Genomic DNA, 144179 nt, shown 5'->3' with positions numbered 1-144179 from the left:
AGGGATCCCTGGGTGGCTCAGCGGTCTAGCGCCTGCCTTCTGCCCAGGGCGTGATCCTGGTCTCCCAGAATCAAGTCCTGTGTCGTGCTCCCTGCGTGGAGCCTGCTTCTCCCTCTGCCTGTGTCTCTGCCTCTTTCTCTCTCTCTCATGAATAAATAAATAAAATCTTAAAAAAAAAAAACCTCTTTAAATGTCCACTCTTTGTGGATTATAATATGGGCTTATCTGATCCTTATCTTTCTCACGTTTTTACCTTTTCATCTTCCCCTCTTTTCTTCCTTTACCCTCTGGTCCCTGTTCCCATAAGTCCTTTTTGCCTCTCTCATAATTTCATCATATGCAAATGTTGTATCAGAAATCTATGTTAAAAAGGGTCAGTCTGTGCAATAGGCTATTCCACTTGACCTAATGATGACAATTCTGAAAAGCTTTTGCTAGAAGAATTTAAAAACTGGAAAACATTTGCCAGAGGAATTTAAAAAGCTAAAATAGACTATTATTCTGTACTCTTGATAGTGAAAATGTGGTTGGTACTTTTAGCTGTTGAAGAGTTTTTTGGTTTTTGATTAAATTTTTAAAAAATATATTATGTCTCTCTTTTAAGAGGATAGCTCCCTGAGGGCAAAGATTGTATCTTATAGGAATAAAGGAATAGTGGAATTGCTAAAAATATAGTGGATATATGCTCTGCTTTCTCAACATGTCTTTCTTTGACAAATCATCTTTTACCTATTTTTTGTGCTTCTTGTGAGAATTTAAAACTAGTAACTTTGCCTTTATTCCTAACAATTATCACCTTCTCCCTTATTTCATCCACAGGGAAAAATACAGGACAAGCTTTGGCCAATCAAAGTATCCCTGTTTCTTGCAATAGTCATTGGTCCTAGGGCCAATCTGAAGGACAGGCAGAGAGAACTGGTAGCTCCTGAGGGCAGGACTATGTTATCCATTCATATGTATATTCATGGTATCTAGTTTGGCACTTGGTCCAGAACTGACACCACATAAATATTTAGGGAATGAATCTTGTAAATTAGAGAATGAATCTTGTAGTGCCCCTACAGATTCAGTCTGTAGGGGCACTTAAGTCTCCCTCCCTATATTTCTTTTCTCATATTTTCTCCATGTCTTCCTGCAATGTCCTTTACATTGCTCATTTGAATTGGCATTTTTAAAAAAAGATTTTATTTATTTATTCATGAGAGATACAGAGAGAGAGAGAAAAAGAGAGAGAGGCAGTGACACAGGCAGAGGGAGAAGCAGGCTCCATGTAGGGAGCCCGACATGGGACTCGATCCTGGGTCTCCAGGATCACACCCTGGGCTGAAGGTGGCGCTAATCCACTGAGCCACCTGGGCTGCCCCGGAATTGGCATTTTTGCTAGAGTCTCACTTTAGAGACAACCACATTGCTTAAGAAAAGACCCACTCTAACATTCTCTTTCTTCTGTTTCTGATTGACTGAAAGGGCCACAACCACTGGACTTGGAGGCTTGGCTTATCCGAGCCAGCATTGTTGGCCAAATTGCTGGTGTTCACTCAGTGCCTGCTCTCCCAGGTGGGGAGAGTGTCCTGACCTTCCTTCCCACCCATGTCCAACTCTAAATTCCAGCCTCATTATCTCCCAACCCTTGGAATTTGCTGATATCCATATACTGCCTCCCATATTGCTAATTAAACTGAAGATAAAGTCTTTTTGTGACTTCTACTTTTTTATCCACATCACAGATTAAATTTCTTTGAAATTTTAAGAAAAGAACAAATGAAAAAGGGATATATTTTTTAAAAGATTTATTTGTTTATTTTAGGTAGAGAGAGCACACGGGCTAGCACTTCTGTGTGTGCAAGTAGGAGAAGAGGCAGAGGGAGAGAATCTTAGACAGACTCCCGGCTGTGCTAAGAGCCTGAGGGGCTCCATCCTATGACCCATGAAATCATGACCTGAGCTGAAACCAAGAGTTGGCTTTTTAACTGATTGAGCTACCCAGGTGCTCCCAGAGAATATTCTTTTTTTTTTTTCTTAAAGATTTTACTTATTTATTCATAAGAGACAGAGAGAGAGAGAGAGAGAGAGGCAGAGACAGAGAGAGAGGCAGAGACAGAGAGAGAGGCAGAGACACAGGCAGAGGAAGAAGCAGGCTCCATGCAGGGAGCCTGATGTGGGACTTGATCCCTGGTCCAGGATCTCGCCCTGGGTTGAAGGCAGGCACTAAACTGCTGAGCCATCCAGGGATCCCTGAGAATATTCTTTTAACACACACAAAAAAATACTTTTTATAATTTCTTGCTAACTTACTACTGAACCCAATTTCAGAATGACCTTTTTAATTTTATCGTGGTTCTCATCTTTATGCATTCTGATAGAGATTACAAGACTGAGAAATGATCTAGAAGTGTGGAGGGATGAGGAGGTGTCTATGCACCTGTTGTTGGAGAGAATTAATAGCTAAGGTTAGGGACTATTGTAATCCTTCATTTTAACACTGATTCCCAGGGTCTTGTACAGTGCCTAACATAGAGTTGATGCTCAATCTTAGTCCTCACATTACTTCAAGGTCTTTTCTTTTCTTTTCTTTTTTTTTTTAAGATTTTATTTATTTATTCATGAGAGACACACAGAGAGAGAGGTAGAGACACAGGCAGAGGGAGAAGCAGGCTCCATGCAGGGAGCCCAATGTGGGACTCGATCCTGGGTCTCCAGGATCAGGATCAGGCCCTGGTTTGAAGGCGGCACTAAACCGCTGAGCCACCTGGGCTGCCCCAAAGGTTTTTTTCATGTACACATTTTATGGCTGAAGCAGGATTATTGTGAAGATTAGGAATAATAAATGCAAGGGCCGATGTATACTAGATAATAATTGGGACTCTTAAGGTCACCCAGCCACTAAGTAAAAGATCTAATATTCAAACCCAAGTGTATCTAGCTCTAAAGCTGAAAGAGAGACTGAGGTCTTAGAGATACCACTATCTTGTTAATAGAGCATTTAATTTGTGTGGCCCTGCTGAATGAAAATGCTTTGCAGAAATCATGATGTTTATATTCATGCGCTATTTATCTTAGAGGATATTATAGATGAAAGCAGCTCTTTGTATTATGGTGCTCTTGTAGGACTTTATGTTTTTTAATTATCATTTAAATGATGTAAGTCTATTTTCTGCACATAGTGGTCAACTAATCCATTGTTTTCTAATAGAAGCATTACAGAAGTTAACTTCCTGTTTACTATTTGTGCCCTGTGTCTGAGTTCAGTATTTCTTTGGCATTTCCTTAGAGAGCCTAGGGTCAACTGAATAGAAAACCAGTTGAGTGTCATAAATTGAGACAGAATGCTACGTCTTTGTATTTTATGTATACATTTAGGAAGGGATAATGACTTTTTCCCAAATAAAGATTATAAATCAATATTCAATGGGCTACAGAAAAGATTTTCTGGTTATGCCAGATACTAGTGTAATTGTTTCTCAAAGGAAATTTAATAAATATCTAAAATTGAATCTGTGCTGGCTGAAAATCTTACTTGGTGACTTGGGAGGCAGATCTTTAAAATTGCATGAAACAATAAAGACTCCAGTGTTCAGACAATAAGCTTGTCAGATAACTACATCATCATACAAAATAATCATCATACAGAAAATCAATACAAAACCAATTCTTTATTATAAAATTTATAAATCAGGAAATAAGTTCTATATGCAAAACTCAAAGACTCACTTTGCACATATTTTAATCCTTCATAAATTCCTTTGTTTCAGAAGATATATTTACCCTTTTAAGTTTTTTCTGACTGAATTTCAGGAAATATTTACCCATGTGATCTGACTATTTCAGTTTAAAATGTATTATTAGGCACCTTTCTTTATCTCTTCTCTCTTTAAACCCACAGTAATTATACCAATTGCTGGAAAAGTCTACCAGGTAAAATAGGAAAGAGGAGTATCTAAAAAATAAAAGAAATTACATATATATATACACACATATATATGGCTATATATGTATATATACATATTTATACACATACATATATATATGTATATATACATATACACCATTAGTTTAATATAAGTTGGTGGAATTTTCAACTAGATTACACATAGAAGCTGATGGCCTGGGATCCCTGGGTGGCGCAGTGGTTTGGTGCCTGCCTTTGGCCCAGGGCGCGATTCTGGGTACCCGGGATTGAGTCCCACGTCGGGCTCCCGGTGCATGGAGCCTGCTTCTCCCTCTGCCTGTGTCTCTGCCTCTCTGTTTGTGACTATCATGAATAAATAAATAAAATCTTAAAAAAAAAAAAAAAAGAAGCTGAGGGCCTATTGTATGCAATCCATTGTGCTGGCTACTATAGCAATAAAAGATGAATAAAACACGTTTATTGACCTCATGAACTTTGATCTAGCTGGAGGGACAAGATGTATATTTACTAAAAATATGACTGTGTAGTAAGAGATTTTTTAAGGCAAGAAATGTTAAAAGAATTGGATAATTATGACAAATTTCCAAATGTGTGAGAGAAAACAAGAGTGATATAGGGTTAGACTTTACCCTGAGAATCTTCTTGAAGAGGAAGAATTTGAATTAACTTGAAGTGTAGTTGCGTTCCAGATAAATTAAGAGGAGACATGGAGACTGATTTAACTGTTGGGTTTTCATTAGACAAAGGCTTTTACTACCAGCATAAAGATATTATAAACCTTTATCAAAATTTTATGACCAAATTTTGGCATTATTCTATTAGCAAATTATAATTTCTCTCAAGTGTGATTTAAAAATATTTGAAAATAAATGTGTTGCGTGCTTTTTAGTATATTTTTAACTGATTATAAAAGTGATTTGTGTTCATTATAAACTATAAAATGTTGAGAATCATAAAAAACATGTAAATACCTCCTAATTTCTACTGTTTAACATTTTGGCACATTTTTTTCTGCTATATTTTCTTCTAAAATATGTATTTTTTTCTGGTAATAAAAGTAATACTATACACTTACTATAAAAACCTATTACATAAATAATACATAGAAAGTAAAAATTTCCTATAATAACTACACTGATAGTCCTAGACTGGTATTAACCATCTTAGAACAAACTTTTTATTTTATTTTAAAGATTTTATTTGAAAGAGAGAGAGAGAGCATGAACAGGGGGGACGGGTTAGAGGCAGAGGGAGAAGCAGATTCCTGGCAGGGAAGCAGGGAACCAGCCCTGGGGCTCCATCCCAGGACCCCAGGATCCCAGGATCACGATTTGAGCAGAAGGCAAATGATTAACCCCGCCACCCAGGTGCCCCTAGAACAAACTTTTTAGGGCTTGCAAACTCAGTGCAGCAGATTTTACAATGACCAGGAGTGGTGGGGATGGCCTCATACTTGAGAAAGCACCCTCCATCTAAGGTGCTTGATTTCAAACTTTGCTTGACAATAACCAAATACAATATATGACTGGGCTGATTTGGACTACAGTACCCTGTTTTGCAGTGCTAATGTAGATAAAACAATATAGACATTTTGTAACTTTTTCCTATTAAAAGTCATATAAGAATATCTCATGTCATTGAAATTTCCTTGTAAATGTATGTTTTGGGCCTCATAATATTCTACCAAGTTACTATATTGTGATCTACTTAAATGTTTTCATTTTACTATTGTTAAGCAGTTCTGTTTTTCAGTTTGTATAACATACATAAAACTTTGCACACCTGGATATATAGCAGGAACCGCAACAGCCCCAAACTGAAGTTTTCACTATTTCTGCTTTAACTATTCCTTTATCAGTGCATTAATGTATTACAGTGGAATGGAATATCTATATCCCCATGTAAGTCCCTATGCAGAGTTCAGAATCTTTCTGAGGTTTATTTTTTAGGGGGTGGGTGAGTGGAGGTAGTACCCGTATTTTTCCTAAATCTACCAGAAAGCAGGCCATTTGTCTTGTGTGGTTCCCAGTTCTTTCATCTCCTATCCCTTACTTAATTTACTTCCTTCTCTCCCTCTTTACTCAGTGCCACACTAGAAGACTGTTATCACACATACATAGCAGATTTTATAGCACAATAAATACTTAAAATTAAATATTTAGACATCTTTGTTTACTGTGATGTGGCCTTACCTGCCTTGGGTATTTCCCACTAGTAGACTTTCCTTTTAAGCCCCCATTCACTTCTCTGCTTGTCCCTGTTCCCAGACAGATGTCCAAGAAAACTCTAAATTTGTCTTACTTTCTTGTACAATAGAATTCAGCCTTTCTTTGTTTTCCTCTCTCTTATGCATAGACAGGTGGTATACTAGGCTTGGGGAGAAAATTTTGGATAAGACACAGAGCCTTGACCTTATAGAGTGTGCATGTGTCTTCTTACTTCTCTTGGATCTGTCTTATTACCATTACTTGTTCCTAAGTCATCATCCTCTCTTGGAAGGTTTTGGTAAGAAACCTTCTAGGTGGATTCTTATGTTCACTCTTGCTCTCCTTCAGATCTTTTCTCTTCTTTCCCCTTGCTCTTACTGCTGCAAGGACAGTCTTTTAGAAATGAAAACTTACCTTGAATCTCTGGTGGTTTCCCATTACATTTAGGATCAAAGTAAAACTGTTTAAATGGTTTTCAAGCTGCTCTGGGGTCTGTCCTTGTCTATTTTGCCTGACTTGCAGATGTTATTCTGTACTTGTCTCACTCAAAATAAAGTAGATATTTGTCATTGCCATAAACCTAATATCTGTACTTTCCCCCAGCTATGCACTATCCACATGTGGTTCTCTTGATCTGAGCTTTCTTCTAGCGTATCTTTGCCTAGCTGTCTCAAGTCCTGTTATAAACTTGACCTCCTCAGGGAAGTTTTTCATTCAAGGCTACTTCCCTCTCCTACATCCTCTAAAGTAGCTTATAATTTCCATTTCACACTTAGAGTTATTTTCTAAATACCTTTTAAGGATAATGTTTAGATTTAACATTTGCCTGTTTAAGAGTTTGAATACTTTATTGACTATTGATACACAGTGTCAAATGCTGTGACAACTCTACACTCAACAATATTTATATATTTTTAGGAAGATTTAGAAAGTTATATTTGTGTTCTCATTCATTTGGGGAATATAAATAATAGTGAAAGGGAATAGAAGGGAAGGGAGAAGAAATGTGTGGGAAATATCAGAAAGGGAGACAGAACATAAAGACTCCTAACTCTGGGAAATGAACTAGGGGTGGTGGAAAGGGAGGAGGGCAGGGGGTGGGGGTGAATGGGTGACAGGCATTGAGGGGGGCACTTGACGGGATGAGCACTGGGTGTTATTCTGTATGTTTGCAAATTGAACACCAATAAAAAATAAATTTATTAAAAAAAAAGAAAGTTATATTTGATCTTGAGATTTTTTTAGATCATTTGTCTCTTCTTTAATATTGAAATCACTTCTTGCTGCATTTGTATGTATATGAGAAAATTTAGTATATAGATACATGTTTTATGTTTTTAGAAGTACAATTTTCAGGGCACTTGGGTGGCTCAGTGGGTTAAGCATCTACCTTTGGCTCAGGTCATGATCCTGGGGTCCTGAGATCAAGCCCCTTGGGGCTCAGGTAGGGTGTCTGCTTCTCCCTCTCCCTCTACCTGTCCTCCCTACTCATGTGCTCTCTCTCACTCTGCTCTTTCTCTCAAATAAATAAATAAAATCTTTAAGAAAATGCAATTTTTCTATGAAGTAAGCTATAGTTGCCTATAGAACAATAGAAATGAAGAATGGATTTTCATTTAACACATACTATGTCAGTTTCAAATCTTATTTTTTATGAACTTAATTTATTATTCCTACTAGTGTAGGAATAGAAGTCTGTAACTATTTTCTATGACTTTTTTAAGGTTGCTACTCTGCTTCTAAAAATATAATTTTCAAAGATTGCTTAATATTGTTGGTAGTCAAAATAATAATTTATTGCTTCATTGTGTAATGTTTAGATTATTTCTATTTTTACTATTATATATGGTGCTGAGATAAACATCTTCATGAATATTGATATTGACAATTTTTTATTCTTGTCTAAATGTAATTGCCTACAAGTAAAATTGTCAGTTCAAAGTGCCTGGGTATTTTTATTCCTCTTGATTTATTTTGTCCAGTCACTTTCCTAAAGGAAGTGAAAACATCAGTATGGTTAAAAGATTCTGGGACCAGATAGCCTAGATTTAAATTGTTTCACCAACTTTCTAGTTGCATGACCTGAGGCAAGTTAATTAACCTTGCCTCAATTTCCTCATCTGTGTTCTAGACTTGTGAGGATGAAATATATTAACATATGAAAAGTACTTAGAAAATTCTTGGCCTTGCACCAATAATATATGAAGATATGAATTTCATTGAATTTTCACTGAATTTTGCTTAAAAACCCCATTTTTAAAAAATAAAATGGTTCTGTTTTTGATTTACAGTTTAAGAAATTATTTTTTTCCATTAAGACTTTTTTTTCAAACATCACTTTGGAGAAAATGAAAATGGCTAGGTCCTAGACATTCCTAAAACTTGTGAGTTTCACTGAAATAAAGATCTCCTTTAACTTAAGATGAAACCCCTTGTGAGTTCTTGAAGGTCAGTTTCTTAATAGGGGTATGGAGTGCAAAAGAATTCTAGAAATCTTATTTACAAGAAAGTTGAAAGCAAATCATGTCTTTCTAACCAAGTATTTGTGTAATAATGTTTACAGGAACTCTTGGTAGTTTGAACCTTAATAAGTCTTTCAGATTGAAGAAAAAACTTCCAGAGATTTAGAAGAAAAGACTTGGAAATGTGAGAAAATGAACAAGTCAAAGTTATTTTATCTTGATTTTTATATGTACCTTTTACTTCTTCCATGAATTTGTGCTTCTATTGTATTATTGTGTTTTGCATGCCTCCCCACCTCCCCTTTTTTTTTTTCCAACTGAGCAATTTAAAACCAAAGATTCCATGAGGGAATAAATCACAGTATTTGGTAGTGGAATTAGATAGCTGTTTAGGAATAATGTAGACTAGTGGGCTACAACTGAGCCTACAGACAGGATAACAGGAAGAACGTAGAACTTTTTTTTTTTTTTTTTTTTTTTTTAATAAAAACCTCCTCTGGGCATCAGAACATAGAGAAAAGACATGCTACCTTTTTAAAGTGAATGTTTGGAAGGTAAAAGCAGTCTTGCAGACTAACTATTGTTGACACTGAACCAAGACAAAAGGAAAGAAGGAGGGAAAGAAGGAGAGGAGGAAGCCAACAACTGTCTTCTATATTATGCATTCCAGAAAAAGGTGAGAAAAAATGAATAGGGAGTATTGCAGATTTGTAGAATGGCAATGTCAAATTGCTATATCAAATCTTGTGGAAATTTTGTCAAAAATTTTTTTAAAAATTTTATTTATTCATGAGAGACACACACAGAAAGCGGCAGAGACATAGGCAGAGGGAGAAGCAGGCTCCCTGCTGGGAGCCCAATGCGGACTTGATCACAGGACTTTCCAGTATCAAGACCTGAGCCAAAGGCAGATGCTCAACCACTGAGCCATCCAGGTGCCCCATGTCTGAAATGTTCTAGTCTGTACCTTAAGGAATGTATTACCAATCTGGAAAAAGTTTACTGAGGTGCTGTGTGAAAGTTTTATATCGCTGAATATTCATTAGGGCAGCTTCACTGGGCATCTGTAGGTGAACTTGTTTATGGCATAAATAACAACTTTCGATATCTAGTGGGGGATACGCTAGGTTTCCTGAGATTCAAATGGAAGATTAACTCTGTTTAATGGAGGAAAAGCCTGAAGAAGTTTCAGCAGCCTGAGCCACCGTGTCTGTAGACATGTTTTTTTGTTTGTTTGTTTGTTTGTTTGTTTTCCCTCTGTTAGGTAGAAGAAAGAGCAGGAGGTGCTGGGGGCTGCAGCAGTGTCTCTGCAGCCTTGGGAGACTGAGAAGTGAGTATGGGAGCTTAAAGTGGAGGAGCAAGTTAGGAATCAGAGCAGGAAAAGCACATCACTGGGAGAGAGCATATTTTAAAGCCCATGGTAGACAGCAGGGCAGTGATGAAAGGGATGACAAGTGTTGTTCCCTAGGATGGACAGATCACAAATTCACGGCAGGCCAAAGAGTTGCAGAAAGTAATCGACCTTGGAGTTGTCACCGTATATTCTGGTCTTGACAGGTTTCTGATCTAGCCAGAGGCTTCTACACACTGTGCTGATTTGAGAGAGAGCATAAGTGCTCTCAGAATATAACTGAGCATTGGAAGATGGCCATTGTAAATAGAGGAGCTATAGAGTTTAAGACTCTACTGCAGCAGGCAGCCTAGTAGGGCACTCTGAAAAAGAAGCATGGTGAGAAGACAGTTTGTCCTGACATTGGATAGCCTAGATCTGGTCCTGCATCTGCCACACACCAGCTGTATGACTTGGAGAAGGTGAACTCTTTTTTTTTTTTTTTTTTTTGAGAAGGTGAACTCTTGAGTCTCAGTTGTCCAGTATTCAAATTGGGGATATTAATATGTTATACTCACATAATATATTGGAAGGCAGTATACGCCGAAAATTTTTTTTAAAGATTTTATTTATTTATTCATGAGAGACACAGAGGGAGAGAGGCAGAGACACAGGCAGAGGGAGAGGCAGGCTTCTCTCAGGGAGCTTGATGTGGTTCTGGAGCCCAATGTGGGACTTGATCCCAGGACTGGGATCATTCCCTGAGCAGAAGGCACATGCTCAACCACTGAGCCACCTTGGTGTCCCTAGGCTGAAATGTTTTATAGTAGTATGTTAATAGTAGTGTACAATACCTGCACTTTGGATTTTAGTGACCAGAGGCTTTATTTATTTGATATACATTTTTATTCAAGTTCTGTCTGATTGCTACTTAATCAAATGTAAATTAAAGAAAAATTTGCTTTATAGGAGAGTGCTGCATGTGAGGACAAGGTCCAAAAGGTCAAAGATCAGGGTTTAAGTTCTAGCTCTGTCACTTACTAGGTTGAGGTGTATGGCATTAACTAAGTTGTTTAACCTCTAAGATTGAATTTTCTTCATCTGAAAATAAGCTAATGATATATGTGCTGACAAAGCAAGCACTTAAAAATAAGAATAATTATAAACATTTTATATGCTTTGGAGGATTATTTTTAGATTTTATTATTTATTCATGAGAGACACAGAGGAAGAGGCAGAGGGAGAAGCAGGTTCCCTGCAGAAAACCCGATGTGGGACTCGATCCCAGGACCCCGGGATCACAACCTGACCCAAAGGCAAATGCTCAACTACTGAGCTACCCAGGTGTTCCTACTTTGGAGGATTGTTGATGGGCTTTCCCAAGATGGATTTCCCAAGGAAATGTTCCCTATCCATCTCTGGTAGAATGATGTTCCCCATCCATCTCTGGTAGAATGATGTTTATCCAAATTTCCCTAAACACAGGTGAGTGATCAATTGCCAGAGTTAATAAGGGACTTCAGCAGCAGCAGGTATAATAATTATGCATTTAGGTACAGATAGCAAATGGTTAACTTAACTCTTTTGTCTGATAGCATGCTCTGTTCTGCTTTGTTCTCTGAGATGTCATTTTGCTTCCAGAAAACCCAAGTCCTAAACTGAAGTATACTTTTGGTTAAACTTAATTTTTGCTTTATTAAAAATCTAACCCCTATACATTTAACTTGCCTCTTCAGTTCTCATAGAGTGACATTTCTGAATACCATATATTTTTTTAGGGTTAGCTCCTGGTATACACTGCCCTTGATTTAAATGAATGAGAGAGCCAAAATCAGAACAAAGAGAAGCAGGGCTTAGCTTCTGTAGGTTTAGAGTGTCCAATTCCAAGATATTTGTTCATTCGTTATTAACTTCCCTTGCTTATTATTTGGTTTCCTGGTGAGATTCGTAGTGTTGTCCTAGCTCATTCCCTGAAGGTTTACATTCTCTCTTTTGGTTGAGTACATTTTTATTTCTTTAGCAACATTTCTTTTGTTTTACATAGCCTCAAATGATATTTCTAATTCTCTTCTGATCTGTTGTATTTTTAAAGGAAAGAAACATTGTGTTAAAGGTAAAGAGACTTTGAAGCAGCATAACATATATAATTTATATCAAGGAGGGGTTGGTGAAACCATCTCTGGGACTGAAAGATTTTAATGTGTTTGAAAAACTCACATTTTTAGGATGCAACTGCATAAATGTTCTTTTAGATTTGCAAGCTCAATCAATTTGCTTAGGTATTTTTAGATGAGAACCATATAAGTATTTTTCATTTCAAAAACACTAAAACAAGATGAAAAGTGGGAGCTTATTGCTCTGGCTTTTTTTGTCTTTTAGTGGAGATTAGCGAGGCAACTGATTACATCTCCTGGCAGAGTGTATGCCCAAACCTATATCTACTTCCTGCATCAGGACTCTAAACAGAGAAGAGTGGCACAGAAACAGCGAAGGAGTCCCATTCCTGAACCTGTGGCCCCAGTAGAAATGACTGAGAGTAACAGTAGGGAGGATTTAGGAACTCTTCTTAGACAGAAATTGAGCTGGGGGTGAATCTGAGGGTAAGTGTGTGTGTGTGTGTGTGTGTGTGTATGTGTGTGAAGTGAGTCAGGAGTTAAACATTTGCTCTCAGAGGTCATTTGCATTGAGTACTTACTAAGAGTGTTTTAAATGCACAATTTCACTTAATTCTCATTATAACCCTGGTAAATGATTTTTTTTTGCTGGTGAGGGAGTTGAAACTCAGGGTGGTTAGGTAACTTGTTCATGGTCACACATGTAGTAAATGACAGTACTAGATTCTGACTTCAAAGTCCTAGTCTTCTTGTGTCACTGCTTTAAGGAAGCTTAAGAATTATCCTTCTCTAACACTGTGATACTTTTCAGGTTTGAAGACTGGATTTCCTCTTAGGCAGAGGGTCTTCCACTTATACAGATTGTCAAGATATTATCACCAAACATACGGTCTCTTATATGATAGAGAAGGCTCCTCTGGTATGGTACTCGATATCTGAATTGCTATGATTGGTACAAACAAACTTGTTATGCCATCTTCTTGCTTTTCCTCCTGGCTTTATCACCCCAGCCCTGGAATACCATTTTTCTATTCTCCCTTCTCTGGCAGACTAACTCCTACTTATTCTTCAGATCCTAGTTTAGATATAATTTAGTTTAGAAGCGACGTGGGACTTGATCCCAGGACTCCAGGATCCACAACCTAAACCAAAGGCAGATGCTCAACCAGTGAGCCACCCAGGTGCTCCTTTACATCCTATTATAATTATTTTACTTATTTTCCTATATACCCTGCTAGCTTGTTGGAAGAGGAAAAATGTCCCTGGGCCCTGTTATAATATCAGGAACTAACATACTGTATAGTACATCACAGACATGCAAAGTATCTGAATGTAGGCATAGCGACATTAAGGCTAGCTAGGGGAGGGGTATTAAAACCACTATGATCTAGCCATTCCAAGTGATCGTAAGATCTGAGCAGAAACAGTGTGCTCACTATGTTAATACAGCGTCAAGACAAATTCCCTACTTCTCCTTCCCACCAGATGGCTACCCTAAACTCAATAAATGTTGAATGACACTGTGAGTGCATCACTTGAGGAGCTATTTAGATGTACAGAAAGATGAAAGTATGGGCTTTTATCATTGAAAATGCTTTTACCCCTTTCTTTCTCTTCCCTTCTCTTCTCTCTCTCCTTTTTCTTTTTATAGGACGATAGAAAAGAGACAGAAAAGAATTATTGGTTCTGGCTTGTATTTACTAATTTTTATTTAGAGATTATTTAAAAATATCTGAACACAATAGTAAAAAATAGTATTAATGCCAATATCCTAAAATGGGTTCAAATAGATTTTTATGCAAATAACAGCTTTGAACAGGGATGGCTATTGTTATCAGTAGATGCCCTCCCACTGAGCACTGAATACCACTAAATAATTACTATGAATTTAATTCTTCGTGTATTAGAATTAGTGTCTAGGCCCTGGTTCTAAATAGTTCCAGTTAATGGTTCAAAAATCTAGAAACAATTGGGATTCTTGGTTTTGTTTAGAGGTAATGATCTTGTCTTCTGTGTACAAATAATAGTTTACGTAAATATTTCTTCAGTGAAGAAATTGATAAGCAGTGTCTGGGAACCCAATCCCACTCATTACCTAGATTAAATGTTTTTCCCTCTATGTGTCTTTGATGTTATCTTTCTGCCTTCAACTTTAAACTTGTGAGAGGATCCTTATTATTTCCTGGCTCAGAGAAAGGTAGTTTACCTTCTGACAGTCACAAAAACACAGGAGCTAGCTCAGGGAAGGAATACAAAGAATAGGAGAGTGTAGAAACATATAATCTTTAGCCATTAAGATGCTACCATCTTTGAATGAAACTTGAATTGCTTGACTTGACCAGATTTTCTTTTCCACCCATATCAATATTCCTTTCAGAACTATTGATAGGGACACTGATATCCAAAGGGTTAATGTTCAGTAGGCTATAGTAATTGGTGCCATCTGTGGATCTGGGTAATAAAATCTCAAGGATTTCCTCATCAATCTGCAGGATTGAGTGTTTGGAGGAAATCCTTACTCCTCTGATGGCACCACACTATCCCTCCAATAGGGAGAGGAACAGTAAACAGAGGTGAATTTGAACACTAACACTGGGGTTCAGAAGTGGATGGAGGCAGCATCAAGGGGTAACTACCCTGGAGGGAACCTGAGAATGATCTTAATGATTCACAAAATCATGGGTTTTGAGTTTGTAAATCGAAACATGGATTTTTCCCACCTTAGACTCATAACAGGAGAATGATGATGTTGATGGTCAATTAGGAAATTAACATCAAACACATTTCCAGGATGTGGAGAAATGACATGAAATTTTACATGCCATTTAGAAATTCTCAGATTTGGGTGTACCAAGACTTCCCCTGGGTATACCACCAATCTTTCAGAACACGGTTTTCCTTCATTGACTTTTTCAACATGTTGGCTTGAATTTTATGTGCTAAAAGCCTTGTAACTGCAGAACAAGGTCTTTTTTCCTTTTATAATATGTTGTCTTCTATTTTTTTCAGTTATAGCATTATCCCTGAATGGTGTACTATAGATTGATTCAGAATGTCACAGCCAATAGATGGCATCCTTCCAGTCTGACTTGGCGTGACCTCGCACAGCACCCTATAAAAACCTGGTGGTCAACATCTTCCTAATTCTCTGCTCAAATGGGGCTGTCATTTGGGGAACTTGTTACTATTAAAGAGGCTATTTTTGTGGGGGTTAGGAGCTGGTTCTTGGGGACTAATATATATACCTGGATAGAATATCCCTGCTCTGTGTTTTTTAATCCATCTGCCAGGATGGGGTGCACACTGGACCCTGGGACCAATCAGCTACAGCTGTATTTCCCTCTGATGGCAAATTTCAGTGGCTTACAATATCCAAGGTTTATTTCCCACTCTCATTTCATTGAGCATTGGTTTCAGCTTTGCTGCCCAAGTTCCCATCCCAGGACAGACAGCCTGCTTCTGGGACACAGCAGTGTCTTGACATAGGGAAGGAGACTGGGGTAAATCCATGATGGCCTTTAAAGTGCTGAGATGTGACTCATGTTACTCTCTCATTTCATAGGACTTAGTCAACATGGGAAGATTTATAGTCGTCTTGTACAGAAGGGCTGATAGTACAGCAGTTATTCACACACTAAAACAAACTACCACAGGCTTTCTCTAATTTTATCTCCTACCTCACTTTCATATATGAAGGATTCTAGTCCTACATAGCTATTTTCACTTTGTGAATGCACCGTGTACTCATCATGACTTTCCATTTGCCTCTCCACTGCCTAGGATTACTCTTCCCTTATTTGTCTGGTATCTTTATTTTCTTTTATGTGAGCTCTCCTGGGAAGTCTCTCCTAATCCTGTCAAGGAGTATGAAGTACTCTTTCCTCTCCCTCATGGCTCCTGGTACCCAATTTTGTCCTACTGCTTTTTAACCATAATGACCTCTTTTTTCTCAGACTGTGAGGTTCTTGAGGACAGGATATATGTCTTATTTACTTCTCATCTCTAGCACTTAGCTCAGAACCTGACATGCACTTGGTACTCAGCATTTTATTGAATATTAAATAAACAAATAAATACATGAAATAATACAAAAACAGATATAGAAAGAAAATTTCCACCCCAGTTCATTTATGCTAGTGCTCTCAGGCTATCTGTGACAGAAGGACCATGTTTAAAATGCTTAATTTTATGCAAATCAATACTATTGTAAACACAGTAAAAATAAAAAACTGGAAAAATGACCAAGTGCACGTTAGATTGCTATCAAAGTTTCCAAATGCTTACTCTTAGTTTCTGTATTTATCTCCTTAAAGACCAGTAACAAACACTTTGTGGTCTGTAGACGCTGTTTTGGATAGCACTGTAGTACTGTTAGATTATTTTTTTCATTCAAAAGTATTTACTGAATTCCCTTGTGTGCCAGGCAGTGTTTGAGTGAAGGACATTCAGCAGTAACCAAGACAGACAAATATCCTGTTCTAAAGAGCCCGTCAGCTAGTAGGAGAAGTGGGCAGTAAGCTAGCCGACAGTTTAATAAATAATTGAATGATTAGTGCTATGAGGGAAACAAAAGAAGGTAATGAAATAGAGAGTGATTGGATAGAGGGGGCTTTTACGAGTGGCCAGAACTTTCTCTAAGAAGGTGGCATTTGAGCAGACAGCTGAGAATTCTAGGCAAAGGGAGCAATGTTAGGGTCCTGAAGGAGGAACAAGCTTGGAGCAGCCAAGGAACTGACAGAAGAGCAGTGTAACTGATGTTGAATAAACATGGAGGATTATGTCAGAGATGGAATCTGAGAGTCAAGCCAAGGCCAGATCACACAGGACTTTGCAGACCGTAGTCAGATATTCTGATTTGATTAAAAGTGTTATGGAAGCCATTGAAGGATTTTGAGCAGAGATGCATCATGGTGTGGTTTACTTCTCAAGGAAATTATTCCTCTCAACATCACTAACCATCGGAGAAATCAAATCAAAACCACAGAGATTTCATGTCACACCTGTTAGAATGGCTATCAGCAAAAAGACAAGAGAAAACAAGTGTTGGCAAGAATGGGAAGAAAAGGGAGCCTTTTCTTCCTGTGCACTGTTGCTGGGAATGTAAATTAGTTCAGCCACAATGGAAAACAGTATAGAGGGTCTTAAAAAAATTTAATACAACTACCTTGTCATCTAGCCATCTTACTTCTGGATATATGTCCAAAAGAAATTAAATCAGAATCTTGAAAATATATCTGCACCCCAATATTCATTGTAGCATTATTGATAATAGCTAAGGTATACAAACAACATAAGTGTCAGGCAATGGATGAATGGCTAAAGATGTGGTACATATATACAATGGAATATTATTTCAACCAGGAGAAAGAAGGAACTTGCCATTTGTGACAACATGGATGGACCTTGAGGACATTATGCTAAGTGACATAAGCCAGACAGATATCATATGGTATCACTTATATGTGGAATCTTAAAAGACGTCAAACTCATAGAAATAGAGTAAAAAAGTGGGTGCCAGGACTGGGGCTGGGGAAGTAGCGAGTGGTTGGTAAAAAGGGTACAAACCTTTAGCTACAACATGAATAAGGCCTGGGAATTTAATGTATAACATAGCAACTGTAGTTGATAACACTGTACTGTATGATTAAAATTTGCTAAGAGAGTAGAATTTAAATATTCTCTCACATACAGATAAATTAATTAATTAAATATGTGATTTAATGGATGTGTTAATTAACTAGATGGGAGAAATCCTTTCACAATGTATGCATATTATAAAAATATCATGATGTACACTTTAAATATCTTACAAATTTAGTTGTCAGTTATACCTCCAGAAAGCTGAAAAAATAAAGCAAATTACTCTATATTAATGTGGCAAATGGATTGTATGGAGAAAAGCAGATCAGTTATGAGGTTATTACAGAAGTTCATATGAGTGATGGAGAAGGCTTCTCTTGGGCAGTAGATGTGAAGATGAATAGAAGTTGACAGATTCTGGATGTAGTTTGGAAAGAGAAAGGATGAGACCCACTGAAGGATTAGATATTGGATGTGAAGGAGAAGTAGAAATCAAAGATGACTGCTAGAGGGATCCCTGGGTGGCTCAGTGGTTTAGCGCCTGCCTTCAGCCCATTCGATCTTGGAGTCCCGGGATCGAATCCCACATCAGGCTCCCTGCATGGAGCCTGCTTCTCCCTCTGCCTGTGTCTCTGTCTCTCATGAATAAATAAATAAAATCTTTAAAAAAAAAAGATGACTGCTAGAGTTTCAGCTTGAGTAAGTGGGTAAATGAATAGTGGTTATTAACTGAGGTAGGGAAGGCAGGAAAGATACTGCTTAGTTGTTAGGGCATTAGGCCTAAAATTAACAGAAATTCATGTAATGTTTTTCTATTAAATATGTTTGTAGTAAGTTTTATAATATGGTCTTTATCAAATTACTGAAATTTCTTTCATTTTATTTTTGAGTGATATTTTAAGAATTATAAATAATTGTTGAAGTTTATTAAATGTTTCTTATGAACTTCATAAACAAGTGATTTTCTCTTCTTTAGTTGAGACAAATTTTATGACCTTGAACAATTTTATAATATTGAATCAACACTGCATTTTGTGATAAACCCTCTCAGTCATGATATATAACAGCATGCTGTACAAATAATTGGAGGATATGCATTTGAACATACACAGAACTCATTTAGGAAAATTGACCTTGTTTTAGATCATAATTTTAAAGAATGGCTGTTATACGTTTTGTGATGGCAGTGCAATTGAATTTGGAAAAAAAAAAACAACAAAATGTTAATAGTAAACTCCACTTTGGTTTGAAGATTAAGAAATGCTTACAAATAATTTAAATGAAAATTAGAAAAATACTTAGAACAGAATAGAAATGACAGTACTACACATCAACATTTGTACAATGTGGTTATATGAATACTTTGTGGAAAATGTATACCCTTAAATGTTTTTATTAGTTACTAGCTTGTGGATTTTAGACCCACAAGATATCAAAGGTTTAGGCCTAATGCATTTGTAGGTGGGCCTGTCACTTGCCATAGATTCTAAGGGAAGCCTTTATTTGATTTATTTGTTTGCTTAAGCCTCTATGGAGATTTAGGACTATGTAGCAAATTCTCCTTGCTGTCTTCCTCTGGACCATATCTTATTAATTTTTCCATCTTACCTTTCCTCTGAGAGTACAGTTCATCCAAATCCCAACTTTATCTGATGTGGTCTCTAACCAGGCTGGGGACCTACCTAGGGCCTCACACATTGAAAACTAGATCATTGAGGGGCATATATATGTATACACTCTTAAGATAGCTGATGAATTCGGTGGTTCTTTATTTCCCTGGACTGATGTTCTGGCTTTGTACCTGGCCTCATATTTTTTTCTTTCATTCCTTGCAATCTCATCCATTTATTTAAAAAGTTATTTTATTTTCAGGGATCCCTAGGTGGCGCAGCGGTTTAGCGCCTGCCTTTGGCCCAGGGTGCGATCCTGGAGACCTGGAATCGAGTCCCACGTCGGGCTCCCGGTGCATGGAGCCTGCTTCTTCCTCTGCCTGTGTCTCTGCCTCTCTCTCTCTCTCTCTCTGTGACTATCATAAATAAATAAAAATAAAAAAGTTATTTTATTTTCAATATTTTTTTGAACACTTGAAAGTGTTATGTAGTAGGAAGATTTCAATAATTCTCTTCTGCTCTACTTCCAGAAACTTCAATCTATCCCAGTATATTTAATATATACTGTCTTTCAGTTCTAAATATTTTATTATTTTCATTATGACTTCTTCTTTAGTGTATTTCACTGTATGACTGCTTTTCAGCATGTGAACATTTCCCCCCCCCTTTTTTATTGCATTCCATTTTTATTGCTTGTGATAGTATAATTTGGTTGTATCAAATAGTCCCTTTGGAACTCATGGAAACTTGGTTTAAGGCTAGTATGCTGTCACTTTTTATAAAAATGTAATTATTCACTTAAAAATATATTTTCTTAATTGTTAGGTGTAGAATTATATATATGTAAAGCTTTTCAATCTAGTGCTCAAATTTTTATACTTGTACTAATTTTTGTCTGCTTGATCTATCAGCTGCATAGAGACACATATTAATATTTCACTATATGATTGTGGATATGTTAATATCTTTTCTTTTTTCTGCCATGTTTTCATTCATTTATTTGAGGCTTTCTTCTTAGGTCTCCTTCTGGACATTCTTTATAATTATACCTCAAGGCAGCTGCATCATTAACTCACTTGCTTACCTCCACTGTTCCACTTCCTCTTCATTTCTTCTACCATTTTTTTCCTCTTAAAACATTGGTTCATATATTCTACATAATTTTGTACATTTTATCCAGTAATTCTAGAGGTTTGAAATGGAGGGTTTTTAGATTCTATTTCCCAGGACCCGAAGTTTACAGATTCCATTTAACCTATGGAACTGGATGAGATCACCTAGGGAGAGTATGAAAATTAGAACAGTGGAGGGCTGATCCACGGGGAACTTCAAGTATTTAGAGGATAAATATATACCTGAGTATGGCCTCCTTCTATTTTAGAATCTCTGCTCACTCTTTTCTCCTTAGAGGGTTCATGAATTCCTAGGCATATAAAAAGCAAATTAAGCAGAGGTAATAAAACAGAGGTCAGTCTTCCCCAAATATTCATTAGCATCTTAACCAAATATAAAACGTAAAAAAACATTGAAAAATATTATATACTTTTGTGCACCAAGGCAGCTTGTTTTTTCTTGTTTATAGATCTGTGTCAAAATCATTCTTTCTTTTATTGAGTGTTAAGTATAAGGAAAACTTATATTGCTGGCTTTTTATAAAAAATAAAGTGATGCCTACTTTTATTTGTTATATATTGAACCCTCTGGCAGAAGACAGCATAGTCATTGTTTTATGTCAATCTTCAGCAAGGGAGAAGAAAAAGCAGAAGGATTTTGAACTAGTATTCTCTGAAAGAAAAGTAAAAGAGAAAATGGCAACAACATATACAAGCAGAGCAGATTTACAATTTGGGGATTTACATTTACATTTTACAAACTTTAGGGATGAGAAAACTTGAAAAGATTAGGGTACATTTGAAAAGTTCTGAAGGATTTTAGAGATCTACTAAACTGCCTGGGCCCAAACAAATTGACCTGAAATGTTATGATATTTTCTTTTACAGTATCTCAAATGCTTCTGGAATTCCTGAGATATATAATCACACTGTGAGTAGACAGAATTAAAAACAAAACAAAATCTAAGGACATAGAGTCAAGGAATAATGAATAAGTGAACTTTGGAAAAGGATGAAGGGCCACAATGCTGGATCGATAGTTTTTCTTTTTTTTTTAAATTTTTTTAAATTTATTTATGATAGGCACACAGTGAGAGAGAGAGAGGCAGAGACACAGGCAGAGGGAGAAGCAGGCTCCATGCACCGGGAGCCCGACGTGGGACTCGATCCCAGGTCTACAGGATCGCGCCCTGGGCCAAAGGCAGGCGCTAAACCGCTGCCACCCAGGGATCCCCCGATAGTTTTTCTAATGAGAAAATACCTGTAAGTTGCTTCAAAAAAATTTAGTGAACTTTTTTTGCATTTTGTAATGGTTGAGTTTTCAGGTGAACAATTCAGCTTGTCAACATTCTTAAATATATTAAGCCCAATTTGCATGTGCTTAGTGTTAAAGCCAATTACAAATGATAATTAAAATGTTCAATTTGGAATGTATACAAAAAGCCATCAAGTCTAGAAAGCAAATGAAAAATTGAAAAAAAAAAAGGTAATTCTACCCAGGTATTGCAATCTATTACAGATTTTTTCTAAAGAAAAAAATATTCTGAACTTTTAAATTTTTCTTAGCTTGACATCTGAGCAGCTAGCTATTATTTTACGATTAAAGTATTTGCATAGTCAACTCATTTGACAAAGGAGCCAACAGCAATAATCCATGGGAGAAAAGACAGTTTCTTCCATACATGGTGCTGGAATAATTGGTTATTCACATGTAAAAGAACAAAACTGGATCCATATCTTATACCATTCACAAAAATGGACTCAAAATGGGCTAGGTTTTTATAAGTTCTTTATATATTCTAGGTACTAACTTTTTATCTGATATATCATTTGCAAATACCTTCTTCCATTCTGTTGGTTACCTTTTAGTTTTGCTGATTGTTTCCTTCACTGTGCAGAAGCTTTCTATTTTGATGTAGTCCCAATGTTTATTTTTGCTTTTATTTTCCTTGCCTCACTATCTAGAAAGTTTCTACAACCGATGTCAGAGAAGTTAGTCTATGTTGTCTCCTAGGATTTTGATAGTTTCAGTTCTCAAATTTAGGTCTTTAATCATTTTGAATTTACTTTTGTATATAGTGTAAGAAAGTGGCCCAATTTCATTATTCTGCATGTTGCTCTCCAGTTTTCCCAGCACCATTTGTTCTAAAGACTTTTTCCCATTAGATGTTCTTTCCTGGTTTGCCAAAGATTAATTGACCGTGTAATCATGGTTTTTTGGGGGGTTTTCTATTCTGTTCTGTTGATCTATGGGTCTATTATGTGCAAATACCATACTGTTTTGATCACTACAGACTTGTAATATAACCTGAAGTCTGGAATTGTGATGCCTTCCCTGTACTTTTCTTCTTCAAGATTGCTTTGGCTATTTTTTTTTAAATTTTTATTTATTTATGATAGTCACAGAATGAGAGAGAGAGAGAGAGGCAGAGACACAGGCAGAGGAAGAAGCAGGCTCCATGCACCGGGAGCCCCACGTGGGATTCGATCCCGGGTCTCCAGGATCGCGCCCCGGGCCAAAGGCAGGCGCCAAACCGCTGCGCCACCCAGGGATCCCTGCTTTGGCTATTTGGGATCTTTTTTGGTTCCTTAGAATTTTAGAATTGTTTGTTCTAGCTCTGTGAAAAATGCTGGTGATATTTTGATAGGGATTGCATTAAATGTGTAGATTGCTTTGGGTAGTATAGACATTTTAACAATATTTGTTCTTCCAATCCATGACCATGAAATGTCTTTCCATTTCTATGTGTCATCTTCAATTTTTTTCTTAAGTGCTTTATAGTTTTCAGAGTATGGGTCTTTTACCTTTTTGGTTAGGTTAATTCCTACATACCTTATTGTTTTTGGTGCAATTGTAAATGGACTGATTCCTTAATTTCTCTTTCTGCTGATTCATTATTGTTTCGAAAAGCAACAGATTTCTGTACATTCATTTTGTATCCTAAAACTTTACTGAATTTATCAGTTCTAGCAGTTTTTTGGTGGAGTCTTTCAGGTTTTCTCTATAGTATCCTGTCATCTGCAAATAGTGGAAGTTTGATTTCTTCCTTGCTGATTTGGATACATTTTATTTCCTCTTGTCGCCAAATTGCTGTGGCTAGGATTTCCAGTGCTATGTTGAATAAAACTAGTGAGAGTGGAGATCTTTGTCTTGTTCCTGACCTTATGGGGAAAGCTCTCAATTGTTTTTTGTTTTTGTTTTTGTTTTTACCCCTTAAGGATGATGCTTGCTATTGGTTTTTCATATATGACCTTATTATGTTGATAGGTGTTCCTTCTAAACCTACTTGTTGAGGGTTTATCATGAATGGATGTTGTACTTTGTCAAATGCTTTTTCTATATCTGTTAAAATGATTATATAGTTCTTATTCTTTTTCTTATTGATGATGTCTTGTGTCACATTGATTGATTTGTGAATATTAAACCACCCTTGCAAAATAGGAATAAATCCCACTTGATTATGGTAAATGATTTTTTTTTCATGTGTCATTGGATTTGGTTTGCTAGGATTTTGTTGAGGATTTTTACATCTATGTTCATCACAGATATTGGCCTATAGTTACCTTTTTTGCTTTGTCTTTATCTGGTTTTGGTATCAGGGTAATCTGGCTTTGCAGATATGAGTTTGGAGGTTTTTTCTTTTTTATTTTTTTAATAGTTTGAGAAGAATAGGTATTATCTCTTCTTTAAATATTCGGTAGCTGGGTTGGGGGATAGAGTGACTGGGTGATGGCCACTGAGGGGGGCACTTGACAGGATGAGCACTGGATGTTATATGTTGGCAAATCGAACTTCAATAAAAAAAAAAAACATATATTATAAAAAGATAAATAAATGTTTGGTAGAATTCTCCTGTGAAGCCATCTGATTCTGGACTTAGTTCTGGGGAGTTTTTTGATTATTGACTCCATTTCTTTCCTGGTGATTGGTCTGTTCAAATTTTCTATTTCTTTCTGATTCAATTTTGGTGGGTTATGTTTCTATGAATTTATCCATTTCTTCTAGGTTGTCCAGTTTGTTGGCATATAATTTTTCATAATATTTTCATATCTGTTTGTATTTATGTGATACTAGTTGTTATTTCTTCTCTCTCATTTGTGACTTTATTTATTTAAGTCATGTATCTTTTTTTCCTTGATAAGTCTGGCTAAACGTTGATCAATTTTATTGATTTTTTTTCCAGAGAACAAGCTCCTGATTTCATTGATCTATTTTTTTTAACTTCATATATCACTTATCTTTGCTGTCATTTTTATTTTTTTCTACTGTATTTAGGTTTTTCTTGATTTTATTTTTCTAGCTCCTTTAGGAGTGAGGTCAGGTTGTTTAGTTCAGATTTTTCTTGCTTCTTGAGGTAGTCCTGTATTGCTATAAACTTCCCTCTTAGAACTGCTTTTGCTCTATCCCAGAGGTCTTGAACTGTTGTGCTTTCATTTTCATTTGTGTCCACGTGCTTTTAAATTTCACTTTTATTCCCTGGTTGCCCCATTCATTGTTGCTATAAACTTCCCTCTTAGAACTGCTTTTGCTCCATCCCAGAGGTCTTGAACTGTTGTGCTTTCATTTTCATTTGTGTCCACGTGCTTTTAAATTTCACTTTTATTCCCTGGTTGCCCCATTCATTGTTTAGTAGCATGTTTCTTAACCTTCATGTATTAGTGGTCTTTCAAGATTTTTTTCTTGTGGTTAAATTCTAGTGTCATAGTGTTGTGGTCAGAAAAGATGCATGGCATGACTTCAGTCTTTTTGAATTTGTCAAGGCTTGTTTTATGGTCTAATATGTGGTCTATTCTAGAGAATATATCATATTCACTTGAAAAGAATATGTGTTCTGCTGTTTTAGGTTGGCATGTTCTGAATATATCTGATATATATATATTAAATCCATCTGTTTCAGTGTGTCATTCAAAGCTTGTTTTCTTGTTGATGTTCTGTTTAGATTATCTGTCCATTGATGTAAGCAGGGTGTTAAAGTCCCCTACTATAAGCATATTATTATAAGTTAGCTACTTTATGTTTATTATTAACTGTTTTATGTACTTAGGAGCTCCTATGTAGTTGCATTAATATTACAATTGTTATATCTTCTTATTGGATTGCCCCCTTTATTATTAATAGTGTCCTTTCTCTCTTGTTACAATCTTTGTTTTAACATGTATTTTGTTTGATATAGAAATTGCCACTCTGGTTTTCTTTTAACATCATTTGCATGATAAGTGTTTCTCCATCCCTCACTTTCAATCTGCAGGTATCTTTAGCTCTAAAATGAGTCTCTCTCTCTCTCTCTTTTTTATGATTTTATTTATGTATTCATGAGAGACAGAGAGAGAGGGGGGGGGGCAGAGACAGAGGCAGAGGGAGAAGCAGGCTCCATGCAGAGAGCCTGACATGGGACTTGATCCCAGGACCACAGGACGACCATGCCCTGAGCCAAAGGCAGCCGCTCAACTGCTGAGCCATGCAGGCATCCCTAAAATGAGTCTCTTGTAAGCAGCATATAGTTAGATATTGTTCTTTTTTAAAAATCCATTCTGTTACCCTATATCTTTTTATTAAAGTATTTATTCCTTTTATATTCAAAGTAGTAATTGATAGATATGTATTTATTACCATTTTATTACCTCTTTTGTAGTTATTTCTGAAGTTTTCTTCTGGTCCTTACTTGTCTATTTCTCTTTCATAGTTTGCTGGTTTTCTTTACTGTTGTATTTGGATTTCTTTCTCTTTATTCTTTGCATATTTATTATAGTTTTTAATTTGTCGTTACCATTAGGTTTGTATATAGCATCTTCTGCATAAAGCAGTCTATAATAAGTTGATGATTTTTAAAGTTTGAGTCCTTTCTTTATTCCTCTCCTCCCTACATTTTAGGTATATGGTGACATATTTTATATCCTTTTATTTTGTGAGATTCTTGACTGATTTTTTATGGAAATATTTACTTTTATTGCCTTTGTGTTTCTCACCTTCTTACTGTCATTTTTTTTTTTGTCTTTCCACTCAGAGTCCCCTTTAATATTTCTTGCAGGGCTGGTTTAGTGGTTATGAACTCCTTTAGTTTTTGTCTAAGAAACTCTTTATCTCTTCTCTTGTTTTGAGTGATACCCTTACTAGATAGAGTATTCTAGACTACAGATTGTTCCTATTCAGCACTTTGAATATATCCTTCTAGTCCCTTCTCGTTTGGGAAGTTTCTGCTGAAATATCCACTGATAACCTTATGGTGTTTCCTTTGTATGTAACTATTTTTGTCTGGGTGCTTTAAAATTTTTTTCTTTAGCACTATCTTTTGTTATTTTAATTAATATATGTCTGGTGTGGCTCTGCTTTCTTGATTTGTTGGGGGTTCTCTGTACCTTTTGATTCTGGATAGCTCCTTCCTTCTCCAAATGAGGGATTTTTTTCAGTAATTATCTTTTCAAATAAATTTTCTGTACCTTTTTCTCTCTTCTTTTGGGACTCCTATAATGTAAATATTATTATATTTGATGGAGTCTCTGAGTTCCCTATATCTATTCTTGTTTTACACAGTTCTTTTCTCTCTCTTTTGTTCAGCTTGATTATATTCCATTATTTTGTCTTCTGGGTCATTAATTTGTTCTTCTGGTTCTTCGAATCTGCTGCTCTTTCCATCATTGTGTCTCTCATTTTGTTTATTAAGCCTTTTATTTCTGTTATGTTATTCCTTATCTCTATGTTACAGGTCTTACTGATGTTTTCCACTCTTTTCTCAAGTCCAATGAATATCTTTATGATCATCACTTTAAATCCTTTATCAGGTATGCATGTTACTTATATCTGTTTGACTTAGATCTCTGGCCATGGCCTTGTCCTGTTCCTTAATTTGGTAGTAATTCCTTCTAATTTTGCCTAGTCTCTGTGTCTGCTTCTGTGAGTTAGGAAAGCCAGATATGTCTTCTGTTCTTGAGAGTAATGGCCATATGAAGAAGAGGTCCTATAGTGCCCTGCAATGTAGTATCCCCTGTTCTCCAGGCCTGACATTTCAGGGGGTTTCTTCAAAGTATGCTGTGTTCACTCTGCTGTTATGTACTGGCTACTTTATTCTTTAGGTTCATTGTCCACAGAGGCTCTTTTTGCCTATTATAGGCAGTATCTGGTCCCGGGCCTGAATGTGGTACATTTTAATGAGATATGCTCTGATCTGTTTGTGAAATGAGACCAGTCACCACTGCTTATAAAACTGAGGCCGTGCAAAACTATTGGGTTGGGAGACAGTGTAGGCAGGGATTTGGACCAGTTTTCTGGGGGAGGGGTCCTGCCAGGCTGGGACTGAAGCAAGTGTAACTGGGATGGGTGGTTACACCACAATGCAGGGTGGGCAGGGCTTGGTGTAAGCAAGTTATGTAGTGAATATCAGTCCTGCGCTTGTTCCTGAAGGTGGCTCTATGTTTACACTGGGAGAGTTGACTGATGCCTGTCAATTTCTTTGTTCCTAGTTGTATCTCTCCATGAATGCTGCCTTTCTTGAACAAACTCCAAGATGAGCAAATAACCTCCACTGTATGCCCCAGGAACTTTTAAGATTGCTATTTCCATGCTATATGTGTATAGGCTATCTTCCCTGCCTTCTCTTTAAGAGCAGCCCCAATGTCCTCTGAGCTGTCCCATAGCCAAATATGCTGACATTTAAAACCCCATGCTTTAACCACCTGACTGCATGAACTCAAAAAATTTGCCCTTCTTGCTTTCTAAGCCAATTGCTATGGGGATTCATTTTCCCCATGTGAACCCACCTGTGTGCTAGTCTACCTCTTGCCCTTTTCTGAGACCAAGGCTCCCTCCCCACCAGAGCATCTATGATTTGTTTTTCTCCAAAATCTCTCTGCACTTCCTGTCTTCTTTGATGTGGCCTCTTCTCTGCCTTTAGTTGTGGACATTGTTCTGCCAGTCTCCGGGTCAATTTTTGGGGTATTTAGGATGTTTTGGTAGCTATTTAGTTGTATTTGTGGGACAAGGCAAGCCTAGGGTCCTCCCACCTAACTGCCATCTTCCACTCCAGCAGTCAAAACGAACTCTTGTGCACTGTGGGTGGGGACATAAATTAATACAGTCACCATGGAAAACAGTGTGGAGGGGCCTCAAAAAATTTAAAATAGAATCATATGATCAAGCAATTCCACTTCTGAGAATATATCCAACGGTCACAAAAACACTATTTCAAAAAGATATCTGCATGCCTATATTTATAGCAATATTATTTGCAATAGCCAGGAAAACATGGAAAAAACCTAAATGTCCATTAGCAAATGAGTCAATAAAGAAGTCATGGTATATATAAATACAATAGAATATTATTTGGCCATAAAAACCGAGACAACTTTATCATTTGCAGCAACATGGATGGACCTTGAAGGCATTATGCTATGTTAAAGAAGTCAGAGAAAGACAAATACTATATGATCTTACCAAAAAACAAGCTCATAGGAAAAGAGATTAAACTTGTGGCTAATAGAAGCAGGGGGTAGGGGAAGAGGGAATAGGAAGTAGGTGGTCAAAAGTACAAACTTCCAATTATTAGATAAATAAATATTAGGGATGTGCTTTAAAGCTCCTGGATGATATATAAGAAAGTTGTTAAAAGAGTTAAAAGTTGTTAAATCTTGAGTTCTTTTCACAAGGAGAAAAGAATTTTCTTTTTTCTTCTTTTTTAAATTGTATCTATATGAGAAGATGGATGCTAGCTGAACCTATTGTGGTAATTATTTCACAATATACGTAGATCAAACTATTATGCTATATACCTTAAAATTATACAGTTATATATGTCAATTACTTCTCAATAAACCTGGAAAAAATTTAAAACTGAAAAACATTGCAGAAAATGTATAGAATTGTGCATTTTCATTTAGAGTTATCGTCTGATTAAAATGATGTTTTCTCAGTTCATAAGTCTTTGATATCTTAGTGGACTTAGATGAGATTACTAAACTGCCAATGCTGGAGGCAGTATTTAGACTTTAAAGGCTGGATTCAAATAATGGCAGGTAAATATAAAAGTCTTATATTTAGCATCACATGCCATTATTGCACTTCTGAATTTTACAGTATTTTTGTGACTCCTTCTTTTTTTGTGATGCACACTCCTTGAGAGGACCATTTCTATTGATTCTTTTACCATCTATGTTAGTGTTCTGTAGAGTTCTGTCCTAGGATAGTTTTGCTTTTCATTCTACTCTCTTCTCCAGGATAATTTAATTTATTTCTATCTTCAATTATCATCTGTATGGTAATTAATTTATGCCATACTCTTTGGATTATTTCCAGAATTACACACCCGACTGCCTAATATACTTTTCCATTTTCCCACCTTTCAAACTTTGTCTAAGCTTGAACCCACAGTATAATCTCCCAAAACCATGTATTAGCCTTTATTCTCTCAATGAGTGAAGGTCTTTTGTTGTCTAAAATAATAATAAGAAAAATATAGGTTTCATCATTAAATCTTATTTTTCCCTCACTTCTGCCCCTGTTGATCACTAAGTATAATTGATTCTACTTGTTATTGACTCTGAAATATATTTATTTCTCTCTATTCTGACTGGTCCCAGTGCAGTAGGTATCCTTACTTTTGTGCCTAGACCACTGCCATAATTAGTCTTCCTTAATCCTGCCTTGCCAGGATGGTCCTCTACTATGCATATCTGGTCATGTGACTTCTTTGCCTAAAACTCCTCCCACATTTTTTAAGGTCATAATGTAAACAACAAAACTATTAAAGAAGTAAAAATATGGAAGAATATATTTTTTAAAGATTTTATTTTTTATTTATTCATAAGAGACACAGAGCGAGAGAGAGAGAGGCAGAGACACAGGCAGAGGGAGAAGCAGGCCCCATGCAGGCCCCAATGTGGGACTCAATCCCGGGTCCCCAGGATCACACCCTGGGCTGCAGGCAGCACTAAACTGCTGCGCCACCGGGGCTGCCCATAGAAGAATATTTAGAACATCTTATAGCGATAGAAGCTTTTAAGTTTCTGAAAAACCCGGAAGCCAGAGGTGAGTGGATTTGTTTATTGTACTATAGAAGCAAACTTGCCTTCCTGATTCACCTTTTGATGTTGTCCATTAGCAACATTGCAATATGTTAGTTCATCTTTTTTCACTGAGTATGCATGCCATTTGTGGGAGAATATAGTGGGAATTAGAATACCTAGGCTCTGTCTGGGCATACTGTTCTTATCTGAGTAATGAGGCAGGTAGATTGGTAAAAACTACTATCTACCATATGAAGAACTTCATTATCACCTAACAAAGTTCAGGCGTATATGTTATAATAACGTGAAATTGAAAGGGTAAACACTCTCCAATCACCTTAGCTTTTCTGTGTACCATTCGTCACATTGTCTCCTGATTATGACTATTATGACCTGGATTGTGTTTCCCAAAATTCATATGATGAACCCCCAACTCCAAACCTCAAAATGTGATTCTGTTTGGAACTAGGGCCTTCAAAGAGGTGATTAAGTTAAAATGAGGCTGTTAGGGTAGGCCCTACTCCATTCTCACAGGCATACAGACACCAGGGATGTCCAAACACAGAGGAAAGACTATATGAGGACAGTGAAGGAGGTGTTTTCTGCAAGCCAAGGAGAGAGGCCTCAGTAGCCAACCCTGCCATCATCTTTATCTCAGGCTTCCAGCCTCTAGAACCGTGAGAAAACAAATTTCTGTTAAGCCACCTATGGCAGCCCTGGCAAACTAATACTTTGGTGAGCTGATGATGATTTCTAAGACAGTAGTCATCATGCTTCATTTTCCAAGGAGGACATAATATCTTCCTTGTAAGGACTCACCTGCTCCCTGATGCTCCTTTCCTGGCTTACATTTCCCAGCACTGCAGTCAGTACCCATACCCATTATTATTTTGTCTCCATGACCAAAGGTGATAGAATTTAACAAATACTGAAAGGAGTTAGTATCAAGTCCTTTTTGAAGTCTGGGAGTGGAAGCTTCTGCTAACAGCTGCTGTTTTCCTAATGCTCGTGCCTGTCTCAGTGTTGAACACTCCCACCCTCTGGTTTTGAGCTCCATTCACTTAAGCAACTTGGTCACTCCAACTCCATGAATATTGTGGTCATCAGAGATAACGATCTACTGTTTCGTGCAGTAGGGCCCACTTTGCAGCCCTTGCTTCAGTCCTATGAATGTATCTCTTTCTAGGTTGTAGGCTCTTACATTCTGCCTCATCTCACTGTCAACAGTCCTGGGATGGGTCATGTTATTAGATGCAAAGCCTTTGCATTTCTTGATTCCTTTGCTAGCATGCTTGTCCAGCCACTTCTTTCATTAATACCAGCTCTTCCTTTGGATCTAAGCTCAAATTACTCTTTCTCCCAGATAAGGCTTGGTTCTCTTACTATCATAGCAGCCTGTGTCTTTCCTTCATAGATCTCTCCCATTTATATTATACTTTCTTCAATTATTTGATGTATACCTCTCTCCATTAGTATACTGTGACCTCATTAAACCTAATGTTGAATGCCATCATATCCCCAATGGCTAGTACCAAGGCTGCCACATAGTAGGTAAAAACATTAATTTGAGTGAAATGAATGAAATAGGACTTTTATTACTGGCCATTTATGTCGCATCATTTAGACTTGTAATTCTAATCTCCTATTTTCTGTCTGAGATCTTTCTGAGATCTCTAACTCACCTTCTTCTCTTTTTTGTCATCTACTGCCACACTCTGGAACATCTCCTTTGGCCAGCTACTACATTATATCTTGATTGAAATGTTTCAAAAGTTTATGCTCAAAAGATGATCTATAATTTTCTACTGCAAGCTTCTACTTAGGCTGTTATAGTCATTTACTCTCTCAAGCCTCTAGAGTACTTTTTCCCCATAGAGCAGATTCATGAAGAAATTTTATTAGATTTGATTTTACAAAAGGGAAAACAGTTGTGTTTGGTTTGCAAGGAAGCCAGTAGACTCAGGTTGATTAAAAACCTCTTTTACAAGTGCAGGAGCAAGAATGGAAAATGTAATAAAGCTGAAATCAGAGACATAACTTTATTTTTACTCTTTTGTATCACTATAATTTCCCTCCTGGAGATTACTTCATTGAAGTATATAGTTTAATCTTCTTTCTATAATGACTGATTCAGGCCAATATGGCTGACATGTTCTGCTACTCCCTCTCAGTAGCAGAGTAAAAGATGTTATAATGCAAGCAGGTGGCAAAGGTACTAGGACCAATAGGGCTGAGCACTAGGTTGACACCGAAGGCTATAGGCACTGCTGAGGCAATTCACTTCTTGGCTGATCACAGCCAAAAAGCTGAAAAAAGCTTTCATTGTTTTCTTTTTCATGTGGAAGAGAACCTTAATTATGTAAGCCATCCCGAACTGTTGACAGTAGTGCCTCTAGTAGGCAGAATTATGGTTCTCCAAAATGCCCGCATCCTAATTCTATAGACTGAATGTTTGTTTCCTCAAAACTCACATGTTGAAGTCCTAACTACCAATATTATGGTATTAGGAAGTGGCTCTTTGGGGAAGTAATTAGATCACAAGGATAGAGCTCTCATGAGTGAGATTAGTGTCCTTATAAAAGAGACTCCAGAGAGCTTCTTCACCCTTCTGTTATGTGAGGACACAGTGAAAAGATGGCCATCTATGAACCAGAAAGCAGATTTTCACCAGGCTCCTTGTGTCCATTCCCCTTCACTGAGTTTGCCCATCTTTCCTACTCCCCTCCTCTCTATTTATGGGTTTGTTTCTACTTTTTGTTTGTTTATTCATTTGTTTTGTCTTTTAGATTCTAATATAAGTGAAATCATATAGTATTTGTCTTTCACTGACTTATTTCACTCAACATAATATCCTTCAAGTCCATCCACGTTGTTGCAAATGGCAAGATCTCATCCTTTTTTATGGCTGAGTAATATGCTATTGCATATATGCTACATCTTCTTTTTCCATTCATGTATTGATGAACACTTAGGTTGCTTAAATATCTTGACTCTTATACATAATGCTGTAATACACAAAAAAGTGTATTAGTGTTTTTATAGTCTTTAGATAAATAGCCAGTTGTGGAATTACTGGGGTCACATAGTAATACATTTTTAGTTTTTTGAGCAACCTTTATACTTTTTTCCACAGTGGACATACTAGTTTGCATTCCCAACAACTGTGTACAAGAGTTACTTTTTCTCCACATTCTCACCAACACTTGTTATTTCTTTCTTTCTTTCTTTTTTTATTTTTTGATTCTAGCCATTCTGTAAGGTGATGTCTCATCATGGTTTTGATTTACATTTCCCTGATGATTAGTGATGTTGAGCATATTTTCATATGTATGATTACTGATTTTATTTTTTTATTTTTTTTTTTTTTTTTGATTACTGATTTTAAATGTTAATTTTGTCAGTTAATTTTGACACTAAACTCTATTTGTTTTCAGTCATGTTGTACATGTAGCATGGTTTCTGCTTAATTACAAAGCATCATAGTTACTGGCTAATATGATAGGTTAATATTTACTTACTTTGGACAAACTGTAGGAGAGTGGCTACTGACCTCAATCTTACCTGACTTGAATATGACTGTGATTTATAAAGCATACTTATTTAAGAAATAATGGCATTGCATTTCAAGGAGTCAGGGTCTAGAATTACATAGACCTAGGGTTTAATTCTATATTGCCATTTATAAGCTATATGAGTTTGGGAAACTTACTTCACCTCTCTATGCTTTTTAAAATGTAATTAACAGGGGGCGGGGCAAGATGGCAAAAGAGTAGGTTCCCCAAGTCACCTGTCCCCACTAAATTACCTAGATAACCTTCAAATCATCCTGAAAATCTATGAATTTGGCCTGAGATTTAAAGAGAAAACACCTGGAATGCTACAGTGAGAAGAGTTCATGCTTCTGTCAAGGTAGGAAGATGGGGAAAAAAGAAATAAAGAAACAAAAGGCATCCAAGGGGGAGGGGCCCCTGGAGGAGCCGGGCTGAGGCTGGGCCAAGTGTCTCCAGGACTGGAGAGCCCCATCCCGGAGAAGCAGGAGCTGCACCAATCTTCTCCAGGCGGAAAGGGGCTCACAGGGAGTTGGAGAAGGACCCCAGGAGGGCGGGGATGCCCTCAGGCTTCCTGGGACACTAACAGTCATCTGCGCCCCAGGAGAGTGCCCTGAGCTCCCTAAGGGCTGCAGCGCTCACGGCTGTACCCAGAGCAGCTCGGAGGGGCTCGGGTGGCGGCTCCGCGGAGGTGGCTGCGGGGCGGAGCGCAAATCCAACAGCGCAGGCCAGGGAGCACTGGGCGCCGGGCACACAGCCCAGGATCCAGCCTCCCCGGACAGGCAGAGGTCGGGAGGGCACAGGACAGCAAGGACGCTCCTGCCCCGAGCTGAGCAGATCAGCGGCCCGGCTCCCGGAGCATCCAGGCCCTGCAGACTGAAAGCTCCCTAGTTACTGCGGGAGCTGACTCCAGGGCTCCGGAGCTGGCCGCCACCACTATGGTTGTTCCTCCTGGGGCGTCACAGGATAAACAACCCCCACTGAGCCTCACAGTGGCCTCACCAGATAAACAGCTTAAACATCTTTCACTGAGCCCTGCACCACGCAGGGGGCTGAGCAGCTCCCCCAAGTGCTGACACCTGAAAATCAGCACAGCAGGCCCCTCCCCCAGAAGACCAGCTAGATGGACAGGAGAAAAACAAATTATTGACCAAGCAGCACTGGAAAGTTCCAGGGGAAGTCGAGGGACTTACAGTATAAAGATCAGAGGATACTCCCCCCCACCTTTTTTTTGTTGTTGTTGTTTGTTTTTTTGATTTCTGTTTGCTTCCCCCATATTTTTTCTTTTTTTTCTTCTCTTTTGTTTTTTTTCTCTTTTTTTCTTTTCTTCTCTTTCTTTCCTTCTTTCTCTTCTTTCTTTCTCTCCGTTTCCCAATACAACTTGTTTTCAGCCACTCTGCACTGAGCAAAATGACTAGAAGGAAAACCTCACCTCAAAAGAGAGAATCAGAAACAGCCCTCTCTCCCAGAGTTACAAAATTTGGATTACAATTCAATGTCGGAAAGCCAATTCAGAAGCACTATTATACAGCTACTGGTGGCTCTAGAAAAAAGCATAAAAGACTCAAGAGACTTCATGACTGCAGAATTTAGATCTAATCGGGCAGAAATCAAAAATCAATTGAATGAGATGCAAACCAAACTAGAGGTCCTAACGAGGATGGTTAATGAGGTGGAAGAACGAGTGAGTGACATAAAAGACAAGTTGATGGCAAAGAGGGAAACTGAGGAAAAGAGAGACAAAAAATTAAAAGATCATGAGGATAGGGATCCCTGGGTGGCGCAGCGGTTTAGCTTCTGCCTTTGGCCCAGGGCGCGATCCTGGAGACCTGGGATCTAATCCCATGTCGGGCTCCTGGTGCATGGAGCCTGCTTCTCCCTCTGCCTATGTCTCTGCCTCTCTCTCTCTCTCTCTCTCTCTCTGTGACTATCATAAATAAATTTAAAAAAAATTTAAAAAAATATCATGAGGATAGACTAAAGAAAATAAGTGACAGCCTGAGGAAGAAAAATCTACGTTTACTTGGGGTTCCCGAGGGCACCGAAAGGGACAGAGGTCCAGAATATGTATTTGAACAAATCATAGCTGAAAACTTTCCTAATCTGGGAAGGGAAACAGGCATTCAGATCCAGGAAATAGAGAGATCCCCCCCTAAAATCAAAAAAAACCATTCAACACCTCGACACTTAATAGTGAAGCTTGCAAATTCCAAAGATAAAGAGAAGATCCTTAAAGCAGCAAGAGACAAGAAATCCCTAACTTATATGGGCAGAAGTATTAGGTTAACAGCAGACCTCTCCACAGAGACCTGGCAGGCCAGAAAGGGCTGGAAGGATATATTCAGGGTCCTAAATGAGAAAAACATGCAGCCAAGAATACTTTACCCAGCAAGGCTCTCATTCAGAATAGAAGGAGAGATGAAGAGCTTCCAAGACAGACAGGAACTGAAAGAATATGTGACCTCCAAACCAGCTCTGAAAGAAATTTTAAGGGGGACTCTTAAAATTCCCCTTTACGAAGAAGTCCAATGGAACAATCCACAAAAACAGGGACTGAATAGGTATCATGATGACACTAAACTCATGTCTTTCAATAGTAACTCTAAATGTGAATGGACTTAATGACCCCATCAAAAGGCGCAGGGTGTCAGACTGGATAAAAAAGCAGGACCCATCTATTTGCTGTCTACAAGAGATTCATTTTAGACATAAGGACACCTACAGCCTGAAAATGAAAGGTAGGAGAACCATTTACCATGCAAATGGTCCTCAAAAGAAAGCAGGGGTAGCCATCCTTATATCAGATAAACTACAATTTACCCCGAAGACTGTAGTAAGAGATGAAGAGGGACACTATTTCAAACTTAAAGGATCTATCCAACAAGAGGACTTAACAATCATCAATATATATGCCCCGAATGTGGGAGCTGCCAAATATATCAATCAATTAATAACCAAAGTTAAGACATAACTAGATAATAATACACTTTTACTTGGTGACTTCAATCTAGCGCTTTCTACACTCCATAGGCCTTCTAAGCACACATCTCCAAAGAAACGAGAGCTTTAAATGATACACTGGACCAGATGGATTTCACAGATATCTACAGAACTTTACGTCCAAACACAACTGAATACACATTCTTCTCAAGTGCACATGGAACTTTCTCCAGAATAGACCACATACTGGGTCACAAGTCAGGTCTGAATCAATACCAAAAGACTGGGTTCGTCCCCTGCATATTCTCAGACCATAATGCCTTGAAATTAGAACTAAATCACAACAAGAAGCTTGGAAAGACTTCAAACATGTGGAGGTTAAGGACCATCTTGCTAAAAGATGAAAGGGTCAACCAGGAAATTAAGGAAGAATTAAAAAGATTCATGGAAACTAATGAGAATGAAGATACAACCGTTCAAAATCCTTGGGATGCAGCAAAAGCAGTCTTGAGGAGGAAATACATTGCAATACAAGCATCCATCCAAAATCGGGAAAGAACTCAAATACAAAAGCTAACCTTACACCTAAAGGAGCTAGAGAAAAAAACAGCAAATAGATCCTACACCCAGCAGAAGAAGAGAGTTAATAAAGATTTGAGCAGAACTGAATGAAATGGAGACCTGAAGAACTGTGGAAAAGATCAACAAAAACAGGAGTTGGTTCTTTGAAAGAATTAATAAGAGAGATAAACCACTAGCCAGCCTTATTAAAAAGAAGAGAGAAAAGACTCAAATTAATAAAATCATGAATGAGAAAGGAGAGATTACTACCAACACCAACGAAATACAAACGATTTTAAAAACATATTATGAACAGCTATATGCCAATAAATTAGGCAATCTAGAAGAAATGGACATTTCCATTTCTGGAAAACCACAAACTACCAAAACTGGAACAGGAAGAAATAGAAAACCTGAACAGGCCAATAACCAGGGAGGAAATTGAAGCAGTCGTCAAAAACCTCCCAAGACACAAAAGTCCAGGGCCAGGTGGCTTCCCTGGGGAATTCTATGAAACGTTTAAAGAAGAAATAATACCTATTCTACTAAAGCTGTTTGGAAAGATAGAAAGCGATGGAGTACTTCCAAACTCGTTCTATGAGGCCAGCATCACCTTAATTCCAAAACCAGACAAAGACCCCACCAAAAAGGAGAATTATAGACCAATATCCCTGATGAACACAGATGCAAAAATTCTCAACAAGATACTAGCCAATAGGATCCAACAGTACATTAAAAAGATTATTCACCATAACCAAGTAGGATTTATCCCCGGGATGCAAGCCTGGTTCAACACTTGTAAAACAATCAATGTGATTCATCATATCAGCAAGAGAAAAAACAAGAACCATATGATCCTCTCAATAGATGCAGAGAAAGCATTTGACAAAATACAGCATCCATTCCTGATCAAAACTCTTCAAAGTGTAGGGATAGAGGGAACATTCCTCAACATCATAAAAGCCATCTACGAAAAACCCACAGCAAATATCATTCTCGATGGGGAAGCACTAGAAGCCTTTCCCCTAAGATCAGGAACAAGACAGGGCTGTCCACTCTCACCACTGCTATTCAACATAGTACTAGAAGTCCTAGCCTCAGCAATCAGACAACAAAAAGACATAAAAGGCATTCAAATTGGCAAAGAAGAAGTCAAACTCTCCTTCTTCGCCAACAACATGATACTCTACGTAGAAAACCCAAAAGACTCCAGCCCATGATTGCTAGAACTCATACAGCACTTTGGTAGTGTGGCAGAATACAAAATCAATGCCCAGAAGTCAGTGGCACTTCTATACACGATCAACGAGACTGAAGAAAGAGAAATTAAGGAGTCAATCCCATTTACAATGGCACCCAAAAGCATAAGATACCTAGGAATAAACCTAACCAAAGAGGTAAAGGATCTATACCCTAAAAACTATAGAACACTTCTGAAAGAAATTGAGGAAGACACAAAGAGATGGAAAAGTATTCCATGCTCATGGATTGGAAGAATTCATATAGTGAAAATGTCAATGTTATCCAGGGCAATTTACATGTTTAATGCAATCCCTATCAAAATACCATGGACTTTCTTCAGAGAGTTGGAACAAATCATCTTAAGATTTGTGTGGAATCAGAAAAGACCCCGAATAGCCAGGGGTATTTTAAAAAAGAAAACCATAGCTGGGGGCATCACAATGCGATTTCAGGTTGTACTACAAAGCTGTGGTCATCAAGACAGTGTGGTACCGGCACAAAAACAGACACATAGATCAATGGAACAGAATAGAGAATCCAGAAGTGGACCCTCAACTTTATGGTCAACTAATATTCAACAAAGGAGGAAAGACTCTCCATCGGAAGAAAGACAGTCTCTTCAATAAATGGTGCTGGGAAAATTGGACATCCACATGCAGAAGAATGAAACTAGACCACTCTCTTGCACCATACACAAAGATAAACTCAAAATGGATGAAAGATCTAAATGTGAGACAAGATTCCATCAAAATCTTAGAGAAGAACACAGGCAACACCCTTTTTGAACTCGGCCACAGTAACTTCTTGCAAGATACACGCAGGAAGGCAAAAGAAACAAAAGCAAAAATGAATTATTGGGACTTCATCAAGATAAGAAGCTTTCGCACAGCAAAAGAAACAGTCAACAAAACTCAAAGACAACCTACAGAATGGGAGAAGATATTTGCAAATGACATATCAGATAAAGGGCTAGTTTCCAAGATCTATATAGAACTTATTAAACTCAACAGCAAAGAAACAAACAATCCAATCATGAAATGGGCAAAACACATGAAGAGAAATCTCACAGAGGAAGACATAGACATAGACATAGCCAACATGCACATGAGAAAATGCTCTGCATCACTTGTCATCAGGGAAATACAAATCAAAACTGCAATGAGATCCCACCTCACACCAGTGAGAATGTGGAAAATTAACAAGGCAGGAAACCACAAATGTTGGAGAGGATGTGGAGAAAGGGGAATACTCTTGCACTGTTGGTGGGAATGTGAACTGGTGCAGCCACTCTGGAAAACTGTGTGGAGGTTCCTCAAAGAGTTAAAAATAGACCTGCCCAGGACCCAGCAATTGCACTGTTGGGGATTTACCCCAAAGATACAGATGTAATGAAACGCCGGGACACCTGCACCCCGATGTTTCTAGCAGCAATGTCTACAGTAGCCAAACTGTGGAAAGAGCCTCGTTGTCCATCGAAGGATGAATGGAATAAGAAGATGTGGTCTATGTATACAAGGGAATATTACTTAGCCATTAGAAATGACAAATACCCACCATTTGCTTCGATGTGGATGGAACTGGAGGGTATTATGCTTAGTGAAATAAGTCAATCGGAGAAGGACAAACGTTATATGGTCTCATTCATTTGGGAAATATAAAAAATAGTGAAAGGGAATAAAGGGGAAAGGAGAAAAAATGAGTGGGAAATATCAGAAAGGGAGACAGAACTTGGAAGACTCCTAACTCTGGGAAACGAACTAGGGATGGTGGAAGGGGAGGAGGGTGGGAGTGGGTGTGACTGAGTGGCACTCAGTGGGCACTTGACGGGATGAGCACTGGGTGTTATTCTGTATGTTTGCAAATTGAACACCAATAAAAAATAAACTTATTATTAAAAAAATAAAAAAACAAAAAATAATAAAATGTAATTAACAATGGTACCAGCTTTATAAAGGATTTGTTGGGAGGATTAAATAAAATAATGCATTTGAAAGACTTAGCACAGAGAAAATAGTATATGCTATATATGATGATGCAAGATGATTGCATAGACAATGCTCAGTTAAAAAATAATGGGAGAAGCATGTGACAGGAAGTGGTATGTGCCTCCCAATATCTATATTTTTAGTCAAATGAGCCTTGGTTTTTAGCTGGCACATTTCCAATGATGGAGAGCTAAAATCAGGGTACAGGTAATAGTGAACAAATTGCAAACAATGAATTTCCTAGAGACTTAAATTCCATTCTAATGATGCTGATGGAGTCCTCTGCAAGTAACACTGGGGAGAAAAATAGAAGGGGCGGGGAAAACCCAAACAGAAAGCCTGGAGAATGAGAAGTAGCCACAGATCAGATGAGTTTCGGCTGGAACACTCTATTGAGTGTATGTCCAGTTGTGGGCATAAGTATAATGGTGTGCATTCCTTTCCTTTCTATCATAGCGTATTTGCCTTTATTTCTGAGGCTTAGGAAAATGCTTGGTTTGTGTGTATTATTAGACTCCTATAATTTAGGACGGTTTCTGTTTATTTTTCTTGTTGGTTATAGACTTATTGCAGGAACAGATTATGGTATTGGCAAAGGGCATAGTTTCATTTTTTCAGGTATCTTTAAGGGATCAGAATGGATGAGTTGTAGGCAACATAATGCAGGCAATACAGTAAGCATGGACTGGCTGTCAGTTGGAGTCTGGTTTATGGGAAATAACTTTCATTTGAAAGATCAGAAAAGCTTTAAAATGGAGAGACAATGGTGGATTACTGTAAGAAAATAATTGGGTTTTATTTAGTTGAAGATGGGGTATAGAGACTGAGGGATGTGGAAAGTAGACCAGCTCTCTTGTTTATATTCTTGTTTTGTTTTGTCTTTTAATTATTAGGCTTACAATTTAAACAAAGGAAAAGGGAAAACCAGATGCAATTCTGGCTTTTTGTATCCTTTCTTTACCACAGGTAAATATATTTACTTCAGCTGAGATGACTGAGTCATAGTTTGAGCTTCCTTTGTAGCTATTTGTAAACAAATAGAATTAATTCCCAGCTTCCAGGAAACAATATATATAGAAAAATAGGCCAATGTGTTTTTTGTCTTTATACCTTTCCTTCCCACCTCCCAATACTCAAACCTTATACAAGTAGAAACGATATCTCTTCCTGTTATAATAGCATGGGTGCAAAAAAAAAAAATAGCATGGGTGCTAGGTCATTCAATCTATGCTTTCTTTCAGAGGTGACTCTCCATGGAAGCTAAAATCCAAATATTTGCACACGCATTTCTCTAATATTGATGGAGAAATTTAACCAAGGACATAAGAATATATGGTTTTGCAAGCTCTCAATGATAGTGTATATCATTCAAAACATTTAAAGGGCCAAAGGCCAGGGGCCAGTTATTTTTCTTTTTAAATGACCTTAAGTTTCAGTTTTCCCTAAGATAATGCTTTTTGTGGCCCCTGTTTCTCATTTTCAATTCACTCTACCATTTTTATATTGCCAGTCTCAAGTTCCACAATGCTGTCAGCATGAAACACATTTCAGATTCTCTGATTTCCTCTCCTTTTTTAGAACTAGAACTATTACTTGGAAATTAAAAAAATATCTATTCATTAGACATTGTACATCTAGTTCTTTTGAGGCTTCGAAGGACTATATCATAAGTGGACATATGGTGCATTTCTTTTGGGGCATTCCATTTGGAATCAACAGTTGATGAACAAGAGAGATGGCCAGCTTTGAGGGAAGTAGTTTCAGTTGTTATTTTTAATGTGAGGATTATTATAATGACTTTGTCATCTGTGCTTTCAAGATTTAGAACAATAAATATTTTAAAGCATCTTTTTGGAAAATGAAACTTTGGAACTCCCCATATGCATCTGAGAGCTAATATGGCATTTTATAAATAAGTATATGATATCTAGATTACTTGTAATATAAACTGAAAGCATCCTTGGCTTTTCTGATGGTTGGATATGATCCAGACTTATAATGATGAATAATGCATTGAGTTTTGTTTTTCTCTATGATTGCCTACTTTGTTATATGGGAGGGATTTCTACTACAGTGTCCCATATTTGAATTGTATAGTTTCTTTTTGTAGCAGATGCCCCCAGAATTACATGAGCTCATTGAGAATATTCATAGAAAATAGAAAACCTCACTCCGTATGCTTAATGGATACAGTATCAGAACTTTCTCTAAGAATTGGCTCATCAAGTGTAATTTACATGTATTCTGACCTGGATCCCCCGTTTTAGACAAAGCTTGTCAAATCACAAATCCTTGTATACTTGATACATTTCAACAAAGAGGAAATTATTTTATTCATCATCTGGAAATGAGTAAAGCTGAATTTTTATAAAAATAAGACAAAGCATACAAAAGGATGGGGCTAACTCTATGTATGACTTAAAATAATTTGTATGATATTCTAGCCTTCTAGGTTCCACAAGAAACCTGTGTTGTCCTTAGTCTCTACTAGACTCAGGGTGAGGGTTTGTTTCTAGGACTGTGTAAGAAGAAAATGGACTTTGGAACCACCATGCTAGATCAGGTGATAAACAACATTAAGGATGGCTTATGCCATAGCACTTTGTATTTTCCCCTTCTTTTTGGCTGAATAGGCTCCAGAATCTGGACCAGTTCTAGTCTACAGGTAGAATCAGGTAGATCCTACCATGGAGGTTGAAGAAACACAGAGCAGGAAAGTAGGCTGGTGATGATACTGTTGGGATGTGGGTTGGTGGTGATGTCAGTTGTGAATAAATAAATGGCTTCTGTCACCCCTCCCCTTCCAGTGCAAATTTGGAACCAAGTACATGTAGATCAAAGCACCAGATTTATTATTGACAACACCTGGGTTGGAGAAAGTGGTTTATATTTCCAGAAAAATGAGATTGTTAATGCTCCTCTGCATTAAACTTGAGATGGGTTGGATATAGACGATGAGTGGGAAAGGGGAAGCAAGAATAACTCCTAGGAAACAACATTGCATGTCACCTATACTCCGATGGAAAAAAAAGAATAATTACTCCGATGGAAAAAAAGAATAATTCCTAGTTTCTTTGCTTGGATAATTGGATAGATGCTGGTGATGTACTAAGATGGGAAAGGTGTGAGTTTTGGAGAGCATGAGAAGAATCAAGAATTCTATTTTGGTTATGATAATTCTGAGAGGCCTATATGACTTCTTTGTGGAAATGTCAAGCAGAAAGTTCGTCTTTGATATGACAACTTGTGCTAGTTCTTTATGGTTTAGGGAATTCAGAAGGTACAGAGAATAACTAAATTTCAGAACCTTAAAAAGGCATATAGTTCATTTTATCTGCATTCAGATTAGTGCAGGCCTCAGTAAGTATAGCTAGCATTGCTATGATTATGACCTTGGTTGTCTGATATCGAGATCTTAATATAGGACTTAATTTTTTTTAATTATAAATTTTAGTGGACACATTCTCTCCCCATATACCAGATTAACTTCTAGTAAGCATTTCAATCACTATTCAAAAGCATAGACAGCAAGAAGTAGTTTAGGTGTTAAGAGATGATGTAATAAGGCAGTAGATAGGAATATTCTTACTTCCAGGGTAGTTTCTTCCCTCTTCAAGGGACCATTCCCAGAATTGGAAATGAAGAAAAAGGAAATAAGAATATGTGACACATCTTTTACTTGTTAACTATATATTTTTAGCCATTATATGTTGAGTCTGCCCCCCAAAAGCCAATATATTTGAACCAGTTTTCCCTAAACAATTGTTTAACCTAATATTTGATTACTACTTACTTTTTACAAGATATTGGACTAACCATACTATTCTGAAAAGCATTCACAGTTTAGTCAGATGGCTAAATGAAATTTAAGACTGAGAAAAGAGAAAGAGTATGAATCAGCTATGAAGTAAGTAAATATTCTCGATATACCTGGGGAGCTGAGAAGATGCTTGCCCCAAGAGGGCATGGTTGTGCCCCTTGCCTCTCTATCTTGTGTTGCCTATTTCATAGACAAAAGACAGGACAGGCTAGCTGAAGAGCAAAAAGGAGACAGTATTTCTTTTGCAATAAAGAGAATTCTGAGACATTTTAGTGTCAGAATGATGACTGAATTAGAGAGAGATGAGCAATTCAAATGCTTTCCCTCATAAATCTCACTCAGCAAGGAAATACAAGACAGATAGTTTCACTTAGAGATAAGACTACACCAATCCTAAGAGACAGGGCACATTGATACCAAAGTGACAAGTGCAATTTCAGCTACAAGAAAGCTCTGTCATCTGCCAACTGAGCCAGCAAGTTGGCTAAAATATTGGAAAGAGTAAAGAATTGAAATGAAAACTCTAGCAGAGGGGAAAAAAAGGGGTTTGCAGAACAAAATGTGAAGTTAGCTCAAGTTGTAAAGTCTTGGACTAATAGTTTCTCCCTTAATTGTTTCTAACATTGGTGTAGCACATAATAGCATTTTGTATTTTATACCAACTTGTCAAGTAGCTGGTTTTTAAAAGGACGAAAAAAATTAGAAAAAATGTTGTGAAGTTATATTGCCTGCTTCTGCAAAGGATTACTACATGACATTTAATCTCTATAGCAATTCAGTGTCACTGTAGATCATTTATACCTGCCTTTATCAATAATACCTGTCTTAGATTGAAAGCTGCATGTTAGAGATTTGCCTGCTGCCAAACTGTGAAGCAGACACAGTCTTATTTTGTTGCCATTTCTTCACCATTTTTTGGGTGCCAGGTGCTTCATTCATTCATTTATTTGTTCAGTCATAAAACTTTTATTGATTATGGCTATGTGCAAGACACTGTTGATTGTTAAGGAAGATGCAAATTAAGTGACGTAAATGATATGATGGATGTATACAGCAATCACAAGAAAGCATGAAGAAGGAAGAAACTAACTTGCTTATGGTTCTCATAAAATTGATTTTCATTTGCACTTTGATGTAATTTTATTCACTTCTGATAATTGACAGGAAAAAACTAACAAAATGAGACAAAATGCAAACTGTTGGGGATGCTGCTAAATAACTCTCTCATTGTATTTTTTATGAGGATCCCTAGAAGATATTCCCATCAGCACTTAATACCAAGAACAATTATACTTCTCCTGAATAATTGGTAAAACTTTATTTAATGGACAGTGTGAATACTGTAACTGACAAGCTTCCATTTCTATTTAGCAAAAGCTAAAGATGTATTTTGTGTGTCTGCCTATCTATCATCTCTTCTCTATCTCAATCTTGATTCACTGAATATCTTCATATTTGTTTGTCTTTTATTCTCACTTAAAGTATAATATATATGTAGAGACGTACATGTGTTGAGAATAAATGTCAATGGATTTTCACACAGTGATTTCACGCTATGTAATCACATCCAGATCAGGAAATAAAACATTACCAGCACAGTAGAAGCCTCCCTTGTTCTTCCTCATAGTCGTCACCTGGCCCCTCCTCAAAATGAACCATCATCTTGACTTCTATTACTGTAGATTAGAGTTTTTGAATTTTATATAAATGAAATGATACATCATGTGCTTTTTTATGTCTGACTTCTTTCATTTAACATTGTATCTGTGAGATCCATTTATGCTTTTTCATGTGGTAGTTGGTTCATTTTCTTTGCTCTGCGGTATCCATTATACTGTTAATAGACATTAGAATATTTTCTGTTTGGGGCTTTATGAATGGTATTTCAATAAACATTCTTGTATGTATCTTGATGAAAATACATATTCTTGTTGAGTGTCTGAGGAGCACAACTGCAAGATCATAAGGTAGATATTATCAAACATTTTTAATGTTTTTGTAACAGTTTTCTCTCATATTGATGTGTTCCATCTACCTCACCACCATCATTTAGTATTGTCTATCTTTGTCATTTAGGTTATCCTGATGGATAGAGATGGCATCTAACTGGTTTGAGTTTGCATTGCCAGATGACAAATGATTTTGAGCATCTTCTCATATATTTACTGGTTAATTAGATATATATTTTTTCTATGATGCTCCTGTTTTCCACTAATTGTTTATGCCCACATTTAAAATTGGACATTCTGACTTTCTTTTATTGGCTTGTAGGAGTTCCTTTTGCATTGCGTATGTAGAATCTTTGTCCAGAATATATACTGAAAATAGCTTCTCTTACTCTATGGCTTGCCCTTTTATTCTCTTATTGATGCCTTTTCATGAGCAGGAGTTTTTAATTTTATAAAATCCAACTTAGCAGTTTTATATTTGTCCAGAATGAGAAACCTTTGCCTAGTCCAAGGTTGTGAATATAATTTACTCTTTGTTATGGGACCTTTATATTTAAACCTATAAAACCTCAATCTATTTAGTATTGATTTTTATCTATGGTGGGGGTAGGGTCAGCATTCATTCTTTTTTACATATATTTGTCTAATTAGCCCAGCACTCTTAGTCATATTTTCCTCAATGACTTATCCTGACACTTTTGTCAGAAATTAAGTCACTGAGTGTGTATGGTCTTTTTATGGACTAGTTCTGATTGTTATTTATTTGTCATTCTGCCAATATCATATTGTTCTTATTACTGCAGCCTTTTTTTTTTTTTTTTTTTTTTTTTTACTGCAGCTTTTTAAATGTCAATTTGGTATCTGATAGTATAAGTACCCAAAATGTATTATTCTTCAATATTGTCATGTTTGTTCTTGGGTTCTTTGCATTTCCATAGAAAATTAGAATGAGTTTGTCAATTTCCACAAAAATTGAGATTGAATTAAATCTATGGATCAAGTTGGAAGAAAAAAATGACATCTTTCTAATATTGTCTCCCAACCCATAAACTTGGTTTATTTCTTCTATTTCTCTCAATAACATTCAAAGTGGTCTATGTAGAATTTCTGCATATTTTGTGTTAGTTTTATTCTTAGATATGTGAAATTTTTGATAGTATTAAAATGATATTATTTAGATACTTTAATGTTGAATTGTTTGTTGCAGGTACATAGAAATAAGGTTTAGTTTTATATAAACTTTGATCAAGGAATCTTGGTAAACTTGCTTTTTAGTTCTAACAGATTGTTTAATCATTCATGGATTATTTTAGTTGTCAACATACAAAATAGCACTGCCCATGAATAATGAAATATTAATTTTTGAACCTAGATTTTTCATCTTGAGAAAGCTTCAATTACAAAAATGATTTCTTTATTGGGTATGAAATTATTCAAATTTTCTACCTTTTCTTGAATCTATTATGTTATACTTTTCTAGGAATTTGCCTATTATATCTACAATTTTATATATTATTATAATCTGTTCAGGTTGTTAAAATACTGCAGACTGGGTAGCTTATAAACAGCAAATATTTATTTCTTACAGTTTTAGAGGCTGGAAGTCTGAGATCAGGGTGCCAGCATGGGCAGGTTATGGTCCTTTTCTGAGCCAGGCACTTTTTGTATCCTTATATGGAAGAAGGGCAAGAGATCTCTGTGGCATCTTTTTTGTAAGGCACTAGTCCCATTTAGGAAGGTTTTATCCTCATGACTTAAGCACCTCCCAAGGCCCCCAACCTCCTAATATAATCTTTGGGGATTAGTATTTCAACATATAAATTTTAAAAGGAGGTAAACCTTCTGACCATAGCGCATATATTGACCTAATCCTTTTCATATATTTTCATTGTATTTAGATTCCTTTTCCATAATTGGTTATTTATGTCTAGAATTCTAATTTTTGTTTTTAACTAGTGCTGTTAGGAACTTATAAATTTTACTTATTCGTTCCAAAGAAACAAGTTTTTACTTTGTTAAATGTTCTCTGGTTTTGTTTTTGTTTTTTTGTTTTTTGTTTTTTTGTTTTTTTTGCATTTAATTGATTTCTGCTCTTTTTTATTTCCCTTATTTTTTTGGGAGGGGATATAAATTTGATACTATTTTTCTTTTTTCTTGAGATGGATATTAGATCATTGCTTCTTCAGTCTTTTCTAACAAATCTATTTAAATCTTATGAATTTATTATTAAATAAACTTTAGCAGAATTTCTTAAATTTTGATATATAGTATTTTCAATATCATAATTTCAAAATATTTTAAAATTTTATTGCAAACTCTTCTTTGACACATGAGTTATTCAGAGTGCTTAATTTAAAAATATTTAGGAATTTTCTGGTTAAGTGTTGTTGATTTTTAGTTTAAATTTATTTTGGTCAGAGAAAATATTTTGTATGGTTTCAAATTTCTGAGTTTTAATATTACTTTAAAAATAGCTTATGGTTGATTTTGGTAAATAGTCTTTGTGTACTTGAAAAGAGTGTATTCTGCAGTTGTTGGAAATATGCTCTATATATGTCAATTAGGTTAATTTTTAAAAAAGATTTTATTTATTTATTCGTGAGAGACACACAGAGATGCAGGGACATAGAGGGAGAAGCAGGCTTCCTGCAAGGAGCCCAATGTGGGACTCGATCCCAGGACCCCAGAATCAGGACTTGAGCCAAAGGCAGATGCTCAACCACTGAGCCATCCAGGCATTCCACAATTAGATTAGTTTTTAAACTATGTTATTAAATCCTCTATATGCTTATGAACTCTTGTCTCCTTTTTCTATTGGATACTGATAGTGGTGTATTAAAATATCCTACAATGATTATAGATTTGTCTGTTCGCCTTTTTTATTCTATCAGTTTTGTTTTAATAATTTTCAGGATACATTGGATATACACAATTTATAATTTTACCAATGGATCAAAACTTTGTCTTTAAGATAGTATACCCTTAGAGAAAAGATTTCCAGGGGCACCTGGGTGGCTCAGTCAGTTAAACATCTACGTTTAGGTCAGGTCATGATCAGGGTCCTGGGATCAAGTCCCACATTGGGCTCCCTGCTCAGCAAGAGTCTGCTTCTCCCTCTCTCTCTCCTTGCCACTTTTCCTGCTTGTGTTCTCTCTTTCTTGGTTTATTCAAATAAATAAATAAATATCAATTTATTTATCTGTCAAATAAATAAATAAAATCTTTTTAAAAAAAGAAAAGAAAAGAGAACATTTTCCTATAATAAAAAAAAAACAAGTAATGCAGGTAAGCCATTGTGTAGAGTTCACATGAGTGGAATGTGGAGGAAAAGTTTGGGAGAATAAAAATGTTATTGGATATTTTTAGTGACAGGGTGATTATAAGCAGAGCTGAGCTTTAAGAATCTTAATGTGGCTGGTTGTATCATGCAATGTGGATTGCATAGAAGAGAGAGAAGCAGAACAAGTGTTTTGGAGCCTATTGTGGTAATCAGTGTTGCCCAGTAACGGTTAATAATTCACTAGGGGGTTCATTCTAAAGGCAGTATTGGAGTCTATTTATATATATTAATGGAAAAGCTAATTATTTGAATTTTTTATTTTATGTGGATCAATTTGAAAGCCTCCTAGTTTCTATCCACTGAACATGTGAAGAAATTAATGGAAAGCAGATGAACATGCTTATGACTCAGTTACTCAGATTTTCATTTGGTTTTATTCTTAATCATATGTTGTTTAATTCATACCCATAGTTGAGCATTGCTTTAAGTCAGGACATAGAGAATGTTTACATTGAAATACAATAGTTTAATATAAAGGCATACATTATAATATGCAAAGTCATTGCAACGTGATTTTTTACAAATCTGTAATTTCACAAATCTACAGCTAATCAAAGATCTTACAAAGGACGCCAAAACCTTACCAAACATGTCACTAAATAATATTAAAGATAGAAATATAGTGATAATTTTATTTCATTTATCATGTCAGTTATTGGGAATAATGACTATTCACTGCCTTAACATCTTATTTGTGGAGAAGTTCTTACAAACAGGATGCTGAAAACATATTTCTCCTATTACTATATATAAATAAAATATAAGAATTATGAATTTACAAATGTGTATCAGGAAGTATTTTAAAACCTATTACTGATATTATACCACATAGTAAATTTCAATGCATATTTTAATGTATAATTCATTCCCAAACTAAATATGATTATGAAGAATTGACTGTAAACTTTATCAGAGGACCTGTTGGTAATTATATTTCCTAACTTATTCAGTAGAATAAGTACAAAGTTCTGAGAGTTGTGCTGTGCATAAAATGCACTTGGTTCAGTATCTGTTGGTGTGGGACAGCTATATTTCTGAGTGTACTTTATTCTTTAGGGGTTGGAAGTTATATGCAATATATTCATAATACAGAGGCTGATGATATGTCCATGACTAGACCAATGGTCCCTGTCACATATCCAGTTAGTGTATAGGCATGTTCTTTTTTAAAGCCTTTTTTTTCCTCTAGAGGAATTAGTTAACTTTTCCAAAAAGTCTGTTGTGACCCTCATTCTTTAAATGTTATCATTTACAACCACATTCTTCTTGGTGAGATTTCTGTTCTAGAGTGTATTGCTTATCTCTCTGTTGTGTCTGGAAACATCTTATTTTGCCAGGTATATAATTATAGGTTGGCAGTTATATTCTCCCATTATTTTAAAGAGATTTTTTTCCATTGTGTATTCACCTCCATCATTTCTTTTGAACAGTCAACTATAAGTCATATTTTTCCTCCTTTTGAAGTAATGTGCATTTATTTTTCAGGCTTCCTATAAAATTAGTTTGTCTTTGTAGCAGTTTTACTTTAATGTGGGCAGGCATGTTTATTTTATGGTTTATCCCGATTGTAGATCATCACACCTGTTGAATATTATCCTTGATGTATTTCATTATTTTGGGATAATTTGAGTTTATCATCTCATATATTCCCTCAGTCACATTATTTATCACTGTTTCCTATTTGGGACTCCTTTACATATATGCTAGAATTTCCCACAGTGTCCTTTATATCTGTAATGTTCTTTTATCTATTATATTTTATTTTTCTCTGTGCCTCAGTAAGGATATTTTACACTGACCTATTTTCCAATTCATTAGTTCAGTATTCCACTGTGTTCTGGCTGATGTTATAATTTTTATTTTGTCTAAAACTTAGTTTTTCACTTTTAAAATTCCAGTTTCGGGATCCCTGGGTGGCGCAGCGGTTTGGCGCCTGCCTTTGGCCCGGGGCGCGATCCCGGAGACCCGGGATCGAATCCCACATCGGGCTCCCAGTGCATGGAGCCTGCTTCTCCCTCTGCCTGTGTCTCTGCCTCTCTCTCTCTCTCTCTGTGACTATCATAAATAAAATAAAAATGAAAAAATAAAATAACTAAAATTCCAGTTTCATATTTCTATGCATTCTTCATCATATACTTCTTTGAAACTTTACTTTTTGTCAGATAATTTAAACAGAAGAAGAGCATTTTATTCTAACCAGGGAAAAATTGATCCAAGTCTGTGCTTCAGTCCTTTTAAGGTATGGTATATTCTGGTTTGCCCTTATTCCCATGGTGTAGTCTTTTAGGGGTCCCAACTGAAAACCTGAGATAATAAACCAGGACCTATTCACCTTAATGGGCCCTGGATTCCAATTCTTACCTTCCCAGTTCCATGAGACTGTCAAATGTTTTATTTAGTTTTTCAACTTCTTAGCTAAGTTATTTTGGAAGGGCATTTCCAGCACATAGCCATGTTGCTTAGAAATAAACAAACACTTTAAAGAGAAAAGCAACAGTAAAATGCTTGCGGTTAACTTTAATGTTTTTCTTTTCTTCTTGGATCTTGGCTTCTGGCTGTTTTGGTGACTTTATGAGGGTTTCAAATGTGTGTGTGTGTGTGTGTGTGCATGCGCGTGTGTGAAGTTGTTCTTGATGGATTTACATGCTACTAGAACTTCGCTGTCTTTTGTCTGTGCCCTTTATCTGTCCTTGTAAGCTACCTCAAATGTTTTCTGTAACAGAGTTATATTGTAGAAATGCAAAGGCAAATCTATAATAAATAAGACAGTATAATATTGGCAGAAGGTTAGAAAGATAGTACAGTGGAACAAGATAGAGTACAGACACAGACTCATAAAAACAGTTAATGGATTTCTGGCAATGGTATTGTAAAAGTACATTTGGGAAAGGATGATTTCTTCTATAAAAGATGCTGTGTTAATTGGATGAAATGAAAAAAATGTTGATGGTTATTTTACATCACACACAAAACTCAATATTAGAGAGTATACATAATTTTTATAGGTATAACTGTAAAAATTCTTTTTTTAAAAAAGATTTTATTTATTTGAGAAAGAGTGCACTAGCAGGGATGGGGGAGGAAGGGAGGAGAGGGACAGAAGCTCCTTGCTGAGTGGGGAGCCCACCCTGGGGCTTGATGGGATCATGACTTGAGCTGGAGGCAGACTCTTGACTGACTGAGCCACACAGGCATCCCTAAAACTTCTTGAATAAGATGTGTAAAAATTTCTTCATGATCTTGGTGTAGGCAACAATTTCTTAAGCAGAGCATCAAAAGCCTAAATGATAAAAAAAAAATCATAAAACCTCTTACAAACAGTGAAATATACCAAAAAGGAGATTGTATTTGTAATGGATACAAATGGATGTTTATAATGAGACTTGTATCTTGAATGTAAAGAAATCATACAAATCAATAAAAGAAAGAAGAAATACAATGAATAACTTCACAAAAGAGGATAACCAAATTGCCAATAAACATATGAGAAGTGCTTTGCCTCACTAGTCACCCCAAAAATCCAAATTAAAACTATGATGAACCGTGCACTCAAGAGGATCAATAAAAAGAAAAAGATGGAGAACATCGGGTATTGAAAAAGGTATGGAGCAACTGGAATTCTTGAACTCTGCTAAAATCACTTGCAAAAACTGGTAGCATCTCCTAAAGCTGGATCTCATTTAAATAATATAAAAAATAGGTAAAACTAACTATTGTATTAGAAGTCAGAATAGTGGTTACCTTTGGGTATAGTGTTTTGGAGGGGACATTGGCTACTGATAATTGTCTTGATCTGGGTGCTGGTTATGAGTGTCTTCGCTTTGTGAAAAATCATTGGGTAGTTAACTTTAAAACTGTGTAATTTGTTATACTTCAAGAAAGTCCATTCAAGCATAGATTGTAAATAAATGCCATTTTAACAGAAAAAATAATTTCAGTGAAGTTTCAATAAAGATTTGACACTTGAGTTGCAGTATGAAGAATACTTTTGAGTTCTCCAGGCAGATCATTTCAGGCAAAAGGAAACATCATTGTAGTACTGCCCTACCATATTACTCTTCTTTCTCTCCCCTTTTTCTGTATTCCATCCAACCATTACAACTTTCCTATTTTGCATATTTCTCTTTAGAGACTACTTACCCCTTGATAGTTTAATATGTTAGCACTCACAGTTGGGTTATAGACATATTCTAAATCGAGCAGAACCGCAGGAGGGGCAGTGAAGCCTCCAGTCTCCCGGAGTCACTAATAGGAGAAATGTGCCCGCCGGGAGAGCGCACCACAGACAGTGGGCCGAGCTCGATAAAGGGCTGGCGCGGGCACCGGGGTGGGGGGAGGGTGCTCAGGGAGAAGCCGGTGGGTCAGGCAGGGGCTCCAGGCGGAGGGGGCTGCACCCTGCTGCCTTCAGGAGTAGTGGCCCGACCCAGAGCGCGATTCCAGCAGCACAGGCCCCAGATTCCAGGGCACCCAGGGACACAACCCCCGGTCCTGCACTCCTGCCGAGACAGGCAGAGGTGGGGAGGGCCCAGGACAGCCGGGACTCTCCTGCTGCTTGGCGCCCCCCAGCTCTGTAGAGCAGGCCCTGCCCTGGGAGCACCTAGGCCAGTGTGGACTGGGAGACTGCTGTAGTTACTGCAGGAACTGACTCCAGAACTGGAGGCCTGGCCGCCGCCAGTGGGGTTGTTCCTCCTGGTGTCACCCTGTGCCTGGGATGGGGCGGGGCTGCCAGGGAACAGGGGCCTCACGGAGTAAACAGCTCCCACTGAACTCCTGAGAGTCAGCACAGCAGCTCCTCCCCCAGAAGACCAGCTGGAAGGACAGAGGAAGAGCAAATTCTTGACCCAGCGGTGCTGGAAAGTTCTAGGGGAAGTCCAGGAATTTATAGTATAGAACCAGAGAGTACCCCTCCTTTTTTCCCCCCTTTTCCAGTACAACTCATTTTTATATCAGACTAAAAATTTACAATATTTTTCTCTTTTCCCACCTTAACTACAATATTTTACCACCTCTTCATTTTTAAATTTCTTCTTTTTTGGTTTTTCATATTTCTACAATTACAGGTCTTAGATATATTTTCCACTTCTAGATTCCCTTCAACATACTCAATTTAATTTTGGGAGATACACAAGATACGGTTCTTCGTTTTGTCTTGTTTTCTCTGCCTCATGTTATTCTACAATGGTGGAAGTTAATGCTTTCTAAAACATGACCAGCATGTACCCAGAACCAAGTGGAATACTGTGCTGGTTCATTCCATGAGATTATATTCTCTCTTCATTCCCATTCTTCCCTGCTCTTTTATCTTGTTTATGTTTTTGTGGTCAATGTTGGGGGTATCTACAAGTATTGCTGTTTTATATAAATTTGGACTGAGCATCTTCTAACATACAGAACTTAATACACTCAGAACCAATAGGATCACCCTCTAGCACCCCTCAGGTAGACTACATTCTCCCTCTACTACAACTTCACCACCACCACATCCCAGTCCCCCCCCCCCCCCGCTCCCGTTTTTCCTCTTTTTTTTTTCTTTTTTTCCACTTTACTTTTGCTTTTTTCCTCTTCTTTTTTTCTTTTTTCTTCTTCTTCTTTGGGATTCATGGCCTTTTATTTTTTACTACTTTGTTTTAAAATTTGTTTTTCACTTAATTAGTCCTTTGGTTTTATTTTGTTCTGATCTTTGTTTTCATTTTCTGGTCTCTGACCTAGTCAGAATCATTTAGGGTGAAATTTACTTAGGTTGTGGTTGATATTCTGGACTCAGCCCACTCATACAGCCACTCTGCACTGAGCAAAATGACTAGAAGGAAGAATTCACCACAAAAGAAAGAAGCAGAAACAGTACTCTCTGCCACAGAGTTACATATGGATTGCAATTTGATGTCAGAAAGCCAATTAATCCAAAGTCTTAACTTATATGGGGACAAAGCACAATTATAAAGCTACTGGTGGCTCTGGAAAAAAAGCATAAAGGATTCTAGAGACTTCATGACTGCAGAATTTAGATCTAATCAGGCTGAAATTAAAAATCAATTAAATGAGATGCAATCCAAACTGGATATCCTAAAGACAAGGGCTAATGAGGTGGAAGAAAGAGTGACATAGAAGACAAGTTGATGGCAAGGAAGGAAGCTGAGGAAAAAAGAGAAAAACAATTAAGAGACCATGAGGAAAGGATAAGGGAAATAAATGATAGACTCAGAAGGAAAAATCTACATATAATTAGGGTTCCAGAAAACACCAAGAGGGCCAGAGGGCCAGAAAGCAAATTTGAACAAATCATAGCTGAGAACTTCCCTAATTTGGGGAGGGAAACAGGCATTCAGATACAGGAGATAGAGAGGTTCCCCCCCCTAAAATCAATAAAAACCATTCAACACCTTGACATTTAATAATGAAACTTGCAAATTCCAAAGATAAAGAGAAAATCCTTAAGCAGTGAGAGATAAGAGATTCTTAACTTATATGGGGAGGAATATCAGATTAACAGCAGACCTCTCCACAGAGAGCTGGCAGGGCAGAAAGGGCTGGCATGATATATTCATGGTTCTAAATGAGAAGAACATGCAGCCAAGAATACCATATCCAGTAAGGTTTTCATTCAGAATAGGAGAGATAAAGAGCTTCCAAGATAGGCAGAAACTGAAAGAATATGTGACCTCCAAACCAGCTCAGCAAGAAATATTAAGGGGGACCCTGTAAAAGAAAGAGGGAGCCCAAAGAAATAATCCACAAAAACAGGAACTGAATCAGTAATACAATGACACTAAATTCATATCTTTCAATAGTAACCCTGAATGTTAATGGGCTAAATGATTCCATCACAAGATGCAGGGTTTCAGACTGGATAAAAAAGTAAGACCCATCTATTTACTGTGTACAAGAGACTCATTTAGGGACACATACAACCTGAAATGAAAGGGTGGAGAACCATTTACCATTCAAATGGTCTTCAAAAGAAAGCTGGGGTAGCACTCCTCATATCAGATAAATTAAAGTTTATCCCTAAGACTGTAGTAAGAGGTGAAGAGGGACACTATATCATACTTAAAGGGTGTATCCAACAAGAAGACCTAACAGGGGCAGCCCAGGTGGCTCAGTGGTTTAGCGCCACCTTCAGCCCAGAGTCTGATCCTGGGGACCCAGGATCGAGTCCCACATCGGGTTCCCTGAATGGAGCCTGCTTCTCTCTCTGTCTGTGTCTCTGCTTCTCTCTCTCTCTCTTTGTCTGTCATGAATAAATAAATAAATAAATAATCTTAAGAAAAAGAAGACCTAACAGTCATGAATATTTATGCCCCTAACGTGGGAGCTGCCAGTATATCAATCAATAAATAACCAAAGTAAAAACATACTTAGATAATAATACACGAATAGTAGGAGACTTCAGCATGGAGGTTTCTGCAAATGACCGATCTTCTAAGCACAACATCACCAAAGAAACAAAGGCTTTAAATGATACACTAGACCAGATGGATTTCACAGATATATATAGAACTTTTCATCCGAACACAACTAAATACACATTCTTCTTAAGTACACATGGAACTTTCTCCAGAATAGACCACATTCTGGGTCACAAATCAGGTTTCAGCTGATACCAAAAGTTTGGGATTTTCCCCTGCATATTTTCAGACCACAATGCTTTGAAACTAGAACTAAATCACAGGAAGAAATTTAGAATAAACTCAAACATGTGGAGGTTAAAGAGCATCCTACTAAAAGATGAATAGGTCAACCAGGAAATAAGAGAAGAATTAAAAAGATTCATAGAAACTAATGAAAATGAAGATACAACTGTTCAAAATCTTTGGGATACAGCAAAAGCAGTCCTAAGAGGGAAATACATAGCAATACAAGCATCCCTCAAAAAATTAGAAAACACTCAAATACACAAGCTACCCTTACAACTAAAGGATTGGAGAAAGAACAGCAAATAAAACCTACACCAAGAAGAAGAAGAGAGTTAAAGATTCGAGCAGAGCTCAATGAAATAGAGACCAGAAGAACTGTAGAACAGATCAACAAAACAAGAGTTAGTTCTTTGAAAGAATTAATAAGAGATAAAACATTAGCCGAAATTATTAAAAAGAGAAAAGACTCAAATTAATAAAATCATGAATGAAAGAGGAGAGATTACAACCAATACCAAAGAAATACAAATGATTTTAAAAATGTATTATGAGTAGCTATACACCAATAAATTAGGCAATCTAGAAGAAATGGACACATTTCTGGAAAACCACAAACTACCAAAACTGGAACTGGAAGAAATAGAAAACCTGAACAGGGCAATAACCAGGGAGGAAATTGAAGCAGTCACCATAAACCTCCCAAGACACAAAAGTCCAGGGCCAGATGGCTTCCCAGGGAAATCCTATCAAACGTTTCAGAAGAAATAATACCTATTCTACTAAAGCTGTTCAAAAGGATAGAAAGGGACAGAATACTTCCAAACTCGTTTGATGAGGCCAGCATCACCTTAATTCCAAAACCAGATAAAGACCCACCAAAAAGAATTATAGACCAATATCCCTGATGAACACAGATGCAAAAATTCTCAACAAGATACTAGCCAATAGGATCCAACAGTACATTAAAATTATTCACCATGACCAAAAGGGATTTATCCCCAGGATGGAAGGCTTGTTCAACATTTGTAAAGCAATCAATGTGATAGATCATATCAACAAGAGAAAAAACAAGAACCATATGATCCTCTCAATAGATGCAGAGAAAGCATTTGACAAAATACAGCATCCATTCCTGAGTAAAACTCCTCAAAGTGTAGGGATAGAGGGAACATTCCTCAATATCTTAAAAGCCATTTTTGAAAAGCCCACAGCAAATATCATTCTCAAAGAGGAAAAACTGAGTGCCTTTCTCCTAAGATCAGGAACATGACAGGGATGTCCACTCTCACCACTGTTATTCAACATAGTATTAGAAGTCCTAGCCTTAGGAATCAGACTTCTTGCAAGATACAGACAACAAAAAGAAATAAAAGATATTCAAATTGGCAAAGAAAAAGTCAAATACTCCTTATTCAGAGACGACATGATACTGTACATAGAAAACCCAAAAGACTCCACCCCAAGGTTGCTAGAACTCACAGCAATTTGGCCGTATGGCAGGATACAAAATCAATGCCCAGAAGTCAGTGGCATTTCTATACACCAACAATGAGACTGAAGAAAGAGAAATTAAGGAGTCAATCCCATTTACATTTGCACCCAAAAGCATAAGATACCTAGGAATAAACCTAACTAAAGAGATAAAGGATCTACACTCTGAAAACTACAGAGCACTTCTGAAAGAAATTGAGGAAGACACAAAGAGATGGAAAAATATTACATGCTCATGGATTGGCACAATTAATATTGTGAAAATGTCAAAGTTACCCAGGGCAATTTACACATTCAATGCAATCCCTATCAAAATACCATGGACTTTCTTCAGAGAGTTAGAACAAATTATTTTAAGATTTGTGTGGAATCAGAAAAGATCCCGAATAGCCAGGGGAATTTTAAAAAAGAAAACCATAGCTGGGGGCATCACAATGCCAGATTTCAGGTTGTACTACAAAGCTGTGGTCATCAAGACAGTGTGGTACTGGCACAAAAACCGACACATAGATCAATGGAACAGAATAGAGAACCCAGAAATGGGCCCTCAACTCTATGGTCAACTAATATTCGACAAAGCAGGAAAGACTATCCACTGGAAAAAAGACAGTCTCTTCAATAAATGGTGCTGGGAAAATTGGACATCCACATGCAGAAGAATGAAACTAGACCATTCTCTTACACCATACACAAAGATAAACTCAAAATGGATGAAAGATCTAAATGTGGGACAAGAATCCATTAAAACCCTAGAGGAGAACACAGGCAACACCCTTTTTGAACTCAGCCACAGTAACTTCTTGCAAGATACATCTATGAAGGCAAGGGAAAGAAAAGCAAAAATGAACTATTGGGACTTCATCAAGATAAAAAGCTTCTGCACAGCGAAAGAAACAGTCAACAAAGAATGGGAGAATGGGAGAAGATATTTGCAAATGACCCCTCAGATAAAGGGCTAGTATCCAAGATCTATAAAGAACTTATTAAACTCAACAGCAAAGAAACAAACAATCCAATCATGAAATGGGTAAAAGACATGAACAGAAATCTCACAGAGGAAAACGTAGACATGGCCAAGAAGCACATGAGAAAATGCTCCACATCACTTGCCATCAGGGAAATACAAATCAAAACCACAATGAGATACCACCTCACACCAATGAGAATGGGGAAGATTAACAAGACAGGAAACAACAAATGTTGGAGAGGATGTGGAGAAAGGGGAACCCTCTTTCACTGTTGGTGGGAATGTGAACTGGTGCAGCCACTCTGGACAACTGTGTGGAGGTTCCTCAAAGAGTTAAAAATAGAGCTACCCGGGATCCCTGGGTGGCGCAGCGGTTTGGCGCCTGCCTTTGGCCCAGGGCGTGATCCTGGAGACCAGGGATCGAGTCCCATGTCGGGCTCCCGGTGCATGGAGCCTGCTTCTCCCTCTGCCTGTGTCTCTGCCTCTCTCTCTCTCTCTCTCTGTGACTATCATAAATAAATAAAAATTAAAAAAAAAAATAAGAGTTTAAAAAAAAAAAAATAGAGCTACCCTATGACCCAGCAATTGCACTGCTGGGGATTTACCCCAAAGATATAGATGAAGTGAAAGACTGAGACACCTGCACCCCAATATTTATAGCAGCAATGTCCACAATAGCTAAACTGTGAGAGGAGCCTTGGTGTCCATCAAGAGATGAGTGGATAAAGGATATATATATATATATATAATGGAATATTACTCAGCCATTAGAAACGATGAATACTCACCATTTGCTTCAACATGGATGGAACTAGAGGGTGTTATGCTAAGTGAAGTAAGTCAGTCGGAGAAGGACAATCGTTATATGGTTTCACTCATATGAGAGATATAAAAAATAGTGAAAGGGGGGATCCCTGGGTGGCTCAGCGGTTTAGTGCCTGCCTTTGGCCCAGGGCGCAATCCTGGAGTCACGGGATTGAGTCCAGCGTCGGGCTCCTGGCATGGAGCCTGCTCTTCCCTCTTCCTGTGTCTCTGCCTCTCTCTCTCTCTCTCTGTTTCTCTCTCTCTCTCTCTATGTCTATCATAAATAAATAAATAAATCTTTAAAAAAAATAGTGAAAGGGAATAAAGGAGAAAGGAGAGAAAATGTTTGGGAAAAATCATAGAGGGTGACAAAACATGAGAGATTCCTAACTCTGGGAAACGAACAAAGGGAAGGGGAGGTCGGTGGAGGGATGGGGTGACTGGGTGATGGGCACTGAGGGAGGGACTTGATGGGATGAGCACTGGGTGTTATATGTTGGCAAATCGAACTCCCATAAAAAATATACATATAATCAAAACAAAACAAAAATAAAACTAAAAAAAGACATATTCTAAAAATTAATTGATATGTAAATTTCTGATGTGTAGGCATACAGCTGGGGGTTTATTTATTTATTATTATTGTTATTTGTACAATACCTCTTTAAAATAACACCATACAGGGCATGGCCAGCTTAGCTCACATCAAGGATGAATTCCACTGTGGCTGACATGTTGCCATACATAAATAGGCATTTCAAATACTAAAATATAGTAAAAAGCATTTAATATCCTTAGCTTTCTCTCCAAACGGGTCTTAAAATATTCCTAATGAGTAAATTTTACCATTAGCACCATATCAATGTTTACTTCACTTGCAGTGGCTTATTAATAAAATCTAGATTTTCCCAAAGACAGTTTTAAGGAAGTAAAGTAATAAAGCACATAGCTCTTGTTTAAAAATTGCAGAGGAACATTAACATCATGTAATAGAATAGATCCTATTATGGAACCTATTAATGGTTTTGCATTAACTTTATTTTATTAATAATTACAGAATTAATAATTACAGAATTAATTCTGTAGGAATGGAGAGTGTTTTTTCTCAAGTTGCTTTTCTTGGTTGGAAGTAAGGGTATAAGACAACCAGGTTCATAGTGTTAGAATTAAAGTGTTAGCTTAAATAATGATCTATTTAAAGAGTGATTAATTTAAAATAAATTTCTTTAGAGCTGAGATTCACTAAATAGAAATAACCTTATATGGGATCCAGAGGTTTGTAATATATCTGCTTTTTTGTGCATACTTGCTACACTCAAGTTTTTCTTTTGAATAATCTAATTTTGCAGGGTAATTTGACCTGATGGGGGCAGTGTGTGCCTTTCAGTCTCAAATGGAGTCTAAATTCAAGGAAGAAAAGTTAGTTTAAGTGAAAAATGCCCTACAGTGATGAGAAGAAAGGCTGCAATAGGCTGCTGATGACTTTACCAGCTTTGAAATGGCAACTCACTTATGAACAAAACCAAAAAGGGATCAAAATGAAAAATCAGAGTTTTGTCAGATTTTACACAGTCCAGTACAAGGGCTGATTGTCAAAAGATTATTTTGTAAAGCTAATAGGCTTTCCCAAGCCTCTTTCTTAATGCAGTCAAAACAGAGGTAATGAAGTCTCTCCAAAGATCAGCTTTAAGAGTAGCTAATGGATTTTTAGGCATTCTCCATAGTCATGATTTGCTTATTAGAAACATACAGTTCTCTGCACATGTGCTTGTCTTTACCTTACTTCTTTGATTGGAATGTGGGCAGAAAAGTAACTCTCTGTTGCATTAACTTGGGAACTTTTGCTTTTCTGAGCACTATCACTATAGCCAGGGCTATTCTGAGTATGTGTGGGAAGCTCTAATGATTAGTCTGGAAAGTTTGGGGTTTTTTGCCTTTGTCTAAGACAAATATATTTTCTCTTTCAGTTTTTTAGGCATGAGGCAAAAAGAAAAATGGGCCTTATGTAGGCAGTACCAGGTACCTTTGTGTCCTCATATTCCCTTCTCACAATGCCTTATTACGATGGTTCACATTGGCCAGAACTGCCCATTTGGAGTCCATTAATTTTATTTTCTGGTACAGGAAAAATAAGACATTTACAGAAATGAAATGCTGTCTCTTACTCCAATTCCTATGTACTTTCTGAAGTATGACTAACTTCAAATGATTAACACCATCAGGACTCATTTGTTTATAGGTTAAGAGTATTTTTTTTTAAACCTTTCTTTAGGGTGTCTGCATGGTACAGTCAGTTAAGCATCTGACTTGGTTTTGGCTCAGACTGTGATCTCAGGGTCATGAGACTGAGTCCCTATGTGGGGCTCTATGCTCAGCATGGATTCTGCTTGAGACTCTTTCACCCTCTGCCCCTCCCCACTGTGCACTCTCTCTCAAATAAATCTTTAAAAAAAAACACATCATTTTTGTTGTGAAATATAAGAGATGTGCAAATAAATACATAATAAAAATATATACAGCATAATAGTTAATCACAGAGGACACAACCAAGTTTAAAAATAAAGGACATTACTGTTTCCTGAAAGTCTTCCTCATATATCTTTCAAATCACTAACTCTTCCTTCTTCACTAAATGTAACTAATACCCTGTCAATCACTTCCTTGCTCTTCTTTCTTGCTTAACCTCCTAAGCGTGCCTTCCAGGGATCATTGTCCTGTAATTCTTCACACTCTTGTTGCTATCCAGTATCTCTAAGCAGATTATTTTTGAAACATTTACATTTTCTAGTTGTTTTTAGTTGAAGGGTCAGTTTGTACTACCCAGTCAAACATTCTGGGAAATGGAACCTCATTTATTTTTTTAATTCAACAAATATTTACTAAGTGCCTGCACCCAGGTGCTATTCTAAGAGCTTGGGATATAACTGGGAATGAGTTACATGCACTTCCTGTTCTAGGTGGGAGTTGTAGTCCACCTGGGCTGTTCATGCAAGTAAACATTACAACACTGATCTTCAGAGTTCTTCTGCACAGCTATGAAGTGACATCAAATAAATCATATTGAGATAGGGATTCTGAGATGCCTGCCTAGAGAAGCATATCTTGGGATAAAGTTGCCCCTAGGCTCTAATCTCCTTACAATTTCAATCTGTTTCAAAATGGAAGCTCTTTAAATATTTGCCCATTTCTAGGCCTCTTCTCTAAAGCGTTCCTTTTACAGAACAGGAACATGCAGAAAACGTTGGGCCTCTTCAGATAACCCGTTTCTCTAGCATACCTTGCAGGTGCTGCATATAATCAAGAAGTCAAAAGCCACAACAAGCATGAAACAGAATCCAGGGCCCAAATTATAAGTGGTTGTTCCTGCAAAGACCAGACCAGACCAATCAGAACAACCATGGACCCCATCCCTGACCTTTCACCACTTCCTCGTCATTATAATGCTAAAAATCATGTCCCAGGTGGAGACTTAATATGCAAATGAAACAGTGTGTAAAGAAACATGTTCTGTCAACTGCACATGTGTGCCCAACTTCTAGTATTTCTCCACCCCTACACGCTCAGATATCCCTCCTTTCTTGCCTCAGCTTTCAAAAACTTTCTGTAGGGAGCAGCATGTTACCTCTCTTGCTTCATGCCGGGGCAGGAGCTTACAATAAACACTATCCATATCATCCTTGGCCTCCTGTCTATTTCTATGTTCAAGAGTCAGAGAACCTCAAGGTAGGTGAAAATTCCACAAAGATAAATATTAGACAATATGTTAAAATACATAGTATACCTTGATTTTGCAGTGACACTTCCCTTTATAATATAATTCATAATAAGATGTTTTACAATGCTTTAGAATTTCAAAATAGATACACACACACACACACACACACACACACACCTCTTAGGACTATTTAGAAACACCATTCTAGTAATTCTAATATTATAACTGGAATGTGCTTGAGCTGGGAGGTCCTCATTGCTATGCCTTTTGGAGAAGTATGGTTTGTTGACTGTGATTTCCTCTTTCAGCCTTGCCATTTCACTTGCTGTCATTTTCTTCTTAATTTTAAAGTTTTCAGACTTCCGTAGTATCTACTGTCATTCATCCCTTTAAACTTTTTGCCAGTCTCCAAGTCAAGTCTGCAAAAGTCCCTGGATAATTCTCTTTGCTTTCCCATTTCTCAATTTTTGTGGATACCTAGGTCCTGGTGTTGGTGGTTGTGAAGAGCTGACGCTTGTCAAGGTCCAACGCAGTTTCTTTCTTACTAACGGCATTTTCCCTGAAATTATACTCTAATGTTTCTTTCTCCCACTATATCAAGGCTTCTCAATCTGGAATCAGCTTGCCAATTTATGTGAACCTCCTAAAATTTTGTGCAAAATATGACTTCTTTTTGAATATATTAATTTTCCTAGAAGTGATATATTTTAAAGAACATTTTTTATTATGGAAAATTTGAACAAACATGAAGCAGAATATAATAAGTTTCCACGTACTGTTATGATCATGTTGCCACTCTTCTTTCTTTTTTAAAGTTTAACTTCTTTTTTATAATTATATATACTTTTGTACACAGATTATTAATGTCACAGATTTACAAGTGCTTCAGGCTGACATTGCCACTCTTATTTCACCTATCTCTCACTATTTTGGTTCCTTGGAGTATTTTAAAGGAAATCTCTGGCATAATCATTTCTTCCACAGAAACAAGTATGCATCTTCAACTGTTAGTTTTTTTTCTTACATGACCTTACATACATAGCAAAATGGACACTGATTCCTTAAACTCACCTAATTCTAGCCAATATTCTGATCTCTTTGTTTCATTTGTACCATTTTGTAGTTGGACTATTTGGCTTTTTTTTTTTTTTTGAGTGAAATAATTTCAAAAATCATTATAAAGACCATTTTTTTTAGTTAAGATTAAAGTGCACAAGTAAAGTTGTACAGAGATTTCCCATATGTCTCCTATGTCTGCTTTATCAACATCCCTACCAGAATTACTGTTAGTTATAGTTGGTGGACCTACATTGACATATCATAATGACCAAGAGTCCATAGTTTACATTAGGGTTCTCTCTTGGTGTTATATACATTCTGTGGGTTTTGACAAATATATGATGATATGTATACATCACAATGGTATCATACAGAGTATTTTCACTGCCATAAAAATTTTCTGCCTTCTGCTTATTCATTTATCTCCCTCTGTCTCCCACATGACTCTGGCAACCACTGTCCTTTTACTCTTCCATAGTTTTCCCTTTTCCAGAATGTTATATAGTTGGCATCATACAAGTATATAGCCTTTCCAGATTAGCTTCTTTCACTTAGTAATAGGCATATATTGCACCTCAATGTGTTTTCATGGCTCAATAGCTCATTTCTTTTTAGTGCTGAATGATTTTCCATTGTCTGGATATTCCACAGTTTTATCCATTCACCTACTGAAGGACATCTGGCTGCTTGCAGGTTTTGGCAATTATGAAAACAAGGTGCTATAAACTAATCTGTGTGCAGGTATTAGTATGGACTTAAGTTTTCAACTCCATGGGGTACGTACCAAGGAGTACAGTTGCTGGATCATATGATAAGAGTATATTTAGTTTTGTAAGAAACTGCCAAACTGTCTTCCAAAGTCACTGTGCCATTTCCCATTCCCACCACTGACATATGAGACTTCCTGTGGCTCCACAACTTTGTCAGTACTTCACGTTGTCATGTTCCAGATTTTGGCCATTCTAAAAGCTGTGCAGTGGTTATTTCACTGCTATTTTAATTTGCATTTTCCTGATGACGAAGTGGAGCATCTTTGCAAATACTTATTTACCATCTGTATAACTTCTATAGTAAGGCAGACTATTCAATTTTATAGTCCAGTTGCTTAAATTAGAATTTAAACATAGTTCACCACTTGTCTGATAAATATATCAAGTCTCTTTATTTTGTAATAATCACCTTTCCCCATTATTTTGCTATTAAATTGTTGGAGAAACTGAATTATTTGTTCTATACAACATCCTATAGCCTGGACTTGAATGACTGCCATCTGGTATTGTCATTTAACTTCTAATTCCTCTGTCCTTATATTTCCTATATACTGTAACCCAATTGTAAATTGGTGGGTAGTGTCTAGGCTTGATGAGATTTATATATTATGCAGTTGTTACTTTTAAAATAAAATTTTATCAAAATGTTAAAATTAAATAAAATTTTAAAAATCAGGCAACCTCGGTGGCGCAGCGGTGTAGCACCACCTGAAGCCCGGGGTGTGATCCTGGAGAGCCGGGATCGAGTACCACGTCAGGCTCCCTGCATGGAGCCTGCTTCTCCCTCTCCCTCTGCCTGTGTCTCTGCCTCTCTCTGTGTGTGTGTCTCTCATGAATAAATAAATAAAATTCTTTAAAAAAATTTTAAAAATCAAATTTTTGACTTCTAAAAGTTTAAAACCATTGTAATAGATGCAACTATAGATGATATTCTATTCTTTTTAAAAATAATCAGGTAAAAATATTGTTTACTTTTTCAGAAAATAATAATTAAAAAAAATTCATAAGTATATTTGAAGTATATCCCAGGGGATGCCTAGGTGGCTTAGTGGTTGAGTGTCTGCTTTGGCTCAGGGTGTGATCCTGGGGTCTGGGATTGAGCCCTGCATGGGCTTCCCTGCGAGGGGCCTGCTTCTCCCTCTGCCTATGTCTCTGCATCTCTCTTTGTGTCTCTAATGAATAGATCAATAAAATCTCAAAGTGTATACCAGAATTAAAAAATCAGCAATTGTGCTTTTAGAGCTAAACTATTATCCAGTTCTGGAGTCTTTTATGTTTTAAATTTTCTTTTTTTCATCTTTATTGAGGTTAATTGACATATAAAATTGTAAGATATTTAAAATGTACATCATGGCAGTTTGACATATATTAAGAAAGGAATCCTTCCCCCATCCCCAATCTAGTTAATTAACTCAACACCTCACATACTTACCTTTTTTTGTTTTTTTTTTGGTAAGAACATTTAAGTTCTACTCTCTTATTTCATCTGTATAATAGAGTGCTATCAACTATAGTAACCATATTTTACATTAAATCCTCAGACCTTACCATCTATAGCTGAAAGTGTGTATACTCTTACCAGTCTCCTCATTTCCACCAGTCCCCAGCCCCTGGCACCACTTTTCTGCTCCGTGTTTCTATGAGGTTAACATTTTTAATTCCACAGATTCTTTATCTGTCTAATTTTTTTCACTTACATAATGCCTTCAAGGTCAGTCCATTTTATTGTAAATGATAGGATTTTTTTCCTCGACTTCATAATATTCCATTGTATATATAAACCGCATATTTTTTATACATTTATCCTTTGATGGACACTTAGGTTGTTTCCATATCTTGGTTTTTGTGAATAATGCTAAATAAATATGGGAGTGCACACATTGATTTGATACCGAGTTTTATTTCCATTGGATATATACTCAGAGATGGGAACCTGGGTCATATAGTAACTCTATTTTTCATTTTTTTGAGCAATCCCCATATTGTTGTCTGTAGTGGCTACAATTTACATTCCCACAGCAGTGCAAAAGGGTTCCCTTCTCTCCACATTCTCCCCAGCACTTATTTTTTGTCTTTTTGATGATAGCCTTTCTAGTAGATATGAGGTGATATCTTACTGTGGTTTTGATTTGAATTTTCCTGGTGATTAGTGATGTTGAGTATCTTTTCATGTACATGTTGGTTATTTGTATGTCTTCTTTGGAATAATGTCTACTCAGTTCTTATCAGATACACGATTTGCAAATATTTTCTCCAATTCCATAGGTTTTATTTGAATTTTGTTGATTGTTTCCTTTGCTATGCAGAAGCTTTATAGTTTGATGTAGTCCCATTTTTGTTTTCTTTTAAGAGTCTTAGAGTTTCAGAACTTACATTTGACTTAAATCTATTTTGAATTGATTTTTATGTATAGTGTAGGATGAGTCCTACTCCATTCTTTTGCATGTCACTGTACAGTTTTCCCAACACCATTTATTGAAGAGACTATTCTTTCCCCATTGTATATTCTTGGTTCCTTTGTTGTGAATAAATTGACCATATATTCATGGGTTTATTCTGGTCTATTTTGTTCTATTGATGTATTGTCTGTTTTTACACCAATAGCATATGGTTTGGGTTACTATATCTTTGTAATATAGCTTGAAATAAAAAAGTGTGATGCCTCCAGTGTTCTTTCTCAAGATTATTTTGGCTGTGAAGGTTCTTTTGTGTTTCTGTAAAAATTTTAGGATTGTTGTTCTATTTTTGTGAAAAGTGTTATTGACATTTTGGTGGGAATTGCTTGGAATCTAGAGATTGTTTTGGGAAGTATAAACAATGTTAATTCTTCCAATCCATGAGCATGGGATATTTTTCCATTTATTTGTCTTTTCTTCAATATCTTATAGTTTTCAGTGCATAGAAATTTTACATTCTTTATTAATTTTATTCCTAAGTATTTTATTGTTTTTAATGAAATTGCAAATATGACTGTTCATAATTTCTCTTTGTGATAACTCATTGTTAGTGTATAGAAAAGTGACAGATTTTTATCTATTGATTTTGTATTCTGCAATTTTATTGAATTAGTTTATTAATTCTAATACTTTTTTTAGAAGGAGTATTTAGGGTTTTCTGAATATGACATTATGTCATTTGCAAATGGTGACAGTTTTACTTCTTCCTTTCCAATTTGGATGACTTTAATTTATTTTTCTTACCTAATTGCTGTGGCTAGGATGTCCAATACTCTGTTGAATAAAAGTGGTGAGAGGGAGTATCCTTGTCTTGATCTTGATCTTAGAGGAAAGCCTTTAGCTTTTTACCATTTTGATGAAACGGTGATTTTGATTGATGTTAGCTGTGGGCTTGTCATATATAAACTTTTGAGGGAAGTTTCCTCGATATTCATTTTGTTGAAAGCTTTTATCATAAATGGATATAGAATTTTATCACTTGCTCTTTTTGCATCTATTGAAATATATGATTTTTATCCTTCGTTTTGTTAATGTGGTTTATCACATTGATCTGCTGATGTTAAATCATCCTTGCATCCTTGGAACAAATTCTGCTTGATTATGATATATATCATTTTAATGTATATTAAATGTAATTAATGTATATTAAATTTAATGTTGAATTAATTTTGCTAATACTATGTTAAGGATTCTACATCTACCTCCATCAGTATTACTAACTTTTAGTTTTCTTGTAGTGTTTTTTTTTTTTTTTTTAGTGTTGGTATCAGGGTCATGTTGGCTTAGTAAAATGAGTTTGGAAGTATTCGCTCCTGTTATTTATTTATTTTTGCGGGGGAGGAATTTGAGAAGGATTGGTGTGAATTCTTCATTGAATATTTGGTAAAATTGACTAGTAAAGTTGTGTAGTCCTGCATTTTTGTTCCTTAGGAGGTTTTTGGTTACTGATTAAATGTCCTTACTGATTATTGGTCTGTTCAGATTTTCTATTTCTTTAGTAGTCAGTCTTGATAGATTGTATGCTTCTACGAATTAATTCTTTTTAAAAATAGGTCACCCAATTGGTTGGCATTAAGTTAGTCATAGTAGTCTCTTCTGATTCTTTTTATTTTTGTGATATCAGTTGAAATTTCTAATTTTTCATTTGTAATTTATTTATTTGAGTCCTCTTTATTCTTAGTGAGTCTAGATAAAGATTTGTCTATCTTCAGATAATGAGTTCTTAGTTTCATTGATCTTTCTAATTGTCTTTTTTGGTCTCTATTATTTCCACTCTGCTCTTTATTATTTCCTTTCTTTACATAATTGTGAGCTTAGTTTTTTTCCTAGTTCTTTGAGTTATACAGTTAGGCAATTTATTGAGATTTTTCTTGTTTTTTAATGTAGATGTTTATTGCTGTGAACTTCCCCTTTAGAACTGCTTTTGTTTTATTTCATGAATTTAGGTGTATTGCTTTTCCATTTTCATTTGTCTTAAAATATTTTTTTTTAATTTTTTTTATTTATTTGTGATACTCACAGAGAGAGATGGAGAGAGAATGAGGCAGAGACACAGGCAGAGGGAGAAGCAGGCTCCATGCACCGGGAGCCCGACGTGGGATTCGATCCCGGGTCTCCAGGATTGCGCCCTGGGCCAAAGGCAGGCGCCAAACCGCTGCGCCACCCAGGGATCCCTTAAAATATTTTTGACTTCTCATTGTTTAGTCTCCATGTTTGTGAATTTTCTAGTATTCTTGTAATCAACTTCTACTTTCATATCATCATGGTTGGAAATGATTTTTTTTTTTTTTTTTTATGATAGTCACACACACACACACAGAGGCAGAGACACAGGCAGAGGGAGAAGCAGGCTCCATGCACCGGGAGCCCAACATGGGACTTGATCCCGGGTCTCCAGGATCGCACCCTGGGCCAAAGGCAGGCGCTAAACCGCTGCACCACCCAGGAATCCCTTGGAAATGATTCTTGATATTATTTTGATTTTATTAACTTTATTAAGACTTACTTTGTGGCTTAACATATATATGATCTATCTTGGAGAATGTTCCATGGGCAATGAGAAGATGTGTATTCTGATGCTGTTGGATGAAATGTTCTACATATATCTCTTAGATCTCTTTGGTCTATTGTGTTATTTATGTCTGCAGTGTATTATTTTTGTGTCTCTATGATCTGTCCATTGATGAATCCATTTCTCTGCTCTGCTCTGTTAATATTTGCTTTATATATTTAGGTGTTCCAATGTTGGGGGCATTGTTAGATCCTCTGAATGAAGTGATACTTTATTATGATGTAATGATCTAGTTTTTCTCTTGTGACAGTTTTTGACTGAAGTCTATTTTTTCTGATATAATTATAGCCACCTCTTCTTTTTATTACCATTTACATGGAGTATCTTTTGCCATCTCTTTTTTTCAGCCTATGTGTCCCTAGAGATTAAAGTGTCTTGTAGGCAGCATATTATAGAATCTTTTTAATATTATAGAATTTTTAAAAGTTTTAAATCTATTCAGTCTTTCTTTGTCTTTGATCAGAGAATTGCATCCATTAAAGTAATTATTGAAAGGTAAGGACTTAACTATTCCATTTGTTAATTTTTTTCAGTTTTATAGTACCTTGTTCTTTTCATCTTTGCTTCTTTCTTTGTGATGATGATTTTTTGTAGTGGTATGCTTTCTTTCCTTTCACTTTATCTTTTGTGTATCATTGTGATGCCCTTTCTTTGTGGTTACAAGGCTTACATAAAAATTTATAGGTATAAGTTTATTCTAAGCTTTTTAAGAAATCAACTTCAATCATATACAAAACTTCAACATTTTATTGCCCTCCACAGTTTGTTATTTATGTCACAATTTATGTTTTTTATATTGCTTGTTGACAAATTATTATAGCCATTGTTTTTAATACTTTTGACTTAACTGTTAAGCACGAGTTAAAAGTGATTTATAGAACTCCATCACAATATTGGAGTATTTTGAATTTGAGTACATATTTACTTTTTCTGTTGAGTTTTATACTCTTAAATGTTTTCTTATTAATTAAGATCTGTTCATTTCTACTTGAAGAATTGCCTTTAATATTTCTTTGAGGCAGTTCTACTAGTGATGAACTCCCTCAGCTTCTGTTTGTCTCAAAATGTTTTTATTTCTCCTTCATTAATGAAGGACAGTTTTGCCAAGTATAATGTTCTTGACCATTTTTTTCTTTTAGCATGTTGAATGAAATATATCATCAGAATTATAAATCTATTACTCTCTCAACCTTAAAGATTTCTCCTGAGAAATCTGCTGTTAATCTTAAGGGATTTCCATTGTATGTGATGAGTCAACTTCCTTTTTACCTGTACTTCTGACCAACTGTCTATAAACTAGATGTTCCCACAACCTCCTTGTTGGGCTTGATTGTGAGAGTGGCTCACAAAACTCAGTGAAATAAATTTTTTTTTACTAGATTATCAGTTTATTATAAAAGTTTATTATAACTCAGGAATAGCCAGATGGAAGAGATGCATAGGTAAGGGTGGGGAAATGTCCTGGAGCTTCCATGCTCTTCCACATGTGCCACTCCCCTCAAATCTCCATGTGTTCACCAACCTAGAAGTTTTCCAAACTCTGTTCTTTTGGGTTTTTATTGAGCTCTCATTACATAGGCATGATTAGTTAAATTATAGGCAACTGGTGATTGAACTCAATTTCCAGTCCTCTCCTCTCCCTGAAGTTCAGGCAGTGGGACTGGTTCCATCCTGTCTTCCAGCTAATTCCCATCCTTAGGTGCTTTCCAAAAGTCACCTTGTTAACACAACCAAAGATACCTTTATTGCTCTAATCACTTAGGAAATTCTAAGGATTTTAGGAGTTCTGTGCTAGAAATGGGAATGAAGATCAAATATATATTTTTTATTGTAAGTCACAGTATCACAGATACAAAACTGGAATCTGAGATAGTCTATGTCAGTCATATATAGATTGTTCATAAACTTCAAATTGTACATGAGGATCATGTTGACTATTTTTTTCCACATGGCAAAATGGTCAGCATAGACCTATTAGCAAAACAAGCTCCAGTAATATTGTGAAGCAGATTTACTTGTTCTTAATGTACTTTGATCTACTACTCTGATGGCCTTTCAAATCATATATTGGAAAGCCTCATGCTCATGTTAGATTCTTAGGGCATCTCACTGTGGTACTTTACGTTGTCAGACTCAAATGATTTTTTCTGTGTTTTGTTTTCTCAGAGTCCTCTTCTTTCTTTGCTTTTTTGCAAAAGTGGTAGGGCTATGTGAATTCCTTAGCAAAATGTTTATATTTTAATTGGAGAATTATGGATAAAATATTTTAACCCAAATAAATCATTTCAGTAGTTTTTGGTAAATCATGGAATGAGAGGCATTGTAGAGAAAGAAAAATCTTTCATAATCTTTAAATTATACATAACTATATAACTTTCTTCATTTCTTTGTGAAGGTCTGAAATAGCCAAAATGAGTTGTTCCAGTTGAATAGGTGAATTTTGGCTAATGTTTGATTTAAAATTTCAGTCAATATCCTGGGAAAAGTTTCTGACATTAAAATTGTTGATATAGGTAAATTCTATTTAACATGTACAACCATACATCATAGCAATCAATCTTCCTAACATTTGCATCTTTATCCCTTTCCTTGAATGAGGAACATAGGTCTGTGGAAAAAACTAAAAATCAATCTGGTGTTCAGACAACAAAAAGAAGTGAAAGGCATCCAGATGAGTAAGGGAGAAGTAAAACTTTCACTATTTGCAGATGACTTCATACTCTATATAGCAAATTTGAAAGACTCCACCAAAAAATTGCTACCACTGATAAATTTAGTAAAGGTGCAGGAAACATAGTCAACACATAGAAATCTGTTGCATTTCTGTACACCAGAAATGAATCATTAGAAAGAGAAATTAAAGAATCAATCAATTTACAGTTGCACCAAAAACAATAAGATATCTAGGAATTACCTTAACCAAAGAAGTGAAAGACCTGTACTCCTACTCCAAAAACTGTAAAACACTTATGTCAGATATTGGAGATAACACAAAGAAATGAAAAGACATTCCATAGTCATGGATTGGAAGAACAAATATTGTTAAAATCTCTATACTATCCAAAGCAATCTATGCATGAAATGCAATTCTGATCAAAATACCACCAGCATTTTCCACAGCTAGAACAAACAATCCTAAAATTTGTATGGAAACAGAAAAGACCCTGAACAGCTAAAGTAACATTGAAAAAGAAAAGCAAAGCTAGAAGCATAACAATTCTTGACTTCAAGTTATATTATGAAGCTGTAGTGATCAAGACAGTGTGGTGCTGGCACAAAAATAGACACATAAATTAATGGAACAGAATAGAAAACTCAGAAATGAACCCACAGTTATATGGTCAACTAATCTTTGACAAAGCAGGGAAGTATATTCAATGGAAAAAAGTCTCATCAACAAATTCTTTTGGAAAAACTTGGTGGCAACATGCAAAAGAATGAAACTGGACCATTTCATTACACCATACACAAAAATAAATTTAAAATGGATGAAAGGCCTATGTGTGAGGCCAGAAACCATCAAAATACTAAACTAAACATAGGCAGTAATCTCTTTGATACTGGCTGTAGCAACTTGTTTCTAATTATGTCTCCCGAGGCAAGAGAAACAAAAGCAAAAATAAACTATTGGGACTTCATCAAAATGAAAAGCTTCTGCACAGCAAAAGAAACAATCAACAAAACTAAGCAATAACCTACTGAATGGGGGAAGGTATTTGGAAATGACATATCTGATAAAGGGTTAGTATCCAAAATCTATAAACAACTTATGAAGCTCAGCCTTCAAAAACCAAATAATCCAATTTAAAAATGGATAGAAGACATGAATAAACATTTTTCCAAAGAATCATATCCATAAAAAGTTGCTCAATGTCATTGATCATCAGGGACATACAAATCAAAACTACAATGAGATATCACCTCACAGCTGTCAGAATGATTAAAACCAACAATACAAGAAACAACAGATGTTAGTAAGGGTGTGGAAAAAGATAAACCATCTTACACAGTTGCTAGGAATGCAGGCTGGGGAAGCCAGTGTGGAAAACAGTCTGTAGGTTCCTCAAAAAGTTAAAAATAAAAGTACCCTATGGTCCAGCAATTGCAATACAATATACTTGCTCAAAGAATACAAAAATACTAATTCAAAAGGATACATGCACCCCGATGTCTATAGCAGCATTATCTACAATAGCCAAATTATGTGAACAGCCCAAGTGTCCATTGACTGATGAATGGACAAAGAAGATGTGACACACACACACACACACACACACACACACACACACACCACACAGGAATATTACTCAGCCATAAAAGGAACAAAATCTTGCCATTTGCAATGATATTGATGGAGCTAGAGAGTATTATACTAAGTGAAAGAAGTCAGAAAAGAAAAATACAGGGCAGCCCTGGTGGCCCAGTAGTTTAGCGCCACCTTCAGTCCAGGGTGTGATCCTGGAGATCCTGGATTGAGTCCCACCTCAGACTCCCTGCATGGAGCCTGTTTCTCCCTCTGCCTGTGTCTCTGGCTCTCTCTCTCTGTCTGTCATGAATAAAGAAATAAAATCTTTAAAAAAAAAAGGAAAAATACATATGGTTTTACTCGTGGAATATAAGAAACAAAACAAACGAGCAAATGGGAAAATAAGAGAGAGAGAGAGAGAAGAAAAGCAATAAATAGACTCCTCATTACAGAGAACAAACTAATGGTTATGAGGATAGAGGTGGATGGGGAAATGGGTTACATAGGTGATGAGGATTAAGGAGTACACTTGTTTTGATGAGCAGTGGGTGTTTTATGCAAGTGTTCAGTCACAGTATTGTACAGCTGAAACTAGTAGTACACTGTATGTTAACTAAGTGGAATTTAAATAAAAATGTAAAAAATAAAATAAAAATTAGCTGGAGTTAATTAAATTAAACAAATGGAAGAGGAAATCACATTTGGTGTATAGTTGTCGTATTCCTTTCATTTTTATTTCATTTCTTATGTTGGTATTGTGTTCTCTTTTTAAATTCTTCTTGCTAAAGTTTTATCAATCTTACTGACCTGAATTTCAGAGGACCAGCTTGTTGCTTCATTAATTTTCTGTATTCCTTTACTGTTTTCAATTTCATTGATCTCTGCTCTTATCTTAATTATTTACTTTTAAATTTGGTTATATTTTTCTTTTCCTTTTTTAACTTTTAAGGTTGAAACTTAGGTTGACTTGAGACTTTTATCCTTTTCTCTTATAGCATGTAATACTGTAAATAACCCTGTAAGAGATATTTGATGCATCCCACAACTTTTATTATGCAATTTTTTCATTTTCATTCAGTATAAAATATTTTAAAATTTTCTTGAGAATTCTTTTATTGACCCATGGATTATTTAGAAGTGCTGCTTAATTTCCAACTTTTCCAGTTATCTTTCTGTTACCAATTTTCAGTATAATTACAATGTGGTCTGAAGATATACTTTCTATACCTTCAATTTTTTAGAATATCCTGTGATTTGCTTTGTGTTTCAGGCCACATCTTGGTGGAAGTTCTAAGTACCCTGGAAAAGATTATGTTTTGGGGTTGAATTTTCAATTAATGTCTATTACAACTGGCATTGTTCAGTTATTTTATATCTTTATCTTGTTTCTGTCTTGTAGTTATGTGGTTACTAAGAGAGGAGCACCAAAATATCTAACGATAGTCATAGATTTATGTATATCTCCTTTTAGTTCCTTCAGTTTTTGCATCATGTATTTCCAAACTCTAGTGTAAGATCAGTAAACATCTAGAATGTTTATGCCTTCTTGTGAATTAATTCCTGTATCAGTAGATAATATCCTTCTTTATTCCTGAAAATTTTCTTTTCTCTGAAGTTTAGTTTGATATTAACATAGTCACTTCAGCTTTCTGTTTATTAGTGTTGCAGCATAATTATGTCATTATATTTGAAGTGAGTTTACTGTAGAAAACCTAGAGTTGAGTCATTTTTTTAATACTGACAATCTATGTCTTTTAGCTGGTATGTTTAGACCATTTATATTTAATGCATTTATTGATACTTTTGGATATAACTCTATTAGTTTGTTGGTTGCTTTTCCTTGTTCCCATTTTGTTTTGTTTCTTCTTTCCCCCTTTCTGGACTTCTTTGCATTCTTTGAATACTTTTTGTATTCTGTTTTAATTGATCTATTGTGACTTTATGCTCCATCATTTTGCATTACTTTTTTTTTTAATAGTGACTCTAGGGATTCCAAAATACCTAATTAACTTTTCACATTATAATTTAGCAGATGTTTTGCCACTTCAATTGGGATGTAACAATCTTACCACCTTTTAGGTCCCCTTGCCCTCTCCCTTTATGCTATAATTGTCATATATATATATATATATATATATATATATATATATATATACAATGTATGTACAATATATGTATATATATATATACATTGTAAACACCATCAATCAGTTATGATTTTGTTTTCAATAGTCAAGAATATTTTTAAAAAATTCAAGACAAGAGTGGTCTATTATGTTTACCAAGATATTTACATTTTTGTGTTTTTTTTGTTTGTTTGTTTTCTATTCTTTTTTTCCCATGTTGTTTCAGGTTTTCTTCTAGTATCATTTTCATTCTGTCTGAGAGTTTCCTTTAGCATTTCTTTTAGAGAAGATCTGCTAAGAATTGTCTTAGTATTTCTTTATCTGAAAATGTCTTTATTTCACCTTCATTTCTGAAAAATGTTTTTGCTAATGATAGAGTTCATTGTTGATAGTCATTAAGTGAGGCAGCTGGGTGGCTCCGGGTGTGATTCCAGGTTCTTGGGATGGAGTCCTGCCCCAGGATCCCTGCAGAAAACCTGCTTCTCCCTCTGCCTATGTCTTGAGCTCTCTTTCTGTGTCTCTCATGAATAAATAAATAAAATCTTAAAAGAAATAGTCATTAAGTACTGTAAGATTATTGCACCAGTTCTTTCTGGCCTCTATGATTTCTTATGAAAAATACACAGTCAGTAGAATCATTGCTGTCTATGGGCATGGGTGTTTGGATTTATCCTGCTTGGTGTTTGCTCTTCTATTTGTAGATTTATTTAGCCAAATTTCCAAAAAATTTCAACCATTATTTTTTCAAATATATTTTCATCATTACACTTTTTCTCCTCTCTCTGATACTCTAATGACATGGCATGAGACTTTATGCTACTTTCCCATTGGTCCCTGTGGCTCTGTCCATTTTTTAGTTTATTCTTTCTATTGCTCAGATCAGTCATTTCTATTATGCCATCTTCAAGTTCACTGATTCTGCTCTGTCATCTTCTTTCTGCTATTGAACCATCCAATGTATTTTTATCTCAATAATTTTGCTTTTCAGTTCAATCTTCTCTGTATCTTGTGTTTATTTGCCAAGATTTTTATTTTAACATTTATTGCAAGAGTGTTCACAATCGCTAGTTTGAAGATTTTAGTCTTTGTCAATTAATCCAATAATTGTGTTATCTTGGCATTGATGTCTTGATTTTTTTTAATGTAAGTTGAAATTTTCTTGGTTTATCATATATCAAGTTATTTGAATTATATTATGGAAATTTTGAACATTACATTTTGAGACTGAGGCTTAGTAAAATTTATGGAGAATGTAGCTTTTTCTGTCTTATCAGGCAGTTGATTTAGTTAGATTCAGGGTACAAATATCTACCTATCTTCTGTGGGCTATGGTTTCAATGTCATTTTAGTTTTCAAAGCCTTTGTAATGCTCTTCAGATATGTTCTGGGTGTGTGCCACCCAGTAGTCAGTCTGGGGCTTAAGCGGTGGAATATAGTAACTTCAGTTCTCAAAGTCTTTGGTGGGCTAATTAGAATCAGAGTCACACAGGTGTAGGTCAGGAGTGAGCTCAGGAGTTCATAAACAACTTTATGAAGTTGCTTTCCTAAGCTCTTCCCTCTTCATCATTTCCCAAGTGCTTTTTGATTCCCTGAGCCCCATTTTTGGTCCTCTATCTGGACCCCTCTCTGTCATGTACTTTTGTGATTGGGCTCACATTCTGACCTAGTAAGAGGGAGGGCAGAGAGAAAGAAAAAAAAGCAACATGATTTTGTCCTACCCTCTTTTAACTGCAGGTTTGCAAAGCAGGGAATAAGATTTCCTGCTTTAGGAATATGGGCTCTTGCAGGATCTCATAAATACTGCAATTCTGCTGTGGAATTTTTGGGGGGCTGGAACATGGCAAAAAGAAAAAAAATTTTCCCCACCTTGAGCATTAACAGTTGTCTTTCCTACTCCTTAGCCAGTCTAGAGTTCTTCTTCTGGAGTTCAGTCTTTCTGTGCCATAGTGCTTACTTGTGAGTTTCAGGCTTCACTGAATTCGAGTCACAGGCTACTGGAGAAGAAGAATGGCAAATTCACCACTGATTCTGTGATATTTCAAATTATGGTGTTCTTCCTTGATGTGCCTGCACCTATTTACTTTTATAGTCTTCAGATAGTTATCCAATATATTTTTTCTGGGTTTGGTAGATGTTGTATGTAGCATGAAAGAAAGAGTGAAGCATGATTACTCCTTTACATATTTAACCACAACCCACAACCATTTTATTTAAATTTAATTAATTTAAATTTAAATAGCCACTGTGGCTAATGGCTACCATATTGCATGGCACAGTTCTGGAATGACTAATATAAAAACAATTATGAATTTCCTAGATTCATTAGAATCTACCATTTGAGTTCTCTGGGAGAACTGGAAAATGCCTAGTGATCAAATTATGAATCAAATTCTGTCAGGACACCATGGAAATCATTTCTAAAACAAAGATGAAAGATTTAAAAGCATGAAACAAGCTCATGATTTTTATAATATCAAATTTATAACTAGAAACATAAAAATCACTGTTAAGAGTACATAAAGTATAGAGAAAACAGGAGAATTTGAATTATTCATTTGCATTACCAGATAACAATTTGGTAATAAGGCAGTCATCTAAATGACTTGATTTTGATGTAACTCTGAGCAGAAGAAACCATCCAGTATTTTATTTGATGATATTACAGTAGTTTCCTAGTCGTTTCATCTGTAACATAAATCAGCAAATATATATAAAAAAATAGGCAATGGGTCGTATGTGCCCTAATTTTAAACTTAAATTTTGTTTTATGTAGAAATTTTAGTTACAAAGAGAATTGGTGATTAAGTGCAGATACTTTTATAATTTTGGTTCTTAAACCTATATTCCCTATAAAATATTTTTTCCTTAACAAGTTGCAAGGTGACCATAAAACATGATAGATGATAGAATTCACTTTATTTTTAGGATGCTGCTAAAATGCTTTTTAAAAAAATATTGCACCCTGCTACAATGTTGTGTTGAAGAATAAAACTGAGGAACTGTTCTGTAATGACTGTTATATACTGTAATGACTGTTATATACTTTTAGTTGTTAGCCCCCCAAGGAATTGGTGGTCAACTCCCTTATACTGAATTCTGGGCCATAAATTCAGGCATTCTGGGACAGTTTTAGTATTATATTTATGATTGTATATCCCTTAACTATTGACATGTCCTATTATATTTATTTTCCTGTTGTTTAAATGGAATCAAATGTATATTTAAAGCCAGTGATGGGGGTGTGTGTGTGCCTGGGTGGTTCAGTGGTTGAGCATCTGCCTTTGGCTCAGGTCATGATCCTGTGTTCTTGGGATCAAGCCCCACATCAGGATCCTTGCAGAGAGCCTGCCTCTCTCTTTGCCTATGTCTCTGCCTCTCTCTGTGCGTGTCTCATGAATAAAAAATAAAATCTTAAAAAAAAAAAAATAAAGCCAGTGATGGGTGTGCCTGGGTAGCTCAGTTGGTTGAGCGGCTGCCTTTGGCTCTCAGATCATGATCCCAGGGTCCTGGGATGGAGCCCCATATCAGGCTCCCTGCTCAGTGGGCAGCCTGTTTCTCTCTCTGCCTGCCAGTCCTCCTGCTTGTGTGTGTGTCTCTCTCTCTCTCTCTGTCAAATAAATGAAATCTTTAAAAAAAAATAAATCCAATGATGATTAAATATCAATTTCCACTGTCAATGATTTAGGTAAATCTTAGGAAGAATAGATCTTGTCTCCTAGATATTCAATTGTTTTCATTTTGATATTGAAAATATGTCCCTATTTTCGTTTTCATTTCTCCTATTTAGTTTTATATAGTTTGGTAGAAGTAATAAGAAAGCAGAAAACCTCAGACAAAACCTTACTTCTCAGTATTTCTACATTAATCAAAATTAATTTTATAGTAATGTATAAGTTGCCTTGACAATTATGAAAACTAAGTAATACACAAAGGGAATGATTGTGTGGAGCCAAAAGCTTGCCCTGTGCATCACAAGTCACACTCAAAGATTTTTTCTTGGGAATGTTTAAGGAAGTCTCCAAATTTTCAAGCTCTTGAAACATGAAATTACCAAAATATGCCCATTTTCCAGGAGCACTACTATTCTTCTCCTTTGTAAGTATTTGTTGACTGACTACAAAATTTGACAAAATTTTATTTTCATGAAATTTACACTCTAGTTTCTCTGCAATTTATGCCTTTGGGTAATTTGAGATTGATTTTTTTTCTTTTAAGATTTTATTTATTTATTCATGAGAGACACAGAAAGAGAGTGGCAGAGACATAGGCAGAAGGAGAAGCAGACCTCCATGCAGGGAGCCTAATGTGGGACTTGATCCTGGGACTCCAGGAATACGACCTGAGCCGAAGGCAGATGCTCAACGGCTGAGCCACTAAGGCATCCCAAGATTGATTGTTGAACCTGATTGAACTGGGTACCATAAGTACTAATAATCTGGGAAAAATTGCTGCCCACATTTGTATATCACAACTCTGGAGATTAAGAACATGTTTCTTACTACATGTTCTAGATAGTCTCAATATAGATGTTCTTGAATATATTTTGTTTTATTTTAGTACATACAGGTCCTTTTACAAAATGACCCTTTAATCTCATAGCCACAGATCTTTCTGATACTGAAGGACCTCATGAAAACCCATACATAAGATTTTTCTTTTTTGCTTACTACTATACAAGTAGTATGTGTATAAATACACAGATATAACAAGGGAGGTACTATTACTCAATATAAGTTGGTCCTGAGAAATAAGAGATGCAGGAAGATGAGAAAGTCAGATAAAATAAACTATAATAATTTTTGCTTATATTCATCTAAAGAGTGTTTGTGACCCTAATTTACAATGTGAGGGGGATGGGGGTGTATTTCACCACACATCCACCAGTTCTTTGGACACATGCGAGTGTGCTGTAAGTCAAGTCAATTCTGACACTATCTATTCAAGACAGTATCAGATTTCACAGGTTGAGGGGTCACTTTCACAAAACTGTTCTCCCTCCACTGCTCCCCCCTCCCCCAATTTAGAGGTCTTGCCAGTTGCAAGACCAGGTTGTCAGCTATATTTCTGACTTGACTGGCTATATATAGCCAGTCACCTCTTCCTGGAGTTTGATTAATTTGTCAGAGTGGCTCACAACTCAGAGAAACATTTTACTTACTAGAGCATTAGATTAATTATAAAAGAATATAACCCAGGGACAACCAGATGGAAGAGAAGCATAAGGCAATGTATGGGGAAAGGGTGAGAAACTTCCATGCTCTTTGAGTGTACCACTCTCCCAAAATCTCCATGTGTTCACCAACCTGGAAGCTCTTCAAATGCTGCCCTTTTAGATTTTTATACAGGCTTCATTACATAGGCATGATAGGCTAAATTGTTGGCTGTTGGCCGTCAACTCAATCTCCAGACCTCTGTTCTCCCTAGAGATCACGGGGGTTAGAGGGGAAGGCTGAAAGTTCCAACTTTCAGATGGCAGGCTTGATTCCCCAGGCAACCAGCTCCCATCTTTAGGTGACCTATGGGCATTCCAAAAGTCACCTCATTAACATGAAGAAACATACTTTTATCAGTCTCCACACTTAAAAATTCCAAGTGTTTTAGAAGCTATGTGCTAGAAACGGACAAAAACCAAATATATATTTCTAATTATAAATCACAAAATCACACTAACTTATGGTAATTATCTCTAGGTTTTTAGGACACTAATGTGGAAGCCAAGAAAAATTAAGGCATCCCACCTAAAGTTTAGCATTAACACAAGTACAGCCATCTTAGGCCCCTGTGAATAAGAGCTGAAATTTACATTACTTCAGTTACAGGAAGAAGACAGTTTACAGCTTAAAGTCCTAGAAAGCCCCATATTAGAATAAGAACAGAGCCCAAGCCAAGGGCAGGAAGCCCCTATTAGAATAAGAACAGAGCTCAATGCCCTTGAAAGCCCCATATCAAAATGTAAACAGAACTTGAGAAATTCCTCTACCCCTTCTGAAAATCCCCTAGACCAGCCTATAAAAAACTAAGCTGAAACCCACCTTGGGGTCCAAGTCCCTGCTCCGCTGTGTCGGGTACACTTGGACCCAAGCTCGAGCTTGTAAATAAACCCTCGTGTGTTTGCATTGGTGTCGGCTCCTTGGTGGTTTCTCGGATTCGCAATCTTGGGCACAACACTAACTGCCCCTAAAAATGTAAATGCAATATAGTGTTCTTTCAGGATGTCTATGTTTTAAAGTCCATTTATTCCTCTGGTATGAAAAGTAGTGAATCATGTGAAGTTCTAAAAGTTTGCTTACTTCACTAAATCCTGACATGGAAGATAAGTTACTGATATGTGTACACAGAGAAGAGCCCTGAGAGGTTAGAGAATTGGGAGATGGTATTACATCATCATGTGGGAATGAAGATGGTTTCCTCATTGCTAGGCTGCCCCTTTGATCTTAAGATGACAAGGAGGCTGTGTACCCCTCTTTTATAAGGGGTACATTAAAAGGAAAAAAAAATGAACAGGTGAATCTGGACTTTGACTTTAGAGGGAGGTCCAAGCAGATAGGACATTCAGGTCAAGAAGCTTTGATGGCAAATACCAGTAAGGTGGCTGTGTCGTTTTGAGGACTAGGCTAGGATGCACACTTTTGGAAATTCTTTGGCTGGCAAAGTAAGTTAGAACTCTGGTGTTAGACTTCTAGAGGTATTGGGCAAGAAATCAAGGGACAGACCTAGGACAGAATAACAAGATATTAAGTTCTAGTAATCTAGCTACTAGAAAAAGGGTATGATATTCCAAAAATATATTTTTGGTTTTTTTTAAAGATTTTGTTTATTTATTCATGAGAGAGAGAGAGAGAGAGAGAGGCAGAGACATATGCAGAGGGAAAAGCAGGCTCCATGCAGGGAGCCCGATGTGAGACTTGATACTGGGACTCTGGGACCACGCCCTGAGCCAAAGGCAAATGCTCAACCACTGAGTCACCCAGGCATCCCCCCAAAATATATTTTTGGATGTCTATCCTGTACCAGATACTGCTTTACTAAAGAAAATAGGCAAAGTGACTACCTTTGTAGAGCTGACCTTTAGTGGAGAGACAGAAATTAAACAAGATGAACTTGTGAAATATTTGGCATTTTCTAAATAGTGCATTAGGGGGGAAAAAAAACCCACAACAGAGAAGGAGATAGAGTGCCATGGACGAAATATGTACGCAACTTTTGTGTGGTTAGGGAAGTCCTCACTGAGAAGGTGATATTTGAGAAGGGTACAAGATTAGAGTGACCAGCCTTGAGGCAATTGTGATAAGCTTCTTTTGGGGTTTTTAATAATTACTTGAGTATAGGTAGGAATAGTCTCAGGGTCTGGGGTAGTGATGGAATCTTGTGGTTCTTAAGTGGTCCCAAGCTTTGAAGATTAGGAACTCTGGTTCATGGAGTTGAGAAGTCTTATTTATACAATAACCATTAAGAGGTGAAAGGACTTAAGAATCCATTTGAACATCTGCTCCTGGTCCGGTTGGCACCTGGTATCCCTAAGAAATGAGGGACCTAGAGAATGGTTACAAAAATTAGTAAGATTTAAGTCAGTAACTAGGATGAGAGAATGGCTAAATCAGAAAGTCTAGAAGCAAAATGGGTAACAGGGAATCTTCAGGAAGAGCTTACTGTGCTAAACTTGATACATACCATCCAGGTTGATCTGTAGCCCCCACTCCTGGTAGAGCTTTCTGGAATATAAAATATAAACTTATGGTGATTTTTGCCATTTATAGCAGATCGAGCAGATCCACATGCTCGAGTCTGACTTGGGTAGGGTTGCCAGATAAGGTATAGGATACCTAGATAAATTTGGATTTTAGATAAACAATGAAAAAATTTTTATTATATATGCTCCAAATATTACATGAGATATACTATGGTAAGTATGTATACACTCAAAATTTGTTGTTTTTCTGAAATTCAAACTTAATTGGGCATATTTTCTTTGTTAATCTGGTAGCCCTAGATCTGAAGATCATTTGGACGTCCAGATCTTGGTGGGCCAAACTTTGAGGTATGTGTTGGAAGCCAAGACCTCCTTCCTCTTTAGTAGTATTTTGGTTCTTAGAGGTATTAGCATCCTCCAAATCTGAGGACTTAAAATGGATACTTACAGTGATCTTTTTAGAAAATTCTACTGTTTATAGCAGTGGTATATATAATGGCTGGTGATGAATTGTATTCCTCTAGAGCAGCATTTAAACTTTTAACAGCATAGAACTTATGTAGGAAATATAAAATCAGAGTGGTACTAGGAATCCTGAGCCATACCTAATGGGTTTCCCCTTTATCTTCTGTGATGGCTCCTAAAACATGTCTGTGAAAACCTGGGACTCCATGGTATTTACTTGGAAAACCATTGCTTTAGCATCAAGAATTGGCTAAAAAGATCATCAGTCATTTTTGAAAACTTCATTTCTACTGTGTTTGGGATCAAGCATTCTAAATACTTGAGTGGGAATAAGGGAATCTAAAGGAATGAGACATTTTTTTTTTTCTAAAGAAAAGAAATGTAAATGCAATGTTTTTCTAATGGTGAGAATGTCTGGGGAAAATATATTAGTTTGGCAGGGAGGGAAGCTCCATCTTTCTACCACCTACACTTTTTTTTGGCCATTATCTCTTTCATTATAATGCCCACATTATTTTTCTTCATAAAGAATTAGACTCTATTTTATTCCTAGCACAAAAGATGTAGCATGCATTTTTATTTGCTTTTGATTAAAGTCTCACCCATTTTGAAGATCTGTAGATAATTACTAAAAGAGTTATAGGTCACTTAAGAATACTGAAGTACATCCAGACAATACATATGCTATTTTAATTAATTTTCTATCAGTTCTTTTCTTTGTGCAGTTGTCATTGTTGAACAGTTTAAAAGCCATATGAACATACATAATTATAGTTGGCTTTAGAGTGGGCAAGGCCATGTGGAAAATGCTATCTTGAGGAGTCAGATTTATATTGTGATTCTTAGAATTCACTTCGAGAATAATGTGTTAGAATCAAGTGTGTACTCCCAAATTAGGGATATCATCTTATTTCTGACTTATTTTCAAGTTAAAATGCTATTTAGATTTGACATGGAATATATTATCACAGAATAGGCCTTGACAATCGTAATTCAGGCAAAACTCAATGCTGGAGAGTCTCAAACCACGGTCCTAGGCTTCCCTTTGCCAGGATTCCTCCTCCATTCTTTCCTTTCTGTACACATTCCTTTCTATCCTGTTTTGTCCCTATCTTTTCCTTTCCTTCTTTTCTTTCTCACTTGCTCTGTAAGTGATCTTATCCATTCCTATCAACATCCTCCTTCCCTCCACCCAAAATAAATATTCCTGGTACTTGATTTTATCCCTACTATTCACAATGGGAGTATGAGAAGGTGGGCTTGGCAAATCAGCTGCTAATGCCTGGATTTGAATTAGAGGTCAGTGACTCAAAGAAGCAAGGACAGTAGAAGTTTATCTGGATGGGAAAGCAAGCTTCCAAGTGTATATCCTGAGAACAGTCTGAACTGTGGTGCCAGTAGCCATATTCAGCATCCGGAGCCAGCAGTGGCAGCTGCCAAGGCCTCAGTAGAGGAACAACGGCATGATTTTTACTTATCTTGGCTGACCAGCATTTTGGGATTTTTGTTTATTTTCTTGGTGTGTTTTTTTCCAAACTCCTTGGAAATTCCATGAGCTATCTAATATCTTTTCAATAAATTTCTTTTCTATTCACATTACCCTGAGTTGGTTCTTATTGTTTGTTGATTGCCATGATGCCCGGATTCATAATTTTAGCCCAAACTTCTTTTCTAAACTTCAAATCCAAATGCCAACTTAAAGTTTTCACTTAGATGTCTTACATTAGAGTCATCTCACACTAATGTATCAAAAACTGAACTTATATTCATTTTCCAAGCCTGATCTTTCCACCAGTCTTCCCCATTCTACCTTTATTCACTCCGGTTAGGTTGACATCTGTTGGGTGGTGGATTGTTTACTTCTATGTAGCTACTTCAGGCCAGAGGCCAGCAAATAGCCATAACAACTGAGTGGAGGAAAGAAGACCGTCTGAGAAGGGATCAAAGTTAACTTCTCAAGGAGCTGCTTCACTTGTGTCTGATGGTGTGTCTGTGTCCACCAGTGTTATCTTGTGATACCCATGCACATCCCTCCAGCCTGGCATCATGTCATTTCTGTCTTTGCTGACTATGCTACAGACCCACTGGTTATTGTTCAAGTTCTTGAACATGCCAAGTTCTTTTCATTATCAGGCCCTTACACAGGCTGTTCACTGTCTTTGAAAAGCTCTTCTCTTCACTTCACTAACTTCTTTCCATCCTTTAGTTTAAATAGTATTTATTTGTCTTCTCTGATCCCTAAAGCTAAATTATATCTCCTGGTATTGTCTTTTATTTTCTCCTAGGCAGCAACTACTGATGTGGATCTTTCCAAAACACAATTTACAATCCGGGGTGCCTGGGTGGCTCCGTCAGTTAAGCATCTGCCTTTGGCTCAGGTCATGATTTCAGGGGTCCTGTGATCGAGTCCTGCATCAGGCTCCCAGCTCAACAGGGAGTCTGCTTCTCTCTCTATCTCCCCTCCCCAACCCTGCTTGTGTGCTCTCTCTCAAATAAATAAATAAATAAAATCTTAAAAAATTTTTTACAATCCTTGAACTTATACTAATGAGTGCTAAAGTAGATGATGTATAGGTGTTTTGTGTTCCTAACTCACAAGGTCCCCTACTTTTTCCCTGGTCTAGTCCCTTACCATTTCCCCACCTTTCCCCTAAGACTTGCACCATCAACCATTCTCTCATCGCTCGGTTTTTCTTTCCATTGATCGTTTCTTTTAAGCCTATGAATATAAACACACCAATATCCCAGAATCTAAAACATTACACACACTAGTTCTTTTAAATCTGATTTCTCTTTAAGTTGTCTCAACTCTCTCATTTCTTTAACTGCCAACCCTTTTGAGATCATGATATATACTATCTACCTTTACTTCTTCATATTTTACTCTTTCCAAGCATTTAAATATTGTTTTTGCCTTTACTTCTATCTTAGTTTCCTATGGCTACTATAACAAATCACCACATACTTGGTGGCTTAACACAACACAAATGTCTTCTCTTACAGATCTTGAAGATGGTGTTCCAAAATCAGGTTCACTGGGCTGAAACCAAGGTGTTGGCAGGACCTTATTCTCTCTGGAGACTTTAGGAGAAAAATCTGTTTCATTGCTTTTTCCAGCCTCTAGAACTGTATTTGCCTTTTCAGCAGCTAGTAGCCATCTGTATTCTTTGGCTCGTGGACTCTTCCTCTGTCTTCAAAGCCCATAGTGTAGCATCTTTACATCTCTCTCTCTGCTGCTGTCATCGAATCATTTTTGCTCTTCTCTATTAACTCTCCTTCTGCATCCCTTCTCTAAAGATACTTGTGATTACATTTAGGGTCCACCCACATAACCTAGGGTAATCTCACTTCAAAATTCTTAATTTAATCACATCTGGAATTTGAAAGGGCCATTATTCAGCCTACCACACCTTCCAAGAAATCAGTTCATCAGATTTCTAATCACAAACCTGATGGCATTACTCATCCTTTTCTTTTCTGCTTCTGTGTAGCATTTAACAGTGTCTCTGGCTTCTTGAAGCACCCCTATGTCTGGCTTCTGTGTCAATACTCCTGTTTCTCTGACAACCATGTTATGTCCTTCTCTTCCTCTCACTTCTAAATGTAAGTTTTCCTGAATATTCTCTCCTTAATTTCTCCTTTCTTGCTTTCTGTACTACCTTCCCTGACCAACTCATCCACTCCCATGACTTCTTCATCTTCATATCCTGGTTAAATCTTCTTCAGGGCTCTGGCTCTCATTTCTAGGTGCAGGCTAGACTTCTTTCAGACAGACAACCTTGAGGTTTAGTAATGAGACTGAATTCATTACCAAACTCTTTAAACATCTTCTGCCTCCTTAATCAGCATTGCAGTTAATGACTCCAGCATTCAGAAGAATAATCAAACCTCTTTCTCTTGCTTTGTCTTGGCTACTACCTTATTTCAGGTCCTAACTGCTTCTCATATGAGCTATAATAGTAATTTCGTAGCAGATATTCCTCTCTGTGATTTTTAGCCTTTCTTTGCTCCTAGAATCAGCTTTCTAAAGCCTGGCTGTAATGAGTGCAAATTTTGCATTAAAAATCCTTTGTGCTCTGTCCTTCTCCCTGTCAGCAAGTTCTGATTAAAACGCAGATTTGTGAGGGGTGCTTGGGTGGCTTAGTTGGTTAAGTATCTGCTTGTGGCTCAGGTCATGATCCCAGGGTCCTGGACTCAAGCCATGCTCTTGGTTAAATCTCTGCATTGGGCTCCTGCTCATCAGGGAGCCTGCTTCTCCCTGTGTCTTTGCACCCTGCATGCTTTCTTTTTCTCTCTCTCTCAAATAATAAATAAGATCTTTAAAAAAGCCATATTTGTGGACTTCAAGGCTGTCTCCAACTTTATTTCAAGTGTAAACCTATAGACGTATCCCCCACCTCTCTATACTCACTTTAAGTCCTGCTATAGCCTGGTAAATGTGCAGAGTTCATGCCTCTGTGTCAGTTTATTATATTCATTTCTTCATTTTTCTTTATGAAAATCTCACAATGTGGACCTCCAGGCAAAACACAATATGCATGATAGCTAAGTATATTTTAAATTTAAATAATTATTCAATATTTTCTTTGCTTTGCCATTGCATAGAGCTAGTATTCTCTGGTGAGCTTTAGTAAGTAATGCCCTTATCAAAATTGGAGGTCCTACCTGCATTTTCTGTTATTGAAAGGAAGGTGAAACTTAGCCAAAGGCCTAGTTTAAAATCATTCAGTTCATTCATTCATTCTTTCTTTACCTTATACATTAATTCTACAACTCTTTACTGAATACCTACTATGTGCTGGACACTGTTCTAGGCACTGGGGGATAAAACAAGCAATATTAATATGGTCTTTGCATTTCTGGAGCTTACAGATTAGTGAGGAAACAGTATTAATGAAATATACCAAAATAAAGTCAATGATGTCTGTGTCAAGTACTAAAGAAGAAGAGCACTTTTTCTGGAGTTTATCAGTGGGGTACTGACCTAGTTGGAGTTCATAAAGGCTTCCCTGAGGAAATAATGAATGAATAGCAAAGAGGAGGAAGACATTCTCAAAAGCCCTTATCTACATTCTTTTAGTTTCAAGTTTTTATTTAAATTCCAGTTAGTTTACATACAGTGTAATATTAATTTTGTGCGTAGAATTCAGTGATCCATCACTTACATACAACATCCAGTACTCATCACAATCAGTGCCCTTCTTAATACCCATCACACATTTAATCCATCCCCCACCCCACCTATCTACCCTCTAGCAACCCTCAGTTTGTTCTCTGTAGTTAAGAAGTCTGTTTTATGGTTTGTCTCTCTTTTTCTTCTCTCATGTTCATCTGTTTTGTTTCTTAAATTCCACATGAATGAAATCCTATGGTATTTGTCTTTCTCTGACTTACTTATTAGGCTTAGCATAATAGTCTCTAGCTCTCCATGTCATTGCAAATGGCAATATTTCATTCTTTTTGATGGCTAAGTAATATTCCTTTGTCTCTATATACCAAGTATTTTTTTATCCATTCATCAGTTTATGGACATTTGGGCACCTTCTGTAATTTGGCTGTTGTAAATAATGCAACAGGGTGCATGACCCTAGACCCTAGACCACTTACACCATACATAAAAATAAATTCAAAATGAATGTAAGACCTAAATGTAAGATAGGAAACCATCAAAGTCCTAGAGAAGAACATAGGCAGTAATCTCTTTGACATTGCCCATAGCAACTTCTCACTAGATATATCTCCAAAGGCAAGGGGAAATAAAGCAAAAATGCACTAGCATAAACACTAAGGTCCATGAATGACTTTAAATCAGTATTTTTGTATCCTTTGGGTAAATACCTAGTGGTACAATGCTGCATCATAGGATAGCTCTATTTTTAACTTTTTTGAGGAAACTCCATATTGTTTTCCATATTGATTGAACTGGTTTGCATTTCCACCAATAGTGTAAGAGGGTCCCCTTTCTCCATATTCTCACCAATATCTGTTATTTCCTATGTTATTAATTTTAGCCATTCTGGCAGGTGTGAGGTGATATCTCATTTTGTTTTGATTGTATTTCCCTGATGATGAGTGATGTTGAGCATCTTTTTTGTATGTTTGTTAGCCTTATGTATGTCCCAGTGGACATAGGAAAATGTCTATTGCTATCTTCTGCCAGTTTCTTATCTCAGTTATTTGTATTTTAGGTGTTGACTTTGTAAGTTCTTTATATATACTGGATACTAACACTTTATCAGATGTATAATTTACAAATATCTTCTTCCATCCTAGAGGTTGCTTTTTGTGATTGTTTTCTTTGATGTGCAAAAGCCTTTCATCTTGATAAATTTCCAATGGTTCATTTTTGCTTTATTTCCCTTGCCTCTGGAGATATATCTAGTGAGAGGTTGCTATGGGCAATGTCAAAGAGATTACTGCCTATGTTCTTCTCTAGAATTTTGATGGTTTCTTATCTCACATTTAGGTCTTTCATTCATTTTAAATTTATTTTTGTGTATGGTGTAAGTGGTCTAGTTTCATTCTTCTGCTGGTTGCTGTAAAATTTTCCCAGCAGCATTTATTGAAGAAACTATCTCTTTTTCCTTTGGATATTCTTTCCCTCTTTGTCGAAGATTAATTGACTATAAAATTGTGGGTCCATTTTTGGGTTCTCTATTCTGTTCTATTGACCTATGTGTCTGTTTTGTGCCAGTATCATGGTGTCTTGGTGATTACAGCTTCATAATATAGCTTGAAATCTGGGATTGTGATGCCTCGTGCTTTGCTTTTCTTTTTCAAGATTGCGTTGGCTAGTCAGGGTCTTTTGTCATTCTATACAAATTTTAGGATTCTTTGTTTTAGCTCTGTGAGAAATGCTGGTGTTATTTTGTTAAGAGTTATATTGAATGTGTAGATCAGGGATGCCTGGGTGGCTCAGCAGTTGAGCATCTGCCTTTGGCTCAGGGTGTGATCCCGGGGTCCTGGGATCAAGTCCTGTATCAGGCTTCCTGTGTGGAGCCTGCTTTTCCCTCTGCTTGGATCTCTGCCTCTCTCTGTCCATGTCTCTCATGAATAAATACATAAAATCTTAAAAAAAAAAGAATGTGTATATCGCTTTTGGTAGTATAGACATTTTTAACAATATTTGTTCTTCCAATCTATGAGCATGGAATGTTTTTCCCTTTCTTTGTCTCTTCTTCAATTTCTTTAATAAGTGTTGTATAGTTTTCAGAGTACAGGTCTTTTGCCTCTTTGGTTATATTCCTAGATGTCTTATTATTTATATGTTTCTAGGAATTTATCCATTTCTTCCCGGTTGCCCAATCGGTTGGCATTTAATTTTTCTTAATATTCTCTTATAATTGTTTGTATTTCTGCAGTGTTGGTTATAATCTCTCCTCTTTCATTCATGGTTTTATTTATTTGGGTCCTTTATCTTTTGTTTTTGATAAGTCTGGCTAGGGGTTTTTTTTTTTTTTAATTTTTATTTATTTATGATAGTCACAGAGAGAGAGAGAGAGAGAGAGAGAGAGAGAGAGAGGCAGAGACACAGGCAGAGGGAGAAGCAGGCTCCATGCACCGGGAGCCTGATGTGGGATTCGATCCCGGGTCTCCAGGATCGCGCCCTGGGCCAAAGGCAGGCGCTAAACCGCTGCGCCACCCAGGGATCCCTGGCTAGGGGTTTATCAATTTTTAAAAATTTTTCGTAGAACCAGCTTATGGTTTCATTTGTCTGTTCTACTGTTTGTTTTGTTGTTGTTGTTGTTATGTTCTTTCTATATCATTTATTTCTGCTCTAGTCTTTATTATTTCCATTCTTCTTCTGGCTTTAGACTTCATTTGTGGTTCTTTTTCTGTCTGCTTAAGGTGTAAAGTTAGATTGCATATTTGAGATTTTTCTTGTTTCTTGAGGTAGGCTGGTATTGCTGTGTACTTTCCTCTTATGACTGCTTTTCTGCATCCCAAATGTTGTGGACCATTTTGTTTTCATTTTCATTTGTTTTCATGTATATTTTTTTAATTCTTCTTTAATTTTGTGGTTGACCCAGTCATTATTTTGTAGGATGTTCTTTAGCCTCCATGTATTTCTGGTCTTTCCAATTTTTTTCTTGTGGTTGACTTCATGTTTCATAGTGTTGTGGTATGAAAATATGCATGATATGATCACCATCATTTTGTTCTTGTTGGGGGCTGATTTGTGACCCAGCATATGTTCTATTCTGGAGAATGTCCCATGTGCACTTGAAAAGACTATATTCTGCTACTTTAGGATGAAATGTTCTGAATATACCTGATAAGTCCATTTGATCCAGTGTGTCATTCAAAGTCATTGTTTCCTTATTGATTTTCTGCTTAGAAGGTCTGTCCATCGCTGGAAGTGGGAGTGTTAAAGTCCCCTACTATTATTGTATCATTATTAATAGTCTTTTCTGTTTGTTATTGTTTTATATAGTTGGTTGCTCCCAAGTTGGGGGCATAAATATTTACAATTGTTAGATCTTCTTGTTGGATAGACTCTTTTATTATGATATAATGCCCTTCTTCATCTCTTATTACAGTCTTTGGTCTACATTCTAGTTTGTTTGATGTAATGTGGTTATTCAGGCTTTCTTTTGACATCCATTTGCGTAGTAAATATTTCTTCATTCCCTCACTTTCAATCTACAGGTGTTTTTAGGTCTAAAATGAGTCTCTTATAGACAGCATGTCAATGGGTCTTTTTTTATAGTCATTCTGACACCCTATGTCTTTTGATTGGAGCATTGAGTCGATTTACATTCAGAGTGATTATTGCTAGATATGAATTCAGTGCCATTTTATTACTTATTTTGTCATTGTTTCTGGGGATTGTCTCTGTTCCTTTCTAGTTTTTGCCACTTTGGTCTTTCTTTACTACTCAGAGTCTTTTTTAATATTTCTTGCAGGCCAGTTTAGTGGTCATGAACTCCTTTGGTTTTTGCTTGTCTGGGGAACTCTTTAGCTTTCCTTCTATTCTGAATGATAGTCCAGATGAATACAAGTGTTCTCAACTGCATGTTTTTCCCATCCCACAGGCTGAATACATCATGCTGCTCTCTTCTTGCCTGCAAAGTTTCTATAGAGAGATCTTTTGCTAACCTTATTTGTCTTCCCTTGTAAGTTAGGGACTTTTTTTTTTGTCTTGTGGTTTTTATGACTTTTTATTTATATCTATATTTTGAAAATTTAACAACAATATGTCTTGGTGTTTGTATGCTTTTGTTGATTTTGTTAGGAATTCTCTGTGCCTCCTCTATTTGGATGTCTGTTTCCCCAGATTAGGGAAGTTTTCAGCTATAATTTGCTCAAATAAACTTTATGCCCCCTTTTCTTTTCTTTTTCTGGGACTCCTATGATATGAATGTTATGCTTTATAGAGTCACTGAGTTCCCTAAGTCTAACTTGTGTTCCAATGTTTTTCTTCCCCTTTTCTTCTCAACTTAATTATTTTCCATAGTTTTATGTTCTATATCACTTATTTGTTCCTCTGCTTCTTCTATCCCTATGGTCATTACATCCAGTCAGTTTTGAATCTTGGTTATTGCATTTTTCATTTCAGCCTGATTAGTTTTTAGATCTTTCATCTCTGTGGTAGGTGACTCCCCCATGTCTTCTATGGTTTTCTCAAGCCCAGCTAGTGTCCTTATGATTCTTGCTTTAAATTCTGGGTCAGTCATATTACTTATATCTCTTTTAATTATATCCCTGGCCATGACCTTTTATTGTTCTTTCTATTGGGATGAAATTCCTCCATCTTGCAATTTTGTGTAGGTCTCTATCTTTCTCTCTGTGTTAGGAAAGCCTAATGTTTCCTGCTCCTGAGAGTAATGGCTTTATGGAGAAGAGGTTATATACTATCCAGGGCCTAGTGCTGGAATTGTCACTTGTATATAGTGTATGCACTCTTAATTTGTCTTTTAGCTGTTCTTTCCCTTAGGTCAGTCCTCTTTAGAGTTTCTCTTTGCCTGCAGTGTGGAGTGTTTGGACCTCAGCCAGAGTTTGGTGAGTTTTAACTAGGTATACTCTGGTCAGCTTGTTAATAAAGACCAGATGCTATTTCCTAGAGCTGAAGCTCTGTAGCACTCTGTGGTCAGACTTGGTGCTTGCAGGGGGTTTATGCACATTTTCTGGGGCAGGGGATCACTGTTCTGGTTCTCAGGTATACTTGCCCAAGCAAAGCAGCACCTCAAGAGTGCAAGGGAATGGGGGTTGGTATAAGTGGTTTAGGCTGCAAGTGTTGCTTACTGAAGTTAGTTTGTGCTAAAGGGCTGGGTCAAAACAAAGTGGGACCAGCTAGGTCCCAGTTCCCCTGAGAGGAGAGTTTGTGTTTGCGGCTGTCCAGCAAGACTTCCAGAAGTGCAAACAATCTCCCCTTGTGTGTCCCAGGTGTCCCTCAGATTGCTGCTTTCACTCGTTGTCTGAGCCATCTGCCTGTCTGGCAGTGCAGTACACCTTGGGGTATATCCTATGGCAGGCCAGCTGAGTTTTGAAACTCCAAACTTTAGGGGACCTAGCATGGCAGGGACCTGCACTGTCCTGTGAGGGAGGGTCTCGCTGCACTGGAGGTGATGCAAGTTTTTCCTAGAAGGGCAGCTGACCAAAGCACAGTGTCATGGGTTTGTGGTAAGACACAGGAAAAAGTCAGTGTCTGGGTTAGCTGCTCTTAGGAGGTGTCTCTGTGCCTATGCTGGGGGTCAGGAGAGGGAAATGGTGCCTGCCAACTCTTTTGTCCCCAGAGAGGCAATGCCACCTCTCCCAGATGCTCCAAGAAGGGGGAACCATCTCTTCCAGTGTGTCCCAGAGGATCTGCAGATCATGCCATCTGTGCCCTGGGCTCTCTGCCCTCCTTCTCCACGGAAGCACTACAGTGCTCTCAGGGCTCCACATCCACCATGCTGTAGACCTCAAAAACTCTTCTTTAAGCCTCCCTGAATTGTAAAAGCTCACAAAAGTCAGCCCCTTTCATTTTCCCAGTCAATGGCTTGGGGCAGTGTTTTCATTGTCCAATCCCCTGTGTGCTCCTCTGTCTTGTGTCTCTCTCTCACCTCTCTCCATAACCAGGGATCCTTCCCCTCCACAGGATCTGCTCTCTGTTTCTCCCCCAAACCCTGTCTCTGCACCTCCTACTTTCCACAGAGTGGCTTCTTCTCTCCCTCTAGTCGTGCCGTTTGTTCTGTCAGGCCTCAGATCGATTTTTTGGCTATTCAGAATGATATAAAATTTATCTAGCTGTGTTTGAAGGATAAGGCAAGCCTAGGGTCCTCCTACTACTCCACCATCTTAGCACCTTCTGCTCTTATCCACATATTACACAGAGATTAATTGGGAGGTCAAAAACTCACCTCAAATATAAAGTTAGGTACTAATTCTGAATGTGCAGATTGTTAGATGTAGAAATTATGTCTTTGAAATATACCTAGGATGATAGAAATCCATGCTAAGGCCAAAAGTGGTATTAAGAGGTAACATAGTACTTGTAGTGGGTGTGCTGATGTGTAGCATTCTTTATAATGCTATTTGTAATCCCACAGCTTTGTGAGAAAGGTTTATATGTTTTGCTTTTCCAAAGTATTTCCAAAGTGTTCCATAGACACAATTCTTACTTCCTCAATAGCACCTGGTTTGCTTATTATTTACTCAAAAGCTACAAAACAACTTGTTCTATTATATTAGTGTTTCTTTCCTTTTTAACCCCTGAGATCAGAGAGTTAAGTGTTAATTATGCTCCATATTTGTCATCATTGTCATCATCAGTGTATAAAATGTCTCCTGTTTCATTTTATTTTATATTTTCCCCTATCTTTTTTGATACCTCCTGTTCTACCGCTTACCTCACATTGTCTCTTTAAATATTCATGTATTCTATGCAGTGCATCCAAATGAACTTGCTATCCACCCCAAGATTCTACTCATTTCTAGTCTACAGGTCACGGCTGCTAGGGGATGTCGGGGATTCCATCTTTCAGATACCTCTGGACTCTACCTTTCCCTCCATCCATACTGCCATTTTTCAGGGGTTCACACACTTGCTATTATTTCTTGCTCTATTGTAACCGATCTCCCTAAGTGTTTTTCCTAATTCTAGCCTGATTTGCCAAATGCAGCCAAAATGATTTTTCTAAAACACAAATCTGGCGATGTCACCCCTCTGCTTTAATATCTTCCCTTGCTATTTTTTTGGTGAAAGTCCTCAGAATGATGTCAAGGCTCCTCCATTCTCACCCCTGTCTGCAGTCACTGTACCTTTTCATAAGCACACACTATGCCTGCAGATTAAGCTACCTGGCAGGTCCCCATAAGTACCTCTTGTTTCTTGCCTCTGTACCTTAGAAGATGGTGTTCAAAATGCAAACATGACCAGAAAAAAATATTACAAATGGAAAATCCAGCAATAGAGCAAAGGCACAGAGGAGAATCACCTGATTTTAAATCAGTATATAGTTAACCATATGCTGTTTATTTTATACATATAACAGACCCATTGGCTGTAGTGATGAAGCATTAGGACTGTTGACATTGATACATAAGAATATCATGAAGAGCATGAAATTCTGATAAATATTCAAATTTATTTTAAAATAATTTGTAACAAATCTGTAATTTGGCAAATGTAATAAAAATTCTTATATAAGTGAAGCAAAATCTTGCCAAGAAATGTACAGGAGTGCCTGGGTGGCACAGTCAGTTAAGCATATAACTCTTGGTTTTGGCTTGGGTTGTGATCTCAGGGTCATGAGATTGGGCCCTGAGTGAGTGCAGTGTGGAGTCTGCTTGAAGTTCTCTTTCCTTCTCCCTCTGCCCCTCCCACTCGTGCTTTCTCTTTCTCTCTCAAATAAATAAATCATTTTTTTAAAAAGGAAAAACAAAGAAATGCACAAAAATGATCATATTCTTTTTATGATTTCATTGATTGGTAATAAAGCCTGTTTTCAGCCTCAGTGTGTTACCTGCCAGCTGTATCCTGAGACTTTATGTTTCATCTTTTTATTTACAATCAAAATTTAAAAATGCAAAAATAGTCCTGTTGAATTTTCTGAAGGCAAGAATTTCAAATAATGAAATAATTTTAAAATTTATTTTTAATATTGAAACATGCATATTTTATTAAATGCATATTTTAACATATGCCTTCAACCTAAATGTTAGCAGGACTCCTAGAAATGAATAAGGAACTCCCTTTTGATTTGGTTCCCATGAGCTGAGTTCAGAAATGCCCTTGGACCTGGCTGCAGTAGACTAGGTTTATACCTGAGTGTAGTTTATGTCCTGGATTCTGTGTTCCTATGTCCTGAAAGATATGGAGGAACTGTGGGCCATGTTAATATCCAGTTGGCCTACCTGGAGTAGCACTGTGTTTCCAATCTTGATCCTCCTGGAGAGTGATGGTGATCTTTCAAAAGGTTTGATGTGACTCTTGCTCAATTAAATATTATCAGCAAACCTGGGCTCCCAGGTGAGAACACAGTCCTATGGGATGTTGCTAATTACTCTACTATGGGTTTTGACTGCCCTAGTTTCCTTAAATATCCTTTGCTATAGAAACCATGTTTGACTTATCCATGTAGTGGCTGGGTCTAGCCTTTCTGTGAGTTTTAGTTTACTATCAACATGATCCACAGAGTGGTTGAGCATTATAATGTCATTTAAAGACATTTGGGTTGAGGATGCCTGGCTGACTCAGTCAGTAGAGCATGCAACTCTTGATCTTGGGGTGGTGAATTCTAGCCCTGTTTACTTAAAAAAAAATAAAAAGTTTTGGGTTGAATCATGCTTTCTCTTAAAAAAATTAAATTTAGAGGTGTGTGTCATTTTTTAAGTGTTAAGATTTGTATTCATATTTTGAAATTTTAAGTCCATTAGACTTAAAAATATATTTACTTAAAATGGAAATATGTATTTTTGTTATTATTTAAAGTTCCTATGTGGACTACCTGGGTGGATCAGTCAATTAAGCGTCAGACTCTTGATTTTGGATCAGGTCATGATTTCAGGGCCATGAAATCGAACCCGGCAGCAGACTCCACACTGGGCATGGAGCCTGCTTGGGATTCTTTATCTCTCCCTCTCCCTTTGCCCCTCCCCCCTTGCTCACTCACACTTTTTCTCTCAAAAAAAAATTTCCTATGGGGGATAGACAAAAGTTACTTAGGAATGTGAAAGTGTTCATAATACAAAAAATTAGGAAATGCTGTCTTGAGAGAAAAGCAATGCTATCCTAAATTACCCTGTTCTTGGTGAGAAATGAAAGGAGAACATGGAGATGATAGATCTTTCAACACTACCAGATTTTATAAGCATATAAGAAAAAAAAATCCAAGGGATGATTGTGCACAAGTAATTAGTGAGATTAAACTCTAGAATTCCCTTATATATGTTTTTTGTACGGAAGCATTGCTAATTGAAAATTGTCACTATGTACTTAGCCCTATGCAAACAGATCAAAATGTTGCTCTTACAAATTCAGTGTGCCTGCTATCCTAAATGTGATTTCAATTTCAGGGAATTTGACAGGAATAACAGCATTGATATAATATTATTCATGTCCATTATAGTAAATTATTTGCACTGAGGCTAAGTGTAATTCCAAACTTCATGCTTCTATCTACTTTTAATACTTTATGATAGCTTATGAAAACTTGGAAAGTATCATTTTAAAATAATAATGAAATAAAGATACCAGATAGCAAAAGAATATCATGCAAAGTTAAACTTTTGTTAGGGTCTCATAAATTGGCCTTGCAGTGTGGAAAGATCAGAAATTGGAAGTTCCACCTCTGTGAGGACCTGAGAGTCTAATCAATAAATATAACATTTTCACACTTTGGCTTCACCTAGAACTAGAGATTGTATTTAAAATGCTCTCAGACCAATTTTTCTCTTCTTCCAGGAAATAAGACCCAGCTTTGTAGAAAACACCACAGCTAATGTTCAGTCCCTGGAAGTAAAAATCTTTTACTGAGGACAGTGACACGAAATATATCATAGCTCCTGATGAGCAAAAAGCTGATTTTTACCTTTAAGACTGGTGACTGGGCAATAGATAGTGGTAATAGTGGAAAGAGGATGGCAGCTAATAACTAAGTATTTTAATCACAAAATGTACCTGTTAAACCTGGGCTGAGAGGTGACAAACCCTATAAAATCCATTAGCCACTCAAAATTAACATCCCTTCTAATCTGCAGAAAGGAATAGAAGAGTAAAGAGCCTTATTTTGTCTTTCCAAACAGCATATTGCCCCTTATGATTGCAAAAATCTTGAATCAGTCTGGAAACCAACCATGATTTGTAGTTCTAGTGGGGGAGAAAGTATGACATGTTTGTAGCCCTTCCTGAAATTAAGTGAAATGAAACCCAGCCTTCTCCTGTTGTTGTACACACAAATTCTTCCTAAAGATTTGCCACTTTAATGCTCCATTTTAGCTGGAGAAATACTAAATTACCTCAATCATTCTTCCATGTTCCCTACCATTCTCTCTTCTACTCAAAAAAAGATGTCTGACCCATTGGTATTGTCCTATCTGCTTAAGCAATCCTTTACCATGTTGGAGCCATTTAGAACATTACATACATCAGATTGCTATAGCACTAATTAGACTTCTGATCAATATAGCAGATTGATCTCATATGAGTCCACTAAAACAGAAATACTGGGTAAAACATCTTAGCACATGCATGAAAACCATAAAAATATATTTTAAAAATGTAGTGAAGTTTCAAAGCAAGATAGGGAGATTTCTAGGGGCCAGAAATGAAGTAGGACTTTTTAGTGGTTAAAGGGAGTGGAATCTGCATGGTACATCTCAGATGCTGGGGAAGAATCTTAAAAAGGGACTAGAAATCTTTGCTAACCAGTTCCCTGTTGTGATCAAAAGTGAGCTTCTTTCACTCTAAGTCAGTGGAGTGATAAAAGACAGCAAAACACTAAGATTTCCATGTAGAGATGTGAGGGCCATATTTGTGAATATTTTATCATGGCCTTACTTTGGGGACTCCAAGTAGGTTTGATTTTGCCATTCCGGTATCAGCTCCATAGAGCTCCCAGAAATTTTCATTTCCCTCTATTCCCTGAGATGTGCCGTTTAACTTGTACCTTTCTGACCGTCTTCAACCTTTAAAAAAAACATTGCCACTCTAATGCTATCAAAATCTTTTCTTGGCAATCTGTGGTCATTATTACTTCAAATATTGCTTCTGCCCTGATTTCTTTCCCCTTTGGGCCTTCAGTTATAGATAAGATGGCATTTTTTCACTTTGTCCCATATGTCACTTATACTATTTCCTGCATTTTTCTTTTTTCTTTTTTTTTTAAAGATTTATTTTTATTTTATGATAGACAGAGAGACAGACAGGCAGAGGGAGAAGCAGGCTCCATGCCAGGAGCCCGATGCAGGACTCGATCCCAGGACTCCAGGACGGCACCCTGGGCCAAAGGCAGGCGCGAAACCGCTGAGCCACCCAGGGATCCCTCCTGCATTTTTCATTGCCTTTTATTTCTTTCTTTGTGCTTATATGTTTTCAACTGACCTGCCTTCCAGTTTTAATAATTCTTTCTTTTACATGTCTGATTGTTGGTAATCCTATCCACTTAGTTCTTAAGTTTGGTTGTTAAGTTTTTTCAAGTCTAGAACTCTTGTTTATTTTTCCAGTTATCTTGAAAGATTCTACATTTTGTCATTTATTATCATCAGTTATTAGTTATAGATTTGTAAAATTCCATCAGTGATAATTCCAATAGATATCTTTTCTTTGAGTCTGTTTTTATTGCTTATTTTTTCTTTGAATCCTGTTTCTTGGTGTGCCTGGTGCTTTTTATTGAATATTGGACATTATGTTTGATACATGGTAGAGGCTCCAGATAATGTTATCTTCCTCTTGAGGATTCTTTTTATCATCCAGTAGGCTGGAAAAGTGGTGGCAGATAATCACCTCAATGCAATCAGGGATTAAACTAACTAAAGACTTGGCTGGAGTTTTGTTGTTGTTTTCCCCTCATTCCCAGAATTTAGATGACCAGACTCAATAATTGGTATATTTGTTAAAGGTCTTTTAAATGACATCGAATTCTACAAAAAGATGAGAGATCAAATGGATCTTACCTTAATAGGGATTTGTTTATCAGAAGCTCCTTCCTATTTCTTCCCATGCCTTGCCACTTTAGGTGTTTCCAATGACCTGCTGTAAGCCTTGATAGTACTTTTTAATCAAATGGGAAGCTTTTAAAATTACCCATGCCGGGGTTACTCCCAAGACCAATTAGAATATCTTGAGGTGGGAACCTCAGCAACAAAAATTTTTAAAGTTCTCCAGGTAAACCAAAGTACAGTCAAGGTTGAGTGCTGCTGCCCTGGACTTCCATAATTACTGTGTTGGGATTGGTTTCTGTGGAGTCATGTGAAATAGATTACACAATCACCTGTCAAAATATTCTTTGTTATGTGTCCTTAAAGTTCTTCTATTGGCTTTGTTTTATTTTGGGGGTTTTGCCAACCCAATTTATTCCACAGATATTTACTTAGCACCTCTTCTTTGCCAGCACTATGTTACAAGAGTGTAATATATATTAAACAAGATCTTCTTTCCTTTAAGTAGCTTACAATCTAGTGGGTAGAGATGGACTGATAAACAGTGAATTCAGTGTGAGAAGTCCTGTGAAAGGAATAAGCACAGTGTGAGTCACCTGAGCAAGTCTTAGGGGATGATAGGCTTCCAGAGGGGACATGATAAAGAAGATGGAGTAATTCAGGCAGGAAGTAAAGTAGAAAGAGGAGCAAATGACACAGGTAAAGGGAACAATGTAGGCAAATTCTTGAGGCAAAAAAAATACAAGGCACACTTAAGGAACCACACGTTCCCATGGCCACATATTTTTCCTCCCTTTCAGTCATTTGCCACTTGACGAGTTATGTTTTCTGATTTCATTGGCTTTATATATCTCACTTGTTCTCTGCTATTTATATATTTCTAGATTTTTATCATCTATCTGAATTATGAGTGAGTCAGTTTGGGCTAATTTTCTTTTCTTTTCTTTTCTTTTCTTTTCTTTTCTTTTCTTTCTTTCTTTCTTTCTTTTTTTTTTTTTTTTTTTGCATATGCTTATCTGATTGGCCATTTAGGTGCATGTTTTTATTTTTCCTAGATGCTTTATCTTCTTCACATGTGGCTCTTTGAAATTATTCCTAATTCATTGGTGCAATACAGATTGTGCATTTGCTATGTGCCGGACATATATCTAGGTACTGGTAATACATTGGAGTCATAGGAGTAAACCAAACAGACGAAACTCCCCATTCTCACAAAACTTACACTAATTGAAAATCATTCTTAACGACCTCTGGCCACGGACTATAAAGTGTGTTTTCAAATCTCCCCATTAGGTTAAATTTCCAATCTTGTCCAATATTTCTTATCTTGGCTTTAAATTCCAAATGCATGGTCTACTGCTATTTGTGTTCTTTTTTTTTTCTTTTTTAAATTTATGATAGACATAGAGAGAGAAAGGCAGAGACACAGGCAGAGGGATAAGCAGGCTCCATGCCGGGAGCCCGACGCAGGACTCGATCCCAGAACTCAGGATCGGGTCCTGGGCAAAGGCAGGCACCAAACCGCCGAGCCACCCAGGGATCCCCTATTTGTGTTCTTAATGAGAAAATGTTTGATGCCTTCTACACGAACTCTGAGGTAACATCCAGAACCTTTACAGGGCCAACAAACCACAGCTTTAGTTGCCACTTGTTTCTATAAATAAAGCTTGAGGTACATGGCCATGCCCATTTATTTAGGTATTATCTGTGGCTGTTTTCAGGCTACACCAGGAGTTGAGTAAACAGAGACCACATGACCTGCAAGCCTAAAATACTTACTATCTGGCCCTTTAAGAGAGTTTGTTAGTCCCAATCTATTCTAGATCATTTAACATAGGCTTTTAACAGATCCTCCTGGGCCCTCACTTTATGATCCATTATTTCTCTACTTTGGTTGAAGTGAGGTTTCAACTAAAGGGCAAAAGAATATTTCTGGCTTCTTGAGTGCAGGCATACCTTGGAGATATTGTAGGTTTGGTTCCAGACCACCATAATAAAGTAAATATTGCAATAAAGTGAGTCAAATTAATTTTTTGGCATCCCAGTGCACATAAAAGTTACATTTACACTATACTATAGTCTATTAAGTGTGTAATAACATTATGTCTTTAAAAACAATGTGCATATTTTAGTTTAAAAATATGTTCCAAAAAATTGGCTGTGGCAATTTCTCAAAATAGACAATGAAATTTGCCTAATGCATTGACTCTTCCATTCATGAATGATTTCTCTATAGCACTTTACCCACAGAAGAATCCAGGTAGCAGCACAGTAGAATTTCAAAGCTAAAATTACTCCTTGATTCATGGGTACAGAATGGATGTTGTTCTGCTGGGCATATAATCTCATTGTATATCCCCATTGGAGCTCTTGAGTGACCAGATACGTGGTCAATGAGCAGAAATATTTTGAAAAGAATTTTTTTTCTGAGTCGCAGATCCCAACAGCGGGGTCAAAATATGCCATAAACCATGTTGTCAATAGATACACTGTTATCCGAGCTTTGTTGTTCCATTTCTAGAGTACAAGAAAAGTAGATTTAGTATACTTCTTAGGGGCCCTAGAATTTTAGAATGGTAGATGAGCATTAGCTTAAACTTAAAGTCTCCAATTGCATTAGCCCCTAACAAGAGAGCCAACCTGTCCTTTGAAACTTTGAAGTCAGGCATTCTCCAATCTAGCTATGAGAGTCCTAGATGGCCTCTTTTTCCAATAGAATAGTCCTAGATGGCCTCTTTTTCCAATGGCCTCTTTTTCCATCTACATTGAAGATCTGTTGTTTAGTGTAGGCACCTTCAATAATGATCTTAGCTACATTATCTGGATCACTCGTGCAGCTTCTATGTCAGCACTTGCTACTTCACCTTGCACTTTGATGTTAGGGAGATGACTTCTTTTCTTATACTTCATCATCAAATCCCTTCTAGCTTCCAACTTTTCTACTACAGCTTATTCACCTCTCTCAGCCTTCACAGAACTGAAGAGAGTCAGGGCCTTGCTCTGAATTATACTTTGGTTTAAGGGAATTTTGTGGTTGATTTGATCTTTTATGTAGACCACTCAGACTTTCTCTATATCAGCAATAAGACTGTTTGTTCTCTTATCATTTGTGGGTTCACTGGACTAGCACTTTTAATTTCCTTCACAAATTTTTGCTTTGCATTCATTACTTGGCTAACTGTATGGTACAAGGGGCCTAGCTTTCAGCCTCTCTTGGCTTTCGACATGCATTTCTCACTAAGCTTAATTATTTCTAGCTTTTGATTTAAAATGAGAGATACAACTTTTCATTTCACTTGAACACTTACAGGCTATATTGTAATATTATTAATTGGCTAATTTCAATATTGTTGTGTTTTAGGGAATAGGGAGGCCTGATGGGAGGGAGAGATGGTGGAACAGCTGGTTGGTATCAATTAAGTTCATCATGTAGTACGGGCACAGTTCATGGCACCTCAAAAAAATTACAGTAGTAATATCAAAGATCACTGATCACAATTCACCATAACAAATATAATAAAAAGTTCAAAGTATTGTAATAAAAAGAAAAAGTTCAAAGTATTGTAAAAATTACCAAAATGTGACACAGAGGCACAAAGTGAGCAAATGCTGTTAGAAGAGTTGTACTGAGAGACTTACTCAATGCAGGGTTGCCACAAACCTTCAATTTATACTGCAAAATCTGTAAAGTGCAATAAAACAAAGTGCGATAAAATGAGGTAGGCCTATATTAGGATAAAGAACAAATTTGGGCTGCTAATACTACAAATTTGCTTGGTTTGAGAAATAGCCATGTTGTCTCTCAGTACAATGGCCCAAGAGAAGAGATGGCAGGCGTAGGTTGATGTTCCTCCTAAATAAGGAAAGTATGCCACCACTCCCAAGTGAACTAACATGTTCTCAGCTCATGAATTCTAGAACACTCTGGCATTTTGGTTAGGCTGAAAGGAGAAAATATCTTTCATTTATCTTTCTGCTCTCAGGTACTATGAATGTCTGCAGTGGGATTTGCAACACCAGTTGTTGGGTTCTAGGGACATAATTTTGCCTGGATTAACTGCCCTAAGAAGGTGAGATTGCTGTATTTTCTAAACTTAGTGGGTGGGTGTTGAGTATGGAACATATAATATTATATGTACCAACTTTTTGGATTTTTAAGATAGTGGGACAGTTTAGAAACTGATTTTTAATTCTGAGGTATGGAGGAACTATACACATTCCTAAGAAAGATAATAACCCAGGCAGTAGCTGCTGAAAAAACTCAAATATATTCAGGTTTAGAATAAGACAACAGCTCTCTATGTCTGGGAAGAATAAAAACCTTGGAAATAATGATAAAAATGATTATAGGACTTTAGCTTGAGAACTTTGGATTTTAGTTTCTTTGAACTTTTACATGCAAGGACAAGAAAGTTTTATTTTGTGCTATAATGACTTTGGACATTAAACTCACAGAAGCAAGGCAATTTGATTTTGGACTGAATTGCTTTGGACTTTAAAACCTAAGGAAATTTAATTTGCGGACATTAATGTCTCTCTAGGAAATTTATAATGGAAGGTAATTTTTACTCAAATGTATGGCTCTTATATGTGTTGGCATTTTTAAATGGCGTATCTTGATGTTTTTATTCAATCTCTTTGCAAAATCTTTGATGACCTATGTTGGATGTGGCCAGACATAACTTGAAATGAGAAATTTAGACATTATATGATCTTAGAGTTAATTTAATTAGTGACAATTTTCAGAACATTCTAGGGGCAAATTCTGTGCTATTTACCAGTGTTATTAAGAGGATCCACAAAACAATCATGGCTAGTATTGGGAAAGAGGGCTCATGAATTTAGCACAGAACTATCATGATAAATTCCTGATCTGTCAGAAAGGAATAATTACTGTCCTGATTAACTATAGCCCTAATGAGTTAACAGAACAAACAGCTACAGAATTTTAGGGACAAATACTTCTCAGCCTCTTAGGTCTCCATGTGGAAGTACTTCTCTAGAATAAGTCTTCTGACCTTTTGCCCCGTGGAGCAGGAGGGAGGTTCCTGATGAGTGATTGACCATAATTGTTGTAAATTTCTCCTTTGGGGCAGAGATAATCTGTTACTAGAGGTTCTGTTTTCTTTTTCTACACCAGAACAGGCTTTTGTGGTCTGTGCACTTACACTTTTCTGCTAGTGGCTTTCTCAAATTTTAAACATGTAGAGAGTGTTTTGCAAGCCCTTTCTGTTCTTAGGCCTAAGCCACATTCTCCAAATATTTGTGTCAATAATAAAAGTGGTATTTTGATTTGTGTTCTGTTTACCTCTCAATGGATTTGGAACTTGTGCAAGAAAGAGGAGTGTTATATATCTGACACATTGAGACCCCACCTCTAGATTTTGACTTCTGGCTTGATTCTTGATTCCCCAACTTGATCTATGGCCTACAGCTTGGTCTTTTTTTTTTTTTTTTTTTCTATAATATATTACCTGACAATTAGGTTAGTAATAGAGACATGATTGTACTCTTTAACTGAAATGAAATTCACTAAAAATTACTTAAGAAATCTTAACAGTAAGGTGGAGCAGTGTATTGAACTTGTGTAAATGGATGAAATAAAGCTGATAGGACAGATTTGGAACCTTTTGGGTATTAGATATTGTGTAGATAAAGCATTCTATTTGGGTTGAATTTCTCATTCTTTATCCCAAGGTTTTGTATCATATGGATAGGATAAAAGAACATTGGATTAAACTCCAACAACCTCATGGTTGTAAATTCTCCTATCTCTAATCTAAATCCATCCCAGAAACCTGCCCACATGCCAAGGTTGTTGCTTTTTAGTTTGTTTCTGGTAACTTTTGTTACTTTAAGAAATATCTGCATCCAAACTTTATAGGTAGCAAATTACACATAAAATATATATGGGTATAGTTCTTACTGTTCTTTTGTAACTTCTTGTTTCCTTTCAACCTAGAAAGTAAGTCATTTCTTTTTATATTGAAGAAAAATCATACCATTAGGTTTTTGTGCTCAAGAGAATTTTATAGTTGCTAAAACATACTTCTAATTCTCTCTTATTCACTGAACACTGTTTAGAGGTTACTGTAGTCTATGATTGTTTTCTTTGAGTATATTTTGTAAGCATCATGTTTTGACGTATTTTACAATTATATATTTCAATGGCCTCTACTTTGTAATAGGTTGCAATTAAATGAAAATGTAGGAATGATTTTATACTGATTTGTAAATAAAACCCTATGAATTTATTTAATCCAGGTCACAATAATAAAAATAAACTTAAGTAAAAACTAGTGACCAAATTATAAGTGGATTTTTTTTTGTCTTTTTTCCCCCCATTACTATTATGGATACCAAGGGCCCAACTTCAGAAATATTTAAATTCTGAGCCTTCTTCAAATATTCAGCAGTGTGGAAGTAGTTTTTAAAAGAATGATTTTCATTAGTTAGCTAACCACAGGCTTTTCTCTGTTCTTGAAAGAGTGGCAAATAGACTTTACATCTTTTAATGTATTTATGAAGAATTTACCTTGAAAGAGGGAAAAATATTTCAAAGGCAAATATAACACAAGAACTGATAAATTTAGTTCTCTCTACCCAAGGGAAACTAAAATCTTGACAGATCCTTTGTCAGCTACTAGTTACATTTTCAACTGAAAATAAGAAAATACAGATGAAAGAACTATGATTTCATGCAAGTCATGAGCAAAGTTACCATTTATTTGGGAAGCATACTGTCTTTTGTTCAGTGATTGAGTCTTATTACTGTATATTTATCTTTGTAAACATAGTCTCAGTGCATCTAAGAGTAAGACATGATTTTGTTTCCACAGTCTTAAATGAACATTACCCTCTTGATTTTCTTCATTTTAATGGGTTTTGAAATAATCATTGGGAAGTGGATCACAGCTGTAACTGCCAAGTTGCAATTTGGTCAAAGAAGCTATGTAGCTCTTATCCTGTAATCAGAATTGGCAATCTCAGAAATATAAAGATCTCATGTTTGCTGGGTGAACACTAATAAAAACCACCAAAAGAGTTCAAACATTCATTTAATGCATGAGTTCATCTGGAGAACTATTCAAAACCAACTCATCATCATAATGTTGCACATTATGTATGTACACTAGCACACCCACACACTAAGTGTCCTTTTTTCCTCTCCTTGAAACAGTGATAGTATAGCATCATTCTTTCCCATTATTTTTAGAAATACTTGAAAACTGAAACATATCAAAGTGCTGCACTCCCAATTTGAACAAATTGGTATGAAAATGCCTGTCTCAGCTATGCATCAGTGTGGAAAGAGATGAGGGCTTTTGTTTTTAGTAAACCTTTCATTTAAATATAACATATTAATGAAAATGGAGAGGAATAATAGCAGTTATTTAGGTGGCTGCTGAGACCAGAGTGATAAGCTTCTGAAAGCAAGCCATCTTTTCAAATAGAATTAAAAAAAAAATCAGTGCTTTAAGAAATTTAATTCAGTGTTAGGGTAAGTAATGATGGCATGTATAATAGAGGTGACTGGTTGATGCTTTTGAGTCATATAGGTATGAGTTCAAATTCAGACTCATCTAGTACTAGCTATATAACCATTGGGTAGGCTAGTTAATTTTCTTAACATTCCTTTCTTCATTTATAAAATAAGAGCTGATTAAGTTGTATTTTTTTTTCATTATAGGGTAAGGATTAAGACAATGGGTAAGAGTATTGTAGCACTATGGTTGGCACATGGCAAAAATCCATTGTTAGATAAAAATGATATTAATAGTAGCAACAAAAATGCTGATAATAGTAAGGAGCAGAAAGGGTTGGGAGGAGTACTTTGACTTAAGGGACCAGTAAGTTTTATGGTATTTCATGATACCAAAATAAAATGCATATTAGTGATTCAGGGAAATGAAATCCAGTGTGGTGAATTTGGGATTTTGGAACCTGGAAATTCAGTCTTAATCACCATCTCTGTGGATCATGCATTCTTAGACATAAAACCTAGTGACCTGTTTCTCACAAATTGGAATAGTGGCAAGGATGGGATGGAGGAAGAGGTACAAGTACTTAAGTCATCAATTGACAAAGGGAGAGAGTATTTTTTTATTTATGTTACTATCATCCATTTTTTAGCTTTCAACTTCTTAAGGTGATGATTCAAGAAAAATGACCAAAAGCAAATAAATAAAAACAATAAATGGGAAGTAAGTGACAGGCTAAAAGAGAGGAATGAAAACAGATTTAAAGGTTAGGTTATGTGTCTTAGCGCTTTTAATGTAAATACATGATATTTAAAGAAAATTTGGAATATAGTTGTTAATTGCTTCAGCATTTCTACAGGATTGTGGTGGAGTTCAGGAATATGGATTTTTAACAAGCACCATGATTATTCTAGCTCATATGTCCTTGGGCCACACTCTGAGAAACTCTGTCATAGACTGCCACTTAAAGCATGGTCCATGGACATGTAGCCTCAGCTTCCTCTTGCAGAATCTCAGGCTACTGTCTATCTTAGACCCACTGAATCAGAATCTGCATTTTAAAAATACCTCCATGGTTTGTACACACACAGTTATATTTGGGAAACTCTGATCTAGATGCTTCTCAGTTCCTCAGTGACACTGGGCTGATGCAGAGGTCACAAACTCTTAGCTGCAGAGTGTCTGGTGGCAACTGACACAGTGAACAGTTTATTTCCTTTCCTAAAAATGGAAGGTTTGATCAATGACCTGAGCTCATCCAGCTATGGAATTCTTAAGTTTTTAAAAATTATTCTGACATCAGTTTCACCTAATATTAGTTCTTTCATTTTTCCTTCAGCTTATTTATTTTCCCAAGTTCCTTTCATTTCTCTGGTTTCCTGTTAGCTTATTCTGAGCTCCTTATAAAGCCTTCAACAATTGACTTGATACCTTTCTTTGCATATAGTGAGAATTAATTCCTTTGTAATTCCTTTACTCCATCCCTCCTATAGTTCAGAGCTCATTTCTTTTTTTCTTTTCTCTCCTTTCTTCAAATGTTCTCTGCCTGGCTTGCTATTTTATTCTTGTTTTCAAAAACGAAAGTGTTCATGAATATTTTAAAAAAACACCCAACTACCCCCAATAATGACTAAAACAAACATTTAACTGATTTTTCATAAATAAGATATAAGCCTAACAGAAAATGTATGCACTTATTAATGAGTCATCACTAATGAGCCCAGCCACTGCTATGTGCTTAGTGCTGAGGCTAGACAGACACAGACAAGAAGACAGCCTCTGCTGGCAATCTAGTGGAGATTTCAAATATATAAACTGTAAATTTCTTTTATTATATAAAAGGAGAATTGTAAACCCTGGAAAATTAAAGTTCTAAAAAAACTTATCATTTATTCCACCAAAATAATCTTTTCTCTTATTTTTCTCTTTTATCTCTCTTATTTTCTTCTGTTTTCCTTTTTTCTTTCCCTTTTTCTTTTTCTCCTGATTCTTCTATTTGCCTCTTTTTCTTTTTCTTTTTTTTTTTTTTTGTTTCTTATCTTTATCATACTCAATCTTTTCCTTACCAAGTACAGCCACAGAAGACAGAGTACAGATGCAATGTAAGGCAACTAATGAATACTGCATCTTGTTTTTTAGATACTTAATAGTGATACTTTGATCACTCAGCACTCATAAAATCTGAATTGGATGAAATCAGTCCTGTGGACATTCTCAATAGAGTGAGTTTTGTGTGTTGCACTTTTAAGTGCTCTGTATGATACTTCTGAGGATTCAGAGGTTGTAAGGAGCACTCCATATGTCTGAATTTCAGCTAGTTTGTCACACTTAAGATTAATATATTCTCTATACTCTTACTATTCTTGCAGCCATTAAAAAACTTTTCTCTGAAGTATTCAACGAGGTTAAAACATTTAGCTTATAATGATATGTGTATTACTTATTATTCTTAGAGAACATCCTTTTCTTTTAAAGATACAATGTGATATCCATAAGGGAGTTTAGAATAATTGAGAACATGGAGGAACAAAAAAAAAAAAAAAGAAAGAAAAAAGAAAGAAAGAAAGAGAAGAAAAGTTTCTCAGGGAAAAAGCAATATAACAATTAAGAGTAGTGGTTTCATAGAAACAGATGAAGCTAAATTCTTGTTTTATACAGCCACTGGAATGGCAAATAGAATTCCTAGCTCTTGGGAAGAGTGGTAGGGCACAGACTCAAATCTGGCATACTGGGAAACTTACAAAGTTTCACTGATTTTAAAATATACATCCCCCCCCCCCCACATTTTATTCTCTCTAAACTGGGATAGCTCTGACAATGGATGGTCTGCTATTGTTTAGCTGGTAGCATCTATCTCCCACTCCCTTTCCTAGTGGTACATAAAATAATGCTGTAATTTACAAAACAATGGTTACTAAGGCTTAGGGAAGTACAGATGTAGTGGTAATTTCAGTGATACCTAAACACATTCTAGTCTCTGTCCAAAATCTTTGAGAATTGTAACTTCTTAGGTTGCTGATGCCAAAAATTTCATTAATAGAACTTAATTTACTTTGTAGCCTTTAACTGGGGTGGGCACACATCAGACTGTATCATTCACCTAAACTTTATTTGAATAGGTTTAGCAGAACTTGTGATTGTTGTGCTCTTCGCAGTTAGCTTTGATAGCATCACCTATTGATATGTGCTAGTACATGAGAGTGCCTTATGTCCACCACTGTTTCTGATCATTAATGCTAAATTTTTTAGGAACAGAACTGTATTTGGCTTGAAGGTGCAAGACCCATCTTAATTAACAACAAAGCCACCTGAAGAATGAACAATGCTGTAACTAACAAATCTTTGCACTTATCAGAACCAAATGTTCCACCCCCGCTTCTTTGGTCACAGACTTATAATATGTCCTTATTACCAGAATTTTGAAGAGAGCTTATCTCACGTTAAGCCTATACCTGAGATGCTCTCACCACATCTGAAACAGTAGAAACTTTTGCTTGTCTGTACATCTTAAAGAATGAGGTTGACTATTGGTGAACCAAGTTGTTGCTTTTTAAAATCGTCAATCTCTGTGTCCCAACACTGGAAATGTTTATGTTGGAAGAACTCTTTTATGACTTTTCAAGCAACCAGGAATTTTGGTATAGTTTAAAATAGAATGTAGAGAATACATACATATATATGTGTGTATATATGTGATGAATACATATATATGTATATATATACACACACATATATATAGAAATTGCTGTATTATGGGGTTTGCGTACATTCCACTTTAGTAGATATTGCCAAATTGTTTTCCACCCTGGTATTACCAGCAGTATATGAGAAATTCACTTGTTCCATATCTTCTCAGTCTTTGGAATTGCCAGTCTTTTTCATTTTTGCTATTCTTGTGGGTTGTAGTAGTATCTCATTGTGGTTTTAATTTGCATTTGATTGTTAACTAATGCACCTGTTTATATGGTCATTTGAATGGAATCTCCCATTCATGTCTTTTGCACATTTTTTATTTTTTATTTTTCTACTTAGTTGCTTGTTTTTTTTATTGACTTAAAGAAACTATAGAATTTTTTTTTTTGTTTTATATGTTGCAAATATTATCTCTCATGTTATGACTGGTCTTTTTACTCTCTTACTGGTGTCTTTTGATGTAGCCCAATTTGTTAGTTTCCCTCTTTCTATTTATTGCTTTTGGGCTTCTGCTTAAGAAGACTTTTCTTATATTGGAATCATGAAAGTATTCTCTGACATTATGTTCTAGAAGCTTTATAATTTTACAGTTTATATTTCTATCTACATTGCACCTTGCTATGGATTCTGACCTATTCACCTAGATTTTCCCTTTCTCCCATCCACTATCCCTTTAAGACCTTCTAGGAGGATGCTGAGTCTTTTTGGGTTTTACCCTGAAACTCCTCCCAAGAAAGCAACCTTACCCAAAGTCCTCTTCCCTAGGGGCAGCCTGTATTCAGTGCTGCTAATTGGATGGTATAAAGGTCAGTGGTTTGGCCCCTTTGCCTATATTGTGGGTAATTTTAAAAGGTTGAGTCAGCTCTGAGCAACTCGTGCATTTGGTAGAGGCCTTCGCTATAGCTGTATTGCATTTCAGTCTTCACTTGGACAAATCTCCTTCTTTACTCCCACATAAGTGCTGATCTTAAGGACATATCCTGATAAACCTACTGCACACAAATCATATCCTGTGGAATCTAGCCTAAGAATCTAGCAACTTGAACTGATGTTTATAAAAGGTATCAAGTAAAGTTTAGTTTTCCCTATGGATGCCCACTTGACCTAGTGCCACTTATTGAAAAGTAGTTATTTTCTCTTTACCCTGCAAAAAATCATAAGTATAGTGGCCATATTTGTCTCAGTTGGTATCTTAGCTCTAAATTCTGTTCCATTGATATATCTAAAATTTTGCTCTAAAATTGTTATGTTTGATATTCTGATAGACTTTTTCTATCCAAGAAAACTTGTCCTTTAAAAATCTTAGCTTAAAAAAAATAAAATAAATAAAAAAATAAAAATCTTAGCTTCTTTAATTATTACACAAGTTTTAGAATAATCTGATCAGATTTCAAAAAAAATAAATTGTGATTTTATTTGGGTTGGATTAAATCTATATATTACAATTTAAGAGAAAGGACATATTTGTCTTTGATCTATGTACATTGTATACCCTTCATTTATTTTGTTCTTTAATTTCTGTCAGCAAAGTTTTATAATTATCTGCATAGTTCTTAAACATCTTTCAGTAGCTTTATTCTTATTTTGTATTTTATGCTATTGCAGATGTTATATATTTAAAAATAAAATGTATTTTTCATTTGTTGCTAGTATGCAGAAATATGATTGATTTTCTGTGTGTTGATCTGACATTAATATCTATGCTCCTCACTTTCTGACTTTAGTAATTTATTTGTAGATTTTTTTAAAGCTTTTATTTATTTATTCGTGAGAGACACAGAGAGAGAGGCAGAGGCATAGGCAGAGGGAAAAGCAGGCTCCCTGTGGGGATCCCAGTGTGGAACTCTATCCCAGGACCCCAAGATCATGACCTGAGCCAGAGGCAGATGCTCAACTACTGGGCCACCCAGGTGCCCCTATTTGCAGATTTTTAAATATACACAATCATTTCACTGTTAATAATGTAAATTTCTTTTTTTTTTAATTTTCTAATCATTATCTTTCCTTGTTCTGTTTATAGAAGTTAATAGAAGTCATGTTGGCAGTCATCCTTAATTTTGTAAAGAACGCTTTCAGGTCTTCATAGGAAATATAATGTCTTCAGAAAGTTTATTTTCATAGATATATGTGTTGGTTATTTTTTGTTTGCCTGTCTATATTTTTTCTCCACCATCTCTACCTTCCTTCCTCTATGCTTGATTTGTGTGGACAATGTCAACCAACTTCCTTTGCCCTCTGCAATACCACTGGGTTTAGCCAATTGCAGGTTGGAGTATTTATTTCTAGAGCTTCCTCCTTCTGGGAACAAATCTCTGCCTTCCAGTGCCCAAGTGCATACAGATAGGTGTGCCATGTGCAGTTGATAAGGGTGAAGAGGTCCGTCAAAGATGACTTGGTAAGAATGTAGCTGTTAGAAGCAGCTTCCAAAAGATGTTGATTTTTTTTCCCTTTTGTCTTGAAATCATAAAGTGAGGCAATATTTCTTCTCTGATTGCTACAGAAGCAAATGATAAATCTCCTAGAATATTTGTATCTTCTAATTGTATAACGAAAAGTTATACTTTCTTCCTGGTTAATAATACAAATACATAGCATTTCATTTTAATATCTTTTATGACACATTGTCTTATGTATTATGTTTTTTTACATTCTATTTGTAAGTCCTACTTGTATCTATAAGTTTCCTGAGGGCAGGTCTAATGTCTCACCTTTCTTTGCATAGGTAGATATTCAATAAATACATTTTTTCTTTCCTTTGAACTACTTTTCAGTTGCATAAATACAAAAATAAGATGATAATGGAAATAGCATTCTCTTTGCAATTCTACTATGCTTACAAATTAATGACTTTATTTTTCCATAGTCCATTCAAATCTGTATTTATAAGTATAAAGTTACTATCATGGCAAAGACACAATCATACGTTCTACTGTTTTACTGGTCATTATAACCTAAACATTTTATGTCACATTCTGTAGATATGCCAGTTTTTATTTAATCATTTCTCTAATGTTGAATATTTAGGTATTTTCTATATTTCAGTTTTACAAATTATACTGCATTAAATGAAAATTTTCAGGATGATAATTTTGTCTTTTTTTAACACTGCTTTGTGAAAATTAATTCCAGGATATGTGATTTACACACCGTATATATGATATTATTGAGCTCTTGCAACATTCAATAACTATGTCTTTAGATAAATAATATCTGGCAAAATAACTATCTTATAATGGTTACACAGAAATATTTTGTTGTAAAATGAATGAGCTAAGTTCTCTTTTAGTCTGAATTACTAACGTTTTACTAACAGTAAGCTTCTAAGATTATATGACTTGTCTAGTGATCCAGGCTGCTTCATGTGTGAAATATAACTACAAGAAAGATTTATTTAATTTTTTGACAAGAAAGATTTGAATATTCATTATAAGTTAATACAGAAACATCATAGGAAGAGATAAAATAGAGCTACAGAACTAGAAAAAAAAAGTATACAGCAGTTGAGAAGTGGAAATACCAGTTTGTTTGAATTGTTTTCTCAAGCAAATCTTGGCGTTGTTTTCTTTCTTTTTGGTTTCTTTTTAATTTTTTTTTTTTTAATTTATGATAGTCACACAGAGAGAGAGAGAGAGAGAGGCAGAGACATAGGCAGAGGGAGAAGCAGGCTCCATGCACCAGGAGCCCGACGTGGGATTCGATCCCGGGTCTCCAGGATCACGCCCTGGGCCAAAGGCAGGCGCTAAACCGCTGTGCCACCCAAGGATCCCTCTTTGTGGTTTCTGCAAACTATATCCCTCTAGTGGAGAACTTTCCTGATCAAGGGGCTGTTTAAGAAGCAATTGTGCTTTCATAAAAATCAGTTCTAATGTAGTATCTCTCAAAAGACTCTGAATAACAGTGTAGTGCTTTAGTTTACTATCAAAAGAGATGGCAGAGCTGGAAACCAGCAGGGTTTCTTACCACATTTGGAGTAGCTGTGTTTCCCTCCTTCTAGCATGTGTGGTGAGTCCATCTATGCTACTCTCTTCTATGATGTCATACAGCTACTTATTAAGGAGAAGTTATGAAAACAAGTGTGGTAACTAGCACCATGGTGAAGTCCTCTGGTGTGTCTTATTGGCTTCAGTGTTTTTTATTCCTTAGGATTACAGAAGTAACACTCAGCCCATTTTGGCCATCATCACCATCAGCGTCATTACCCCACTACCATCACTATTGCAGTCTTTTGTGGAGATGTGAGAAAATTCTGTGTTCTGTTGTCAATTTATACTTATATGCTGACCTTGGAACATGATACTGGTTATTGTGGTAGGTTGCCTCTTGAGAATTTTGTGACTGAGAATTTTGAGGAGTGGAAAAGCTAGTAACTTTAATCCATACATGATTTGATCATCTAATTTTATTTATGAGGATTTATAACACTATTCTGAAAAGGGTTGTGTAACAGGCAAGGAGAACTTTAGAGCCAAGTACGTCTGCTGTTGTTACTGTCTATACACAGTGAACTTGTCTCTTTTGTGTTGTTTTGTTTTTCTTGCTTGTTTCTCCCTTGGTTTCTCTTCATTTTTAGCAAAGAGCCATTAGATAATACCAACCTGTCATAACTGAAGTAAAAAGAAAGAAAAGGAGAGGCTTTTGTCCACATTTAGGATAGAACCAAAGGTAAACAACAACTTACTCTGAAGAGGAGTTCTGACCCCAGTGTGGGAAAAGTAATCAACATCAAAAGATTTTAAAGAAAAAAAAAAGTAACTTGGAAGAAAGACAGTGGGCATGTCTTACACAGTATTCCCTTTATGTTTAGGAATAGTTAAAAGCAATTGTGTTTAAGGAGAGAAACTGGGAAGGGGGATACAGGTGGTACAAAAGACTAACTTTACTACACTTCATTTTTATTACTTGATTTTTAAAATATTGTGCACATATTATTCAAGAGAAAAGTCATACCTTTATTTAATGCTACCCTAAGTTTGAATCCAGTTAAACCAGAGATATGAAATCTATATTATTAGCAATTATACCTGTGAACCTCTGAGACAGATTCAGGAGGTTCACTCACTCCTATGTCTTTAAGTTATTCAAAGAAATAAAATAACCTTAGTTCTTAAGATTTTGTTTGCTAAATATAGTGATGAGCAGCATAATAGTAACAAATTGCAACCCTCTGATTGTGAATCAAGTAACCTGTATTGAAAGCCCTTCTGATAGTTGAAATGACATTCATTCAGTCATTAGGGTGAATGGTTGGTTGCCATGTTTCACTTTGGGCTCCATCCTCTTAGACAAAGTCTCAAGTCTATCTCAGGGATAGGCTTCTTCTACTGGGGGTGTGGAGCTGGAAAATACTGTAAATTTGACTATCAGTCTGAGGGATGAGTGGTATGGGAAAGGAAGATGGAGCATGTCTAGGAGGAACTGGGATCTTGATTTAGTTTAAAGCGTGCTCAGAATAGCTTTCAGGGAGGAAGAAAGATGACATTGAAAGATATCCCTGTTTCTCTCTGGTCTGGTCCTGGTGGTGGTTGAAGAATTGAATTACGTGGATCTCTTTTGTTGACACTGATTTGGTGACTATTATTGGAGAATTTGCTAAGCTTTCTTATATATTTTTTAAATTTCTGTGTCAACTATTATTTTTAACTCTTTAATACATCTCCCAATAACTGTATTTTCCCATTCCAGGGACCATATATGGGTGTTATGTTCATCCTTTGAATAACAAATGGCTTAGCTAGGTAGCTGGCCTGAAGCAAGTGAGGTCCCCAAAGACCAACTGCTAGTGACAGAAATGATATAGTGACAGGGACACTGGCTCTGGAATCAGAATTTGCCATTTGTTTAATTCTTCTTTCCCTGATAATCCATTTTTTATTTGAAATGGAAATAATGCTGCCCTACTTACCCCCCAACGTTGTTGTGAAGGTCATATGAAATGGTATGTTAGAATACTTGATAAATTTTCAGTCCTAAAGGAATGTTAGAAATTATTATTTTATCTAACCATGAGGATAAGGAGAAATAAGGGAAAGTTTTGACAATTTACAGGTTAGAAATATAATCTTTGCATCTGTATTGATTTGGCCATGTTTCCTTTTCTATTGTATTTCAAATATCAGCAATTGAATGGACTGTCTCTTCAGGAGGTAGGAAGCCAGCTTGGCATCTATCTATGAGTTATGATTTGATAGAGGCCCCAGGAAATTACCTTATCACAGGAATGTGTTTTCATGGTACCTCTGAATCATTGTCATCTGTGCTAGCTCTCTCTAGGCACTTAGTACATGTGGACAGAGTGTGATAAAAGTTGTGTTTCTAGGAATTACTGAACACAGATGTCCTCATGTACAATTGTCCCTAATTAGTCACTTGAAGTCAATAACACAGAGATATTTTGGAGCATTCAACCATACTTGGAAAGAAATTATAGGTTCATTAAAAGGAATCTTGGTCCCTTTCTTGGTATTACCCATTTCATGAGCTCTGTAGACTCAACTTGTGATTATTTTTAATAGTGTGAGAATAAAATTAAAGGCTATATTGATATTTTCCACAGAGTTTCCCATGTGGGGAAGTAGTTTTTAAAGTTTAGCAAATACTAGTTAACCATATATTATGTGCTAGGGCATTACTTAGCACCAGGGAGAGAGAGATGTCTAAGAACCATTCTGTTCATTTAAGGAGTTCACAGTCTAATTTTACCTTTGGACAACTATAATAAAAAATAGGAAACCAGGAACACATAAGGAGCATTTTGTGAAGTGAGGGTACACTGACAGGCAAAGGACTTCTTTAAAAAACCTTTTTTCAAGATGCACATCTATTAAAGGGACTCTTGCTTATGACTACATTTTTATTGGATATAAGTCTTCTTATAATGTTAAAAATAATTTCATTTGCTATTGCTTATTTCCTTATAAATTCTGTATATGCAGACCATTTTATGGAGCTATATAAATCTCTGTCAAATCGTGGACTAAAGTCCCTTCAGCTTTTTGTATTCTGAACTACTTAGAATCCACAAAAGATTTTGATTCTTTTAAGACCAGCAACTATCTTCCTCTAAGCAACAAAGAGCTCTTTCCAAATATCCACAGTTACAATACAGGACATATCTTTAACATTGCTTAGAAGGGATTGTTGGGGCCATTTGTGTGTATTTCAGGGCTTATAGTCTGTCAATTGACTGTGACTTTGTTCCTTCCTTTATGTACTTCTCAGTATAATTCTCTCAGAGGCACTCTGTGCAGCTATCTCAGCCATGGCACTCCTGGCACGGGCTTATGTCTTTGAACTTCAGAGATCTGAAAGCAAGAAAGTTTGTCTGATGCTCAACCAAGAGTTCAGGAATTCTCTTCTGCACTTGTCCAAAAAATCTTGAAACTTTTTTTAAATAACCAGCTTCTTGAAATATTGGGGAACATCACTGCTTTTCTTGATGCTTTGCACTTTACAATGTATCTTTAAAAAAATAGGCTAAGATGTGAGTTCTTAGATACTTGATGTATTATTCAGAACAAATTTGTTTGAAGGTACATCAAGACCTTACCATCGGAGCTGCTTTTTCATGTTTCCTTTGTTTTAATTCACTCAGTGTTTGGGTCTTAGAGTCTAGAATTCATGGTGATATGCTTATCCTGTTGGGGGAAAAATGCTTTTTGAAATATCATTCAAAAAACCAGAAAGCTTGCTCTCTTTTCTTTGTAGCCTTCTTTTAAAGAACCTAGTTAATTGAGCCTTCTTGGAACTGTCATGTGACCTGAAAATCGTGTCTGAGGCTGGTCAGAACTCCCTATACACTCTGCATCATGTAACCATTGCCATGAGCCAGGGCAAATGGACTCTCAGGATCCCACATTTTAAAAAAAATATTTATTTATTTATTCATGAGAGACACAGACAGAGATGCAGAGACACAGGCAGAGGGAGAAGCAGGCTTCCGGCAGGAAGCCTGATGATCCCACATTTTTATTCATGGAATAATGGCACTCGTATCCCCAGAAGGGTTAAAATATTTCATAGGACTCTTTATGCTTAGAAATTATTTCCTAATCTTTAAAAATTCTACTCAATAACAATCTAGAATTTGGAAAGCTTTTTAATTCTGTCTTTTGCATATTTGACTAATAGCCTTTGTCTGGTCAGGTTGCTATAACAAAGTACCACAGACCTGGTGGCTTAAACAACAGAAATTTATATCTCACTGTTCTGGAAACTGGAAGTGCAAGATCAAGGCGCTGTCTGATTCAGTCTGCTGAGAGCTCTCTTCCTGGTACAGATTGCTGCTTTCTTGCTTTGTCCTCACATGGCCCTTTCTCAGTGTGTGTTCATGGGGAGGCAGAGTGAGGTCTCTTTCTCCTTTTATAAGGGTATTAATCTCATCTTGAGGGTCCCACCTTTCTGACCAAATGTAACCATAATCACCTCTCAAAGGCGCCACCTCCAGATACCATCACATTGAGGATTAGGGCTTCAACATATGAATTTGTCAGGATATGGGGAAATACACAAACCTTCAGTCCATGGCAACTAGCAACTAAAATAAAACAAATAAACAAAAAAGAAATGGAGTCATCATGTGCAAAAGTTTCTGAAAAAGTTGAATTGGATGTAGCAGAAGAATGAATATGCCTAATGGATATCAGCCTTGAAGTGTTATGAAGACAAACTCAAGCAGCCTTCAAAATGTGTTTTGTTATGGCCCAGTATGGAGGCAATACTTTTGACCTTGGTTGTTACTTTGCAAAATGATGTATCCAGAGCTGTATGATAACCAAGAAAAAAAACTCTCCATATTGGCCCCTTGCCTGAGAACGCTACCTTAGAATTATGTTGGCAAATCAAAGCAGTCAGCATGACGTCAGAAATCATGCTTCAGTCTGCAAGAGGTGATTGTGAATGGGAACAGTCACCAGGATCATTACACTAGATGAAATCCCATGCAATCTGACTTCCTGTGTGATAAAGAAAAACTGGTGGAAGTTGTATCTTTTCCCTTCAATAACATGCCTGCCACCCACTTGGCTCTCTGCTTCCTTACAATAACATGTATTTGAGATGAAAAGTATAGATTGATTCTTTGCACCTCATTAACCCCATCCTTCTGTCTTCCAAGCAGGAGTTTATAAAAACTGGTAACTGCCTGAAATTTTGTCACAGTCCAATGAATAGGTAATTTCAGTTTTTCAAAAAATATTCATAGCAGTACTGTATGAAAAATTTTATAGCCAAGTTTTAGGTTTCTTCACAAGGGGCATAACCTGGAAGTAGCAGAGTTCAATTATTCCCACATTCTGTGTGTGTGTGTGTGTGTGAGAGAGAGAGAGAGAGAGAGAAAGAGAGGTGAGGGGGCTAGGGAGTCTTGATATCTGGGAAACATGGAAATAGTGTGATTTGGCTTGCTAATGTGTTTCTTTATAGTTGAACTTTACTGAAGGGTAATGTGGGAAAAAAGTTCTAACCTGGCTTTTACCTCTTTCTGTTTTGTGAACTTGAGTAAGTCACTTGGTTCTTCTGATCTGGAATTCAATTTCCTCACCTTTAAAAAAAAAAAAAGCGGGCTTGGATTAGACAAGGTCTCAGCTTCCTTCCAGCCCCAAACTCTAGCATGTTGTGACTTTATCATTAAAGTCAAAGGCTCATGGAACAAGCATGAACATGGGAATCAGACAAACTTGGGTTTTTAAATCCCTCTCTATTTCTTATTTGCTGTGTGAAACTGGGAAAACGTTACCCTTCTGATGGTCCATTTCTTCACTTTAAAATTGGAATTCCAGCATCCCTTCAGCATGGTCCAGAGATCTAAAAATATGTGATGTAGGTAGTGTGGTATAGAGTGGGTGCTCAATATTGATGGTTATGATTATTGGTATTATGAGAAAGATGACTGTTCTTTCAGTTTGGCAGTGAGAATTGGGTAAAACTGAGCTTGGAACACATGGTTGAATCAGGAGGTGATTGTTGAAAGATCAAGAGATCCTGGTAAGTGGTTTGTGATGCAGCTAATGTTTGTAAAGCATTTGTAATTGAAGACCCTGTGTGTTTTATTTATTTTTGTTCTTGATCATTTAAGAAGGTATTTCAAATAAGGTCCCTCGTCTCCTGCTCTCCAGCTGTCACAAAGATAAACCAAGAATTAAGTGAGAACAAACAGTCCTGTGAGCCACATAAACACTATTTACTTCTCTTTAAGTAGCTCCATTTCTTATGACACCCAAGCTTCATTCAAATTTTAGACACCTTATTGTTGCCATGTGATTTCACTGCACTATTAATAAATAATAGTTTTCATTTGTTGGGTTCTGGTTATGCCAGACATGCTGCTTTTATATGGGATGTACCTGTACTTCTTCTACTTCTATTTTCACAAAAATCCTCTAGTACTTTCATTATATTCTCCAGATGAAGAACACAAGGCTTGAAAAGGTTGAGTAGTTTGCCAAGTATTATTCAGCCTTGAAGATAGGAGAAATTCATGACTGTTTTATAAAATTTGGGTTGTTCCTACTAAGATTTACTACATCAAATCAAAACAACCACTCCATTTTTTCTGTTTTTGTGTTTAAATCATAAATTAAATTGAACTAAAGAGCTCTATTCAATATTTTGAAAAATTTTCAACTATCTCTGAGATAGCTAAAAACACCCTGAATAGGTTGTCTCCAAAATAGCTTAAACATTGCTGACTGGAATGGTTTGCCAAATCAACTTCATTGTAGAAATGAAAGAACAATATTTTAAGTATCAAACAGTAAATCGATGGCTGAGTAAGGATTCTAATTTTGGATTCTGAGTTTCCCATCTGCTCTTTAATCCCCAAGCTACCTGAGTTCTAAATTTATATGGTATCTGAATCTATATTGGTCTTGGAATAAAAATAAGAAAGGAAAAAGGTGCAGATTTATTGATGTCAGGGATTAGGATCTTAAACTTTTTTTAAACCTCAAGATATTTTAGTCAGTTTTATTCCTTTTTTGCCTCAAAATATGGATATTTTTCTGCATTCAATTCATTACTATACATCATATATTTTTAATGATAATAATATTCTTTATGGCTTTTTACAAATCCTTAAAAGCCTGACTTGAACATTCAAGATATAATGTAGCTGAAGTTTATGGGTATAATTTGAGCTGAGCGTCCATATAAAAAAGGCTGTAATAATGATTATAAATAATTACATTCAAGGAAGAGAATGATGGCAGATAGAACTGCCACTTCAACTAATAGAAGACAATGGTCAATTCCAACCCTGGTAAGTAGCAATATCAATAACCAATTCAAATCATCATAAAATCCTAGTAAAATGTAAAACATAGACCACTTCTTTTTGAGATATTTCCAAAACTTTTATTAGATTAAAAATGTACTTTTCAAACAGGATTCTTCCCTCCTTTTATTTTTAAAAAATATTTGTTACTTATTTTTAGAAAGAGAGAGAGTGTTTGTGTGTGAGAGAGAGAGCTGGAGGAGGGATAGAGAGAGAGAGGGAGAGAAGCAGACTTCCTATTGAGTAGGGCACCCAATACGGAGCTTGGTCCAATAACCCTGAGATCTTGTCCTGAGTTGAAATCAAGGACCCTGGTGCCCTTGATTCTGCCCTTCTTTTTTTTTTTAATTTTTATTTATTTATTTTTTAATTTATGATAGGCACACAGTGAGAAAGAGAGAGAGAGAGAGAGGGGGGGGGGGGGGCAGAGACACAGGCAGAGGGAGAAGCAGGCTCCATGCACCGGGAGCCTGACGTGGGATTCGATCCCGGGTCTCCAGGATCGCGCCCTGGGCCAAAGGCAGGCGCTAAACTGCTGCGCCACCCAGGGATCCCGGTTCTGCCCTTCTTACACTCTTTTCACTGGCTAAAGACAATGGTTTATAAACTGGAGATTTAGAGAATATACATCAAGCACAGTTCCTATAGCAGTAATGCAGCATAAGCAAAGAACCCCAAAACTCATTGGTTTGACATATCAATGATTCATTTCTTGTTCTTTGCTCTGCTGGTCAGCTAATGTGGTTCTGTCTCAGGCTGTGGGCTGAGTTCAAGTCTGCTCCAAAGATCTTTTGTTCCAAGGTCAGTAGTTACCTGAGGCTTTTTCTTCTCATAGAAGATGTCATAATTTCTTTCTTTTTTTTTTTAAGATTTTATTTATTTATTCATGAGAGACAAAGAAAGAAAGAGGCAGAGACAGGAGAGAGGAGAAGCAGGCTCCATGCAGGGATCCTGACATGTGACTTGATCCCAGGTCTCCAGGATCATGCCCTGGGCGGAAAGTGGCAGCACCAAACTGCTGAGCCACCTCGGGCTGCCCAAGATGTCATAATATCAAAGGAGGAAACAGAAACATGTGATGCTTATAGGTGGGAATTGACAGTTTCACCTCCACTCACATATCAGAGAAAGCAAATCACATAGCTGAGCCCAACTTCATTGGCACATTGAAGCATTTGCTATGGTTCATCTCACAGTGAATCATGATAAGGATATGGAGGGATGAAAAATAGAGCAAACAATAAAATCCAGCACATGTAATGACTAAATGAAGCTTTCTGAAGATACAAAGAAAGTAGAGCCATAAAGTTGTTTTTTTTTTAATTTATTTTTATTTTTATTTATGATAGTCACAGAGAGAGAGAGAGACAGAGACAGAGACAGAGACATAGGCAGAGGGAGAAGCAGGCTCCATGCACCGGGAGCCGATGTGGGATTCGATCCCGGGTCTTCAGGATCGCACCCTGGGCCAAAGGCAGGTGCCAAACTGCTGCACCACCCAGGGATCCCAGAGCCATAAAGTTTATAACTGAATCAGTGCTGTTTCTACCCACATTGGGACTTGACTGCTGTTTACTTAGTTCCCTGAAAATCCTAAGCAAAAAGGGGATAGAAAGGGAGAAGAAAGAAAATGGATATTCAATGAGAAAGCTCCACTTAGTTAAGAGACTTGCATCCATGGCAGCAAAAATGATTTACTGGGATGTCATTATAAGAGGAAAGCATACACATTTATTTAATAGAAGTTTTATGTTAGCTTGGAGCTTTCATGAAGAAATGAAGGCCTGAGGAAATGGTTAAACCTGAGTGGTTTTGTATTAGGTATGATGAAGAGTCATGAAAAAATGTGGTAGGACAGAAAAGAGTATGAGCTTAATGCAGTTCTGGGAGACACTGCAAGGACTGTTCATTCGGATTGCTCTTGGTGTCCTGTGTCTGCAAGGTAAGGATACTCCTTTCCTCTCAGTGTAAGGAGGGTACCTCTCACTTGAGGGTCTGTGACTTGTCAGAAAATCCTTTCTGCACTTGTCATCTCTCCAATTCTTTCAGCCTGAAATATTCTATATGTCAAGGTACCATATTTTGGGATAACTTGTCTGAATGCTGTCTTCTGTGATAAGAATGGGAAGACAGTGGTGCAGGAGTTGGTGATTTAGTCACTTAGCAAATATTTACAAAAATCTCTAGTGTTCCAATTCAGGAAGTATGTTATGTATCAGGAATACAAAGAAGAAGACACAGCTCTTACCTTCAAGTCTCTGAGAGACTGATGGGGGAGTCACACAAGTGAATAGACAATTATTAAGCAACCTTTTAAGTGCAGAGGCAATGATAAACATAAAGTCCTTCAAGAGTGCAATAAAGGTACTAAGACCTCAGAAGGTAGTAGAGACTTCTAGAACCCCCTGACATTATGCCAGAGTCCAGACGGACTTTAAATCATAATATAGGTTTCAATACAAAAATTTAATTGATAGCAGAGGAACAAAGTTTAGAAGTAGTAATAGTGATCAAGGATACTACAGTATTCCAAATTTAAATTGGGGAGAGTGGAAGAAGTAATAGGTCTGAAAAGTTGGGTAACAGGTTGTGGGGTCCAAACCCTTTGCTTCTCAGGAAGAAACTGGAAGTTATGAGTTACCTTCCTAGTGTGTGTTGCTGTGCTGGAGGTGGAGTTTATGGCAAGATTGTATCTCAGCCTTTCCTACCCATTGTGATATGCGTTTAAAAAAATCATTTACTCAGCATTTAGATGTCACTCAGCTAGCTTCTGGATTTTTTCCAGAGGGACTTGTTCTATTTGTAGCTTTGGTATTGGTGTGTCCCTGGGAAGAACTGAATTCACAAGCCTGCTATGGTCACTGTCTTGAACCAGAACTCCTTTTGAAGTCATATTCCTTTTATTTATGTATTTATTATTTATTCCCATTTGTTTGCTTGTTTGTGTGTTTATTTATCTTTTATTCCAGTATAATTAACACACAATGTTACATCAGTGTCAGGCACACAATATAGTGATTCAGCAATTCTTCATGAGAGACACAGAGAGAGAGACAGAGACACAGGCAGAGGGAAAAGCAGGCTCCCTGCAAAGAGCCTAATGTGAGACTTAATCCCAGGACCCCAGGATCATGACCTGAGCCAAAGGCAGATAGATGCTCAACCACTGAGCCACCCAGGCATCCCAGTGATTCAGCAATTCTGTATATTACTCAGTGCTCATCATATGTGTACTCTTTAATCCCCATCATCTATTTCACCCATTCCCCCTGCCCCCATAACCATCAGTTTGTTCTCTATACTTAAGAGTTTTCCTGTTTGTTGGTTTCTTTTTTCTTTGTTTTATTTCCTAAATTCCACATTTGAATGAAATCATAATGGTATTTGTCTTTCTCTGATTGACTTATTGCACTTAGCATTATACCCTCTAGACTCATCTATGTTGTTGCAAATGGCAAGATTTCATTCTTTTTATGGCTCAAGAATATTCCATTGTATAAATACTGCATATTTTTTATCCATTTGTGTATCAGTGGACACTTGGGCTGCTTCCATATGTTGGCTATTATAAGTAATGCTGTAATAAACAAAGGGATGCATGTATTTTTTTGAATTAATATTTTTGTATTCTTTGGTAAAAATACCCAGTAGTGGAATTATTAGATCATATAGTAATTCTACTTTTTTTTTTTTTTTAGTAATTCTACTTTTAATTATTGGGGGAAGCTCCATCCTGTTTTCTGGGAAAGTTACATTCCCTTTAAATGTTCTCATTTACTGAGTGGGAAATATCAGAGAGGGAGAAAGAACATGAGAGACTCCTAACTCTGGGAAATGAACAAGGGGTAGTGGAAGGGGAGGTGAGTGGGAGGATGAGGTGACTGGGTGACGGGCACTGAGAGGGCACTTGATGGGATGAGCACTGGGTGTTATACTATATGTTGGCAAATCGAACTCCAATAAAAAATATCCAAAAAAAAAAAGTTATCATTTACGACTTTTTAGCCAAGCAACTATCTCATTAAGATACACCCTTCTTCTTCAATATGCTTTGCATATTCTTGAAGAACAAGGGAGCTTGGTGTACTTGCTCTTACCATTTTTCTTTTACACATGAGACTTAGTGGAGTAGTATTGAAATATATTAGAGATAAATGTAAGTGAATATAGTGAAATGGGTGAAAATATATTTTGTCATAGGTCTCTTTTAGAAAAATGAGGAATAATGAAACAAGCAGACATTTCTTTTTTTTTTTTTTTTCAAGCAGACATTTCTGAGGCAGAAAGGATTAAAATGAAAGTTAAAAGAGACATTCATTTTTATATGGATGAATGGTGAAAATTATATAAATGGAACTAAAGAAAATAAATGCAATCAATACATAGTATTATAATGTTAGTTTTAACAATCATACTTATCCTATTGACTCAATATATAGATATCTGTTTACTGTTAAGGTCTTAAGAGATTGACTTACACCCATGTTAATTAAGCATGCTATAGACTTGCATGTAATCGTTTCCAGGGGTAACATGAATGTAAAATAAATCAATTTGCAGAATTATTTTATTATAGTTCATGAGCATTTTTTTTTGTGGGACATAGCCTCAAAGATATTCTAAGGAAAATAAGACCTATAAAATAAGTGAAATAAATATAGAAAAGTCTAGTACTTTAAAGAAAATTCAAACACTATATTGGAAACTGAATTGACTGAGAACACATTAAACATATGAAAGAACTGGGCATTAATTAGATGCTGGTATACAGGAGATATTTAATATCTCAACCAGTGATAGACTCTTATTGTATCTTAGCCTTTTATTTTAGTATTGGAGGAAATGTTTCTATATAAGAACAAACAAACCCAAAAATTCCCACTCACCCAACCAATCTTTTTTTTTTTTTCACCCAACCAATCTAATAAATAAACAACAACCAAACACACAGCTCTATTGACTTTTTCTGTTTTGTTTTACCATAGGTTTTGAACATGGGAAGTTAAAAGATATTTAGTGAATAAGTAAGAAAAAGAAGGAGTGGTTAAAAAATACAGTGAGGAAATAATGCATGAAAAGAAGGTTTGGTGGAGATAATCTGTCTTGACATGGCCTTAAATATGAGTTTCCTACAAATTGGAAAAAAAAAAAAAGGTTTTTTTCTGATGGATTTTCAGACCTATGATTTAAAATCTCATTACATTAATATTTAACTATTTTGCTTCACATCTGAGTTGCTTTTACTTCCCTCTGAATTTGGGCTGTTATGGCTTGAGGTTTGAAATATTGTAAATATAAAGCTTTTAGTTCCAAAGTTTTAAGTATGTTCAGAGTGCTTTTTCATTATGGGATAGGTTTATTGGGAATCTTCTAAATGCTTAATCATAGTTCAGGCAGCTTAGGGGATTTTGAAAAAATGAAAAGAAATAAGAAAAATCTGGATAAAGGGGAAACATGGAACTAAAAATGTCAGGACTAAAAAATTAATGAAAGGGGACATTTAATTTCAGATGATTTTGTGCAGATCTAGAATCTTTCCCATATGCAAGTAACAGATATTTTAGTATACGGTATTGTGAACCGGCACAATTTTGACAGCATGGCCCTAGAATTTTGGAATGTCTTGTGCAATCACCTCATTTTATTAATGAGGAAACATGAGAGCCTTTTCAAAGTTGCAGAACTATTAGTGTCAAGGCTCTAGATTCTCAGCCCTGTGCTTTTCTTTTGTCATAAGAATAATATCCTTCCTATCATGAACAGTTGGGTGAGACACCTGACTTGAATATCTCCTTACATTCATCAAATACTCTGTGGGGACTTTTGGTAAATTACTTCTTATATGAATGCCCTAATGTCCTTATCTGTAAAAATCAACATAATATTTGCTTTCTAGGGGGTGCCTGGGTGGCTCAGTAGGTTAAGCATCTACCTTTGCTCAGGTCATGGTCCCAGAGTCTGGGGATCCAGCCCCACATCGGGTTCCCTGCTCAGTGGAAAGTCTGTTTCTTTCCCTCTGCCCTTTTCCCTGCTTGTGGCTTCTCTCTCTCTCTCTCTCTCTCTCTCCCTCTCTTTCTCTCTCAAATTAATAAGTAAAATCTTTAAAAATATTTGCTTTCTTAAAAAAGTCTCTAGAAAACATTATACAGATTAATGGGAAAATGGCTCTGAAACATACTGAATTTCTTGTCTGCAAAATTAAGAGGTTAATTGAACCAGCTTGTGGCAAACATTTGTTCTGGCTCTAAAAGAGACAGACCCACAATTACTGATAAGATGAGAGCCTTTCATCTTCACTTTTCCTTGCTGACTTGAGTTCATCCTTTGAAACTCAGTACTTTAGAGTCAACTTCTTTTAGCTCCTGGTAGTGGGTGGGTACAACTGCTGCATGTCCTCATAGTCACCTGTACCTATTACTAGTATTTTCCTCACTATGTGTATCAGTCTTCCTCCATTTAAATGAGTTCTTTGATGTTGGATGCTATATTTATCTTTGTAAGCCAAATACCTTGCAGAGCATTTGGGACTGAGTAGGATCAAAACAAATATTTATCAAATCAATGAAAAAACATAAGATGTTTTCAGCTTCTGAGTTTGCTGGTGATGATGGGCTAGCACTTGGACATAATGGTCAGTGTGTGTGGGGTTCTAGATTATTAAGGTAAATTGTAAGTGTAGGACTACCTCCCCTACCCTAGAATTAGATTAGATCTAGAATTATCATTTCACCCCCAGCAAAGAAAAATTTCAGTTTAAAATAAATTGTTTATATCTGGTGGAAAATGGAGAATCAGAAAGAAAAGGGGATACATGATCAAAGATAATGGAAGGGGAAAAGAAGGTGAGTTCAAGATAACACTATTTACATGAACTTAATCTGTAATTGTCATTGCAATTAATTTCATGGTAATTATTTGACATCAGAATGTTATTCACATTTTATATAAATGTTATTGAAATATTTTTTATGGCTGTAGTGAAAGCATTTATTCTTGAAGACATATCAATGAAAGATCTGAATAGTGCTTATTTTCATCAGTTTTCTAATAAGCAAAGAAATAAAACATATACTTTTTTGACCTATTTGAATTTCCAGTTATATGTTAGAGTTATATTTAAAATTTAATCAGAAATTAATGCCCAGGGGAGTGAGAAGTTGAAGGAATTAAAAGTAAAAATTATGAAGTTTTAAAAATACTGTTTACTAGAGTTCAATTAAAATAAAGGTGATAAAAGCTAATGTATCATTGAAGATTCAATATAAATTGTAAGAACTTGGTTCTTCGCTGACTATAGATGTAATTTATTAGAAAATAGATCAGACTGTACCACAGAAAAGGAAATTTTCAAGGTATCAGGTGGTAGTTGGATAGGATGATCTTTATTGTCCCTTTCAAACCAGAGATGCTGTAAATGGATGAAAACCCAATAATGTGGAAGGTGCTAATGACACACCATAGTGTCCTCTATTTTTAAAATGAATATTTTAAATGTCAATATGTTATTTGTTTTCAATGCCTCTAACTTTTATCAAAAAAAAATCAATGTTACCATTTCTCATTCAAGCTTCTAATGATAGACTGTGACCTTTTTCTGGGAGGAAAAAAAGGCCAAGTCTGTCTAAATTCCTATTACAAAGAAGTAATGCAAATGAAAGAGGTTCCAATTCCCCAAAGGCTGCTAAATGACACCCTCCAACTCTAACCTGCTGGTCTCCAGAGGGTAATTAAATTGCAGATCAGGAATATATCTGTGATTTATTTTTAGGAGACCAGGCTGGAGAAAATAAAATACACCTGACCTTTAAGTTTTTAGGTTTGTAGGGGAATTATTAGTGACTTTATTGTGACTTTACATTTGCAGTATTTGGTGAGAAATTTCCATCAGTTAACAGTGCTGTTTGCTCTAATGGAAACTTAATGGTAAATTATAGACATGGAATAAGAAACTATACAATAATTGCAACAATAGTTTGCTGCACTAAGTGCAGATATTACGACCCATTTATGAAGAGGTGTCCTTAAAATTTGTAATTGTATGTTGACATTGGCAAATAGCAATATGAAACTGATCAGAATAGAGGAAATCACTTCAAACTTGGCAAATGGGCAAAGGAGAGCTATCCTTAGGTGAACTACTTTCTACCATCTGTTTTTTGTCAACTTTACTAAAAATGTTTATATTGCATACATTGGTGATCTTTTAAAAGAGTTTAAAATGTTTAATATATGAACTTGATATTTTATTCTCCTTTATTCTCCATATTATTGATATTGATATTTTATTCTCCATTTTATTCTCCTTTTTAGAGAGTAGATGAGAAAATATTTGGTTAAGATGCCAGCTGTAGCTCACTGAATATGAGACCTTTATTAGTTTTTCCCTAGGTGTGTGGGAAAATATAAATGTAAATTTGGAGGCAATTTTTTATTTTACTAAATTCATTAAAGTTTTTCTTTATAGGTTACATAGGGGATATGAGGAGGGGGATTATGAAAACAGGTATTTACAATTTAAAGACACATCTTACAGATAGCAGCTTGCAGGACTTCTAAGTGTGAGTGACTACTTTGCAAGTTACAGGATACCAAACCAAATATTGGCTTTGGGGAAGAGAATTTTAATATTTTTTCCAGCAAATCTAAAAATGTTTAGATACATTTAGTGTGAGATAGATTAAAAAACAGCATTTTCCATTTTTAATTTAAGAACAATAGAATTCTGCATATAAAATTCCTTTCGGGGCAGCCGGGTGGCCCAGAGGTTTAGCACTACCTTCGGCCTAGGGTGTGATCCTGGAGACCCTGGATCGAATCCCATAACAGGCTCCCTGCATGGAGTCTGCTTCTCCCTCTGCCTGTGTCTGTGCCTCTCTCTCTCTCTCTGTCTCTCATGAATAAATAAAATAAAATAAAATAAAATAAAATAAAATAAAATAAAATAAAATAAAATAAAATAAAATTCCTTTCGTGGGAAACTGAGTCCATGAGATAATTGTGTATGGAACATGAAAGAGAGGTGAAAATTAGGAAAAATATCAGTCTTGTTTTTTTGTAAATAATGGGAATGAGTAAGAATTAAAATTTAGTATTTAATTACAGTCATCCCCAACTCCAGCCCAGCTTAATAGACTTGAATATTTCTGACCTGATCTGAGCATCAGGAGGAAAGAGTACATTATGGAAAATGGTGACTCTGGGCTGCTCCTAATTTAACATCCAAGTGTTCTTGATAGGAGAAAATTGAAATTGTCAGAATTGTAATAGAAATGCAAAAAAAAAAAAAAGGGGGGGGTGCCTAGGTAGCTCAGTTGGTTAAGCATCTGCCTTCAGCTTAGGTCATGATCCCAGGGGTCCTGGGATCAAGCCCTGTGTCAGGATCCCTGCTCAGTGGAGAGTCTGCTTCTCTTTTTTCCTCTGTCCCTCACCTCTGCTCTCTCTCTCTCTAAAATAAATAAATAAAATCTTCAAAAGAAAATAAATGCAAAAATATAAACAATAAAAGCTATGTAAATTGTGAAACATACTCCACAGCTCAATTTAATCTGTGGTAGGGTAACAATTACAAATTTTCCATCTAGCTAATAATCTACCTCTATCATGTTAAATCCTCTCTGCCTTTTCCTTCCTTTGAAATTATATTTGTTCATGCTTACATCTATGTTCTAAGTGGGAATGTCCAAATTAAGCTACTGCAATTGCTGATGCTACTTCAGCTCCCACAAAGGAATTTAGCACTTCCTATGTGGTAAGTCTGAACTAAAGAAAGCCTTTATAAAAATTTAAGTTCTTTGAGTCTCTCAAAACTCCTGTGAAGTCAGTAGCTTCATTAGCTTTCTTAGATGAATGAGGAAACAGAGGCTTAGAAGGGTTTGAGGCAGACAGTTCAGCTCTTAACCCATGCCTGGCTGTCATGAAAAAAACTCTAACATTACCTGTGCTCTCCTCTTCTCAGGTTTAACCCGTAATGTATGTAGTCTATTAATTATTAATTAAACAACTATTTGCATGTGCACTATTGGATGCTAATTTGGGAGACCCCCAAAATGGGTAATATCGAGACTCTACCATAAAGAGGGGAAATTAAGGGATAGGCATATAACTTAAGAACAAAGTTATTGTTATTATTTATTGTCTCTTATTGAGCAAGACTTTGTTGATATGACATCCAGACTGCCTTATTTTTTTCTGGCAGATGTTCTGCTTTAAGCTGCTTATGCCTTCCTAGCTTGACTTTTTTTTTTTTCACTTATGGCTCCAGAATTGCATTGAGATTCATTTATTTATTAGGAGTTTTAGGAGACTAATAAATAATTCTCCTTTTCCCCCCACCTGTGTTTAGAACCAACTGATATGGACACAGGAGTCCAATAAATGGAGATAAAATGTTTTATAACATCTATATAGTTATATGGAGATTGTGGTTGAGGTCAGCCAAGTGAGTATTTGAATACACCCACACCCTTAATGAAACAGGCAGCTCTTGGAAGCCACAGCCCAAAGAGCCAGGCCCCTGCTACTGCATAGGATGGAGAAGACCATACATATTATCTCATCCAATACACAGATTATGAAGAAAAGAGAATGAGACAGGAAAAGAGCTGAACATGGCTGGTTTATTCTAACACCCACCCAATTAGAGGGACTAGAGTGAGGGGTGGTGGAAAGAGGCTAGGAATGTCATCTAGTGGAGGTCTTGAGGCATAGACACATGAAAAGCAAGAGACAGAGGTTCCCTCTAACACATAAGACTGGATTGGAAAATGTGGCTAAAAGATCCCAATCAGGGCAGCCCAGGTGGCTCAGTGGTTTAGCATGGCCTTTGGCCTGGAGTGTGATCCTGGAGGCCTGGGATTGAGTCCCATGTCGGGCTCCCTGCATGGAGCCTGCTTCTCCCTCTGCCTGTGTCTCTGCTTCTCTCTCTCTCTTTCTGTGTCTCTCATGAATAAATAAAAAAATCTTAAAAAAAAAAAAAAAAAGATCTCAGGGATCCCTGGGTGGCTCAGTGGTTTAGCGCCTGCCTTTGGCCCAGGGCTTGATCCTGGAGTCCAGGGATCGAGTTCCACGTCGGGCTCCCAGCATGGAGCCTGCTTCTCCCTCCTCCTGTGTCTCTGCCTCTCTCTCTCTTTCTCTATGTCTATCATAAAAAGTAAATAAATAAATCTTAAAAAGAAATCAAATAAAAAGCCATAATGAGAAATAGACCATTCTAATATAGGGAAGTTATGTATTGTTTTCTCTTTTTTTCCAGATTTATTGAGGTATAATTGACAAAATTAGAAGATACTTAAAGTATATAGTGTGATGATTTAATTTGTATATACATTATGAAAGGGTTTCTTTCATTGAATTAATTAAAATACATCCATCCCCTTACATGTTTACTTTTTTTTTTTTTTTTTTGGTGAGAACATTTAGGTTCTACTCTCTTAGCAAATTTCAGTTATACAATATAGTGTTACCAATTACAGTCACCATGTTATATATTAAGTTCTCAGACCTTATTCACCTTATAAGTGAAAGAAAGTTTATACATCTTACCAGCCTTTCCCTGTCTCTGGCAACCAGTTTTCTATTCTCTGTTTCTATGAATTCACCTTTTTTGTCTGTTTATTTGTTTTGGGTTCTACATATTAGTGATGCTGTGTGGTGTGTGTCTTTGTCTGGCTTACTTCACTTAGCACAATGCCTTCCAGGTTCATCCATGTTGTCACAAATGACACGATTTCTTTCTTTTTAAAGGCTAAATGTTATTCCATCATGTTTATATATGCCACACTCTCCTATTCACTGCAGCATTATTCACAATAACCAAGGTAAGGAAACAACCTTTCCATTTGTTGATGGACACTTAGGCTGTTTCCATACCTTGGTTATTATGAATAACATTGTAGTGAACATGGGGGTACAGACATCTTTTTGAGATAATGATTTTGTTTCATTTGGATATATGTCTAGAAGTATGATTGCTAGATCCATATGGTAGTTCATTTTTCAATATCTGAGGAACCCTGATACTATTTACCATAGTGGCTGGACCAGTTTACATTCTAGGGAGGTTTTATAATACAGGTCCAAGTGTGTGGAATATGCCAGAGATAGATTCCCAGAGGAGATGACACTAATTGACTCTTGAGGAAGGAAGATGAGTTTGCTGGAGAAACAGCAACTAGGCAGTGCAATAATGCTCTGGCATAGAAATAGCATACATACAGATTCTGAGGCTGTATGTATTTGGATAATTACAACTGCTTAGATGTTGTCTGAGTGTAATAACTTTAAAAGATGAGGGAATATGTCAGAATATGTGGCTGGATGGTAAACAAAGTTGGCTGACTTCCTATTCCCTGCTTTTGAGTCTGTATTTGGGGTCTTTAGGTGACTTTACTGAAGCTCTGACCATTGGCATGACATTATGCAACCTGTTGAGAGATTCTCAAGGTACTCAGCTGTAAGTGTAGGTGGACTTTTTTCTCTCTTTTCTTCATTCATCTCAGCCTCACAATTCTTGAGATCATATTATCCCCACTTTGTACTTCCAGGAAAGTCAGAAGCAATTCTAAAGAAATGTTGAAAACAGGAAGCAATTTATAGTTTAAAACTATTAGTTTTTCCTAATTTAGACTGAGTTTTTACATTTTTAGGGTTAGAAAATTCCATTGTTTTGACAGGCAAGAGTGATCTCAAACCATGGGTCCAGATGGCTGATTTACCGCAAATGCTGCATTGATAAATTCACCACTAGGTGGACTCAAATACCACAGCCTTTTTGATTCCAAGACAGGCTGATCTCTGAGAATAGGGTGATCGCTTACTTTATCCCTTGAGCATGCTCATAGAATATTATCCCGCTCTAGGAGTTTATCCATCATGGAGTCTGTCAGATAGTTTGGTGTGCTCAGCATTTCAAATTTATATGAACTGAAAGCATTGAAAGGTTTGGAGGATAAATCCACATTTCTTACTTTTCTTTAGCATTTTGAAATCCTTTGCCGGAACAGCTAAAAGTTACATTTACCACTTGGATTCATTATGCTGACTTTTTCATAAGGAATTATTCTTTTTTGATAGTAGTGTGCAATAGCTTTTAAGATGTCTCCTATACATTAGTTCATTTATCTTGACAGCAAATCAATAAGATAGAGCAATAGTTGTTTTCTCCATTTTACAGAAGTGGAAACTGACGTTAGAGAAGTTAATATGTTATCTCTTAGACTAGTGCTGATCCAAAGAAATCTAATGCAAACCACATATGTAGCTGTAAATATTTTGATTGCTACATTAAACAAAATAAAATGAAACAAATGAAATTATTTTTAGTAATATATTTTATTCAACCCAATGTGTCCAACTGTTATCATCTCTGCATGTAATTAAGACTTGCTAAATGAAAATTTTATATTGTATTTTTCTTTCGAAGTCTTTGAAATCCAGTGTGTAATTTATACTTAAAGCAGGTTTTAATTCAGACTAGCCACATTTCAGGTGCTTACTAGCTGTAAGAGGCTAGTGGCTACCATATTGGACAGTACAGATTTAAATAAAAAGTATACTGCTACATTTTCTACTATGTATTATATAGACCTACTACTAGTTTGCATGATGGAGTGGGATTATATTTTCAAGAGTTATGATAAATCTAAATAACTTTACTTACAAACTTTTTTCTTGTTTTCCTTGAAAATATTATTTATCTTTGTATCACTTGATAATTTCCACAAATGTGATCTATGGGCCTTGTAGAGGAATTGAGCAGAAACCCATAGATAATGAACAAAGAACCCTAATCAGGGGATCCCTGGGTGGCGCAGCGATTTGGCGCCTGCCTTTGGCCCAGGGTGCGATCCTGGAGACCTGGGATTGAATCCCACATCGGGCTCCCAGTGCATGGAGCCTGCTTCTCCCTCTGCCTGTGTCTCTGCCTCTCTCTCTCTCTCTCTCTCTCTCTCTCTGTGACTATCATAAATAAATAAAAATTTAAAAAAAAAAGAACTCTAATCAGTACTCCTTGAGCAGCCAGTTAGTAATGAATAAATTTACCTTTGTATGTTAGTAATGAAGGAGCCTACCCAATGATCTCAAATTTGTGTGAAAATGCTTAGGTAAATGGATTTGCATAAGGAAAACTTTCTAAATGAAATTGAGAATTTACATCTAGTCCTTTTCTGGCATCTTTCTTTGCTTTGGCCCTACTATTTTCAGTTTGTGTAGGCCAAAATTTCATTTCTATTGATTGTTTAGTGTGGGTGGAATAGGTTGGCAGACATTTTTATTGACTAAATGAAAGCTATGCCTTTATGAGATTCGTCATCTGTTTTCCTGAAATAGCAACTCTACATTTTCCAGGTAGCTAAAAGGAAAAATCTCAGCCACTCTAGACAACTGCCTCAGAATTTTATTTCTATAGTGGTTCAAAGATGTAAATCTTAGATTTTCAAACATATAAGCATACATGTATATTTGATTCTCGGGGGGCTCCATTCCTCCCCATCAGAAAACTGAAACTAAAACCAAAATAAAACAAATAAACCCCAAATACTTTTGTTGAAAAGAACTTCCAGAGAGAGCATTTGGAAATTCCAGATACTACGAGAGCCACTTGTTTTCCAGTCCTTCCAGACTAAGCACTGAACTCTACTTTCTCCTAGTGTTTACTCTATAAAGCTGGCCTTTTGTGCTATTGTCAACCATCTGTAGTCACTTGCTTAAACTGACCCATTTCTTGAAGTCTCTAATTCCCCTAATTAAACATTTTCTTCTCTTGAGTTCCCATAATACTTTTATGTTTCTACTATAAAAAATAATTACCTTGTCTTCTAAGTTATATTAGGTTGATCCAAATGTGATTGCTGTTTTTGTAGATAAAAATTTTCATTTTAATATGCTTTAAACTACTAGAATTAACATAGAATTCTGAACACACACTTATATACATCTATGAGGCAGAATCTGGCTCAAATTAACTTCTGACTATCCCATAGCATCTTGGCTATAGTTGCCCTTCAATAAGGATTTGTTGATTTGAACTGAATTAAATAAAAATGGAATGCATGTTGGGGAAATAGAATCCTATAAATCACCTCTTTTCTCCATAAAACTCATAGGTTGCACGTGCCTTGCATGTTTTGATTGCAAAGAAATTGAGAGACTTCAACCTGACACTCTGATATCTTGATTTAAGTAGAGAATGTCAAAGGAATTAGAAGTAAACAAATTCCAGAATTTAGATAATGCTAGTTGTAAGCAGGGAAGTGATTGTATTGCCAATAAGTGGGTTGTACGTACATGTGCCATATTTAGGTTTATTTTTTAATAGATCCAATTTGAGGTGAAATCTTTAACAAATTGAGAATAAGACAAGCTCTTCATAGTGCCAAAAACAATTGGTCTGAATGATATGGCAGATTGAACTGACAGTGGACAAGTTTTTATTTGTTCAAGAGTGATAAAGATACAAAAAAAAACCATGTGTTATTTTCATATTTGATTTTTATAGACATTTAATGAAATCATGATTACAAAGCCAGTCAGTTTCAAAATCAATAAACTATTCTTTGAATTTGCTGATTTTCCTGTGTACACCTGTTCAGCAGGTGTGACAGGATTATGACAATGGTATTTCTTTACATATCTGTGCCAAAGACAATTGCATTAGGAATTCATAAGGAGGAAGCATCTGTGGATTTGATATATATGACATGAATTTTTTATATGAAGCAATCTAGTCAGTTTGAAATTCAGGTCTCTGAATTCTCAATTAGACCTTGGTTTCAAAGTGTGGCTAGATAGAATATGAGTCAAATTGTGTAAGATAAAGTTCATACTTTGTCTTGGACCACTATGTATCACTTTATGCAGCCATGGAAAGACTATTGCAATAGATGTCAAGAATGTGCTCTGGATATGCTGCTCAAATTTTCCTTTAGAAATGAAGAACCTGAGACACCTGGGTGGCTCAGCATTTAAGAATCTGCCTTTGGCTCAGGGCATGATCCTGGAGTCCCAGGATTGAGTCCCACATCGGGCTCCCTGAATGGAACCTGCTTCTCCCTTTGCCTCTCTGTGTCTCTCATGGATAAATTAAAAAAAAAAATCTTAAAAAAAAAAAAAAGAGAAATGAAGAACCTATTCCCTGGCTGCTGAAAGTGGTACCAACAGATGCCCCTCAGTTCTCAGATTTTGGGGAAGTGTCCTGACAGAGATCTACATTGTCCAAGGTCATGTCCCTTCCCGGAGAAGCCTGCATCCTATGAGTGTCAATGCAGAGGTATAAAGTTCTGTACTTCTCATTCCAGTTCAGGACAAGAAAGGTCATTTAAACTTCAGAGTCCCTGGGCAGAGGTGGGGGGTGTCATCTGAGTTGACTTTGGATTTGTTGAAGCGAAGTTCTGCTTTGCCCAATCCTGCTTCATTCCCTCTTCTTCCTTTATGCAAGGACTTGGTATCAAGGATTTTTCCAACAGATTTCTTGTATGCTCATATCTGTCTCAGAGTCTATTTTTGTGGAGCCCAATTTATGACAATATTAAATTAGGAGAGAAGAGAGATGTTCTGAACTGTTAGACACTTAAATAAGACTTCAGACTAAAGAAAAATTGCAAATTACCTATTCCTTAAACATAGTATTGATGAAGAGACCCAGATGCCATCAGCCACTTGCCCATAGTTGCTGCTACCACATCAGGGACTTGACCTTACAGGGTCCGGTCTTACCATTTTGGCTGCAGAGTTGATAGGAGAGAGGTTCCGCCTCCTGCCCTTTGTGTTTCTGTTTAGCTGGTTGTAGTCCAAGGTTATTTATATATCTGATCTATAATTGCTATGGCAAATCAGCTCAATTGAGTGATTTAATAGATCCAAAAAATTCTTCAGAGGCAATGTCTAAATTTGAGTTTGAGGATATCCTGAAATATTCTGACTTGGGCAGGAGTGGTTGGTGTTTGCTCTGGTCTCTGGAGTTAATTGCAAACAACTTGAAATCCCAGTCATTCTAGAGGGTTTTGTGAGGAATGTCTGAATAGAATCAGAATAATACTAGGACCATTTCATGTAGGTTGGAGTCTTCTGAGTCCATCACTGGAGAGATCCAGTTCCCTGGGCTTGCTTTCATATAGTTTGCTTCAAGATAGTATAAAACTGACTGGACTACTGAAGGGTATTTTTTTTTTTCCTTTTTGCCCCGGCATTTATTTGAATGACCTCCAAATGACATAATGCAAATGATTCAGGGCTAGTTTTGTTTTCAATACTACCATTCTGTGTGAAAATGCACCTATCAGAGACTGTCTCCCATGTTGAGCTCCCCTCTCTTTTTCTTTCTCTCTTCTATGTTTTAACTTGAGTCTTTTATAATTGTATTGGAAGATTATTATTAGTTGTTGCTTTAAGAATTAGCCCAATTATCCTCTTGTGAGAAATTTAAGAGAATAGTCAAGCCTATCCTAAGTAGACCTGATATTCAGTTGCCATTGAAAGTTTCACCAAGCTGGTAAGAAGAAACTGAGAATGCTGAGCTCACAAAGCAGATGTGGGGACTTGGAAAAGTATGGAGAAACATAATGTTCTCTTTACATTTTTTTTAGGTGTTATGCTTAGAAAGGGAAAACAAATCCATTTTTTCTGTGTTCCTCAAGAGAGCAGAAATAGGATTAGTGGCTAGAAATTAGAGGAAGACAGAGGAAGCATTTTCTAAAAAATTTTGTCTCGAATTGGTCTGTCTTACTAGGTAATGAGTGCAATCTGGTTAAAGTATTCAAGGATAATTGAGGTATGTACTTGAGATATTTTCTCTTGGGTGGAGAACTGGATGGGAACTTGGATCAGTATATTGGTGCTCCCCAATGATATCTTCTGATATCTACACCCTGTGCTATCCTCTTGCATAGTAATGCTTAACTTAGCCACATGGCTTCTTCTTGCCATTGGGAAAATTGGCAAACATGATTCAAGCGGAGGCTTATTGAGTGTTTTTACATTGGAGCTTATAATTTAGGAACATTCCTTCTTGGGAGCAAGGCGTTGTGCCCTAAAGAAGTTTGGGCTGGAAAGCTCAAGTATGAGAGGCTATTGGAGGGAGATGAAACTCCTAGTTGAGTACAGCAATATGAGTGATTACATACTGCAGAGAGCAGAAAAAGCAAGCTTAGAATCATGAGATATAATATATTTTTAACCTAAGCCACTAAATTTTGGGGTGGTTTATTATGCAGGAGTATATAATGGAAATACTGAATATATTATATTATCTCTGGGACCTTTCCCAATTCTTATGCTCTCCAACAAATTGTAAATAGTGGGAGGAAGAATTTGAAAAAGCATATGGTATGAGCTACCCTCTGAGATACTGTGGTTCATTCCTTCGCCTTGAGGAAATGTACATTTAAACTATCTCTACTTTGTGACAATCTGACAAGTACATAAATACCTCCCACAAAAGGAACACCTCATCCATCCTCCTCTGCTGATTAATCCTGATTGTCTGGCAGATTGTGTGGATATGGGGATGGTATTCTGGCTTCAAGTTGAGATGAGAATTAAGATAGCAAAATCTCCCTCAAATTGTCACATTTCTGAAACTTCAACAGATGTTGAATATAGTTTAATCAACATTGATTGATTCTACACACTGTTTTCTCTTCTATTAAATGAGGTTTAATAGAAGTCAGTTAGTGGGAGAAAGGAAAAGTTAAGCAGACTATAAATCAATGTGTCCATTTTAAAATTAATTAGGATTTTATATTTGCCTTACTATTTTCCTTAGTAACTATCATTTGCTTTCTTTTCAGGAAATTCTTGCTAATCAAAGCTTATTTTTTGTCCTTTCCACTAGAGTTCCAAACCAGCAGTATAAGTGGGAAGATAAAGATCTTCCTTGATGTGTTTGATTTATTTTGAATGTTGGCAAATTAACAGATTAGAGCAGCAGTTTGATTTTAGCTTAGGCTTTAGGAAATTTT

General features: G+C 36.4%; 1 long non-coding RNA gene across 4 annotated transcripts; it reads right to left on the bottom strand.

The window, feature by feature from the left end:
• Window positions 1–52786: 52786 nt before the first annotated feature.
• LOC102152662 lies at window positions 52787–117962 on the bottom strand. 4 transcript variants are annotated; one of them, XR_005362598.1, is made up of 7 exons: window positions 117918–117942; window positions 106423–106465; window positions 85218–85258; window positions 82850–83062; window positions 80111–80231; window positions 79413–79540; window positions 52787–52986 (listed from the first exon to the last, which is right to left on the bottom strand). It is a non-coding gene; the product is annotated as an uncharacterized LOC102152662 (long non-coding RNA). The 4 variants fall into 4 exon arrangements; XR_005362597.1 differs by lacking the exon at window positions 106423–106465 and having other exon boundaries at window positions 117918–117962; XR_005362596.1 differs by lacking the exons at window positions 85218–85258; window positions 106423–106465; window positions 117918–117942 and adding an exon at window positions 83579–83643.
• Window positions 117963–144179: the final 26217 nt, after the last annotated feature.

The sequence above is a fragment of the Canis lupus genome, chromosome 7, assembly GCF_011100685.1.
Source record: "Canis lupus familiaris isolate Mischka breed German Shepherd chromosome 7, alternate assembly UU_Cfam_GSD_1.0, whole genome shotgun sequence".
Lineage (NCBI taxonomy): Eukaryota > Metazoa > Chordata > Mammalia > Carnivora > Canidae > Canis > Canis lupus.
This window is presented reverse-complemented; position numbering and strand designations above follow the sequence as displayed.